The sequence below is a fragment of the Macrosteles quadrilineatus genome, unplaced genomic scaffold (genome assembly GCF_028750875.1).
Source record: "Macrosteles quadrilineatus isolate MER2022 unplaced genomic scaffold, UCM_ALF_1.0 Scaffold_8__2_contigs__length_117827958, whole genome shotgun sequence".
NCBI classification, from domain to species: domain Eukaryota; kingdom Metazoa; phylum Arthropoda; class Insecta; order Hemiptera; family Cicadellidae; genus Macrosteles; species Macrosteles quadrilineatus.
The window spans coordinates 93,805,961-93,950,139 of record NW_026542601.1 but is presented as its reverse complement, the minus strand read 5'-3'; the positions used below and the strand labels follow the sequence as shown (position 1 = coordinate 93,950,139).

Genomic DNA, 144,179 nt, shown 5'->3' with positions numbered 1-144,179 from the left:
TGTTTCATTAAACAGTAGTAAAAATTATCCATATGACGATAATGTAAACAAATCTGAGAAGGGAACTTTAAAGGCTTCTGGGGCAGAGCCCTAAGGGAATTTAGTTTTTTTTTTTTTTTTTTTTTTTTTTTTTGATGGCTCATCATATACAGACCAACCTGCAGACTGCAGAGTGACGGCTTCGGCCCAGAAAGAGCTTTTTATCACGGACACGAGTCCTGGATGGATCACTCTCAAGCAAAAATCGGGTGGCAAGGTGGGAGGCCACGTTGATTAACCCTCCCATACCAGCCAGGGAGGAACTGGCTCCTGATGGAGGCCTGCACACGGTGTGGAAGACCCTAAATCGAATAAGGGTCGAGGTATCAAAATACAAGTCAAACATGCAGAAATGGGGTCTCTTACCTGACGAATTGTGTGCGTGTGGTGCTGTTCAGGATCCTGGCCATCTGCTGATCCGTCCACGCCTAGACCAGTCTTGCACATTTTAGATGATCTTTTACAAGTAAAGACAAAGCCATGTCGCGGTAGCTAATTTTTGGAAAAGCGAAGTCTGATTTCCGGACACAGAAAGTAAGTATCTACAGACCGAGACCTTTCTTTGGACACCTCTACCAAGTCTCCACGCCCAGCCGGTCTCTCAAATTAGTGGCAAACTCTCAAATTCTAATCACTGCAATTAGAAATATCATTTATGAGAATCAGATGTGCCATTGTTTTTGGATACTGGCAGTAGACATCCTATTTATGAGAGTTATTGTACTAACCGTTCACTTTGTATATTGCATGTATTATTTAAATCTCATTTACGAGAAACAGATTCAGCATTGACTTTAGATACTGCAAGTAGACATCCCATTTACGTAAAAAAGATGTAGCATAGACGTTAAGAATTAATGTTTTGGATGAATAAGTCATTTATTGGGCCAAACTGACAATACAAATGATATATGAATCCACATCTTTAGGCTATTTTTAACAGTTGTTATATAATGTTAATGGTATAAAAAAAACTATGGCTTCAATTAGCACAGTAGTAATTTAGTTTCTTCTTTAGACATTGTTCTAACTAACTCATAAAAAATCCTAGATCCTAAAAGCCTAATGACCTAAATCATAAAAAAAAACTCATGAAAATAAGTGATCGCTTCGTTCATCCGGCTTTCACTACCCTGAAAGCAACCCTGGTTCTGGGGCCCATTTCATAATAAACTACAACTACAACTACAAGTTACAACTTTTGTAACTTGTAATTTCCATTAGATTTGCATTGGGCGATCAGCTGATTTACTAATAATATTAGTTTGTACTTTATTATGAAATGGGCCCCTAACTGAAAAAATATATTTGTGATGAAAATGTAAAATGTAAGAAATTGCACCTTCATTAAAAGACATTATTTATTTTTTGACACAGAAAACAAGAATATAGATTGGGGGATCTATTGTTTAAACCAAAACACTAAAAAAAGCCGATACCATAGAATGATAATAACGTTTATTATATCTCATTTAGATTACTATACAAGATCAATACTAAAATCAATGCTAAGGAACTTACTGTATAAGCCTTTGGAATGACTCAAACGAAAACGATTCTCTCAAGCCAGGAATTATTTATTTTGCAGTTTGTAACAGCTGTTTAATGAAAGTCCAATATTTTTAAGCAAAAAGGAAAGGAAAACAGAACCGTGAACCCGAACCGTCTGCCTGTGCTATTGCGCTGCCATCAACGTTGTCAATGTTGTCAGGTTTCCCCTTTTTAACTTTAAAATATGTTCTCAGCGTAATTTTAATTGCTTGATTTAAGCAGTATGTACAACATATATTAATAAAAAGTGTAGTGTGTGTTAGTAGGCCTAGTTTGTTAGATAAATTTTGTAATATAAGGTGTTTACGTTGTCGTACAATATTTTGAAGAGCAGGCAGGACAAATAAAATCTTAGACAATTTTGGTAAGGCTATTCTATTCTAAAACATAAGCTATATAGGTTAATGGAAGCTTTTTGGGTATTTTATAGTCTCTCTGTTATGTTCTTATAAATCTTAAGGTCACGTTCAATAAAATTTAATAGCCTACTTTTAAACACAAACTAACCCTAGACATTATGTTATCTCAAATTGACTCACCAATCGCTAGGGCCTATTAAATAAATTACCTATGTTTGATATAAGTAGGCTAGACTAACTTAAAAATTACTCAAGTGAATTTTGACAAAGCATAAAATAGGTAACTTACATATTGATGTTAGGCCTATACAACAATTAGGCATAGGCCCCTACCGTAGAACCTCTTTAATCCGAACTAATTGGGACAGGGTGTAGTTCGGATGATTGAATAGTTCGGATTACAGAACATATTGTTGTTTTTACATAACAATAGGTAAAACATGGCTAAGTTGGCTCTTAAGTTTAATTGTTACAGAAAAGTGAAAAAAGTAAAATGCAGTGTTTGTGTGTTTACAGTACCTGTAGTAACTTAAACATATTGAATAAACAGTACTGTACATTACAATAGAAACAATTACCGTGCCTACGTAATAAAGAACTAAGTACCTACTGTACTGTGTTTGGATACAGTTCAATGGCGTTCTGATTAGTAGACATTCGGATTACGGGGGTTCGGTTAAAGAGGTTCTAACTTACTGTACTTGGTTGAACTGAAGGTTAACTACATCCCAATAACATATCGGTAGTGATGTCTTTCGTTAGCCCTATCATAAGTTAACCATTCTTCCGTCAAATTGATAAGTTCAGATCATCAATACAAACACCACCTTTGGTAGCCTATACAATGACTTACCATCAAACCCACTCAGAATCAGAATTTTTATTGTCTTAAAACATAATATGGTACAATGTAATAGACAACGTAAATATGATCAATATGATTGCAACAAGATGATCAATACAAAGTTAAAAATACAATACTATTTGTCAATCAGAACATCAAAAGTGTACAGACTTAATAGAAAAATATTCTGACAAGTCATAGAAAGGATTTAGGCTTAGCCAGTCATCCAGTCTAAGTTTGAATAACTTAAATTCTAAAGATTTGCTTTCAGTGTGCAACCTATTAAACATTTTTAGACCAATAATCGCAAAACTGTTTTTACACTTACGTAGCCTACTGGTGAATGTCTGTTCTGTGTACATATAAGCCTAAATTTAAATTCTTTTTTACATACAACAAACACAAAAATATATACAGGTTTAGGCCTATCACAGTCACTACGGTATTAAATAATAGTCCCTATGATTTATGAAAAATTAGTTATCAGCTGTTTTAAGCCTCATAGGCTTAACCACGATTACGCTACTAGAAAAATACCGGTATGGATCATAAACATAAACAAATGACGTTTTTGGCCCGAAAATAAACATTACCGTATTTAACATTGCTTAAATGGAACTGCCAAACATATGTTCAATGCTATTAGTATAGGATTCGGGCCAACAACGTCATTTGTTTATGTTTATGATCCATACCAGCATTTTTCTAGGATTCGTGGGCTTAACCACATTTTAAAAATAAAAGTTTTATGTAGCCTATTCATTCCCTCTTGATTATTGAATTAACAAGACTTAAGTACAATCTAGTATTTAATTAATATTTTTTTCAGAACTCATATCCAAACTGCAACATTCTGCTTGCCACTAAATGTTACTGTAAGTCAATTAAAGGAATATGAGCTACCAGAATGATAGGAATCCTGGTCCCATTCCTAAAAGGTGGCTCAGATGCCCGAGAAAGGCATACAAGTTACTTGCGGATAAATTCATCGCATTCAAAACACCACTTGACAGCCGGTATGATGAACAAGTCCCAGAGGCTGATCGTTTTCCACCATCAATGCTCTTTACCTCAATGAAGAGCTATAAAGTGAGTAGGGTTCAATTTTTTATTAGTCACTTGACCTAGGCCTACCAAACTTTACAATAAGTTAAGTTAAGCATTTTTTGCAAACAGAATAGAGTTTCTGCTAGATAATCTGCAGAAAATTACAGTCCAGGAGGCAAAAAGATACACAATAAAATAACACAAAACACTAACTTATAGCGTACTGATATTTTGTCCTGATGTAAGAGTTCTTCAGAGACTAGGTTGAAGAGACAAATTTATTTAAAATTCCTTGCTTGCCAATTGGCTTTCCTTTGAAATATTTACATTAAGTTGGTAACTATTGGCATTGGTACCTACTGTTAGGCCTACATCTTATAGTCAGGATTTAGCTTTAGGAAAGCGCAACGCCACCTACATGTTGGTAACTTATCACAAGACACCGTGCAGGCCCGTTTTTTACCCTCTCAGCGCTCTAGGCACTAATAGTAGCGCCCCTTTGCAATATATATAACAGGGTGTTCACTGACCGGGAAATCCGGGAATCATGCAGGAGTTTTTTGAACTGGGAATTATGTGTGAATTTTGTATTTCTACCTGGAGTTTTCAATTTAACGTACGATCGTGCATGACAACAATGACGTTTCTGTGACCGCGGAGACGATAATATGTCTACTCACGGCCGCAAGGGGAATATTACCACAATCACGGAAGAAGATGGTAATGTCCACACGACCGCAGGAAACAGCAAGAATTTTGCCACGATTGCGTGACGATGATGATCTCCGATACAACTGCAGGACATGTTTAACATTTTGCCACAATCGCGGGATGCAACATTTTACATATGAATCGCAATTTAGATTTGCTTTGCTGGAATCATACTGACACCTTCAAGAGTCTAGTAAGCAATAACTGATTAATTTTACTTAGTTTGCTACTGTCCCCTTATTCTTGCCTAAACTTACTTATTTTACCAGGGGTGAATAGGGAAATTGTTGTTGGCCTAGGTAAAATATTGTAGTATAGTTTTTCCTAAATTGCAAAACACTATGTCAGTCTGTTTGCTTTGAGATTGTTAAAGGTTCCTCCATAGCTCAGTAAAATTGTAAAAACTCAATTATAATTATAGAAATCTTAATGGTATTATTTTCTTAAAATTTAATTGATATGACCATAACAACTACTGATTCTGTTTTAGCTACAAATTGGTTTGTGGATAGACCTGACGTTTACTTCCAGATTTTATGATAAAGACAATATAGCCCATGCTAACGGGTCTGAGAAAGAAGTAAAATATGTCAAGTTGCAATGTCGTGGTCATAAAGAAACCCCATCAGAGGACCAAACACGTCTGTTTATCAATATGTGTAAGAACTTTATTGCTAGAAACCCTCTCGACATTATTGGTGAGTATTCCTTTGGTAACAATCCAGGTTATATAATTTTGTGATTTTATTTGCAGGTAAAACTTTAGTTCCACTATCAATTGGATTGATACTTTCATGTTCGATAATTGGATGGAATCATACAGGGTGGAAAAGTCCACTGAAAGTATTTGACTTAAGTGTGGATTATTTTATAAACAATGAAAGTACAACTTCAAAATGAAATGATTATATAATTCCAAATTAACCGACCTTTTGATTTATCCGACCTAGGTCCGGTCCCATTAGGGTTGGTTAAGAAGGGGTCTATTGTACCAAGTTTTGAATCTCTCTCTATATTACTTTTGAAATATTTAACCGTCCCGGGACTTATTTTCCACCCTTTATATCATAGTTTTGTCTTACAGTATTTTATCAAAATTATGTGCCTTTCAGCGAATTTTCTAAATAGGGAATATTAGCGAATTTCCCATAATGGGAATAAGCTTAAGTTGAAGTTCGCATGATGTGCCTTAGTAACTCTAAGTTTTTACCGTACAGTGCAACTCAGATGTGTTTTGATTCCGGTTGAGTAATGAAAAAACAAATCCCTTTATTTCTTTAGCATGGGAATATTTGAGTGAAAATCCAATCAGGCAAATGAAAATTAGGTTAGTCTGCAAGGATCCTGCAGGTGGAGGGGCTATTTTTATTATCACACAATTCTAATTTTGCTATAGGCCTACCTGTATATCTTTTATCAGGTACCTAAGGTAACATTCTATCTAGATTGTATAAATATAAACAACAACCACACTATTGTTTACCATTTATTCTTAGTGTTTTGGCTACTGTGTAGGCCTACTGTTTGATGTTTAACTCTCCTTATTATAACACCATCTTTTCCAATTATTAGTCATCTGAGTTACTCAATTGTTTAGTTATAATAGTTTACAAATTCAAAAACTTATAATTTTATTTAATCACTTAGAGTTTTATCTGATAAATGAAACACATTTTTATATTCTGCATAACAAGTGTAAGGTTTATGAATAAATTTTCAACATCAGCTTTCTACCCGTGATGTCATCAATAGTTTACCTTAAAGTGTGTCCTCGTTCACGTATTCGTGTGACAACATTCATATTTTTAACGTCCAATTTGATTTAACTATCGACTGTCAAGATTTAGAGTCATCCAAATTTATTATATCAGATATCACAAACATACACAATTTTTATTCATCATTGTATGCTTTTCAGGCGTCCACTGCACCCATGGATTCAATCGGACTGGATTCCTGCTTGTTGCTTTCATGGTTGACGAACTTAACTGGGGGTTGGATGCAGCAATACAAGAGTTTGCTAAAGCCAGGTATGTTAATGTAGGGTATATTTGAATATCCTTTTTACAAGAGAATTTTTTTCTGTTATCAACGTAGTGCTTAGTAAATTTAACATTTACGATGACAAACCTATGTCTAATCCTAGTTCTTGCAGAACTGAACAGGATTCCGTTCTAATTGGTTGGGATTAGCGGGTCACTATAAGAAACCTTTTCCTAAAATAATGTTTCTGGATTTTAAATATTTTATGGTAAAAATACATAATTTTACAGCAGGAAAATTACTGTAGCCTATTCTTGTCTATCCAACACCAGATTAGATTATTAAAACTAGTAGGCTATTTAACTTACAATGTCTAAATTATGTCAATTGATATACATTAAGACTCAATAAAAGTAGCATATTAAAAATATTTTTTTAACTGTTTACAATATTATATGTGGTTAAAATTGATTTATTTCATGCTAAGCTTTAAAAAAAAAACAAAAAAAAACACTCTTTTTCCTATCCTTTTAGGAAAAAACGTAAGTAGGCTTACTTGTTAAACCTAATGTTAGTTAAACAGAAAATAAATCTGTCATGTTTAACCCATGATGACAACTGACAAGTGTAAGCTGTCCTCAAGATACTCACACGGTTAACCTACTGGCCCTCAAGTAGTACATCAAATCCAACCTAAAAGCTCTAGTGTCTTTTTGTGCGCTATAGTGGTTATCGACCCGGTCGACCAATGGTGGCATTGTAGCTCAGTTGGCTAAGGCGTTGCACTGACGAATGTAGCATTAATGTATTTTCTACAGCTCAGGTTTGAATCCTGTACATGTACAATCCGTATTGAGCTTGGTAATGTGTGGCTTAACTGTAATGGCAGGCCCATCTTAAATGAACGGTATCTGGCTCTGGTGAAAGTTGACCACATTAGTAAGTTTAAAAAGTTTAAAGTAAGTTTAGTAAGTTGGTGAGTCGGTGGCTCAGTTGGTAGCGTCGCAGACTTCGGGCCCAGGGCAGAAGTGTCGTGGGTTCGGATCCTGGTCACTGCCACTAACTTTTATCAGTACAGTTCACCTTTGTACTGTACCGGCTCACCCCTTGCTTTGCTGGATACGTTCCACGCACAGATCTGTAGTCTATGTGGACGGGCAAATGCAAGGTTAAAAGAGGCCGCCAACCTCTTAAAAAAAAAGGACTGCATACATCTGTTTTTTTTTTTCAATTTACATTGGTATAGAGGAGGAGGATACAGATTTTCTTTTAGCTTTTATTTTGGTTAAAAATCGAGAAATGGTGTTGAAATACCTAAGCCTACTTGATAAAAACATAAAAGGATATAGCCTAAATAGAGGGTTAAGGAAATGTCTCAGTTAATATGCAAGATGGCAAATGTGAATTCCCTCTGGTCTGCAAACTTGCTGCAATATTTAAGTGCCATTCTTCCCTCCTCCCTAATCTTTCAAATGACCTCAGTTGTAAAAAGTTGGTAAAGGACAGGTAATAAAGAGATGTTACATAGAAAACGCTTATTGTATTGTAAAGATTATCTATATATTTATATAAGGCAAAGCCCTCACTGACTCACTGACTGACTGACTCACTCATCACTAATTCTCTTACTTCCCATTTACCTAGGAGGCTGAAATTTGGTACACTGATTCTTTAGGCATTAAATAGGAAAACTAAGCTGTTTTTATTCTGATAGGACTCTCGGGCTCCACCCCAGTGGATCTGGGAGTTTCCCTTATTAACCTTATGAGTACTCATATTTAAATGGAATTAATGAATCTTAACAGCTGTTTCAATTAAACAAGTTGGTTTGTTGGTTATGTTCTACGATGTTCAATAGAATTAAAGTTACAAGGATTACCAACAGGGTGCAGCACTATTATTTCTTTTACATTTATGACAACAGCTAATTTGAAACCAAAAGTTGAGTGAGCGTAGCGAACGAACTTCCACCTGGAGGCGAGTTAGCGTAGCGAACGAGCTAACCTGAAGGCAAGTGAGGGCAGCGAACGAGCTCCAACCTAAAAGTGAGTGAGCGTAGCGAACGAACTTCAACCAGGACACGATTGAGCCATGTGAACGAGCTCACTTATAAAGTTAAACGGGGCAAAGCCCGCGGGTACAGCTAGTGAAGTAATATTTGTGTTGGCCTGATTTGGTATGTCCTGTTTCAGGCCACCGGGCATCTACAAGCAGGACTACCTGGAGGAGTTGTACAAACGTTATGATGAAGTACAGTATACCCCTGCTGCACCAGCCCTGCCTGACTGGTGCGACGGTAAGATCCCAAACCTTGTCAAGCTGTTTGCATTAGTTTAAAGTTAAAGGAAACTATCAAAACGTGTGCACTTAGTCAAACTAAGCTATTGATGACTGTTCGGGCACTCTGTAATGCCCCAATGTTTAGTTTGGATATATTCTCTTATCATACTACAGTAATCCATGATGTATCTTCACCTTAAACAATGCAATTTTGTTTGCATGAAAAATATGCGTACATGTTTTAGGAAATCAAATGTGTGTAGTTTATTTCTTGTTTGTTTGTTTACCTTTTCAAAAGGTATGTTTTGTCTTACTTTCAATTTAAATGTCAATATTTTATTTACTCTGTTTATATTTAATACTTAATTTCATTAAGCTACAGATCTTGTGGGCTGTTCTACAAATAAAATAAACGTTCACTTGTTTATAACAAATTAATTTATTAATACAAAAAGGAAAAGTTCAATTGGTTAGAGAGTATTAAACATTCATTTGGGCGAATCTTAAATCTTCAAGATAGTTCTTTAGATCAACTAGCCTAACTTATAATAAGTTATGTAATATGGCCTAATTAATTTTTAAATCTTATCTGGTGTAGTAGTGTAGTAATGAGATGAACGTAGCCGGACGAGGTCTAATCCTGGATTCGGTAGTCAGCACTCCTGCGACTGCGTAGGTTAGGTTTAGCCACGGCGTCGTCACCGTTCGTTGACAAGGATCTGCCATCGCCATTTTCCCACCATGATGCGAAGACCGGCGTTTTGCTATTCACAGTCACCCGCTTCACCAACTTGACTTTAAGTCTATTTCGTTTTGATAAGTTAACGGTTGTAGATATCCGGGTCACTTCTCTTTAACATTAAATACATTTGGAGGTAGCTATGTCACGGTGGAAGGTACAAATGATGTCTTTATGTTTTAAGAAATATGGACTTAAACAAAACACGTCCTTTCGCTACGGTATCCCCCCGCTGAAGATCCCTCTAGCCTCGTACCCAGAGCATATCTGCTTTCTGATTGGTTCCGAAGTCAAGAGCGCACGCGTATTGATTTTCCGAATACTGACGGATTCACACGAAGTTGTCCTACCATTGAATCCATTCTATAATGTTTAGCATTAATATACAAATTTAATTATTTATTTACTAACCGATATAATCAACCCGTCACAAATGCCAACTATTGATATCTTTAATAAATTTTGATTTTTTTAAAGAACCTGAAGAAGAAGACGAACCTGTCTCTTGGAAGAACCACCGAAGAAAGAACGAAGAAGACACTTCAGATTCAAGGTAATTTGATTAATTTTCGACACACTTACTATCTATTATGATGTTATTTGGTAAAGGCCAAGTTTTATGGATTTTGTGTGGTAGATAAGTGGAACAAAGCAGGCTTAACTTTATTTTGATTATGTCGCACCTTCTTATCCTACACGTTACTTCAGGCTAAGCCTAGAAGGTTATGGTATTATCTATTAGATAAAATCCTTTGGTGACTGGCTGGATTGGAACCCGGGACTTTGTGGATTGAAGCCCAGCGCTCTCTGCCACTAGATCATCTCGTTCCCCAGCAGGCTTACCTATAACTAACAATATGATCGACCGGCTTAGTTTGTGAATCCAAAATCAAATCTAGTTTGTTGTTGACAGGGGTGCCCAGAGGGGGGGTACGCGCCACAGGAATTTTTGGGGGGGGCTTTTTTAGGGGATTTTGGGGGGGATATTTTTTTGCTAGCTGTCATAATGAATGTATAATTTTTGTATAAGCAGCCCGATAAAGTGTTTCTAAGTAGCTCACTATCAACACCAACAACATTTTACCATTTGTAATTAAGATTCTTCTAAGAATGGTAAAAACGCACCTTTTAACCACGAATTTTACTTGTTTTGGTGGTTCTTTAACTCCACCATCGTTAGGATTTACAAAAGATCCACTTCTGGATGTGTCGTCACAATACGTTACAAACATTTAACACAAAACAGGAAACGATTAGAGATATGCCTATCAATTCACACGAGTACATTGCCGTCGTCAGGACTGGAAGTAAACTGAAACAGGTTCAGGTTAAGATGGACCGACGTGGTCTCTGGATTGTCGTCTGCGTTTTCAACAGCTGATATTGCACTATTGTAGTGACTGAGAAGAGTGTTGAAAATATAATGGGATTCATAATTAATTGAGTGTTTAGACTCAAAAATGTTTTTCTGTCTCTAGTTTTATGTGTTTATATACGGTATTTCAAACTCCTCAAAGTATTTAATAAATTTCTTTACGCGCAGTACTGTAGAATTTCGAGACCATCATTTATATCCAGCATATAAATTGCATATGAAGCATATGAATACCATTATATTTTCAACACTCTCCTCCGTCACTACAATTAGTCTAATATCAGCTTTTGATAACACAGACTTCAATCCAGAGACCACATCTTTCCGTCATAACCTGATTCAGTTTACTTCCAGTCCTGCCCACGGCAATATACACGCGTGAATTGATAGGCATATATGTTATCGTTTTGTGTTTTGTGTACAAACGGATTGTCTGACAAGTTTCTATCATTATTATTATTAGTCATAAAAGGCAATCCTGGGGCTATCAAAATGAATAGTAAATTACTTCGTCACAAAAACCTTTTGTACTAGTGGCAATTAAGGTATTGTGGGTATTTTGCCTGGCGAATTTTGTAGAAGGCAGCCTGGGAGTGGCGAGCAACAAGTCTGTCTTATTTCGTGACTCTGCCTATAATTTTGAAACAAGATACTTTTTGCCAATGTATTATTAATGCACTTAAAGCTGTTGAGTTCAAAGTGAATTCTTAAACTCTGTAAAAATCAAAGCCACCTAATATGTTATACAGTTTACAGTACTGTGTTGGAGTAGAGTAATTCACCGAGTATATTGTTGTACGTTTTGAAGACGTTGTCTATTGCAATACTGCGCACATGTTGACTGACATTACAGATTCTGAATTATAAATTGAAAAAATTATAATTCGTCCATTGATTAGTTAGATATAATAATGTATTGTTAAATGTTGTTAACGTTTCCTATTAAACATTTAATTTTGATTATCAGCAAGTTTGTTTTTCTTTACTTCAAGTTTGATTATTTAGAATACAAATACAAACAAAAACCAGATTTGTTTGTACTACTAAACACCTGTGATACTAAATACTTGAAATGCTCGTTTTATGAGCTAAAGGGAATTTCGTCGGATAAATTGGTGGGGGGAGGGTAGGTTTAAATAGACGGCAGCATAAATTGGGGGGAACTACTCCCTTGGCTTGGGGGGGGGGGGGGGGGGGGATTGCGCCTCTGGGTTTGGGGGGGATGGGCACCTCTGGTTGTTGATATAAGCATTATCAGGTACAACTTTGTCAACAATTTAAAGTAAATTCAAAATATTTGACTTTATTTCATTGACATCGTCAGCCTTTTTAACTCTGTTGTTTACATGTATTATTTCAATCTCGCACATCAATTTAGCCAATGTACAGAACAAAATACTGGTAATGCAGTTTCACGGACAAACAACTGTCGTTCCAGTAAGTGTTCCAACAGAATTTTAACTTAACGTAAAAGACATCCTCTAGTGGTAAATCATAAAACTACTAGTAATGAACTCTTCCGGCCAGGAATGTTAGAGCGTCATGGCGGTACGACGGATATCCAAGTAGGCCAAAGTTTGTCCAAGAAGGCCAATGGGTTAACTAATTTAACCTAATTTATTTAATTGGCTAATGGATTAGGATCCAATTTAAACCGTTTAGACAGGAATATATATATATCTATTAGGTAATGTATTTTAAGTTTATGAATTTTTTTTTATAAATGTACTACAGTAGCTGTTTGGCTCGCTCTTCACTTGGGAAATGTTTTGTAAAACCAGCATTTTAAATAGTGTATTGCATTTAAAATATATGCAAAAGTCTAATTCATTAACCACATGGCACCAAGAAACAAATCTTCATGTATAATGTTTTAAAGTACAGGTTAAGTGTAAGAAAGGGTCATGTGGCCCTAACTTTGCCTGTGTAAATAAATGATTTTGCATTTCATTTCATTACATAAACAAATATTATAAGTGTTTTGCACTCCAGTCTAGACATTTACTTTGAACGAAACTTGAACATATCTTGGTAATAGTTTTTTCAATGTTTTTCATCAGCGGAGGCAGCAAGAACAAACGGCGGAGACGGGAGATGAACAACAAAAACCCAGTGTTTATGGAAGGTGTACCTGGAGTGAGACCAGTGCAGGACCAGCCAAGACTCGGCAATATACAGACTGTTGTACAAGAGATGTGCAACTGGCAGAAGTGAGTTTAACATACATCTACCTTGTGTTCGTTAATTCTTCTGTACATCATCTCATAGACAATTGCTGAAAGCAATAACGGAAATAATTCAACATATTAACACAAACTTGTAACTTTATTTTTCATTAACAAAATTGTAAAACAAAAATATTGGCAGATGACAACTTTAAATCATTTAAATAATCAGCTGATAAATAGGCGAGTAAAGCCGGGTTTTCCTAGGCGCGGAAGTGCAGAGCGGAGAGAGGAACGCGGAGAGCGGACTCCACTTGTCTTAGGTGATTTAATGTTACTGTTTTCCTAGAAGCGGAGCGGAACACCATGTTAATCTCTTTTTCGCTCTCCGCGTTCCTCTCTCCGGTCCCCGCTTCAGCGCCTAGGAAAACCCAGCTTAAAGACAAGTTGAAATAAAAAATATTTACCAACAGTAATATATAAGCTTTTTGGATGGAACAGATTTTTTTCATACAGTAAAATTTAACAATCTCCTCTGGAAGAGAGCTAAATTCATGAATTATCGGATCATTAGGAAAAAGTTAAAATTAACACTTAGAATCAAATAGCACATTTTCCATTCTTTTCATTTACAGAATCTACATTTACAACACCACAAAATTAAAATTCTTTAATTTATTTTGTTGAAAAAGTACTTGACTTGAATAGGCTACAGTCCAGCACTTTGATTATCATTATACATGACTTATAAATTCCGTTCTTAATATCCGTCTAAAATTCTAAAGTCAAGGCAATGAACTATTTAAGTATTGTTTTGATGTCCCTCTTCACATCCTAGGACGTAAGCTCGAAGCTGTTTATCACATTACAGTCGAACCCCTGTTGACCGAAACAAAGGGTGGAAAGCCGTTTCGGATGACAAATTTTTCGGTTAACTTGTCATATGCTAAAAATAGCCTACCTATGTATTACCACAGAGTGTAGAACAAATTTATTTTAAACAATCTCCATATAATACAGTGTTTTATTTCAGCTACAAAAATGTTACAATGGGATAGAAAATCCCAATTCTAGAGAGAGGGGCTTGGCGCTACGCCTCACTGTTTACATAAACTGTGTATTGTACTTATATTTTAGCCATGTATTAATTTATAGAACAGTTTAGGTTAATCCAGGTTTCGATTAACTGGGGTTCTACTGTACTTCAGGCTGTTTTCTATGGTTAACCACCAGAGTTGCTCACTAGGTTGTAAATAACACCAGGGTAGGGTTATGTTCAGCTTATGTAATAAATCTTTATATGTTTGCCTAGGAATTCAAACTTCCAAGTTATGGGGCCCCGAGTTTGTGGAACTTGACTGTATTGTGATTTAAGATAGCAATACTCTACTGTATTTAACAATCGGTTTAAAATTATTACAAAACCAAATAGCAGTTAATTCATCATGAGCATCTGTCAAAACAATTAATATTACCTAATACCTAATATTAAATACCTTGTTCATTATTTTAAAGGAGGGAAATATCTAAAACCTAAACTCTTTTTCCAGGTCAGGGTTCCCAGGATGTCAGCCTGTATCAATGGATCTCAGTAATATAAAGCTCCTTCAGAAGATGCCATATAAGGTGTCGTGGAAGGCAGATGGGACAAGGTAAATGTTTAAACTTAGCATTGCAGGTACAAGCTCGTTATCTGACAAGCTTTTAATACAATCCAGGTTGGGAACCGGAGATTCTGTGTGTATCAAATTGTACTTGAGTTTTGATAACGGGGAAAAAGACTATGAACCAGTGTTGTATAGGGGTGGGAAACTTACATTTTTTAAATCATTATCGCCAATAGCTTACAAACAAGGTTTCTACTCATTAACGGCGCTTCAATGTCAGTTGTGTGAATTGTAAAGTAATTAATCACAACTGCAGTGGGTGGTGATGGATGTCGCTGCGGTGTCGGAAGATCTTTTAGATTTTGTTGTGATTGTAATAGAGGTTTACGGATGCTGCTAAACTTGCTTTTCCAAAGTATCACTTTCGGTTTCTACTCACCGCTATGTGCTGCAATCGCTGGACCATACCAATAGGCCCATAGCCCATCTCTTGGGTACTTAGGTCCACCCAATTATTTATACAGTAGAGTCTCGCAAACTCGGCACTCGATAACCCGGCAGTCTGGATAACTCGGCCATCACCTGGCTCAGAAAATTAGTGATATTTTGAGTCCGAGTTAAACATGGACTCAAGCCAGCTCAAGTAAAATCATTCACAACCCGTACCAAGGATTTTTTGTACTATATCTGATGACTTAATACTGACTTGTAATATAAAAAAGGAGGTTAAAGAGCTTAAAAATTGTACTGTCCTTATTTTTAACCCTAGTTCCTGATAACCTGGCATTTCACAAACTTGGCACCCTTCCAGTCCACATTACGCAGAGTTTGCAGGATTCTACTGTAACCACATTTTGACAACCATTATTGATACCGGTACTTTTCCCTAGAATACATGGCCTAAGTTACCTACTTAGGAACTAAAATTAAATTACACACGTCCAAAACCCAATTTTGTGTGATTTTTGTCCCATTTCCTGCTAATGATTACTAGATATACCAATCATTGTTTAGAGGATACGTCATCCTCACACCTAATATGCGTTATCTATTAAATGTTTTCACTGCCTGGTTCAAGACTGGTTGTCTCCCAGGCCTACTTTGCTTTTTAACTGACACAGTGTTTATAAACTGCTTACTCCAACGATGAATGTTATTTTCATGATGTGGAACTTCTAAATGCCTGTTGTACTAGAGTCACTGACTTTAGTTTACTTAATAACATTACACATTTAGCCTAATCATGATCGGAAATCATCTAAAGAAAACACAACTTGGAAGTCTATTTAAAAGAATTAGTAGGTTATCGATCAGCACAACAATCCACACGGCTGTTTTAATTAATGTAAACAAAACTGTTTGAGCTACCGAATGCAGGGGTACCAATATGAAATATTTTATTCCTCTTATAATAGTTTTATAGACATTTATAACCCCGCCATTATTTTATGAAAACACTATTTGAATTTACTTAACATAAAACAACTTTTCATCGTGTAATCAGACATGTTTGTTTCTAGGTACATGATGCTCATCTTGAAGCAAGGGGAAGTTTACTGTTTGGACAGAGACAACAGCGTTTTTCAAGTTGAAGGACTTAAGTTTCCTCATCGTAAAGACCCAAATAGACACCTCACAAATACTCTTCTAGATGGGGTGCGTTAAAACGTTTTTGTTTTCAGTTTGGTTTGGTCAATTTTAAGTTAACGCTTGGAAAATCTTAACATTAAATATAAATGATTTAAATAACAGGAAAATTTAAATTATTAGACTAAATTATTGAATTTGTGGAAAAACTGCAATTATTTCAATATTATAATATTAGTAAGATTACTCTTTTTATTGAGTTTAAGGATAAAAATGTTGAGAAAAATAAGATAATTTAAAATAAGAATTAGAAACTGGTAACATACATTCTACTGGTGTAAAAACTACAAAAAAATAGAGGCATAAGCTGATATAAATCTTAGTGACAACACGGGTGTGTTATACTACTGTTTGTTTTACAAATCACAAACAAACAACTTGGCTGTATTTTAGATTTCATCCAAATAATTAATAATTCGAAAATAGCTTAATTATCCAGCTTTACTTGTTATAATGCATTTCATCAGTGTTTCTTTTGTCTTAGGAAATGGTGATAGACAAACACGAAGGCCAGAATATCCCTCGATATTTGGCCTACGACATCATCAAGTGTGATGGAATCGACGTGGCCCATATGAAGTTTCCTCTGAGGCTAAAAGTCATAGAGGTAGACGTAGTTGGACCTAGGAACAAAGCTGTGACTGAAGGCAGGATCAGAAAGGAACTAGAACCATTTAGTATTAGAATGAAACAGTTTTATCCGGTGGACAAAGCTGGCAGTTTGCTGGGAGAGAAGTTTGCCAAGCAACTGTCACATGAACCAGACGGACTGATATTCCAACCAACAGACGATGTAAGTACAACATACAGTAATTAAAACATAAGAATTCATCTATCATTGGGCACGTTCTGGGAACATGTATTGGTGCCCCGATGCAAATGATCCGGTGTCTTACTCACCCGTACTGCCCCAGCGCAATTGAGTCTTGGGATCCCAGAGCAGTTGTCAGCGTTTTACGCTGCACATTGTATTGTAATTTACACATCAACCTACTGTTTACTTTATAATATTAACATCGAACCAGCTTGCCCTCACAGAATAAATTATTGATATATTATTCACTTATTGGGTAATACAATCCATCAAACTGATAAACAATTGATAATTTTATTCTATGGCACAGCCATCTTGCTGTAGCTGCAGACTGGTGCCCAAGAAACTGACCAATCAGAAGCCGCTGGTGTATATGCACCGGAGGAGGGCTGTCTGCTAGGTAAACTCACTGGTCTCCTAGAACAAGGCATTTTCTGCACCGGTCTTGTACCAGTGCACCGGTTAGTGTTCCCAGAATGCGCTCCATGATTTTTGCAAATGTCTATCTGTTCTTGTTGTCAGGTAAATCTTGGGAATATAGATAGTTGGTGCTTTTTTTTTTAGATCATGCTCACCATAAAATATTCAGTCGATTTGGACGTAAAATATAATTTTGTAGTGTTCTTAAGTATGTTTTAAAAGGTGTCTACAGCTCCTTGATTCCTGATATTCCCAATCTCCTGGAAAGTCCCCGATTTCCCCAAATGCTTAAAATCAAAATGTTTAAATTTTGTACCTAGGAAGTAGTAAATTAAGTGTTCCACCATAAAATATCCCTTAAAATTGCTCCAATTTGGCCAATTCTGACAGACCCTGTTCTCCCTTATTTCTCACTTTTGTGTTTGAAAAGTATTCTTTGGTAAAGAACAATCCAAATAATAAATAAGCAAAAGTCATAAGACCTGCTAGGAAATAATACAAATTATTGATCAGGTCGATATTTACATTTTAACAATATACCAAATACTTTTCTCTACAAACAAATTTGTAAATTCCTTATATTTCAAGCAAACCACCTCCAAATAGAACTAATATTTGTTCCTAGCAAATCATCTTCAACTACATTGACTCATTAGTAATGTTGTGTCCTCAGCCCTACAAGACTGGACAATGTAAGGAAGTGTTGAAGTGGAAACCTCCGAGCCACAACTCAGTGGACTTCCGCTTGAAAATCCAGAGAGAGGGGGGCGAGGGGTGAGTTTTAAAATAGATTCAGTAGAAAATAAATTAGAAAGTATGTTTCTGCTTGTAATGAAAATATTGTAAGTGTTCCACTTTGATTTGTCACTTGAGGGGGAGCAGAATAGCTGGTCTTATGATTCTTCTTCAATGAGATTTGGAGCTGTATTTGGAGTAAAGTCTCAACTCCAACTACTGGTCTAATGATAAGATTTTTTGTATACTAGACTAAAGGTATGTTGTAACCTGGTAGTTCAGAGTCCAACAAATTAAGGTCAGGCCTCAAGTGAGACAAATTTTGTATGTATTTGATTTCCTTCAATAAAAGCCATGAGATTAATTTTAATTGATGAGTATCATTAAGAATAATAATCAAAATCAAAAGCACAAAGATGTCAGCAAACAACTTTTATGCCTATTATAAAGTATTTATCAATTAATATATACAACCCGTCTTCAACTGCAGGCAGTAATTAGTACAACATAATAAACCACGTTAGACAAAGATTAAGCATTGACTATTGTACTAATAGTCAAAGGATTAAGTATCAGCAAAAAAAAACACTATTTTGTAAGTAAATCCTAGGCATCATGGGAAAAAGAGTCAAATAAAACATAACTATATTTATTAGTTGACTGAAAATGGTAACATCATTTTTACTACTAAATATATTACTTTGTGCTGTCGCTTATCATATATTTTTAAATAAGTTCAAACCATTCATCTCTATTACTACAACTGAATCGCAGGCTGTACTGCTCAGAAATTTTGTTCGTATCGGTCCGGCGCACCCCCTTCCACAGCTTCTGCCATACACTTAATATGGGGCTACTGTGTTTTCATTGATATATACTGTCGTATCTTTGTTGATACTTATTTGGTTCACATTCGGGTTTCACTGTTGTACTTATGTAAGTACGGAGGTTTTGATGTTGTTTTATTATTACAAACACCATTGTACCATTCATTATTATAGCAAGAAAAAGGTATAGCTCTCTAAGGCCACTTTATTTACAAAATGTGTACTACTTTGTACTTTAAAATAAATCCCTCTAATAGGACGGATTAAAATTTATCTAATGACAAAAGCCCCTGCATGAGTTAGCTGAGTTAAGTCAAAGTAATATTTTTTTTTAAGTTGAAATGAAAAATATAAGGTAGAATAAAGCTAATTATATTTTTGAATCAATTCATTTGAACACATTATGTAAAAAATTTGATTCAAAACGGAAATGTTTTAAAATGAAATTGACGAGATACCCGGGAACGGCTTGCAGGTGCACATTACTAGATTCAAGTCTCGACTTTTCTGTCAACCCTTAATTGGTAATCTGTATTACCAGGAGAATGTATTGTTATTACATTTCTGGAAAATTGAGGATAAAGAACGTTTGAACGTTTTAGTGAAACAAACATCAGCACACATGGATTTAACGGCTTCTATACACATGGATTTAACGGCTTCTATAGATATGGGTGGTTTGTTTTACTCTTCTCAAGAACTATTTAAGTTAGTCACGTTTTTCCAGTCTATTTTGAATAATAATATTACAAAGGAAAAAATGGTTTATCGCGTTGTGAACATGGCATGCCAGAAGTTCCAAAACTATTTTCAGACACCATGAAGATGGATATCTATTAGCTGGGGAGAAACCCCCCATGAAGTGAAGTTAATAAAAGCTAATGGATATCTGTTATCTTACTAATATTATAAATGTGAAAGTTTGTGTGTTTGTTTGAAGTTCAATCACGCATTGACTACTGGACGGATTGACTACCGGACAAATTAATTAATCATTAGCGAAGATAACAGCTTTATAATTTAAAGTGGCCGCTTCAGACTGTGTTTAGTAGATTTTAGTATCCAATGTAATCCAAAACCGAATGATTTTGATATAAAATCTATTCCATAATCTCCACAGTATCATGGAGATTACAACTGTGTAAAATAATTGAATATGGAGTAACAGTGAACAGAGATATAGCGTATTTTGTGAGGGCAAACATGGAAACGCCATAAGAAGTAATGAGTGAGAGAGACAGTTCAGGCGTTAGGTAGTGGGGGAAGATCCGATCAACCGGACCGAAAACCCAGCACACAGCGCGCGATCCAGTTGTAGTAATAGATCGATGGTTCAAACATATGTGAACAAGTCAATGTCTATATTGCTTGCATGTTGATTATTATAATATCACCTGTTACATAAACTGTATACTAGTGTAAAAGCCTTGTGTGGTTATAGGTCTAAAACTTTGACGGTTGCTCTATAAGCTGAAACAAACAAAAACAAAACACATTTATTAGAAATAATTATATTAAGCGTGTATCTTATTGTTTAAGCCAACTGGGTTTTGTTATAATCGGCCAACAAGGGATGATTTTCAGCATAATTTATTTTTATTATTTGTCAACTTTTTGATTGGCATGTCATACATTTTTTAAACCTCACACATACATAGAGGTCGTGCGGAACGAGGTGAAGCCTGAGATTTTTGGCGGGAACGGTCTAAAGCAGGGGAATCCATGGTGGGGGTAGGAGACGAGCCGATCGTCGCCTTGCATAGCGACACTTCCCCCACCACACCACTATTCCCCTCCAAGCTTCACCTCGTTCCGTACGACCTCTAGCATGCTATCAACCAAATTGATTTTTTTTTATGGCAGTTAAAAAGAGTTTTGAGTAAGGATAACTTTTAATGAACTTAACCAAAATGTGGTTTTTTCAGAATTGTGCCCAGTCTGGTAGGTCTGCTGTTTGTAGGAGGTCTGGAACCCCCATTTTCAAAAATGAAAGTATCCAAGTCGATGAAGGAGTTGGACAACAAGATTATTGAGTGTAAATATGAGAAGAACGCATGGGTGTTCATGAGAGAGCGAACTGACAAGTCTTTCCCCAACAGTTTCACTACTGCACAATGTAAGTATGGTATGACAGGAATTTGTCCCTGATGGATAAGTAAAAAAAAGGATAAAACCAACATTATGAGACAAAATAGCGGCATTATGGGTGCGCTCTACCTGTCACGTACTAATTCAAGGTTTTAGGATCTCCGTCATTGTCGGCTTAGTTCTTACCCGATTGAAAATATGTTACTGTTAATTTATTAATTTCTTATTTTTGTAGGCTTGTATTGTTTTAATTTTTTAGTAATATTAGAATTTTAAGTGGGAAATGACTGGTAAATACTTCTAAATAAGCTTTTTTCTATAGCATTTTACACATATAAATTATTTTTTTGAAGAAAATATAAAAGAAAGAGTCTTAAATTTTATTCTAAGGTGTAAGGAATATCCTTCAGATAAAAAAAAATAATTTGAAACTTAACTGAGTAATTTGAAAACGTCTTTAAGCGCTTCTTGCGGTGCTGTTCAATGGCGCAACATAGCTACTGAAGCCCGAGCTGAGGTAGAGCGCATCCTTAATCCTTTAGTGCTATGACCTCACTGATGATCTGCTTCATTATGAGCATTGCTGAGATCAACTCTTCATATTTCATATAATACACAACAATATCATGGACTTGTTGGCAGTTTAATGTGTCTATTCCGTCCAAAAGCTTCAAATCATTCATCGCCAATTCATTTTGCTCAGGGCCGGATTTCCCAATAGGCCCGGTAGGCCCGGGCCTATGGGCGCAAGCTCCCAGAGGGCGCACGGCCGAGAGGAAAAATATTTTTTAATATCTAAAAATAAAATAAATAGCCATAGCTTAACATATTTTGCGAGTTGATAAAAAAGAACTCTTGCCAATAAAGCATTATAATTATATAACTGTTACAACATTACACATCAATTTCGTTACAACATTGGTAACGAACATTGGTTATACAGGAGTAGTCTGTAGGGATGTTGTCAAGCGCCCGAGCGGTACGCATCGTATTGCCACTGTAATCTTTGCACTGCCACTATGCTGGCTCGGCGCTACTGATCGGAGTGATTGGGGGCGCATGCGTACTAGACACCATATTACCGTTTTCCACCCTCACCTCACAAAAAAAAATCATTAACTAATCTTTTGATCAGTTTACCTGCAGGGTCAAGTTAAAATATATAATACGTTTTGTTGAATACCTATTAAAAATACGATAAGTTTATCTTGTTTTTTATAAGTTTATCTTTATCAATTTATCTAAAATTCAATAACAAAAAAATATTTATCTGAGTTTGCAACAGGTTTTAGAAAAATTAAATCCCCTCCAAAGAAATCATTAATGGTGTCATTTTCTCCTCAGCTTAGACCTGAGGATAATTATGGTCGGTGGGACTATTGCTTTGTTTTGCTTTGCAAATATAATCTGGATGCAGTACTTCCATAGATTAACCATAAACTCAAAACGACTTTTTACCACATTGTTAATTCTAATCTAAATATAGTTTTTAATGTCTAGTTCATATATGTTGGTGACACTGGAAGTTACTTTTCACATAATTGTGTTTCTATTATTTTATGGATAGTTCTATGTTGTGTGTTTTAATTTCTTGTAATATAACCTGGGGATGACCTACTGTTTATGATCACATCGTTTTATTTTGAACAAACAAGGTTTAAATAACTTAAATAAAAAGAATTGTTTTCAGCTAATCCCTAATGATGACAAATCTACTAAAGTAGTAGGCCTATGTTTAATCTATGGTATCACGCACTGTTATGGCGTTCATGTTTTGGGGCCTGAAATCGGAATCAATGGATATGCTTTTTTGCAGGAATGCTCTGTGGTTTGGATTGTTTTGTTTCAGTCCCACAAGCGTGAGCATTTGCCAAAAGTATAAAACTGACAAAAGTGTTTAAGACGGCATTTTGTTAAGGCTAACCAAGACAATTCTTCAAAAAACTTGCAATTATAAAATTCCGACGAGGAGTGGTGTTCAAGCAATTAACATAGGCCTATAAATAGGAATTATTTAGTTTTTAATAAAGGTTTGTAGGAAAGAAACTGTGACCAGACTAGGGGGCGGAAAAATTATTTGGGCCTAGGGGCGCCAAAATGCTAAATCCGGCCCTGATTTTGCTCTTTCATTGTAGCTAGCAGGGCCACCTAAATTACGCTATACAGTCCAACCTCAATATAACGAATCTGAAGGGACCGAACTGAATATTCGTTATATCAAGGATTTTGTTAAAACGAGGTTCGTTATATAGAGGTTAGGTTTGCAGGAATTTCGCTAAGTCGAGGTTCAGAACCAGCGTCGGTCAATATAGGTCGGGATTTGACCTCATTAAAATACAATTAAAGTAGCATAGGCTACGCTACAATACTTTACAGTACAGTGTTTACATTGTAAAGTAGAACCTAAATTATCCGGCAAAATAAAGGGGAGGGATCTTGAATATTGCGCAATCATGACAATGGCTTTGACCTTGGTACAGGTTAAAAACTGCAAGTTTAAAATCACAGCTTGTTCTAACCCTCCTAAAACCTAGCCAAACACTGTATTGCGTAGTCATAAACCATGTAAAGAACAAAACAAAACAGTAGAAAGTTTTGTAAGCTAATGCTCGTGATAGGCCGGTAGGCTACTTACAGTACAGTACTGGATTATCACAACAGAGGAATGTCAATAGGCCTAATAATCATTAACTATAGCATTGGTGTTGCTAGTTGAAACAAATCGTATTGAAAACAATAAATTATTAGATAAGTCATTATAAAAGTGTATAATCATAGCCAACTTAAGGATAATAAAAACACTCGTAAAAGGAATGTACGATGTTGCTATTCTTTCTCTTTGGTTTTGTTTTTATATTCTTTCTTAGTTTTCTCTTTATCCGAAAATTGTACAATTCACCATAGTTATCCCATATCGCCCAATCACAGCTTACTAAACATTACGTCGTCATCAGTCCTCAGTGAATGAAATCAGTTCAGTTCTCAGTTGCAACATAGCGCGCGCAGCGACAGCAGACAAAGATGTAAAACGGAGCAGACGAATGTTAGCGCAAGCGATGACGTGACCTTTCCATTTCATTTGATAAAGAAACAGATTTTCCCAAAACAATAATTGGGTGGGGGATTTGTTATATCGAGGGAAAGACGTAGACAATTCGTTATGCAGAGGTTAAATTCGCAATGTAGAGGTTCTGACAATGATAAATTCGTTATATTGAGGTGTCTTATTTTAGCCAAAATCACGAAAAATTCGTTAAATCAAGGTCGTTGTTATGATTTGTTCGTTATGTAGAGGTAAAATATACATTGTGTCTTATGGAGAGTTCTAGGGGATTAAAAAAAATTCGTTATATCAAGGAATTCGTTATATCGAGGTTCGTTATATCAAGGTTAGACTGTATTTTGTTGTCTTTTTTTACAGCTATGCTGAGACTGAATAGTTTATGTTTACAATTTCCCTTATTGTGTTTTGAAGAGAAATTAGTTATAATTTTATTATTTAGTTGTAAATAGTTATATTTGATATTTAGTGTTTGTAAGATATAAATATAGCCAATCAGTAGTAGTCTACAGGAAACTATTTCATTTCATACAAAATTTCTCGTTTGTAGTGAACCGAAAACTGAAATAACAGTAACAACATAATTTAGTAGGCTACTAGTATTTATGCAAAAGTTTTGAAAAAAAAGGTTTCTCAAATACCTATATTGCAAATTAGGTCTTCAATAAGGGATATGTGGCTAATTCCCAGGACTTTGCAACACTTATTTAAATGACCAAGCACTTTTCAGTATTTGGCATTGAGTAAAAAGTCATGGCAGCCATAACTTTTCTCTTTACAAAAACATATTTTTTTTCAGCGGTTTGTAACACTATTGCAAACCCTGTTACGACAGAAATTCTTCTCAACTTTATCGAGAGGCAACGCTACAGAGAAGAAGAATCCGACATGCCTCCTCCAGCCTACATCCCAAGGAGATAGTGACTGATCATTTAAATTAAATTATTGTTTTATTTTTGATGTTATTTTTTATTTACTATTGATTAAAGACACTGCATGATAACAATTGGCTAGTGTACTTTATCCTGTACTAGCTGTTAGTGATGGTCAAAACCTTAAATTTCGAATCTCGAAACCAAAACCGAAACTTAAAAAATCGAATCTCAAAACCCAAACGTGATTAAACCCAAGTTACCCTAAAAATACAGGTAGGCCTAATGATAACATTTTCATTATGATTATGCGATCAAAGACATAAATGTGACACATAAAAATTCAAACCCAAAACAAAAAATTTTTTCATAAAGAAACATTAAAATAAATAAAACTCCTGATATTAAATTAATTATCAGATTATACGACATTACAATGATATTAAATTAATTAGAACATTTAGAGGTCAATAAAAAATTCCATCGCTACCATCTTGTATATATGAACAGTGTTATAAACAATAATAATGACACAAAAAATCTCAGCAGTTTCAACAAATAGTGCCAAAATTTTCAATTTCGAAACTTTTGAATCTCAAAACTTGCCTATCGAATCTCAAAACCGAAACTTTTCTTAAGTTTTGATGGTTTTGACACATCACTATTTGCGACAGTGCCTGTCTTCTGCAATGTTGCAATATGGGTTAGATTTAGTTTCTATTTCATGAATAGTTTTAAAGATGATGGAACCGTTAAAGTCTTCTTTTACATTAAGCAGGCTGTCATGTCCAGATTCGGTTATATGTTTATAAATTTGGTAGCTATCAGTGGCGGTACTTCCATAAGGGCCAAGTGGGCCGGGCCACGGCCCCCTTTAACTACAGGCCGCGGCCAACGAGAATTGGCAACGTCGCACTGAGCATTAACTCCCGGCCATTTCACCATTACGGTAGTACGAAACTAGTGGTCGCGGTTTAAATATACTGCATTTTTACACCCTTACAATTGAGATAAAATTTTGAAATTTTGTTCAGAGCTAGGGAATAAACCCTTCATGCCAATGGTATGGTTTTGAAAATTAAAATTTCATTTGGTAGTGCATATATATATTTTTAAAATTAACACATTAGAAAGATTTTGGAAAAATGAAGTGAAAAAGTTAGTCGGCTACTAAAATTTTTGTTTGTTGGTCAGAGAAGTTTCGTCTGTGAGAAAGTTGTAGATAATCAAATATGCTTTAATGTTTGTATTTAACTTTTCTTTCTATCATGCTTAGTTTTGTTAAAATTTTGGGTTGAACAGAGTGACCAAGTCTCAGTTTTATGGCGCGGCGCGGCGAGTAGCGCTGCTCGCAACTGTAGTGTAGTATCGCATAGCTAATAATTAATGTAGGCCAACTGAATTATTTCAAGCATTTTAATATGCCTGTTGGTTATCCACAAGAATATTACTTTTGTATCAAATACTGCATGACTTAATGTCTTCATAATTATATACCGTAGTCTAAAACAAAAATTCCTTTTCCTTTTAGTTTTAATAATTTTGCTGTAGTTTATTATGAATTTTAAGTATGTGTTTTATTTACACGCTATTATGTAGTACTATGAGAAATAAAAATATTACTTCATTCATTCTGTTATTGCGCAACCATTAATAACTAATCCATTGATAATATTCTTGCAACAGACAATCGGAAGGCGGGGATACCGACAACTTTTAATTTAGCGCTCATCAACCAATAGTGGCGTGGCGACCACCATCTTCATTGAATTAGGTGGAATTAGCGAATAACTTAAATTAGCGACAACCTGTACCTTAATTAGCGTGCAGTTGTTCTTCTGTGTTGGCTGGTTTTTAGTGACAGTGGTTTTTATGTCAGATATCGATATTTTAGAAATAGCTGAAACTGTTTGTTTTTGTGGAATAAATAATTCGAAGGAAATAGTACCAAAATTTTTTTTGAGAATGAGCAATATATTTGTTAAATATCTACACGAAAGTAAAAAATACCAAAATAATAGCCACTTTAAAAATAGAAAAATGTCAATCCTTTCTTGAATAAAATAATTGTATTTATTGTTTTGTCAATTTTTACTTCGTATAGTAAACGTCATTATTTTAATGATAAAACAATAGCTTACATAGAAGCTGTAACTAAATAACATTGTAGATAGGATTTAAATTTTAAGTGTTTAACAATTAATAAATCATAGTGCAAATACGTAGAAGAGACGGAAGAAAACTACAATCATACGCCTACGTTCAATGTACCGTAAAAGGTTTTAATAAATATTGTATTACATTCTTGGATTGACACGAAATCCTCGTATAATTATTTACTTCTTTTCCTACACATCAGCGTTATCAGATATAAAACATCTAAATTAATAGATAATTCGCGTGCTTGTTCCAATCCTCCGCGGCGCGAGCGCGAGCATTCAGTGGTGTAGCGTAGCAGTAGCCATCCAGCCATCCGATGCGGTGTTGCCACTTCGAACGCCGCGGCCTGTAGTTAAAGGGGGCCGTGGCCGGGCCCACTCAAAATAAACACTAAAGTATATTTTTAAATTCTTAATATTTTGTTTGGTTGATATTATTCAATAAACTGCGATGTAAATTAATTTTGAACTTTCAATGGGTCATAACTTTTGTTGAAATACAATGCAATAATCTCTTAACACATTGGAGGGCCACAGATTTCGGGCCCTTCTAGCCACCATAAGAACGTAATGGACAAGGCAACGCCAGTCGTCGGCGCTTGACTATCACGGAACAATGCATTGGTATATGGAGCAGAAGGGCCGATTTGAGCTGGCCCACTGGACGTTTATTCTCAATATTATCGCTGGGAGTGCTGAGCGCTAGTGTAGCATTGTTTACATCCCGATTCCCGCCGCCCGTGTATGTTGTACACCAACCGGCAAACAGGATGTAGTTGTATGAAATATTTTATTAATTAGTAAGTTAACACTTTTAGTTAGTTTCGTAATATTATTACAGATTTATTAGAGTACCGGTAGCCATAATACGATTGTGTCGGTTTTAAGTTAGTGATCATTTAAATTTAAAGGTATGATGATGGCGTGGTGATGTTATTGTGAAGTGGGTGTCCGTGGTTCAAAAATGGGGTTAGGCCTACTTCAACGGTACTGCAATCTTCAGAATTGTGAGTTATTATTAAAAAATCCAGTTTTTGCCATGATTTCAATTGTAAATTTACAGACTAATTGTATGTTTGTAGATAGATAGTTTTGAGCAGGCCAATGCCTATATTAGTTTTGAATTATTTACCATTTCAATTACACGTTTAGTAGACGAGTAGAGTAGATAACAGATAACTTAGACCTACTAAGTAAAATACTTGAAGTAGTCTACTAAATTAATAGAATTATACAGTAGTTATACTTTCAGCAAAATATTAGTTATATTTTAATATTATTAACTCACAGTTGTGATGATTGACACATGGTAGGCCTAACTTAATTTCGTTTAATTTTAGCTTTTGAAAATGAAGTGGATAATCTTTTAACATTAAACTTTTCTAACCTCGCTCTACCATACCTCATTCTACTGATCGTGTAGCTAGGACCTAGGATCAGATCAGATGGAGCAGTTTATCAATTACGACAAACTCGCGATAAACCAACGTTTTCAATACTTAGCTGAAGAAAATAACGTACCATTTTTTAACCAGCCCAACATCTAATCAGGTGCCTCAAATGATAAAAACCCATCTATATTATGTCAAAAATAGTATTATGTCAAAAATAATGTCCTTCAGGTAGCCTAAAAACACGTTTTAAAGCTTTTATTTTTTTTTCCCGGGGGAGGACCCGGACCCCCTTCCTCCTTAGGGGTATTCCATACCCCCCAGACCCCCCGAAACGATCCAACCCCGCAATGTCCCACCACAGGCCCACCCTACTGTTCAGGTGAAGCGCCGTCACTGGTAGCTATCTTGTATTTTGGTTGTGGTTTTAGACTGAGTTTGTTTTAAAACTGTAAGGGAATTGGGGTATAATGATATTGAGTGGGTGGGGTTTTGTTTGAGGTATTTTGCTACTATGGAAGTTGGATTTTTGTAATGACTAGTGTTGTGCTGGTGCTCTTTAAAACACTGGGAAAATGACCTGTTTGTGTAGCCAAGGTATTGTTTGGTACAAGGGGGATTGCGATTGCAGGTTATTTTGTATATTAGACGGCTCTGTCCTTTTCTATTCGGCAGGCTGTACTTCCTTCATTGTTGTTAAATGGTATAGGAGTGTTTTGTTCTTGATTTGGCATGCGGGTGTGTAGCTGGCTTTTTGAAAGCTCTGCCACTTTTTTCTTATATTTTGTTAGTGCATTTGATTGGAACATATTTTGGGTTTGGAGTTCCGTTTAGGTATGCCAGGGCACCTTATTAACTGCCGGACAGAAGTTTTTGTTTAAGTACAGTGGCTTAAAATTATTAATAACGGAAATCGAGTTTCAGCCACTTTAATATTTATTTTTTCCATTAAAATACATAAAATTAGTAGTTAATTTGGATGTATGGATGTATGTTTGTGACAAGTAAACGTGAAAAATAGTCGGATTGGGCTGAAATTTGGCATGATGATAGCTCACATTCCCGATTAACATATAGGCATATTCTTATTTCAAAAATACTTTCGGGCTCCGCCCCAGTGGCTCTGCAGTTCCCCATGTTAACCTTATGAGTATTCATATTTAAAGGGAATTAAAGAATTTATTCAGCTGTTTCAACTAAAAGAGTTGGTTCTGTGATATGCAAAAGCATTAAAAAGTTATAAGATTTACCAACAGGGAGCAGCACTATTATTATTTTCCATTATTATTATGAAAACAGCTAATTTTAACTAAGCAGCAACAAAAAAAAAAACTGTGATAGGCAATGAGAACTGTCAAAGTAGGATTGTTTACATTTATGATTATTTTTATGAATAATTTGTGATATTTTACGAATTTTTTGAGCGGAGCGAGCGAAGCTCTTATACGTCGACTCTTATGCATTTCGTAATACGCAAACTCCTCCTAGACGGATGAATCAATCGTTTTCAAATTTTGCATGGTGATAGAGACCATATCGGTGAGTGCCAACATCTATTTGGCGTTAAAAAAGTCTCTCAGGAATCCGCCCCACTGGGTCTCAAAGTTTCAATGTAATCCTTATGGAAGCAGTATTTGACACATAAACAAAAACATATGATCAGCTGTTGACTTTTGAATGCAGTAGATGAAGAAATAGCTGATAGCATTAACCCATTCACTTATGATTTTTTTTTACCCGCCTAGGCCAAAACAAACGAATTTGTTGTGGCTAGTTTCATTCATTTCTGATTTAATTTTTTTTCAGGCAACATTTACTATTTATATGCAAGATATTATTATTTTCTTATTCAAAATTAAATGTAGATTCAAAATATATAAATATTTCCCAAAAAAATATAACTATAATTTTTTATTATACCATATAAAAATAAAATAAAAAAATAAAAAAATTAAAAAAAACTTTTTTATTGGTAATTTTTAGCTACATAGGGCTCATATATGTTTTGGAACTAGTCTATAATACTGTATGACACTTATAAAAACTCACCAAATGTCAAGCAAAGTTCATTTTGGTGTGGTATGCCTTGAAACACTCTGGCATGTGAAGTGCGACAAGGCAGAGCTCACACTCCCATCGGCTGTCACTGCGCTTTCCCTGGGCACTACACACCTTACATCTTCTTGAAGGTGTTTGTTTGACTTCATTTGGAGGAATAGGCCTAGGAAAATGTCCCCAAGTTGCTGCCTGGAGCCTCAGAGGTGTTTCTGAGTTGGATGATCGTCCTCTTCGATTGTACGGTGGCAGTTGTCGCGACTCAAACATTTGCTTGACAAACCTCTCCTTGAACTCACTGAACCCCAATTTTTTTCTGGTTAATTTTTTGAACACTACATAAGAGTTAAAAAGGCCAATGTCCATTATGTAAAAGAAGATCTTCTTGTATCCCTTAGCATACCTCCTCATACTAGGAAACGACGCTAATTGCTGATCCTCGCGGTCAATTCCACCCATTGAACGATTATAGTAGATCACTGGTTCTGGCTTTGTTATAATTTCTTGGGTAACTCTGTCTTTCTTGCCAGTTGATCTTTTGTCAGCTTTTTGATGAAAGGTAGACAAAATGCAAACTTGCTTCTTGTCCTGCCACCTTACTGCTAACATATCGTGGCTATAGGCTGTCTCGTAGTCGCCCAACTTAAGTTTACCCTCTTTGAAGCTCTCTGGCATGTTTGATCTCCACCAGTTAGCTGTTCCAATTACATTGAAACCTATTTGCTTAAGTCTATAGAAGAGAAGAGGTGAGGAGTACCAATTATCAATTGTCAGAGTATGTCCTTTTCCTGCCAAATCTTTTGTCATTTCAACGACTATCGCCTCACTCGTTAACAGCTTTTCCTCCTGTGTAGAATCCCCACTTCCTTCTTCAACCGGTACATTTTCTTTGACTTCAGCTCCAGTATAGATCTTAAATTTAGAACAATAACCACTTCCAGATTCACAACACTTGTAAAACTTTATGCCAAATCTGGCTCTCTTCTTGGGATTAAATTGGACATAGCCCAACCTCCCTCGGAACTTCATAAGACTCTCATCGACAGCTATGTTTTCATCAGGTATGTACAGATGGGAAAACTTCCTGTTCATGTACTCAATAACGTACCTTAACTTCCACAGTTTATCATTCACAGGTTTCCTATTATTGTCTGTAAGGTGGAAAAATGTGGACAGTAGCAAAAAACGGCGGAATGGCATCACTTTACGAAAAAAAGGGGTCTCAGTTACAGCATTAGGCGACCAGTATGATTGTATGGTTCTTTTTTTTACAAGCGACATAAGGACACACAGTGTATAAAAACAAGCCATCTCATCTGCAGTTGTGTCAAACCATTCTGAGTATATAGTTTTTCCTACCCCGCCTGCTTCGTTCTTTTTCTTAATTGTTTCTTTGGCATAATTATTAGTCTCTGTTGCAACATGTTGCCAAAAGTCATTATCAAGAAACGCATTGAAAACATCTAATTCAGAGGGAGCTGAGCCTAAACTTCTAGCCAAACTTGCTCTAACACCAGGACAACCAGTAAAAGGGATTTTATTTATTATATTACTTTCTATGGTACTGGTCCACTGCCAACCCTCCTTTTTCTTCTTTTTTGGTGGAGCTGTATCGTTACTAGTTTGAGTTTTGGACCTTTTAGTAGGCTTAGATGGTTGTGAAATAGCTTTTTTTCCTATAGGCCTACCTCTTCCTCTAGACCTGCCCCTAACAGGTTTACTTTTAGGCCTAGGGTCAGGAAAGCTAGGGTCGTCAGCTTCCTCACTCGGTGTAGGTGAGAGGGCAGGCTTGATTGAAGATGCAAGCTGGTCAAATAATTCAGGCCTAATAGGCAAATCTAAATCAGATTGGACATTTGGAGGGGTCATAGGCCTATGCCTGCCACTATCTATATCATTTATAGGACTAGAGTCAGGGAAACCAGGGTCGTCAGCTTCCTCACTCGGTGTAGGCGAGAGAGAAGGCGCGCTCATACTACCGCGGTATAACCGATCAAGAAACTGGACTGATTTAGGCAATTCTTCATCACGTGATGGAGAAGATACATGCTGATCAAATATTTCAGGCCTACTAGACAAATCTGAATTATATTGGACAGTAAGGGCATCTGGAGGGGTCATAGGCCTAGCATAGCTGCAAGAAGGCTGTTCAAGCAACAACTGGTCACTTTCTAATGGCCTAGGCCTAACACAATTAGTATTATGTTCTGGGGAAACTGTGGTCTCATAATCAATAGGCGTATTAGACTTATTACTCACTTGAATTCTGCTCCCTTCCAAATCATCATCATCACTCCAACCACTCTCCTCAAACAAGTCACAATCACTGTCACTGTCACAATCCCCTATAAGTTTTATGATGTCACTTTCATCTAACTCTTTTCCACATTCATCCACGAATACCAAGTTATTTTGAAGACTCATCGTATTATACAAAAGCTTTTCAATTGAATAATATAGTAAAACAAGATACTGTAGCTCAATCTTTATCACGACGAAGTGAAACACGACATGATAGGCCTAATAACTCAGTCATTATAACGACGAAAAAGTAAAATACTGATAAAAACTTACACTAAGTAAATTCTATAACTTATTTTATAAGATAACTACACTTTTCAATAAAATAATAAAGTAAAACAAGGCTCTAACACAATGTTTACATCGTCGAAGTAAACACAACAACGTATCAGCTGTGAAACCAGAGTAGACGTCGTCAGCTGCTAAGTTGCACCATTTCAACTTCAGTTTTTTTGCCGATTGGACTGGACTGAGATGACGAAAATATAACCAAAAGAAAGCCTGGAAATCATAGAACAAGAAGCATATGCGATCTATTGGATTTCTGGGGAACTAACTCGGCACAAACAGGTTTTAATAGCGGACGGCGATTCGCCGTCGCTTCACACAATGGCTAACGGGAGCGCGACGGCGGATCGCCGTCGTTGTAAGCGAAGGGGTTAATCCACAGATATTAGAACAGAAACGGTATGGATCATAAATATAATCAAATGACGACACTAGCTTGAGGTCCGTGACGTAGGAAGTGGTGAAGGAAGTGGTAAAGGAGAGCAGTCTGGAGTGTGGAAACTGTTTATGACGATTAGATTTAGGTATCTGCATTCCTAAAATTTTATAGGAAGGGAGGAAAACTGGTCCGCGACGTAGGAAGTGGTAAAGGAAGTAGTCAAGGCGAGCTGTCCAGAGTGTGGGGACTGTTTATAACGATTAGATAAAGGTAATATTAAAGGCATTCCTAAAATTCTATGGGAAGGGAGGAAAAGGGGTCCGCGATGTAGGAATTGGTGAAGGAAAGAGTCAAGGCGAGCTGTAGGGAGTGTGGAACTGTTTATGACGATTATATTAAGGTATCTGCAATCCTAAATGTGATTGGAAGGGAAGGAAACCGCGACGTAGGAATTGGTGAAGGAAGTAGTAAAGGTGAGCTGTTCGGGTTATGGAATCTGTTTATGACCCTTAGATAAAGGTATTTGCAATCCTAAAATGCTATGGGAAGGGTGGAAAACAGGTCCGCGACGTAGGAAGTGATGAATGAAGTAGTCAAGGCTAGCTGTCCGGAGTGTGAGAAAACTGATTATAAAGATTAGATTAAGGTATCTACAAACCTAAAATGCTATGGGAAGGGAGGAAAACAGGTCCGCGACGTATGAAGTGGTGAAGGAAGTAGTCAAGGCGAGCTGTCCGGAGTGTGGAAACTGTTTATGACAATTAGATTAAGGTATCTACAAACCTAAAATGCTATGGGAAGGGAGGTAAACAGGTCTGTGACGTAGGAAGTGACGAAGGAAGTAGTAAAGGCGAGTTTTTTGGAGTGTGGCAACTGTTCATAACGATTAGTTTAAGGTATCTGTAATCCTAAAATGTTATGGAAAGGGAGGGAAACGGGTCCGTGACGTAGGAAGTGGTAAAGGAAGTAGTCAAGGCAAGCTGTCCAGAGTGTGGGGACTGTTTATAACGATTAGATAAAGGTAATATTAAAGGCATTCCTAAAATTCTATGGGAAGGGAGGAAAAGGGGTTCCGCGACGTAGGAATTGGTGAAGGAAAGAGTCAAGGCGAGCTGTAGGGAGTGTGGAACTGTTTATGACGATTATATTAAGGTATCTGCAATCCTGAATGTGATTGGAAGGGAAGGAAACAGGTCCGCGACGTAGGAAGTGGTGAAGGAAGTAGTCAAGGCGAGCTGTTCGGGATATGGAATCTGTTTATGACCCTTAGATAAAGGTATTTGCAATCCTAAAATGCTATGGGAAGGGTGGAAAACAGGTCCACGACGTAGGAAGTGATGAATGAAGTAGTGAAGGGGAGCTGTCCGGAGTGTGAAAACTGTTTATGACGATTAGATTAAGGTATCTACAAACCTAAAATGCTATGGGAAGGGAGGAAAACAGGTCCGTGACGAAGGAAGTGGTGAAGGAAGTAGTAAAGGCGAGTTGTCTGGAGTGTTGGATCTGTTTATGACCAATAGTTTAAGGTATTTACAAACTTAAAATGCTATGGGTAGGGAGGGAAAGGGGTCCGAGACGTAGGAATTGGTGAAGGAAGTAGTAAAGGCGAGCTGTTAGGGGTATGGAATCTGTTTATGACCATTAGATTAAGGTATTTGCAATCCTAAAATGCTATGGGAAGGGAGGAAAAGGGGTCCACGACGTAGGAAGTGGTGAAGGAAGTAGTCACGGCAAGCTGTCCGGAGTGTGGAAACTGTTTATGACGATTAGATTAAGGTATCTACAAATCTAAAATGCTATGGTAAGGGAGGAAAACAGGTCCGTGACGAAGGAAGTGGTGAAGGAAGTAGTAAAGGCGAGTTGTCTGGAGTGTTGGATCTGTTTATGACCAATAGATTAAGGTATCTACAAACCTAAAATGCTATAGGAAGGGAGGAAAACAGGTCCGCGACGTATGAAGTGGTGAAGGAAGTAGTCAAGGCGAGCTGTCCGGAGTGTGGAAACTGTTTATGACAATTAGATTAAGGTATCTACAAACCTAAAATGCTATGGGAAGGGAGGTAAACAGGTCTGTGACATAGGAAGTGACGAAGGAAGGTAAAGGCGAGTTTTTCGGAGTGTGGCAACTGTTTATAACGATTAGTTTAAGGTATCTGTAATCCTAAAATATTATGGAAAGGGAGGGAAATGGGTCCGTGACGTAGGAAGTGGTGAAGGAAGTAGTGTAGGCGAGTTGTCCGGAGTTTGGGAACTGTTTATGACGATTAGATTAAGGTATCTGCAATCCTAAAATACCCCCGCCGCAGCAAACCTGCAGACTAAGCGAATTTCCATTTGACTGATTGGATTTACACTGAAATGTCTACTTAAAAATATAACATTTATTCTTGATTTAAATAGAATTAGTTTAACAAGTACTTAGGTTTGCTGCATCAGGGAGGGTAAAACTGTTTTTTTTTTTTTTTTAATGTGAATAGTTTTGTAAGAAATAAAAACATTTTCCAAATTTGATCAAAATATGTTCACAAACAAGCAAACTACAACAGTTTACTTATTCTCCATAAGAATAACATGGGAATTTTAAATTTACAATTTTTTGGAATTTTCTCCGTAATAATTAGGCGCATAATAGCGCTTCAATATACTAAGTTATTTGTTTTTTTAAGCTCTACAAAATGGTTTGGAAAGAAATTGCTAAATTTTATGTTTTTTGGGTCAAAAATGGGAAAAACCTATTTTTACCCCGTAAAACACCCCGTAAACCCCCGTTCCCATGGTCCGATCATGCTGGATCGCGAACTCGTTCGAATAAACGTACGTTCACACGTTTGTACCAAATTTCATCAAAATCGGATCATTTTTGCTCGAGTTATCGTGCTGACGGACACATATATATATAAATATATATATATATATATGAATTTGAACGGATGGTGTTTTTGGCCTCTAGGGACCTCAAAACGAAAAAAAAAATCGGTCCCGCGTCCAGGTCTTACCATGAGTACTACGGTAATAGCTTATTCCCTATATGGGAAATTCGCTAAAATGCTATGGAAAGGGAGGGAAACAGGTCCGTGACGTAGGAGGTGGTGAAGGAAGCAGTAAATGCGAGCTGTCCGGAGTGAGGGAACTGTTTATGACGATTAGATTAAGGTATATGCAATCCTAAAATGCTATGGAAAGGGAGGGAATCGGGTCGGTGACGTAGGAAGTTGCGAAGGAAGTAGTAAAGGAAATGTTGTTCAGAGTGTGGGATATGTTTATAACCAATAGATTAAGGTATTTGCAATCCAATAATGCTAAGGATAGGGAGGGAAACAGGTCCGAGACGTAGGAAGTGGTGAAGGAAGTAGTCAAGGCGAGCTTTTCGGAGTGTGGGAACTGTTTATGACGATTAGATTAAGGTATCTACAATCTTAAAATTCTATGGGAATAGAGAGAAACAGGCCCGCGACGTAAGAAGAGGTGAAGGAAGTAGTAAGGTGAGCAGTGTGGAGTGTGGGAACTGGGAACCCTTTGTAGCAGTTAGATTAATGTATCTGCAATGCTGAAATGCTATGAGAAGGGATGGAAGCATGCCCACGACATAGAAAATGGTGAAAGAAGTAGTAAAGGCTAGCGGTGTGAAGTGTGGGCAATGTTTGTGGCAATTATATTAACGTATCTAAAATACTAAAATGCTATGGAAAGTGATGAAAACAGGTCCACGATGTATAAAGTAGTAAAGTATGAGCATAATGTGAGAACCGTCTGTGGCAGTTAGATTAATGTATCTTCAATGCTAAAATGCTAAGAGAATAGAAGGAAACAGGCCCAACGACGTAGGAAGTAGTGAAGGAAGTTTTAAAGGCTGGCAGTGGAGAGTGGGGGAACCGTTTGGGCAGTTAGATAAATGTATCTAATACCATTATACTGTACAGTCAATATACCAATATATAGTCAATTATAATACTTAAATGCTACGAGAAGGGAAGGAAACAGGTCTATGGCGTAGGAAATGGTGAAGGAAGTAGTAAGGCTTGCAGTGCAGAGTGTGGGAACTGCCTTTGGCAATTACATTAATGAATCTGCAATCCTAAAATGCTATGGGAAGAGAGGGAAACAGGTCCATGACGTAGGGGGTGATGAAGGAAGTAGTAAAGGTGAGCAGTGTTGAGTGTGGGAATGGATTAATGTATCTGCAATGCTAAAATGCTATGGGAAGAGACTGTAGACTATAGGTTAAAATGATTACAAAGCATAAATCGATACATATTTCGATACATGCAATCGTTTACAATAGAAATTTACAACTGAGTTAGAGGCTAAAAACGATCTTTACTCCCTAAAGAGTAAAAATGCTACTTTAGACCCGCAACGCATGCATTAAAAACGACTGTGTTTACTGCAGTATGACAAAAACAATATAGTATGAACCCCTGATGACTCCGCTCAATTTTGTGGATGCCTCTGCAAACGCCACCTAGTAAAAATTTATCTTTCTTTATTGCGTATGTGAAGTGGTAGAACATTATGACTATGGTAGATGTGTAATAGCATAGGCCTACCGTAAATTTGAGGAATCAAATTTTCTCAAACCGTGTCTTCTCCCTTTGCAAACGCAAAGCTTGAGTATAAATGCAATAAGCATTTTATACTTATATGCCAACCCCGTACAAAGGACGGGTACTCTGCTAATTTTTTTTTTTCCTAAGGACGCTAGGCACGGGCCTGGGATTGTTTGTCACATTACTTCAGGCTAGACCTAGGGGTTGCGGCATTATCACTTAGATAAAATCCATTGGTGACTTGGCGGGGATCGACCCGGGACCTCAGGGACTGAAGTCCCGCACTCTAACCACTACGCCAGCTCGCTCCCCAAACTCTGCTAGTACAGTTTATATATATTATATATATTATTATTATTATTATTAATTATACATATAATTATTAATTATGTAATATATATAATTACTAGCTGAGTACCCGTCCTTCGTACGGGGTTGTATACAATGCTTATTGTAGTTAAATACTCGTGCTTTGCATTTGCAATGAGAGAGGACACGTTTTGAGAAAATTTGGTTTACTATAATCTACGGTATACTTTAGTATATAGAATATCTACCATAGCCATAATGTTCTATCACTTCACCTAAGCAATAGAAAGAAGTAAAGTTCTCACACTCAGGTTTTTGTTGCTGCTTGGTTCAAATTAGCTGTTGTCATAAATGTATAAAGAACTAATTGCTGCACCCCGTTGGTAAACCGTATAACCTTTTAATGCTCTTGAATATCATAGAAACAAATTGTGTAGTTGAAACAAGCGGGCAAAATTATTTAATTCCTTTTAAATACTAATAATACCAATAATACTAATAAGGTTAACATGGGAAATTCTAGAGCCGCTGGGGCGGAGCCCAAAAGGATTTTTGAGGTGAGAATATGTCTATATGTTAATCGGGAATGTGAGCTATCATCATACCAAATTTCAACACAATCCGACCAGTAGTAAATGCGTGATTGAACTTCAAACAAACAAACAAACGAACAAACAAACAAACTAATAAACAAACAAACACACAAACTTTCACATTTATAATATTAGTATGATTAATATTATTATTATTATATTATATATATATATTAATATATATATTATATATATTATTTATATTAGTGGTACTCTGCTAGTAGTTATATATGTAAAATCATTTTTCAAAAACTTCCCCAACATAAACCCATAAGGATCAAGAACATTTTTTGGGTTGTCATCATATCACTTCATTTTAGGTTCCACCTGAAACAGGGGTTTTATTTTTTGGGGGAGGGTATAGTATACTTCTGCCAAGAACAATAAATTTAAACTAGTGAACCTGTGCGGTTCAATGCCCCGCAAAATGACTTATGAATCTAGAAAAGAAAATTCATCGTATTATATATTGACTCGACGTCGAAAACTAAATGCAGTAATAATGAAGCCTTGGAAGGGAAGCAGTTCAGCCATTTTCTAGCTGTATGTGTATTATATTTAGTAAATTAATAAGTGTTCAGGTTCAAGTATGTTATAGGCAGTGAGCAAGGTTATAGGGTAGTTATTTTTAAAAGATTTTTAAAACACATTTAACAAAACATTTTATCATATCAAACCAATAGGATTATGTAGCATATTTTGAGGGTCATAAAAATGCTGCTTGAAGAAAACACACTTTTAAAAATAAACACTAAAAAACAATATTTTTATCACAAAATCAATTCCATGAATTCTACGATTTTAGCCTTAAAGTTACCTTCAGAAAGATTACCCTGGTCAGAGTTTTCCGTAACGAATATGCGTATCATATTAAAAGATGTAGCCTTACTTAAAACAACATATAATATAGTTGCTCATGACTCAATTGGTCTGGGTAAGAACAGCGCTGCAAATACCAAAGGTAACAGAAATTAGTATCTTTCCATTTTGAAAGGTAAGTTTGTTTCAGACGGGTAAATTTTTATCCTCGAAATCAAAATATGTCTCCACTCACTTGTTCCAGTTAAGACTTTACATTCTATTAAGTTGTTAACCATTGATTCTGATCACATGAAGCCTTGTGCCATTAATAAGGCCCTTTTTGATATATTAATATTCCTCATCAATAAAACCACTGCCCCCTTTTATTAGTCTAATCTGTTTCTTGGCAATCCACTGACCTCTATATTTAAAAACTCAGTTGGATTTTCTAGATGGGTGTCTCCGCCTTCGTCTGTTTTTAAGGACCCACTCTTCTTCCCCTTGGTATACTGACAATTAATTACCTGACTTGTCAAGTTCATGTAGTAATTCAATAATACTGTTAGTTTATAAAGAAAATTAGATCAAAGTTACTTGGCTTGGTGCTTTCATAACTGCAAACTCAAAATACACCCACAAGTAAAAAAGAATGGTTAAAAAAACTATGTGTAATAACATTATTCACATGAAGTAGATGATTTGTTTGATTTGTCGATCAGCTGTTTAGTTTCAAATGAATTAATAATGCCAAAGATTTGTGATTTAAATACATAAATTATTATAGTAAAGTTTTCTAAATCATGGTAACTTGTTCTCCACTAAATTTTACTATTCCCAGCATTAAAATAAAGTATTAAGATCCATTATGGGTAAACTTTAAGGTACACAATCCTTGATTGAAATGTAGTAGGTATACATTAAGAGTCATAATACACAGCAATTATTATGTAGTAGGCTTTGACTATTTTCAAGTAGCAAACATATGTTTCTGTAAATAAAAATTATCTCCCATGTTATCCTTATGGAGAAATACGAAACTTTAAAGGGCTCCAGGGCCTCAATATCTCATTATTTCCCTAAAAAGAAAGTTTCCTGCACAACTTCACGTTACCCTCTTTCCAATGACACCAAAAACATGTCAATCGGTTCAGTAGTTTCGGAGGAGTAATTGTCACAAAAAACCTGCTTGCGTATTAAATAAGTACGAGAGGTCGTCCAGTGGTCGAAACTCGACCAAAAATATGTAATGTACTCACTTATCTATTTTCACCCCACACTGTAAATAAAACATGTGATTGGAGTTTCCTCCATTTGTTTTGATTTTCTGTTTATATTTCGTTGTTATTTCGTAACCAGCATAGCAACGCATAAGATCCATGTTAATTTTTTCAAATTTTTAAACTCATTTTTTGTGCTTATCTTTGAGCCTATTTAAATTTATAAAGGGATTCTGCACACCTACAGGAAAATAGCTTTCCAACGGTATGCGTAGATTTTCCCTACGATTCACACGAGCTGAGAAAAAAGGTTTTAAAGAAACATGCTTGCCTATTAATATATAGATAATATATAGATAGATAGATAGATAGATAAGATTTGACTTAATTACAACAAATTACAGTTTTGGTTTATAATTTGAAAAAGTTTATTTTAGATTTTGAGTCCGTGGATATGTATTATTTTTTTGTAATAATACTATTTGCTATTTACTAATTATGTTTTTTATAAGGTAGATAAAATTAATTGTCCTGTCATTGATCCTATAAAACAGCCTGAAAACTCTACTCCTGTGCTACCCAAATTAACAGGGTGTGGTTGTAATAAAATTAGCTGTTTGAATAAATAAACAGGGTAATTTTGATACATTTTCCTAATTATTTTAACAGGATATCATAAGTAACACAATCGTATACTGATGCTGAAGTAGAACTGTATATTTGTAAAAAGTGTTTAATACATTTTAAAGGCATCATTGTGAACTTTCAAATCAGAACTTGTATTTATTCACAAATTATCGTGTTTGGCAACATGAATCCTTCGTTTCCACCAGAACAGGAGCAGCAAGATTCTTCCTTCAAGCTAGAATTGGTTGAAATAAGATTGAACAAGGTGGAAGAGCTTTTAAAGTGCATGGAATCCAGTCAGTGTACCAACTCAGGTAATTTTCGCTCTCTAGATACAATTGACAGATCAGTAAATACCAACGTGTGTCAATCTGATATTGAATACAGACATGACACCTTTCATTTGGATGAAGACTATTTTCCACATTCTTACTTCAGAGACATAACAAAGTCTATAAGCTTGCCTGGATTTCAGTTTCTTGGAGAAAGGAACCAACCTCGATTGCACACCTATTTGTGGGTATCTATCCAAATGTTAGCATTACTGCTGAGCCTCTTTTTCATCAAGGAAGAGTATGACAGCTGGCAAAGTACACCCGTTATAAGATATATCTCTAATAACTTAACTTTGGCCAGTGAAATCCCATTCCCAGCTATAACGATGTGCTATCCGCTCGAACCCATTATCAGATCAGATTATGCTGGAGTAGTAGAGACTTGCTGGAAATGCAAATCCAATTCCACGTATGATAATCAAGACGATAGCATTGATCAAGATCACAATAATTACCATAGTTATTGTTTTAACGAAGATTGTACCCATGAAGAGCAAGCTTCCTTAGGCTTAATCTATCTTCTTTGCTCATCTCTATTGCCTTCTAATCTACTGTTATCAAAAGTATTCCATGAAAAGATTCAGCAAACTATAAATTTTGTAGATTTCCCAAACTATGCATTTCAAGCTATCAGTTTACGGTACGACATTAATTTATTCAAAGAGTTATCTGAAGGTGGACTCGGGACAGCGTATGAATCAGGCTGTTTTTATAACCACTGCCAATATTCCTTAACAAATCAGAGTGTGTGTATAACTATTAATGGATTGCATCATGAAGACATTTACAAAAAAACTGCAATTCCTATTTTATCAGCAAAACATGGCTCCAACATAAATTCAGAGAAAAACTACACTGGGGAAAATTTGAACTTAGAAAATGCACTCTATTCTGGCGGGAATATACATACCATACCAATGTACATTACCAATGATCAAGCCATCCGTCTCAAGTCACATATTATTACAGACGAACAAGAAGGGGAACCATGTTTTCAAGAAAATAAGGCACAAACATCTTTTGCTGTACACAGCCCTTTTGAAATTCCTTTTAACTTTGAAAATGACTTCATTCTTGAAGGAGGATTTGTAAAACATTTGAAAGTGATTCCCAAACTCTTGACAACAGATGAAGGCATCAAAACCTATTCGTCTCATCAGAGAGGTTGTTATTTTTCCTATGAAAGAGAGTTGTCCATGTTCAAATTCTACACAGAAAAAAACTGTGAGACTGAATGTATTGCTAACTGTTCTCTAAATGTGTGTGGATGTGTTCCATATTACCTGCCTCGACTCAACATTTCCACAAAGATCTGCTTTCAAGAATGTTCTATGAATAAGGAAATGTGTGACTGTGGATGCTTACCGGACTGTATATCCTTATCTTATGAACTTAAAGAGTCATATAAAAGTCGCTCAAGTTTGAGAAAAAAGGAGTTGGGTTTATTGCTCGGGAAAAGGGATGTTGGGGGAACTTCCGGATCAATAGATTTACATTACAAAGAAAAAGGATGCTATGCTACAGTCCGAGTTGGTGTAAGCATAACCAACATGAGTCAGTTCTTGGCTTACTGTATCAGCATTTTTGGGATGCTTAATGGTTTTAATATTATGGTTGTATTTGAGTTTTTGTACTTAATAACCTTCAAGCTATGGAGCTCTGTAAAAATGTATTTGAATTAAATTGATTTCCAAGCAAGATATTTTTGGATAAAAAGGTAATCACAAAAGGTAATATGTATTAAATATTGAAAAGTATACAAGCAAATTGAAATATTTCTCCAGAAACCAATCAACTTTTTGATGAGTAGCACGTTTAAATTAAAAGCACAAGATTCAAAAGATTGAAATGTCTTATTTATCAATTCTGGAGCAGTGAGATATACTTTTTAAATGTGTGTTTAAGAGTTTATCGTGAAACACTGTAAAAAATAATTTATTTTTTTTTTTTAAGCTGCATGTTTTTTTACAAGTTATTATAAAATGCAATCCTCTTTGATGTTATGCAGCCCTTAATTTGCCTTTGCATTTAGCTATTAGTAGTGACATTTGTTCCTAATTGTTTGCTGTATGTTAATGAAGTCAGTGTTCAGAAACTTTGTGATTAAAGCACAATGTCTAAACGTTTGAAAATGTTCTTTAACAATAAATAAATGAAAATGTCTATACTACCGAGTGTTTCTTTAATAGGATACATCCAAGTTTTTCATAGCTACTATTATCAAATATCTAGTAGACTCTAGAAGACTAAGTTGAGCCTGATCAACTACAGCAAGTTACACTTGTTGTTACGCACATGCCTCATAACGTCTTAACTAATACCGGTCCCGGGGTCATCAGTCACTGTGGTTGAGAGGTTATGAGCGTCTTAAATGTTTAAATAAGCGTTCGTGTGGCATTTCATTTGTAGCGGTGCACAGTAAGGAACGTTTGCAGTGTGAAGATTGATGTCTAGGCACACACACGGAATAGCAAATGGTTATCTTGAAAACGAAAACCCATCAACGATAGTTAGAATGTATTTATTTCATGTAATTGAGGGAATTGGTCCTTTAAAGTCGACATTAAGTCTCTTTTATTATATGAGTTCCATAATATTATGGAAAGATAAGCACTGTATATTCTTCTAATAACCTGCAAATAGCTGTACCCACGGGCTTTGCCCTGTTTAACTTCACAAGTGAGCTCGTTCGCATGGCTCAATCACGTCCTGGTTGAAGTTCTCACCTTTAGGTTGGAGCTCGTTCGCTGCGTGTACTGGCCACAATAACCGTTAGGGGGTAGAGAGATAAAAGATTCCTCTGCTCTAGGTCCAGGCCAAATATATACAGGGTGTATATAATAAAGTCCCGCACGGGCTTAATATTTTCTAAACGACAACAGATATATCAATAAGATTTGGTACATCAGCACCACACCTAAAAATCTACTTTTTCAAGGAACTATGAATTTTCTGTCATATTATGGGGACGTCCCCTAAGGAGTCGGAAGGAAATTTTAAATAGAAGCATAGGTTGACATGTACATCAAATTAAAGGTCTTTACTAACAGAATATAATGCCGCAAATTTGAACTCAAACGGACAACCGAGCCAAGAATGACAGTTGTTCAAAGATTCATTTAATTTGCATTCCGATTATACGCTTACTCCTCAGGGGGCACAGACCTAGGAATCGGAAGAAAATTGTTAACGTAAGCATAGGTGGATATGCACATCAAATTAATGGTTTTCACTAGTAGATTACTATGCCGTAAATTCAAGCTCAAAAGAACGCCTGAGTAAAAAATGGCAGTCGTTCAAAGATTCAAAATGGCAGATTCAAGAAATCTTTGAACGGCTGCCATTTTGCACAGGATCAACCTTTTGAAGTGCGGTTTACGGCATTGTATTCTACTAAAAAAGACCTTTCATTTGATGTGCATATTGACCTATGCTTCCATTTAAGATTTTCTTCTGACTCCTCTCATGTCCCCATGCATGAGCATGAGCCCCATGAGCATTGTGTCCATGATATGACAGAAAGTTCATAGTTCAAAGTCGATTTTTAGGTGTGGTGTTGATGTACCAAATCTTATTGATTTATCTGTTGTCGTTTAGAAAATATTAAGCCCGTGCGGGACTTTATATAGACCCTGTATGATGTTTTTAAAGATCCCTAACGTCAAAACTAGATATTTTGAATCTCAAAACTAAAACTTAAAAAATAGAATTCCAAATCTTGATACCTAAATGCAAAATGCAAAAACTTGCCTGGTTCTTGTGTAATCAAACCTGAAAGGATTTAGACTGCCTTATGTGTCTAATCATATACAGTATATTAAAACATTTAAAACGTGACAGGATTTTTTTATTTCAAGATTCTGAATCAACCGCTTGACGGGTTTTCATGGGTTTTGTGTTAAAAAGAAATATAATTTTGAGAACTAGGGAATGTCGAAGCCATCAATTTAGTTTAGCTATCAGCTTATTTACGGTCTGACGTGGTCAGCTGTGACACAAGTTCTGATCGAATCTCAAAACCCAAACTCTTCCAGATTTTTGTGGTTTTTGTTCACTGAAGGATACATTTACAATTCTTAAAGTAGGTACTTACTTGCCATTTGTCATCAATTTCAATGACCTTTTCTTCTTTTACAAGCTTGATCAAATGTTTAATAACATTATTTTCTGCAGCCAATAAAAGTCGTTCATCTAAATCCTAAAAAACAAACAAAATAATAATGAACATTTATGGTACATTATCATTTTATTATCATTATCCATTTTTGTAACTCTTGTTGGAAAATTTATAGTTCTTTAAAGAAATATACAATTTTCTGAACTTACAGAATATATGGTTTGCACAATCTCAGCAGCACTAAGAGGTTGATGCGCCATCTTTAGCACACTCACAATTTGATCTTCTCTATTTTGTCTATGAGCAATGTAGTATGCCACTACTTGATCTGGGTTCTGTAACAAAACTACATGAATTACATTTTAGTTGACTAGAGAGTATATACTTTTTATTTAACCATTATAACTTCAAACTTATTAAATTTGATAGGGAATTTACTAACACACCTCTGATGTAATTGTGACTCAGTTTAGGCTTATCAGTTATCTTACACTATATGTGAGTACAGTCGATATGATTAAAATGCTACGTTGACTGTATAAAACTGGACATTCTATTCCCATGTTTAAGTTGTAGCCAGTTTTAGAATAAATATTATCAGAGTTGAAACGAGTCAACAGAATGTGCTTACAGTAGACTCCCTCTTATCCGGACACCTTTTAACCGGACATCGGTTCAACCGGACTACACTCGGCGGAAATGACATCTCTTTAACCGGACAATTTTTATCACCACATTGGTTTAATCGGACTAGATCGGCAGGAAGTAGGCAGTACTGTAACGACTGTTCTCGTGGGAAAGATTTGAGACCAGTGATCACATGTCTAAATACAATGCTCTCCTAAATTTAAGTTGAATATCACAGTAAACAATCCGTTTTAACGAGTTTTTGGGGACGTCGGTTTAACCGGAATACCCGTTATCCGGACTGGCCTCGGTCCTGAGGAGTCCGGATAAGAGGAAGTCTACTGTATGTAAATTCAGTGGCTAACTAGTCTGACTGCGCCCCGATGCAAGTATTCCCCGTGCGCCCCTATTCGCAGACTTAATCTCCACTCCCCCAAATAATCTCCAAAGTAACTAACAATGACATTTCTCTATACTTCCATACTTCCTGGATACTATTTCACTACACACGACATTGTGCAAGCTCTATCCAATTAGAGAAAGGTTATTAAAAGAAATATAATTTATTATGTAGAGTAGGTAACCATAAAGTGAATTATAAAAAAAATATTGTTAAAAAAATTCATTGAAAGTAAAATTAAGTTTGTAAACATTTCCAAACACCATTAACATAACTGAAGTAAGGATTAGCCTACATACACATTAATTAATGTACTTATTAGGACGATAAAATATAGACTAGCCTACTTCTTACTTTACTTAACATTTTATATTTATTCAAAACCCTATATAGTATACATGATATCGCAAGCTACAATATAATGTTCATGTTTCATCATTCAAAATTTGATTAGGTAATTTTACTAGAAGATTCATTCTTTTAGAGCTGCCTACAATTCATAGTTACAATTCTGTATTAATTTCTATTCCCTGACAAAACCCCTATGGCTCATTACTTGATACTTACTTACTTACTTACTTAAGTAAGTAAGTATCAAGTAATGAGCCATAGGGGTTTTGTCAGGGAATAGAAATTAATACAGAATTGTAACTATGAATTGTAGGCAGCTCTAAATTTTGTTTGTTTCTAAACATTGTTTCTATGACCGGTTTTGCTAATTTTTTACATCTAATAACCGAGCTCTTTCATGTTCAATACTAATTAAACTAAGATCAAGATTACTAAATAATACTAAAAGATTTTATCTGTCTATCTTTGTAGCTAACAACGATAAGTAAACAAGAGCAGTCTATTCTTGTGATAAGAACGCAATAAGCGCAGATGTGCACGTCGCACCAAGGAGATCATGATAATAGTAAACAAAAGAGTCACTAACATTCTGTTGTCAATGTAATGGAATGAAGTACCACAAATACATTTTTTTACATTTATTTTTTTGGTAAGCTACAGGGAGATATTTTTTTGCTAAACATTTTCCAGAATATCAGATTTTTGCGCCCCATGAAGGCCTGCACCCCTGTGCACCATATTGGTTGCATTGGCGTAAGTTACGCCAATGAGTAACTTACTGATTCCTATCAAATATGCCAATTTGTTTAACCAAGCTAACTTTAAAGGACAATTTGTCATAAACTCCAGCATTGTTTATGTCACATCAACTATCACGTGCAGTGACATAAACTAAGGGAAAAAATAAGTGGCTCATTTAACTATGGGTTTTAATGAAAAACTAGCTACAGCTGGTCCTTATGTCTGCTTCAGTATACAAAAGTCAATAATTGAACGGAAACTGATTCTTTGGCTTAAATTATTTAATTAAAAGTTTCAGCAGGGTAAATTTTCAAATCTTTTTCTAAACCTACAGATTCTCAAGATCAAAGTGGCCTGATCAAAAGCCTGTATAGGCTACTGTTAAGTTCTGTAGTTATCAAGTTATCCAGTGTATAGGTGTATATAGGCCCTCTATATGGGATAGTATTGAAATACATGTTTCAAACTGTATGAGAACATTTACTGCTTGAACAAACACCACAGATAGTTAGGCCATTGTTGTAAAGTTCTGTCTTCAGATTGTATGACAAAATTTAGGCCTATCGTCAAAATACAGATTCTCAAGTAATGAAATTGCTAACCTCAATCACAGGACCGTGTCCAGGGAAGATGACTTTAGGCTTGGCATCCTTTATAACATGTAGAGAGTTCATGTAATCTTTTAGATCTTCAAACACAGCCGTGCCTTCTCCCAAAACTGTGTCCGCGCTGAATAACACACCATCTTCATCCAAGGTCAGCACTACATGGTCCGTTGTGTGTCCTGGAGTGTGTATCACTCTGCAAGATAAAATACAGATTTAATCTAATTAGAGGCCTGCGGGTATCCCACTCAGTCCTGAAAAAATTAGTAATTCAACTACTACCTATCCAAAGGGTTGGTTTATTTATCGAACTAGTACTTGCACATTTTCTAGCGAGTCTTTAGGGTGGTGTCAAGCCAATCAATATACCTGTAGTTAAAAGTGAGTGTTGGCAACAATTGAAAGTTTTTAAACTGGACAAGAATTGTGTATGTCAAATTGTTTGAAACTAATTAGGCCTAACTTGAACTTTACCAACATACTATTCAACAGTATATGTACACAAAACCCAAAACATGTTTTTTGCATGAAATTAAATGTAAGCGTATGGGACAACAAGGGGTCAACTAATCCAAATGGACAGGGTTAACCTTTATTTGTAAAACACTGGGGTACAAATAATTATTTTTTTTAGCAATAGGTCTAGCTGTCATAAAAGTTGGGCATTTTCATGATTTAAAGGTTGATTATTAAAAAAAAAACTTTAAAACCTACATCTGCCACCTCATTCTCATTACCCAATCTTGTTGACTTGCAAACTCATTAAATTTTATCCAGCTCTTCAAATTCATACTAAATATCATCAAAATTGTATCAAAATTATTCCAGTTAGGCTTATTGTGTTCAGGGACACATAAAGAAAAATTGTATTACTTAGCCTGTAACATTCAATAGTCTTCTTATAAAAAAAGGTGCATATGAGTAATATGCTATTTAAAATACATTTATACTGAGTAAAACAATTGGACAGTAGTCCTAGTCAAAAGAAGAACAATTTCCTATTTTGTTAGTGTAGGTATTCATCTTTCTGATTTTTATTTATTTGCTCACAGTAACTACCATTTTACAAAAATACTGGCAACAAAAGAAGTTAAGTAGTAACCTGATCAAGAGGTAAATAGATTTAAAGTGGCCAACCAACGCAAGCATGTATATTTTTAATTTTACTGCCACAAGTCACTGAATTTTAATACTTAGGTCTACCTCAATGAGGCCCCTTCAGTTGATAAAACTTGACCGTTAGATAAACAGTTGAATGGTATTTCAGAGGGTACTAAATTGCCGTCTTCGTCTATTTGTTGATACTTCCAAACTTTGCAATCTGTAAAAACAAAATTTGAAACGATACCAACAATTAAAAAATTTTCTAGACAAAATTAACCAACCGTTAATATTTCTCAAAGCAAGCTATGAAAAGATTTGAATGTGGCAAATGGGTGAAATGCCCTTTGACAGCAGGGCAGACACCAGCTTATTTTCTCAAGTTTGTCAATACCAAGAATTTAAGAATTTCTCTAGCCTACAGTTTTAACAACACACAATTTTCCTGACAATATCATTTAAGGAAACTAGGTAGGCCTACAGTTAAATGCAGTTGATAGACCTTATGTCTCTGATGAACATGTGGCATAGCGGTGTGGCATAGCAAGAGAGCACTACTTAATTAAGGTCATATTAACAACCAACAAATAATAGAGGTACAATAACAAAGGTTGTGGTATGGTATACTGACATATTCACAGAAGATTAATACATTTTGATTAATATGGGGATTTGTTTAATTTGTTTTAAATTTTTGAGGTTTGATTTGTTTGGTTAAGGTTCAACCGTAGGCATCCTTAATTGTCAAAAGCTTACCTGACTTGGTCAATTTAAGTACATCTGGAACTCCCCCTATATGGTCATGATGCCAATGACTTACAACAACATGTTCAATATCACATACTTCATCTTTCAACACCTTGGACAAGTTGGCAATGTATTGAGGGACATTTTCATCTCCTGTATCCAATAGTATCCGCCTGGAATATTATGAGTTAAAATTACAGTTCATAATTTTATAGCTGTGAAATGCGTAGGCGTAAGTTACTATTATAATAAATTCATATTTAGCTTAAAAGTGAGGAAACCGATGGTTTGTTGGCTAACTTAGGCCATGTTTGTCCGAACAGTGTGAGATTCTTAAGTTTAGAAGACTATACATTCCTCGGGAAAACTTTGATATCCAACTCCAGAGTAAGTATTATCATAGATAAAACATACTCCCTTAGTAGATTTCTCATCCTTATGGAACAGCTGAAGACAATTTGTATTGTTAGTTCATGTACGGTTTATGTAGAGGTCGTGTTTTGTTTACAATTTGTTTCCCGTTATTACAGCCATTTAAAACCTCGTTTAACCAAATAATACGATCTAATCATAAACAATAACTTGTCCCCTAGTTATATAACCAAACAGTAAAGCACAAATCAAGAAATTAGCCCTAAAATAATGGAAACAAAGTTTCATCGACACTAGCGCCTTTGTGTCACCATACATGAACTAGACACGAAAAACGTGCTTCAAATTTTACAATGGGATGAGAAGTCTACTTGTGTTGGTTAGTCTATGGTATTATTAATTGTTATAAGTTTGTTTATTGATAAAATCAGTAGGTAGGTCCTTTTATGTTTTGATAGTAGCCTACAATGGAGTCGCATATCAAAGTTTTGAACAATCCTCATTGTCAAGAAGACAAATTAGTAATGCCATGTTCCCCATGTTACTCCAAAACCTGATTAAGTTGCGTCCAATAAATAAATACTTTATTGTCTGGACAATATAAATTGTATCGACAGTACAATTAGGTTTAGTAGCCTAATAAATAAAACTCCTTAAATTTTGATGCATTTTTCATAGATTGGACCTTGTGGGACACCTGATTTTGTTTCAAGTTTTTTTCTGAACCACGGTATAATATTTTACATTATTGTTGTTATCAATAAATGGAATTTAGACTGACTGCTGCCTGTTACTAAGGTAAGATTCAAACCATTGTAGTGCAATTCCTCTTACTTATTCCTATATTATTTAATTTTGTTAAAAGTTTGTTATGACAAACCATATTGAAGGCTTTTTAAATCCAAAAAGAGTGCAATTACATTATTATTTCCATCAAGATGGAAGGTAGGTTAGGCTAATATTTAATTACTTCAAATATAGCGTTTGTGGTTGATATTTTCTTTAGAAATCCAAATTGATTTTTTGATTTTTATTTTTTTTTTAAATGAAAGTCTATTCAGAATTATTCTATCCTACACATCAGTGTGTTATGTAAATTAGAACCGTGATGTTTAACTGTGCTTTGACATATTGGACACAAACAATGTCAAGAGGATGAGTTTCTTACCCCAGTTGTAGTATATAAGCTATCGATATTGGTTGGTGGTGAATTTTACATTGTGTCACTGTACTATTCTAATTAGCCTACAAAAGAAAGATTTCCTATTTCTAAACTAACTATTCTAATTACTGATTACAAAAGAACTAGAGGCCTATAGGCCCTAAAGTCTCTAAAACTTTACACCAGACAGTCATCAAGGTCCGGTCCTCAAACTATGACAGGGTTTACATGGAAGCCTATAAGCAATGCTATATCATTAACTCTCCGTTTGGATGTCCTGCCGTAAGGATAAATAGGCATAAGCTAGTGCATGGGCATAGCTGGTTAACCTTTTGACAGTAGGATCTATTCTACATTTAGAATAAGATATTTTTTATAGGGCCTAGGCTAAGCTTACAAAACTTTAAAAAAATCATTATGTCACCTCTTTCCAGTTCCAATTAGATATGTATTAGTTCCTTGTAAGGTCATGGGCCCTGGGTTGCATCCTAGTATTGAAATGACCCTAGAGGACAAACGAGCAATCTCTGGGACACAAGATTTAAAAGCCATATTTATCTATACAAAGTTAATTTATTTGTTTTGTAATTAAAAAAATATAGAAAAGTTTTGTAGTATCATTAGGCCTAGCCTATGTTTTAATAACAAAGCTGAAAAGTTGATGTTCTGCAGCTACACACTTCATCATCTTACAAAAAAGCATATTTCACTTTGAAAATAATAAAAGCAACACTTAACAAAATACTATACTAAATTAATAAAAATATAGCAATCTAAACAGATTAAAATTACTGATAAACAATAGAACTTGAAAGTTCAATAGGTTAGGTTAGTGGATGTGGATACTCGATACTGATGATAACTGATAACTACTGATAATATAAAAAAGAGTTTACTTCTTCTTCTTAGTTGTTTTGTTTGTTTAAGCAAAGAAAATAAACCTAAAGGTTAGCTTAGTGTTGCGCTGCAACACTACGTCACAGTGGTGGATAGTTGTACGGCTCTTTTGGCTCTTGCTCTTACCATTAAAATCTTACAAACAGCCAGCTTGTTTATTTACCTAAAACATATGGGAATGGCGATGGCTGTGAATTTATCAATGAAATCTATCCACTAGTGTGACGTCATATGGATCCTGCAGCATGGCCTGTTTTTTTTTCTAGTGGGGCCATGCCTGGTTAGTGGTTGCACCCAAAAAATATAGTCAATGGTATTAGCCATTGACTATAGAACGGGTGACGTGTTCCGTAATAATATTATGAACATGATTATGAACAAGAGTTTCGATTGTTTGTGATTTTTTATATACAATCATTGATAAAACTGTTGTTGTATTTTAACATTTGGGTTATGTTGAATAAATTATAAGTAGTGAGAGTTTTTGTTCATTTTTTATAATATTGAATGTGCATTATAACAAACCATAAGAAAAGTGGCCTTACTATGTTTTTAAGAGCAAGGTGAAACATTTTTTTGGTGTTGTAATTTCAATAATTTTATTAATATATTTGAATGCTATTTGATACAATACAACCTTACATTTTAAGGAACTCCCCAATGGCTAGCGTGCTTCCTAAGTGTATGGGATGAATACACCATGGTTCACAAAGTCGCTATTGAAGCATTTGGATTCTTTGGACTCTTTGTAAACAAAAGAAACCTTGTGTGAAAGAAGGTGAAGATCTTCTAAATACTATAATTCATACAACTTCTCATTTAAATGTTTTATTGTAATAAAAAAACCATATTATAGTATCATTTTGTTTAATAGTTTAACTCTTAATTATTTCCATGTAGTCCTATCTATACTATTAATATTTCTTTTTAATACACCACTTACTATTGTGTTAGTTCTCTTTCTTTTTATTATTACTCTAAATAAAATGCTCGAATTTATACTTGACATAATAAGATTCTTCATTGTATTGTTTGTACAATATATTTTATTCACCCCACGTAGAACCTTTGACTATTGGTAGAACACACACAGCTAGTAACTAATAAAATATATTTTTCTTACAGTTTTATTGCTATGACAATTTTTTACTCATCTTTGTATAGTTTTTGTACTCCCGGAGGTACTGTAACTTCCGTGAGTGCCCTTTGGTGTTTGAAAATCAATCTGCCCGACGGAAGGTTAAATTATCAGAGTTACATAGTTTTAACATGAGCTAATTGCTGACCAAATAGTTAAACTTTCCCAAATAGTAATAGGTTATTCCTTTTTTTTATATGTAATACAATGAGATTAAGTTATCAAAGTAACTTTAACATGAGCCAATTAATAAATAATTAAATATACGTCTAGGCTGAAGTATTATACAATTAAATACTCATCTTATTTTAAAGAGTGGAGTTCCCTCCACCACTCTGTAGTAGGGAGATGAGTGCTGATAGGTAGGAAGTGAGAGGCCGAACACCTCCGTTCACTGCAAGCCTGTCTTCTGGACACTGACCGGGATAAGATGGATGATATACTGTATGTATAGGCTAGTTTCAATGTTTCAACGCTCGTCTGGACAATAGCATAGATTAAAGGAATGGGACTTGGACAGGACTATCCCCATCTTCAAGAAGGGTGACTCCTCAATCCCAGCAAATTATAGACCAATCTCTATCTTGCCTGTCTTCTACAAGGTGCTGGAGACCATAATGAAGAGACAATTGTCGGCATATTTAAAAAACAACCATCTATTCTCAAATGCTCAGCATGGCTTTAGGAGTGGCCGCTCAACATCCTCTGCTCTCTTGAATCTTGTCAGTGCTATTACAGATGCTTAGCGAGTCGGTATTTTTGAGACTCTGCAACCTGAGCAAGGCCTTCGACGTGGTTTCACACGACATCCTGTTGGCAAAGCTTGAAAAGTACGCTATCGGATTCGAAGGCACAGTGTTGAACACCTTGAGTAGCTACTAGGCAGACATTGAACTGAACCTCTTCAAGAGTGCAGATTATCCCCCACTAGGTTCCCCAAGCTTTTATTATAAAATTTAACTAGTTTTAAATTTTAAAATTTTACTAGTTATACATTTTGGAGGTTGTTAATACAGATTAAAAATAACAGAGGATCTAGAACAGATCCCTGAGGCAGGCCATATTTTATTTTTAATTCCTGGAACCATTCTCCATCAATACAGACTTTTTGTGTTCTATTGTTTAGGTATCAATTGAAAAACAAGAGTGGAGTTCCGTTGATACCATAAAAATTTAATTTCATTGTAAGGTCATCATAGTTGTTAGGTATAATTTCTAATAGACTGCATTTTAATTACCGGCTGATCATACGATCTTTGATCTATATTCTTTGAATTGTTATGGTTTTTGTTAGTTTTATTTTTTTGTGTTAATGAAATAATACACTTTTTTTTCTTTTAGTTTTTATTATTTATAAAGAGTTACAACAATAGTCCACACAATCACCTTACTCAGGTCGCAGAAAGTGGCAGGCCACTTGAATAGTAACCCTCAGGATAATATAATAATGCTCAGGAGCAAGTGGCTTGCTTGCAAAGACCATTAGAACCTCATTTATCAATTTGTCTATTACGTCAGATGTACACTTGCCCTTTCTATTATACAGGGTTAGTAAAAAGTGTGGAGACCCCCTGTTATTTTTTTAACGGCCCATACTAGAAAAACTAAACTCGGTACACCTTTATGGCATGTTATGAAGTACTTTTTGGGCATAACCGCCACTTGGTGTACATCCCCAAAATGAGGGATTTTGGGGGAAACTAAAAAAATTCAAACAAAAGACCCATCGAGTGACCCCTCATTTTGAAGGTCCTGGTAAAAGAAAACCAACAACGCAAAAATTTACTAACCCTGTATAAGCTATTACCGTAGGTCTCATGGTAAGGACTGGACCTAGGACTGAATTACTTTTTCGTTTTGAGGTCTCCAGAGGCCAAAACACCATCCGTTCAAATTCATATCTATATGAATTTATATATGAATTAACAATAAACTCGGCTATTCAACTCAAATTACACTAGCAGAGTATCCGTCCTTTGTACGGGTTCATGGCCAAGTTCGTACAATGTAATGTTGGGGTGTTCAGGTTCGTAGGGAATGTCATTCGCCTATTGGGTCTGATGATGATTGGAGTGTCCAATCAAAATCGATCACCACTTACCACCTTTTAGCGAATTTCCCTATAGGGAAGTTGCTATTACCGTAGGTGGCACGGTAAGACCTAGACCCGGGACCGATTTACTTTTTCATTTTGATGTCCCCAGAGGCCAAAAACATCATTCATTCAAATTTGTATACATGTATATATATATATATATATATATATATATATATATATATACATACGTCCGTGAACACGATCACTTGAGTAATTTTGGTCCGATTTTGATGAAATTTGGTTTAAAGGTGTAAAGCGGGATAAAATTGAATGAGTTCGCGAACCAGCATGATCGGACCATGGGAACGGGGCTTTAAGGGGGGTTTTATGGAGTAAAAATTGGTTTTTCTCACTTTTGACCCTCAAAACACAAAATTTCTCCTTAAAGACTTTTTAAAAGAGCTTAAAAAACAAATAATTTAGTATATAAAAGTATTTTTGTTCGGTTATTAGTAACGGAGAAAATTTAAAAAATTGTAAATTTAAAATTCCCATGTTTTTCTTACGGAGAATATTGTCAAATGTTGTAGTTTGCTTGTTTATGGATATATTTTCATCAAACTTGGCAAATTTATTTATTTTGTACTAAGCTATCAATATTTTACTCAAAAACACACTTTATTAGTTTCATTGTAGCAGCAAACCTAGGTACTCGTTAAACTTAATGTTATTAAAATATATTTAACTGAAAATCAATTCAGACAAATGGAAATTCGCTTAGTCGGCAGGTTTGCTGCGGTGGGGCTGTGTTGTATATTTACCGTCTTGTGAGTAACAGTATAAGTGTAAATATATGTTTTAAGTGGTATAAGACGTTTCTTTATTTACTTTCATATAAATAGGGGGAAAATGTGACTTTTTAAAGAGACATTTTCGTGAAAATCCAATCAGGCAAATGGAAATTTGCTTAGTCTGCAAGGTTTGCTGCGGCAGGGGTATTTACAAATGAAACAGACTCTATTCTGGAAAGATACCTTCAAGGAGACAGAGATTAAAGCTCATTTTAGGCTTAGCAAAACTTCAGAGTGAACTCTTTTAAAATTACACCAAATACAGTACTTCCAAATAGGTTAAAAACTCTAGGAGTTCTGTTCACAAAATAACTCCTACCAAATTAATAATATATAGATTGAAATAAGAATACAAAGAATCAATAGATTTATTGCAGTATATTTAATTACTTATACATTATTTACAATTTCAATCTTCTTATATCTTCACTGCGGAAATCAGTCCTAGAATAATAAGACACTATCTTAGTAGAACTTGGATTGTTTTTTATGATCAGAAAAGTAGAGTTGAGGTCCCCAAAGGCCAAAAACATTATCCGTTCAAATTCATATATATTAGATATATGAATTTATATTCTGGTAGAACTTCAAACCCAGTGATATATAATATTATTGTTGTAACGATAAACAATCTAAAGATTAGTACATGTAATGGTGACCCTTTGAACTCCATAGATTATATTTTAATGATTCAGTTATTCACATTTTTATCATGTTTCCCGCTTTCCTCCTTATGCACCAATGCACCTAAAAATGTAAATTCTTTGAAACATGATTTCGGTGACACACACTATAAGAGTATGCTTAAAGTAACAAAATGTCTGATTTGAGGTGCAACTCAACCAGAACTTCTACTTCCACTTGAGCCTAACTGTCTGCTGCACTATAGTTCGGTCACAATATTTAGACGGTTTTAGGGGAAGGGAAATAATACAAGGCATGTTTTTTAAGTAAGTACCGTTTTTAAATTTCTCCGTTCCAGACTTGTTATTATTATTTTACTTGTTAGTATTTACTGATATCATTGTAATTGTATTTATTTTTATTGACGCTGTTCATTGTACCACCTTTGTACAAAAAATATGAATATGAATATATGAATATAGAACTGAAATGGCTTTCACACCTTTAGCACTTAAAAATCTAATTTCAGCGTGTACTTCACAGTCGGCGGCAGTCTCAATTGGCGGAACCATTTCGAATGCTTGAAACCGGTTGTAAACACGGCCGATTGTTGCCAAATTTCCGGCGCAGGATTGCCAATAGATGCACATACAAAGCACAAAAATGTCAAAAATGCCAATCGCAGTGCTGGAACGGAGAAATTTATAAACGGTACTTACTTAAAAAACATGCCTCGTAGCTCAATAGCTGATTAACCCTCCGAGGGTCACGCGTCAAAAAATAGACGCACAACACACTTTGTGTAGGGTCACGCGTCGAGTTTAAGACGCACAAACATCGTTTACGGCGAAGGCTCTATGACTGACTGAATCGGATTGAACTGGATCGAGTTAGGTATCGTTCTTTCCGTAATATTCTAAGCTTTCTCCAGAGGCCTGTCTCTAAGCGCTATTCATTTTAGTTCCGAAAATATTGTAGCAGACAGCTGACGTGCGTGTATTTGTAAACAGCTAGGTTCCCCCGGACCGATGACTGATGTGTTTTATTACGTTTATCATTGTTTTAGTGTTAAAAATCAAAAGTAGTGATATACGTGGTGCATTATAAGAAGATTTAAGTGGTTTTGAAGTGCTGGTTGATGATCCTGAAGAAGTAGGTAGTGATATTGATGTAAATTATCAGCCAGATTCCTAGCTATGGTTAGGCTATGCATTCTTAGCTAAACGCTATGTACTGAAATCCGTTTTTCGCTCATAACTTATTTATTTGATAACTTACCTCGCTATATGATTATATATTTGTAATCCTCATTAAATTTAAAACAAAGTGGCTATTTTCAAATATTTATAGGCCTATAATTTATACAATTTCATTGAGCGCGAACTTATTTTTTTTTGAAAATTTTTGAAATTATATTTTTTTTACCTAAAAATTTTTTTTTTTTTTTAAATGTTCCTTATGTTTTATATATAATATTGAAGCCCATGATTTTCCAAACAAAATGGTATATAGAACATTAGAATTAACATTGTTTTAAGCTTCTCAGATCCGTTTTAATAAAACCTTGCAAAGGGGCCAAAAATAGGTGGACATTAAGGCCTAAACTATGGACACTCGGAGGGTTAAGGAACATACATTAAATACAAAAAAAGTGGTGGGGGAACTTCCCCTCAAACTGCCTAAATATTGTTAACGAAGTAGAACAACACTAGTGAATGAAACACCCAGCCTGGTGGATACAGCCTGTTTTTCCACAACACAGTGTGCTTTCTAGGGGAGTATTATTATGCTTACTATAAGTAATGTGTAACTGACCTCAGAGCCATGAACTGTCGAACCTCATTGGCGGTGAGACGCCATGGGAGTGAGCCGGCCTCGGAGCCCCAGTAATCTGTGATCTCCGACGCCTTCTCAAGGTTGAGTACCGTCGCAATCTGCGTCAGTCGTGCAAACTTGTCACGCACCGACCAAGACGTCGCACTGTTCAAGTAACTCACCAGCGATCGTACTTCCTTGTCCAGTGCTAGACCTCCCAGCTGTTGACATAATTTTAAATATCAAGTTATGACACATAACGGAAGCAACATTGCTATTGCAGTAAATAGTTCAAATGTTTCCTCTAATCCAGATTACTTTTACTAAAAGTGGGTTTGACCTAGGACCACACTTAAGTTCTTCATTGTGAAGGAAAATTTATTTCCAATAAATATATTGGATCAGGTTGCTGTTTTATCCAATCATAAATTAGTATTTAGTTAAATCCTTTTATAGAAATAACTGTTTGTGGTAAACATTTTTTAGATAATACTTTTTATATATGCTTAGTTTATGCGGCATAACAATTTGACTAAATTATTTGTACCCATTTGACTAATACTTTCAAAAATAAAGATTTCTTTCTAAGTTAATTTTTTTAATGGGGCTGCTGCAGGGGTATTGCATGAAAGAAATATTGAAGGGGGGATGCTTTGGATTTCCCAATAATTATTATTTATTTTTAAGAATAAGAATATTTTACGTTTGAAGCCTCTTTATAGCTGACAAACACAAACTAACAATAAATGAATGTTTCTCACACATTATTCAGTTGACTTCCACTACACTGTACTGATCAATAAATATTAGATTTGCAGCCTCTTTTTATTGATTTTTAATACTACTCACAACCAAGGAAGAAATTTAAGCCTTGAATTACTGTGTACTAGGGATGTCACACCCGCCCCTCCTTATATTCTATCAATATCCCATCAGCAAATTTGAGGGATAGTTTGGATTATGTATTTATTATAAGATTATTGACAACCAATAATCACAAGCTTTATGGGCGGCTGTGACTAATTAAAAATAAGCCAAACAATACTCCATAACACAGGAAGCATCGCCAACCCTTCGTTGATTTCATTTGAGCGCTAAAGACCGAAATTAAATTATTCTATTATAATTGTGAGCAAAGTTATGAAGCTGGAATAGTGCGATCTAGCCTCGGACAATGTACGTCCTGCCGACATCAGCACGGTCAACGGCACTAGCCTCGACCAACTCTGACGCTCTGATTGGCTGAGACACCTCAGGCCTTCAGCATTGCATCAATTTTTGAGTAGTTGCGCGTGAGATCTAGAAGTGTTAATTACGCAGTAGCTCGTCCGTCCGCTCGCCCCTTTTAAACAATGTAAATTTTTGTATTATCATAATTAGATTATAAATCCAAATTGGTAATTGTAACTAAATTACACCATTGTGATTAGTTGTGAACCCCAATTGACAAATGTTATTTAATCGATGTTTCTGCCGTGTGTGATCTAGTGTTAAAATTAAATTAACGCCCCTGGGCGGCTGCATCAGTGTTTGATCATCCACAAAGGGTTGTATAGTTATTTAAAGTGTCTTCTATAAAAAAGGCAACAACAGGAAATCCTTCTTGGTATACTAAACAATATTATTCTGTGGGCCTGGTCTAAAAACTAAAACAGAATAAATCAGAAAACGATAAACAAAGCTTACCCGATTAAACTCTGACTTTGAAACCACTTTTTCCATCTGGCCTGTAACTTCAGTGACTAGTATTCCCACCAAAGCGTCAAAATTTGTAGGAGTCAGTTTGTTTTTGAACTCTGACAGTAAACCATCGAGATTGGCTATGAGACTTCTAACAAATGGTTCATTCGCTTCGTAGCTAGAGAACTCTTCCTGGAAAAGCAAAAAAAGTATTTAAAATATCCCATCACAGCAAATCTGCAGAAAAAAGCAAATTTAACTTTGATTGGACTTTCACTAAAATATTTCCATAAACAAGTCATGTTTCTTCCACATTCAAATAACATCAGATTTAGTACTTAGGTTTGCTTACATAGGTTTGCAAAGTAACAAGTTTAGTTTTTTACCAAATGTTAATATTATAGGATTAAATAAATTTGCAAAAAATTTATCAACATAAATCTATGAACAAGCAAACTACAAAAGTTTTCTTATTCTCCATAAGAATAAAATGAAAAATTTTAATTGTAGGCAATTTCTTTTCTATTTTCTCTATAGTATATAATTTTTTATTGTACAGCAATACTTCAGTATACAAAATGATTAGTTTTTAAGCCCTACATACATGATGATCATAATGAAAATTTGGCATTTCCATGTTTTAAGGGGAAAATATTTGAAAAAATCAATTTAAAAAATATCAAACCCCACGATTGTTCCTTAGACCCAATCTTGCTATTTGCAAACTCATTTAAGTTTATCCTGCCCAACACCTTCTTGCTAAATTTAATCAAAATCTGTCCAAAATTACTTGATTTATCAAGTTCACAGGCTTATAGTTTTCAGGGCCGCGTCAGTGGAGCCCTGGGCAAACCCAAGAGCAGCGTCCCCTTTTTTCTTAGAGCTGGCAGGTGGTGGTTTTTGGGCACCCACCACCGGCGTCCCTGGGCATATGCCCATTCTGCCCGTTTATAAAAGCGGGCCTGATAGTTTTATATACATTATATAAACATTTTAATAAATAGTGTTTTTGGACTCTGGGTACATATAAAAGTGAATTAGTCCCAGGTCTAGGTCCTGCCAAGCCACCAACAGTAATTCGCTAAAATGTGTTCAGTTGAGATAGAATAATCATGAAAAAGAGAGACCCCTTATTGTATTGAGTATAGGTACATTATAAGTTAATGTGGAAATGTTATTACAACGGTTTTTTTTTACTCTGGATCACTGTATTGTCTGAAAATGGTCCTTTAAGTAACTAATGTTGACAAGTACAAATTAACTTTAGAATACCTGGGTAAACATCCCATATAAGAACCAAATGTAGCTAATTTTTAATTCAAATAGAACATAGTTTAATAAACCGCTCACAGAATAGACAATTGACTGCTGATGTAATTGACTAATTTCTGTCAAAAACACAAACTATCTTACCAAATTAAACTGATGGAACAACTTATTGTGAGCTATAGCAACTGTTATGACCCATCAACTAAGATAGCAACAAACACTAAGGTAGAAAATAAAGTTTTAGACACTAGCGCATTGTGTCTGGCAAATTTTTATTCTTATTATTTTTTAAATTTCATACTACCTCATTAGTAATTAATTACTAAAGCCACAAGAATAATTTAAATTATGAAAATAAACAAATGGTTTGATAACCAGATTAAAAACATTTTAAGTAATACCCCCGCCGCAGCAAACCTGCAGACTAAGCAAATTTCAACTTGTCTGATTAAATTTTTACTAAAATATTTCCATAAATAAGACATATTTATTCCCAATTTAAATAACATTAAATTTAACAAGTGCTTAGGTTTGCTGCTACGGGGAAGGTAAAAAGTGTTTTTTGACCATATGTCAATAGTATAGGATGAAATAAATAAATTTGCCAAATTTTATCAATCAATATATATCCATAAACAAGTAAACTACAACAGTTTTCATTTTCTCCATAAGAATAACATGGGAATTTTAAATTACACTTTTTCTTTATTTTCTCTGTGACCGTTAGGCATACAACAGCGCTTCAATATACTAAATTATTGCTTTTTTTAAGCTCTACAAAATGGTTGAGAAAGAAATTGCAAAACTTTTTGTTTTTAGGGTAAAAAATGGGAAAAACCCATTTTTACCCCATAAAACCCCCCCCATAAACCCCTGTTCCCATGGTCCGATTATGCTGTTTCGCGAACTAGTTCAAATAAACGTAGGTTTACACGTTTGTACCAAATTTCATCAAAATCGGATCATTTTTGCTTGAGTTATCGCGCTAACGGACACATATATAAATATATATATATACATATATGAATTTGAACGGATGGTGTTTTAGTCCAGCATCTATAGGGGGTTGAGTATGCACTGAAAGTGTAACTCTTTTTGACTTTTGATTGTTGTTGGGGGCATCTTGGAGATGACAAAAACCGATGTTGTCGCCCTCCCAGCAGGTGCACAACTTGGGTGGGAGGGGGGGAAGGTGCTCTGAGACGCGTTCTAGAAAATCGCTTATATCTCGTGAACTAGACACGATAGAAACAAGCTCTAAACGGCATTGTATTACCAACTTCATCTGCTTTAAAAAAAGTATCCAGGAAAAGTCCAGTATATATGATATTAGTTGAGTTATATAACAATTTATTTAAAATTTTGAATAAAACCCCTAAAAAACGTTAAATTATCCATTAAAATCCCTTTAAAACAACATAAAGTACAGTTTCTCATCGTGCATAATATGTTTTACACGCTAAAGTGACTTTATATGGTAATTATATCGAAATATTACAAGGTTATGCGAGGTTTCCGATGAAGCGGCACGGTGACGAGGGTGACGCCGCTGCGCGGCAGAAATCGACGTGTTGTACAGACTTGTAAAAATTGGTTATGTACCGAATGTGTAACGCATTTGACTTTTGATTGTTGTTGGGGGCACCTTGGAGATGACAAAAACCTATGTTGTCGCCATTCCAGCAGGTGCACAACTTGGTGGGAGGGGGGGAAGTAGCGTTGAGGCGCGTTCTAGAACATCACGATAGAAACCTGTTTAAAATGACATTGTATTACAACCCGCATCTGCTTTAATTATTGTACAATGAAAAATCCCATATCAATGATAATAATTGAGTTATTTAACATTTTATTTGAAATTACAAATTATAAGTCAAAATACCGTTTATCTACCTATATAACTCTCATAAAACAATAAATAGTACTGCGTTTGGAGTGCATTCTATGTTCAACACACGAATTACAAAAAATTAAGTGTACTGTACTTTCCTTAAAATAATATGTACGGTGTTCTCGAGTTTGCGAGAAAATAATTATAAGCTGTTTTTAACACTAGTCTATTTTAAATATAAAATTCAAACAAAAATCTAGGTACAACTACCAAAGAAAATGCTTCAGTTTGAAATGTATGCGGTTTTTATTAAAAGAATATTAAAATAGACTTGGAAATGCTGTACTTCATTTTAATACTTAACTACCATATAAACTGCACATAAGAAAACAATGGATACTATTTCAACGGTCATCTTGTTTGAAACGGTCTTAATGATGAGGATTTCTACAATTTTTAAAACATTTTCAGTAGGAGCAGCAGGATGACTTGTTTGAAAAGCAGCTACAAGTTGATATAGAACAAGTCTTGTATTTACATGGCTTTAGAAAATTTTTAGGAGCCGGGGGCAGGGTCATAATAAGGGGGCACAATTTTCCTGAGCGGTCTTTGAAAAATCCGTACTGGAATGGATCGAAAGGCTCTATTTCTGCTGTCAAGGACTTTTCCCAAAAATATAGTTGGGCACTACACCGTAACAGGTGTAATTTGAAGCTGCCTGGTGTGCAAGGCATTTTACTAATGTCCTTGACGGCAGATGGATTAGTTGTGATTTCTATGTAGCAGGTGTCATTGCAGGTGCTTCCTTTTCTTCTTAATCCTGCTGCTCCTACTGCAAATGTTTTAAAAATTGTAGAAATCCTCATCATTAAGACCGTTTCAAACAAGATGACCGGAATAGTATCCGTTGTTTTCTTATATGTTGTTTATTTGGTGGTTAAGTTTTAAAATGAAGTACAGAATTTCCAAGTCTATTTTAATATTCTTTGAATAAAAACCGTATACATTTCAAACTGAAGCATTTTCTTTGGTAGTTGTACCTAGATTTTTGTTTGAATTTTATATTTAAAATAGCCTAGTGCCTTAATGTTTTGTAATTCGTGTGTTGAACATAGAATGCACTCCAAACACAGTACTATTCATTGTTTTATGAGAGTTATATGGGCAAATAAACGGTATTTTGACTTTAATTTTGTAATTTCAAATAAAATGTTAAATAACTCAATTATTATCATTGATATGGGATTTTTCATTGTAAAATATTTAAAGCAGATGCGGTTTGTAATACAATGTCGTTTAAAACATATTTCTATCGTGTCTAGTTCACGAGATATGAGCGATGTTCTAGAACGCGCCTCAACGCTACTTCCCCCCCTCCCACCAAGTTGTGCACCTGCTGGAATGGCGACAACATAGGTTTTTGTCATCTCCAAGGTGCCCCCAACAACAATCAAAAGTCAAAAGCCGTTACACTTTCGGTACATACCCAATTTTTACAAGTCTGTACTACACGTTGATTTCTGCCGCGCAGCGGCGTCACCCGCGTCACTGTGCCGCTTCATCGGAAACCTCGCATAACCTTGTAATATTTCGATATAATTACCATGTAAAGTCACTTTAGCGTGTAAAACATAATATGCACAATGAAAAACTGTACTTTTTGTTGTTTTAAAGGGGTTTTAATGGATAATTTAACGTTTTTTAGGGGTTTTTATTCAAAATTTTAAATAAATTGTTATATAACTCAACTAATATCATATATACTGGACTTTTCCTGGATATATTTTTAAAGCAGATGAAGTTGGTAGTACAATGCCGTTTAGAGCTTGTTTCTATCGTGTCTAGTTCACGAGATATAAGCGATTTTCTATAACGCGTCTCAGAGCACCTTCCCCAAGTTCCCCCCCAAGTTGTGCACCTGCTGGGAGGGCGACAACATCGGTTTTTGTCATCTCCAAGATGCCCCCAACAACAATAAAAAGTCAAAAAGAGTTACACTTTCAGTGCATACTCAACCCCCTATAGATGCTGGACTATTTTTGGTCTCTGGGGACCTCAAAACGAAAAAGTAAATCGGTCCCGGGTCTAGGTCTTACCATGAGACCTACGGTAATAGCTTATTCCCTATATGGGGAATTCGCTAATATTCCCTATATGGGAAATTCGCTAAAATGAGGTTTTGATTAATTTATCATAGCCTAGTTTGTATTGTAACATTGTTTTACAAAAGATAAATCCTAGATACTATTTTTTTTTTATTGGAGTGGGATTAGTGGGAATGGAATCAAATGTTTAATACAAGTACTGTAGTTTTATTCGAGGTATTACATTTTGTTATGCAAATTTTAGTCTATTGAAATAACATAACTAACATGATCTGAAATTAAAAAAAAAAACTTCTTTAATATTCAAAATAGCCTACATAAATCTGCCGCCCTGGGCTGCAGCTCCTTCAGCCCCCCCTAAATCTGCCACTGAACTATGGGTCCAGTATTTTCGAGCAAGTATTTTAGTACTCGGCTCGACTCAAGATTATTATTTTTATAATGTTTTAGGGAGAACATAATAAAAATAAATCACAAAAAACTGGTGTCTATAAATTATAATGTAATGTTATAATGTAATAAGTTTTACATACGGGCAAACAGGTAGATCTTCACTAGGCCCAATCCCCGAATAAATCCTCAAAAACCAAGTTACGCGAGTTCATTATGGACGAAGAACATAGCACCGCAAATATTTAAAATAACATTGAGACAGTTGAAGTTTTCAGCAAAGGTTTTACTTTTGACACCCTTGAAGAATTTCATATTTATAGGGAACTAAAAGAGGAAAACAATAATGTATTCAATAGAAAAATAAATTACAGTTCACACTTAATTTTTAATAAAATCATCCAGACATCTCAAGTTCGTCCATCTTCAACTAACTACTGACACCCCTCTGCAGGACGAGTCCATGTCCCAAGGTACAAGGGTTTTTTTTTTTTTTAAGAGGTTGGCGGCCTTATTTAACCTTGCATTTGCCCGTCCACATAGACTAACCCCGTGCGTGGATCGTATACAGCAAAGCAAGGAGTGAAAAAAATGTGAAAAATAAAATGTTTTCGGCTGTGACCAGGATCCGAACCGACGACATTGCTGCCTTGGGCTCGAAGTCCGCGACGCTACCGACTGAGCCATAGACTCACTATCTTATTTTATTCTATGGAGGTTTCAAAACATAAATAAAAATTACATTGATTATGTACAGCCAATTTGTACAGTAAATAAATTTTATTTATTTTTGGTGTCTAGGGTTTTGTTTAACAAGGTCCTTAACTTAATAAATTAGTTGAAGTAAGAAGAATTATGTGTTCCTTATAATTACAAAATTTCAAGATTAAATCTCTTAGAGCTCACAGTTAACCAAAGTCTGTTCATGCTTGTTTGTGAACTTGTTTAAATAAACATAGGATTAAAACAGATGGTGTTTTTGGCCTTTGAGGACATCAAAAGAAACAAAAAACTGTCCCGGGGCTAGGTCTTACGATGAGACCTACGGTAATAGAAATCTCATGGTTTACCTCGGTAAGATGATGACTAAGAGTGAGGAATGTATCCACCCAAGGCGCAATTCGAGGTTTGATTGCCGACACCCTCAGTTGCTGCAGGCCAAGGTCCACTATGGCACCCATAGATGCTGTCACAGTTCCTAATCAACCAAAACTGTTACTATATAAAAGTCATCAATTTTTAAAAGATTCTGTCTCATATACTATTGATAGGATTGAAATTATTGAGCGGAGCGAGCGAAGCTCTTATACGTCGACTTTTATGCATTTCGTAATACGCAAACTCCTCCTAGACGGCTGAATCAATCGTTTTCAAATTTTGCATGGTGATAAAGACCATATCGGTGAGTGCCAACATGTATATAGCGTTAAAAAAGTCTCTCAGGAATCCGCCCCACTGGGTCTCAAAGTTTCAATGTAATCCTTATGGAAGCAGTATTTGACACATAAACAAAGACATATGATCAGCTGTTGACTTTTAAATGCAGTAGATAAATAAATAGCTGTTAGCATTATTCCACAGATATTAGAACATAAATGGTGGTATGGATCATAAATATAATCAAATGACGACACGAGCTTGAGGTCCGTGACGTAGGAAGTGGTGGGGGAAGTAGTAAAGGTGAGCAGTCTGGAGTGTGGAAACTGTTTAAGACGATGAGATTTAGGTAGGTATCTGCATTCCTAAAATTATATGGGAAGGGAGGAAACAGGTCCGCAACGTAGGAAGTGGTGAAGGAAGTAGTCAAGGCGAGCTGTCCGGAGTGTGGGAACTGTTTATGACAATTAGATTAAGGTATCTGCATCCTAAAATGCTATTGGAAGGGAAGGAAACTCCGCGACGTAGGAAGTGGTGAAGGAAGTAGTCAAGGCGAGCTGTTCGGGGTATGGGATCTGTTTATGACCATTAGATTAAGGGTTTTGCAATCCCAAAATGCTATGGGAAGGGAGGAAAACAGGTCCGCGACGTAGGAAGTGGTGAAGGAAATAGTCAATGCGAGCTGTCTGGAGTGTGGAAACTGTTTATGACCATTAGATTATGGTATCTACAATCCTAAAATGCTATGGGACGGGAGGAAAACAGGTCCGCGATGTACGAAGTGGTGAAGGAAGTAGTCAAGGCGAGCTGTCCGGAGTGTGGGAACTGTTTATGACAATTAGATTAAGATATCTGCAATCCTAAAATGCTATTGGAAGGGAAGGAAACAGGTCCGCGACGTAGGAAGTGGCGAAGGAAGTAGTAAAGGCGAGCTGTTCGGGGTATGGGATCTGTTTATGACCATTAGATTAAGGTATTTGCAATCCTAAAATGCTATGGGAAGGGAGGAAAACAGGTCCGCGATGTAGGAAGTGGTGAAGGAAATAGTCAAGGCAGGTCTGGAGTGTGGAAACTGTTTATGACTATTAGATTATGGTATCAAAATTCCTAAAATGCTTTGGGACGGGAGGATAACAGGTCCGCGATGTACGAAGTGGTGAAGGAAGTAGTCAAGGCGAGCTGTCCGGAGTGTGGGATCTGTTTATGACCAATAGATTAAGGTATTTGCATTCTAATAATGCTAAGGGAAGGAAGGTAAACAGGTCCGTGACATAGGAAGTGATAAAGGAAGCAGTAAAGGCGAGTTTTTTGGAGTGTGGGAACTGTTTATGACGATTAGATTGAGGTATCTTGGTATCTACAATCTTAAAATTCTAAGGGAAGAGAGGGAGACAGGTCTGCGACGTAAGAAGAGGTGAAGGTAGTAGTAAGGTGAGCAGTGTGGAGTTTGGGAACTGGAAACAGTTTGTAGCAGTTAGATTAATGTATCTGCAATGCTGAAATGCTATGAGAAGGGATGAAAGCATGGCCAAGACGTAGAAAATGGTGAAAGAAGTAGTAAAGGCTAGCAGTGCGGAATGTGGGCAATGTTTGTGGCAATTAGATTAACGTATCTAAAATACTAAAATGCTATGGGAAGTGATGAAAACAGGTTCACGATGTAGGAAGTGGCTTAGGAAGTAGTAAAGTATGAACATATTGTGAGAACCGTCTGTGGCAGTTAGATTAATGTTTCTTCAATCCTAAAATGCTATGAGAAGGGAAGGAAACAGGCCCCACGACGTAGGAAGTAGTGAAGGAAGTAGTGAAAGCTGGCAGTGCAGAGTGAGGGAACCGTTTGGGCAGTTAGATAAATGTATCTAATACTTAAATGCTATGAGAAGGGATGGAAACATGTCTATGACGTAGGAAATGGTGAAGGAAGTAGTAAGGCTTGCAGTGCAGAGTGTGGGAAGTGTATTTGGCAATTACATTAATGTATCTGCAATCCTAAAATGCTATGGGAAGAGGGAAACAGGTCCACGACGTAGGGTATGGTGAAGGAAGTAGTCAAGGCGAGCTGTCCGGAGTGTGGGAATGGAATAATGTATATGCAATGCTAAAATGCTATGAGAAGAGACTGTAGACTGTAGGTTAAAATTATTATGAAGCACGAATCGTTACATATATCGATACGTATTCAATAGTTTACAATAGAAATTTACAACTGAGTTGACAACAGCTGAGTTTTACTCCATAGAGGCTAAAAACGAATTTTATTCCCTAAAGAGTAAAAATGCTACTTTAGACCCGCAAAGCATGCACCAATGACGACTGTTTTTACTGCAGTATAACAAAAACAATATAATATGAACCCTTGATGAATCCGCTCAATTTTGTGGATGCCTCTGCGAACGCCACCTAGTATTTTAATCATATATTCTTTACTATAAGAAGTGTAAGTGTACTAAGAAATATTGTTAGTTAATTCAGACTGGGCTTAGCCCAAGAGTTGCAATATTCTGTGCTATCCTTAGACACAAAATTTTTTTTATCATTAGATGATAATAAACATATATTGTAGAATAGGTAGTGAAAATCGTACTCACCAAGCCCTGCGAGACAGCTGTCTAGTTTAGCTCTCTCTTGATCTGAAGCTACTGGGATCTCTTGACACAAGCCTTTGCACAATGTAGTGACATATTCACAACTGACATCAGCATTGTTCAGGTACACCTAGACACAACACACTCTGTAAGATAAGAGAAACTTTTCTTTCTCAACTCCAAGATGTGTGACCTGTACTGGATAACCCCTTTCCCAAAGAAAGCGTCTTCAAAGATAGTCGGGCTCATGGAGTGTCAGTATCTTATGAGTAATGCAGCACATAAATACATGCACACTTCTTCCGTGGCAATAGACCAGCTGCTTCACAGTAAAGGGGACTTGAAGATATGATCAAATTTATTTGAGGCATAATGCTAATTGGATTGCAGAGTTTTGAGTCTACTGAATCTGGCCAAAATGTGACTTAATCTGTAGCCTGTTTAGACCAGCCGTTGCCAGTTTTTTTTACACATTTTTCCTTCAGATTGGCTTGCTAAAAAGATGTTGTGTCCTGAACTATCAGTTTACAGTAGTGCATAATCTTACTCACTGAATTTAACAATGTCAATTTTTTTAACTGGCTACAAACTTGACAGGGGAATGGGATGTCACCCTACTAAGATGTACCAGAAACGTGTTCCTAGCGTGTTCTGAGTCGGAGGGCTGCAGTCGGCCCTGCATGACCACGTTGTAAGCCTGTGTCAGGTCCAGGTAGCCACTGGGGTAGCCTAGTCTGAGTTGCTGCTTGAGCGCAGGACAAACTTCAGTTTCAAGCGCAGCACAGGCGTTGTTGATCACTGCGCACACTCCGTCCAGGTTCCCTGTGGAGGCTGCCCGCCTGCCAGACCAAAATCAGTCTTGTAAATGATTAAGTTTGAAAACACAATGCTAAGTTTTTTAAGGTTAGTTTTTTTTGCTTAAGTTCATTATGCACCGGATTGGTAGGTTCTCCTGGTGTGTAGGACTTTAATCTTCTATAAACCTATTGGTACAAGCATTCGATTCCCTCTACGAAACACATCTTAGCAGTACTATAGACTAACCAACACAAGTAGACTTCCTGTCGCATTGTAAATTTTGAAGCTCGTTTTTCATGTCTAGTTCATGTCTGGTGACACTAGTGGCTAGTGTTGACGAAATTTTGTTTCTATTATTTTAGAATTAATTTCATGATTTGTGCTTTACTGTTTGGTTATACAACTAGAGGGTGAGTTATTGTTTATGATTATATCGTTTTATTTGGTTAAACGGGGGTTTAAATGGCTGAAATAACAAGAAACAAATTGTAAACAAAACACAACCTCTATAGTGCACCGGACAGAACTAACAATACAATTGGCTTCAGCCGTTCCATAAGGATAGGAAATCTACTAAGGGAGTATGTTTTATGTATGGCAGAACTTAAAGAAGTTGCCTACTTTGCCTAGTGATTATTACTGTTACACAGGTCCTTTTAGCTTAGCTGGGTATGTTTTGAGGGTTTTTTTTCTCTAACAATATCAAGCAGTATGGATTTCATTTTTAAGTATTTCTAGTAAAGCTAGTCCACCAAAATGTTATTATCTAACGGCTGGTATTTATTGTTAGGTTATTAGGCTTACTTAGGTTATTAGGATTGTTAGGCTTATTAGTAGAGAGGCTAACCAACAAACGAAGAGAAGATTCTTTTCCTTTTCCCTCTGTCAAAAAAACGTTCCAATTACATAGCCTAACAACTAAGGCTACATAATTTTATTTTGTGCAAAATACTATCACACCATTGGAAACCTTGACTCTACAACATTTCTCTAAGAAATTGTAAATAAATAATGTTTGTCTTGCCTTGTCTTGTCAAGTGCTTAACATGTTATAAATTATGAATACATACCAGGTCGGAAGCAGTGTTTGTTTACATAAACAAATTATACAGTCTGGCTATGCAAAATCAAAACTGACCTGATACATTTCCTTACAATGAAGAATACATCATCAACCATACTGGACATGGTGGATCCAGCCTCAACAGTGTCCATAGCAACTGCTTTGTCAACACTCTGCAGCATGTAAAACCTGAAACATGGGGAAAGTTGAGTATCTGGTGTTGTGTGCATGGAACTCATCTAGCAAAGCATGGGGTGGGTCGGTAGCAAGCTGTGTTAAAGCATGTGAAACTAAACCCTCGGCAATGCTGCTGTGAAACCCTGAGCCCTGAGATAGCAACTCGCCACTTAGTTTTGCATATGATATTGATAAAGGTATAGAATAACTTGTTGGTAAAACATGCCTTGTTCTCATTCCTATAACTTGTGTAGGCTGCACGGCAATTTCCTTGAAAACTCGTAACAGGTAGAATTCGTACAGGGGTAAATTCAGACCGTAGACTCCCAGTAACTCCTGCATGCGACAGCACAGCTCATTGTTGTGAAACACAATGCTTACCTCTCTAGCTGTAGGTAGACTCCCAGTAACTCCTGCATGCGACAGCACAGTTCATTGTTGTAATACGCAATGCTTACCTCTCTAGCTGTAGGTAGACTCCCAGTAACTCCTGCATGCGACAGCACAGTTCATTGTTGTAATACGCAATGCTTACCTCTCTAGCTGTAGGTAGACTCCCAGTAACTCTTGCATGCGACGGCACTGCTCACTGTTGTGATACACAATGCTTGCTTACCTCTCTAGCTGTAGGTAGACTCCCAGTAACTCCTGCATGCGACAGCACAGTTCATTGTTGTAATACGCAATGCTTACCTCTCTAGCTGTAGGTAGACTCCCAGTAACTCCTGCATGCGACAGCACAGTTCATTGTTGTAATACGCAATGCTTACCTCTCTAGCTGTAGGTAGACTCCCAGTAACTCTTGCATGCGACGGCACTGCTCACTGTTGTGATACACATTGCTTGCTTACCTCTCTAGCTGTAGGTAGACTCCCAGTAGCTCCTGCATGCGACGGCACAGCTCACTGTTGTAATACGCAATGCTTGCTTACCTCTCTAGCTGTAGGTAGACTCCCAGTAACTCCTGCATGCGACAGCACAGCTCATTGTTGTGAAACACAATGCTTACCTCTCTAGCTGTAGGTAGACTCCCAGTAACTCCTGCATGCGACAGCACAGTTCATTGTTGTAATACGCAATGCTTACCTCTCTAGCTGTAGGTAGACTCCCAGTAACTCCTGCATGCGACAGCACAGTTCATTGTTGTAATACGCAATGCTTACCTCTCTAGCTGTAGGTAGACTCCCAGTAACTCTTGCATGCGACGGCACTGCTCACTGTTGTGATACACAATGCTTGCTTACCTCTCTAGCTGTAGGTAGACTCCCAGTAACTCCTGCATGCGACAGCACAGTTCATTGTTGTAATACGCAATGCTTACCTCTCTAGCTGTAGGTAGACTCCCAGTAACTCCTGCATGCGACAGCACAGTTCATTGTTGTAATACGCAATGCTTACCTCTCTAGCTGTAGGTAGACTCCCAGTAACTCTTGCATGCGACGGCACTGCTCACTGTTGTGATACACAATGCTTGCTTACCTCTCTAGCTGTAGGTAGACTCCCAGTAGCTCCTGCATGCGACGGCACAGCTCACTGTTGTAATACGCAATGCTTGCTTACCTCTCTAGCTGTAGGTAGACTCCCAGTAACTCCTGCATGCGACGGCACAGCTCACTGTTGTGATACACAATGCTTACCTCTCTAGCTGTAGGTAGACTCCCAGTAGCTCCTGCATGCGACGGCACAGCTCACTGTTGTGATACACAATGCTTACCTCTCTAGCTGTAGGTAGACTCCCAGTAGCTCCTGCATGCGACGGCACAGCTCACTGTTGTGAATCATCTTGTCTAACTTTTCTTGCTTGTCGGATCTCTCCGACACATCAGGAACACCAACCTCCAGGTCATTCTGTCACATCAAAGTTAATACTTTAAATAGCAGTACTTGAGTCTATTCATTTGAACATTTCATAAATAAAAAATTTAAAACAAACCCTCTAACAAAAACATAGCTAAGTACTTAGTTTTATAACTATACTTTTTGTATTTTAAAACCCTGCAGTCTGTCTAGATACTGGAGTCTGATCAAAAAATTAGTCAAAAGATATGCTAAAAACGTGTGTTGGTCTATTAAGTATTTGATAAAACAACAGTCTAGCTTTAAAAAATTAATACAAATTTTAAGTCATTATCATACATAACAAGTAATATATGATTGTTTTACTAAAAGTTACTCAGTTTATACCCTAGCACTTTTTGGATAGATCTTGTAAAAAACGCTAGCCAGTATCTTCCACATCTGTCCTTGTGGAAGACACTGAAATTATACAATGATTTGTCCCCTGGGGACTTTGTCAAGTGTAGGCTCAGTGTGCAACTCTCTTTCTCAACATTTAGAAGTCCTCCATGGGTGAAATATTGGGTATTTTATCTATATAATTAATATGCTACATGAAACTTTGTCGGTTTAACTCCTCAGACATTTTTCAATCGATTTTATCCATTGACGTCTCATTGGAAAGAGCGTGTCGCGTAGATTTGCAAACTGGCCTTAAATTTTTGAAAAAGTCTCTTGGGCTCTGCCCCAGTGGCTTTGAAAGTTCCCATGTTATCCTTATGAAGAACATAATTGTTTACATTTTGATCAGCTGTATAATTTAATTGCTGTTATTTATTTTTCAAAGAAACGCATTGAGTACATTTATTTACTATTTGAGTTTGTGTAAACATAGCCCCCAAGACGGATCGTGTTAGTATGGTTGTATCTTAAATTTGTGTATTTATCGATGTTTTGTGTTGCTATGACGGATCGTGTTAGCATGATTGTAACTTAAATTTGTGCATTTATCGTTGTTTTGTGTAGCTATAATTTGTTTATTTGTTATTTGTACATAGACAGGAGGCGTAATCGTGATAAAGACCGCAGCTACATAACAGTGGCGCGTAATATGCTTAACTCATCACAGTCAGCACCTGACCCTGGACAACCTCAACTATTAGGTTACAAATGCGCCATAACACTACCCCAAAACGACTTTTCGTTCTCAATTGGTCCTCTATCAATGACCTGTGTTGCCTGTATAGCGAGGCATTTTGAGAAGGAGAAAACCGACCGAAATACTTTAGGTTTATCAATAACCAAGATAAACATGGTCTGAGTTACACACCGGTAATCTTTGAGTTGACTCTTTTAAACTCATTGTATATATGACTGTTATTCGTTTTGAAATAAATCATGTAATACTTTGCAATTGCTCAAATTCGAGCAACATGTACACTAGTATGTATTATTTGTGTTCTATGGCCAAATAGTACCTTTTCTATAAAACAAGCAGCTAACCTTTTATTTACAAAAAAAATCCCAGGGTATCAAACATTTAGTTGAACAACAAGTTCTCTTGTCATTTTTTTGTGTATTTCACTAGGAACTTTCACTGTTAAGTAAAGTAGGATAGGCCCCTACACCAAACCCAAACCACTTACAGTAACTCTCCTCCTAACAAAACGTAGATACAGATGATATCTGGAGTGCATAATGGTGATTTCTCCGAGCAGCAAATCAATCTCCTTCGGATCGACAACTCCAGAAGCATTCATCTGACTTGTGCTACGCTCTATCTCGTTGATCATTGACACTCGACGCTCAAGAAGTCTTTGCTTGGAAAACTCCATGATGATAAGTTTACTTTGCTTGTCACATTCTTGTTGTAGAGCGGACACTACTTTGAACAACTTCCCGAAACCTGCAAAATTGTTCAGTTGGGAACATTGGAAACACACAAATTGTGTCACTGGAAAAATAAGAGTCTGATAACGTTTGTAAAAAGTAATTATTTGCAATGGTTTAGGATAAGCAATCATATTGTTCTTCATGTAGAGTAAATTAAGAGTTTTGCAGGGACTTTCTAAAATTCAAAATAAACAACTTTTTCTATTACACATTGCCAATGCATGTTCTAAAGGGGATTAATTTTTTCAAGCTTTTGTTTCACAGTCAGAAAAATTAGTTTGAGGGGACAGTATACCCTTTCAAGTTAAAGCAATCAAAACCCCAGTTAAACGTTTATGTATCAGTATTTATCTGTATTTTACATATTATTTTTAAATAAATGTTTTTTTTTAATGTCAGCAATTGAACCCGTCTTGTTAAATTTTTATACACTAACTATTAAGCTAGCAAAACATAAAATGAGTGGGTTTAAATGTTTATACACTAACTAAAAGCTAGCAAAACATAAAATGAGTGGGTTTAGTTTTTTATGACATATACTGACTCTGCCTGAAGTCCTGAAAATTCTAAACTGGTACTCAATTTCAATAATTCCAAGGAAAATGTGTCCCAGCATTTTGTTTACTACATAAATTTGTTGTTACCAAAAATGAACTTCCAATGAAATCAAAGGAAATAAATTCATGCTCGCAAATGTAAATAATACCCTTATTTACAGCTAAGTGGCTTAAAATAATACTTAAACAGTTTTCTTTAGAGAAAAATTAAAAAAGAAATAAATACAACCAAAACTGAGACTCGCCATAGTACGTTTCCACAAGTGGTTGATGTATCTCCACAACTCGAGCAATTTCTTCAAACAGCAACATTAGAGTGTCTGCGTAGATCACATTAGCCCTCTTATCTGACGAACTAGTCTTCTGCGCACTTCTTAGGTTTTTAAGTGATGTTGCTTCCAGCTGAAATCAAATGTCTAATGTCAAATATGTTCTTTACAAAATCTCTTAAATAGGCTGGAAATTCTAAAGCCTAGTCTACTTCATGCAAGGGAGTTAAAATTCTTGTGTTAAGATACAAAACACAAGTAATGTGACTTATGATGTACTGTATTTTGCCTACGCATTGGGCATGCAAATCTTGGATGAAGTTAAAATAATTTCACTACTGATCAAAAGCTTATTCTATTTAAATAATGTAAATAGGTGTTATATCTTTTGGAAATTTAATAAGCTTATCCAATTATCCAGAAATATGGTACAAAATAATAAAAACTCATACCATAGGAAAAACCATATATATATGCTACATAATTTACTCTTTGCCACACTACATAGTAAAAAACTCCTTTCTGTACTCTTTTTAGACCAGAGTATCTGTTGTTTAGAAAAAGAAAGGAGCCGGTTAAGTTAGCTGGAGTATGGTAAACACAGCTGGAGTACGCAACAGAATACAACAATGCTATGCTGTCAACCAAGCTACCTCCTTCCTCCTCAGGATGTAAAAAAACGTCCACCGCAACAATGCAAATACTGCGTTAACCCTCCTAGTGTTAAGTGACCCAATAGCGATGCATAACACACCCGCTGCGTTGTTATGTGTCGACACATCGACTCACAAACATAGTTTACTGCGAAAGCTCTGGGACTGAATTGGATTGCACTGAATAGAGATTGGTATCATTGTTTTCGGCTGATTCTAAGCTTTCTTCCAATGTCTGTTTCTAGACGCTGATTATTTCCGTGCCAATCATATTATAGCAGACAGATGACTTTCGTATTGTAAACAATTTGGTTAACCTCAGATCGGCGACTTATGTGATTTATTGTTGTTTTAGTGGTAAAAATGAACAGTAGTGATATACCTAATGCATTAGAAGAAGGTATAAGTGGAAGGGCTGGTTGATGATTCTGGAGAAGTAGGAAGTGACATTGATTGATGCTAATTATCCTTCAGATTCAGAGATATCGTGTTATTAGACTTTTTTGTCAGGGAGTGGAGAGGAGTACCGGTATGTAACAGATTTTAATGATTTAAAGACATCAGATGTAGTCGATAATCTTGATAGTGAACAAGACCCTAAAGAACTTAGGCCTAGGCCAATAAAGCAAAACATAGAACCTTTGGATAGGGTACAAATTACATAATATTTAGGGTACGGTTTACATAATACCAACTTATTCAAATAAACTTTAAGAAGCATAAGCTGTAATTAACAAAATTGGTCCACTAGAAGTATAGATTGAGGTGTAGGCAGTTAAACAAAAATATCTCTAATTCAGTATTTACTAACAACTATAAATTTGGAAGTTGCTTAGCTTATTTACAAATAAGCTTTAAAAGGGTGAGGAAATCGACCAAAGTGGATGTAATATTCTGAAAGAAAATAAAATTTACGACAAATTACTACCATGAATTTCTTCAAAATACTCAATAAAAGCAGCCAGAAATAATTAATGGAAAAACAAAGGAAATGCAGTATTTCTTCCATGAATAAAATTAATAACAATTAACAAGAATATGACCTTTTCCTTCGCCAGAACTCAATTTCCAGTTAGTATATTGACAAGACACTAGCTACTGCTGTAAGCAATAAATGATTTGATTTGCGTAAAAGAGATAGGCTAATTGAGTAATCATACCTTTGAGCATAAAAAGGCAGAGAACCTCTCCAAACCGTAGTCATGCATGTTCAACAGCGGAAACAGTTTGAAGAACCGTTCAACTGAAGCCAGATCATCTGCGGCTACAGCTTCATTGAACCGCAGAGTGATTATATTCTGCAGCTGACCTGCAGCATTGCGCAGCAGAGACAAGGAGTTGCTGACAGTTGCACAATCTAGATAAACATTAATTTAATGAATGATATTGTAATCTCCAGGAAAACCATTTCCAAAGGTAACCTTATCCATTTTGCATCATATAAGGAAAGCTTAATACGTTCATTACCGATTGTCACATATATGCGACGCTGCGGGCATTGCCACAGACAGAGGTATACATTTTAATATTACACATAGACCGGGTGTCACTTGGCTAACAGTACACGCAGACGACGGGCCAGTGATGCAGCAAGGTAAAAAACAGTTTTGTCAGCTATCATATGACGTCACTAATCATCATATCCACAGACCAAGTGACGCAAAAGTGCGACAGATATCCCTGTAGACCACTGGAGAGAATTCACGGCCTTCAAATAGACCGTTTCGAAGATATAAGCTTTTTAATAACATTGGAACACGGACACAAATATGCGTTGTCAGTCTATTAATGTGACCAGCCGACGCATATATGGGACAGCAGTCTATGGGTGGAAACCGGCTATCGCTTATATGCGTCGCTAGTCCATATGAAAGAAAATTTGTCTAGCCTACTATTGCAGTAGTGAACGTGTTAAAAAGGCATATATAGCATTGGTAAAATAGTTGGCGTTTGGTGTTTAGACAGGGTACATATATGAGAGTATTCCAATATGGTTTTGGATGTCTTTTCTCTCGGGTGATCCAAATTTAGTAAGATACTGCTACAGTTTCGGACATCAAAGGAATGTTCCATCTAGCCGATGTAGATGGAATCAATTAAAATATACACATCGGCTTGATGACAACCCTCAACTTGCAGCTATATGCTCTTAAATGATTCTAACTCATTACCATTATAAACTTGCAAATGACAAAAATCAAAAAGCTTCTTCCTACTTTATACTCAAATAAAACAGCACCACAGTTCTGAAATTAGAAATGCAAAAGAAGAATGTTTAAATTATCTCAGAATCTTTAAATGCGTGTAAAGCCTCGTGGGGGATTGTTAATGAACACCGCAAGCAAAATCCTGACCCCATTGCTGTGGCGTCACCTGATGACCTTAATGATTTTTTTGTTAAAGTAGCGGACAACATAATCTCTAATTTGCCTTTGTTACAGCACCAAGACCCCATTGACAACTTGACGATTTTTCGTCGAACCATTCACTAACCCATTGGAAAAAGGTGAGTGAAAAACTACCTACTAGCATAGTCAAAGGCTTTAAAGACTCAACTTGCCAAGATTTTAACGGACTGATAACCTCCATACTTAAAGGGTATAGATGAAATAGTAAAACCACCAAATTTCCTGATAAATTTATGTCCAAGCAATAGTATTTTTCCGGACTGACTTAAAATAGCAAGAACCATCCCAATTTTCAAAAAAGGGCGACCCATCTGTGCTGTCCAATTGCTGGAACGGGCCTAAGACTGGTTCAACTTGAACCGATCCAAGACAAATGAGAACAAAACCCATCCGCTGCTGTGCACCCTTAAGCTTGACGTACAATTAGACAAAGCTTTGAAACTTCTTACGTTTTAGCTGGACCTCAAGCTAAGTTGGAATAAACACATCGAAGGTATATGTACTGAACTATATAAATTATTCTGTCTTTTAAGAAAGCTTCGATACGTCATCACGAGGCCCTATCTATTAAATGTGTATCACGCTCTATTCCATGGCCATGTCACCTATGGCATAGCAATGTGGGCACACGCACCTCTAACTCAGGACATACTCCTCATACAGAAGAAGGTGGTAAGAGTTATAACATCCTTAGACAACAATGAACACTGCATGCCTCTCTTTATGGGGTTAGGAATACTAACAGTGAACAGCCAATGTGTCCTAAGCACTCTGTTACTCCTTGAAGACAACCAACCACCACAGTTTTTAAAAGAGGGAAAGCCAGCATAGCTATAGCACTCGCAAGGACCACAAACTAGATCTTCCACGGTGTAGGCTTAGCCACCCTCTTAAAAGCTTCCCTTCCTCAACAATCAAAATCTTTAATACGCTGCCGTAAAGAGTTCGAGAGATTTGGACAGTGCAATGTTCAGGGCAGTACTGCACGGTCATGTGGTTGCTAGACCCCTCTATCCATTAGAGGAATTAAAGGAAGTGCCACTGAAGGTCAGTTGAAAACAGCAGCAATAGGTTAGGATATAAAAAATCTCCACAGCCCAATTAATAGGGCTTATGTGTTTATTTTGCAAGAAGTATGTAAATATAATTTTTTTGTTTTAAACATGTATATAGTATGCTAGTTTGTGCCTTTGACGCAATCTATCCAACATTGTCAGTCAAGGATTAAGGACACAAGTATCAAGTACCGGTACATAACATTTGTTTAATGTGACTGAAATACCTAATGATGGACTCTTAGAGACTGAACCATTAGTAGTCTTCCTACTAAAAACATTAAAGCGTTTACAATAAATCTATAATCCAGAAGCTAAGTCAACATTAAATAATATGTTTTCCATTTTCCCCTTGAAAGATATTCTAACCTTTTCTCACAATGCAGCTAAAATGGTATTCTATGAACGCACTGTTTAGAATACAATTTGATCTAAAACTTTACCAAGCAAAAGGTTAATTTTTAATAAACAATTTTGAAGTAGTCTAGAAGACTCAATTATTTTATGTTTTGTATAGTTTAAAATATAACTAGCATTGGTTAAAACCAAACTTGTAGAACACAGTGACAAACCTTGCTGCATGTCGTCTGCCGTCTGTTCTAACAAGCTCTGGTCCATGGTGAGGAAACGATGGACATGAGCTGATGCCTTCTCATAGTCGTCACCAGACAGAGCTGCAGTAACTCCGTCCGAACACAGCTGAAGGTCTAACAAGTCATGCACTCTCTGTTGACACTCGGAAACTCGGCTCTGAGTAAAAAAAATGTTGTGATATATCTTGTTATACGTTTTACCTAATCTAAACCTATAATGATATGATTTTAGATCAACAATAAACTCCAAAATAAATTTCCAATGTTGACTACCTATTTAATTAGTTGTTCTCCACTTGTAGAATCCATAAAGTAAATAACAAACAATTTTAAACTTTATACAGAGTAGATTAAGGCCAACTATCATTGACTATAACCCTACTAGATAGGCCTAGACATACAGTAAGATTCATGAACAAAGAATGTAGCCTACGGATTATCAATGAAGACTGGCTTTGGAGACCTGAGAAGATGAAGACTTCAGTTGGCACACGCTTTTTATAGTAGGCTGAGAAGTAAAAATATTATAAATTTGAATAATCCATATACGTACAAATTAAGCACCAGGACATAATTATTGACGAATAAACGTTAAAATTAGCTCAATATAACAAAAGATGAAGTATTTGCGCAATGAATTAGGTATAGAGGATCAACTGAAGCACCTGCTGGTACACGAGGCTTGAATGGCCACTTAACTTGTTCACTAGAAACTCAAACATAAATAGCTTAAATAAAAATACTTCTACCTACGACTTATGACTTGCTCATGAAATTTACTCACCCGTGCATTGTCCAACTGTCGAACTTTGGCACTGACGTTCTCTGCTAAAGTAGAAATGAAAGTTATCATTTCAGATAGCTGTAATGCATCTGAATGTATTACCTGAAGATTAGGCAAGACTTTAGTGATTCCTCTTACTTTGGCATCCAACTGACAATGACGAGATAAAAGCATGTCCAACTCTTTTTTAACTTCTTCCTGAAACACAATTTACATAAATATATATATATTTATCCAGCAACAGCATAAGGACATAATTTTAAATTATTATAAATAAGAGCATGGAGATAAGAGGAAAATAATAAAATTAAAAATTATAGTTAGGCCTAATAAAAAACCCCTAAAACGCCAGGTGAACAGATATTATGTGGCAACTCTGCTGAAATTACCTTGATAACAAAATTATTTTTCTAATCCCCTCGAGACTTTTTTTATTGAGGTTCTACTGTACGTTATTGGTATAATTTGGGTCCACCTGGAGCCTATTACTGTAGATTAGACCTTGATGACATGCATGAAAAAGTGAATAGGCCAAGGCCTTATATTTAAGATTAAGATATATATTGTGATTGATGATAGCCTAAATGGTAACTTGGAGTGCACATTACCTCGGTAGTCACCCGCCAAGTTTTATTTTGAAATATTTAAAATTTTATTCCTTGAAAGGGTTAGACTTCCGTATCTGTTGTCAAAAACAACCGAATAAAAATAGCGATAGATATATCGATTATTTTATTCGATATTTCGTTTGGTTAGTTAAAGGTTAAACTTACCTAACTACTTAACCAAACAATATATCGAATGAAATAAATGAATGTATCGAATAATTGCATTCAGTTGTTTTTGACAACAGATACGGTAGTGTCTTAGTTGTTGTGATACACAAGTCTTACTTGTTTGTTGTAAATAACCTTAGTGGTAAGTTAGCTGTACTAATCGGCTACTTTTAAGTGATGAAACTCAACTATGATCCAGCACAGATAATAAATGACTTACTTCTTCTTTGGTTAAAGAATCATAGGCTTCTCTAATTTTATCAGGGGTTGACAGATCTTCATGTTGTGACTCCATTGCTTCAGATATCTATATTATTAATACGTTTTATTTATAACATGAAAAACTGGCAATCGTAACAAAACTCACAACATTAGCACAAAATGAATGGGTACAAAATTTCAGTTTGGAGTGAGATGTTTGAACTTGAACTCATGTTTCCCAACCATAGGCTATATTAAGGTAGGCTTAGGTTTTACATTATACCAATAAACAATGAACAACCTAAAGACTTATAAGCCTAGGCCTAGTTACAAAATTGTAATAAATTCCTTGCAATGTCACAATAACAAATTAAAGAACACTGTTTAGATGGATCAGTTTATTATGTGTCACTTTTAACCTTCCTTACTAGTGTGTTATGTTTGTGTTTACTGTTCTGTTTGTTTGTTTGGTATATGTTTGTTACATATATGGTTAATTGAACAGAATAAAGTTGACAACGATAACGACGAGGCGACAGACGACAACTTGACAGTTGTTGACAACTCGAATGTTTCTTCTTCTTCTTTTCTAATTTGCTTAAAATAAGTTGGCTTAGTTGAACTACCATGTAGCCATATTATTTCACCTTAAAAACACGAATGATCTATACCATGGTGGAAGGAAAAAACATAGGTGTGCTATTCCCACATATTCTGACGTCTCTCGGATTGCAAACAAAAGATCATCTGATTGTAACTGTCAAATTAGTATATGTATTTGTTTTGATTTAGTTGTTATTGTTTTTATTATTATAAAAACAATAACAATCAAATAAAAACAAATACCTACTAATTTCACAGTTACAATCAGATGATATTTTGTTTGCAATCCGAGTGACGTCAGAACATGTGGGAATAGCACACCTAAGTTTTTTCCTTCCACCATGGATCTATACATTCTTCCCGGGCTTTTTCGAAATTATGCTAGTTAGTTAGGAAATAGTTATTTGTGTAACAGGCGAGTGTGGAAAGTTTCTCGAGTGCAGCAAATGCAGTTTGCATTCGTTTTACACATTATATTTTTCCTACGGTTACTATAAATCAGTCATTCAAAAACTGTAAAACACGTTTTTAGGTTAGGTTAAATCAAAACAATGAACGAAATGGGAAACGGCGCACCAGCTGATCGTTGTCGTAATACCTTGAAGTGTTGCCAGCTTATTTTCAAGCGTACATGGATTACGTGCATAATAAAAGCAAGGTGTTTTTGTCGTTTGGTTGGAATACTGGTGTGCAACAATTTTAACACTGTGCGCCGAAGTGGCTTTCTGTACTATAATCTGTGCAAGAAGCCTACTTTTCCTACAGTCACCCGACAAAGTTGGCTTCCTTGTACTGTTTATAGTACAGAAAGCTGCTAATTGCTGCATATTTATACTGTGTCGTACGGTTTATACTTTGGCGCACATCAGGATTCCAACGAAACAACACAAAACAGCGTGGTTTCATTATGCACGTAATCCGTGTACGCTTGGAAATAGGTTGGCAACACTTGAAGATAATAATACTATGAGCAGCTGATTGACTATTATAACTACGATTTAACCTGTCATTTCGTGTTTATAGTTTATGTTCTCTATCGGTATTTCTGAACTTTCTAGACTTTTCTTTTAAACATTAATAAACAAGAAAATACCTTTTCATCACTCCTTAACGAAAGTAACTATTTTCGATAACAGCTGATATCAATGAAAGTAGTCGTTTCCCAAGCTCTAATTTAGGGCGAGGGAAAATCGATCAGCTGATTTTCCCTCGCTCTAAATTTACTTTCCCTCGCTCTCAATTAGTTCTCCATTTATTCACTACGCGCGCCAGTGTTTTGTTACGGTTTAATTTAATGATTTTAATCAGCTGTATGTATTTTTAAAAGTTGTGTTATTATTTTATTTTGATGTTTAAACAAAATTTATTGAGAAATATACGTAGGTTTCTTTTTAGAAGATTTTATTCTATTTTGATGTTCAATCAAATTAATTGAGAAATCAAATGGTTTTAATATACTGAGGTCTGCTATTCTGTGTTTGTGTATTTTTGCGTCGTGATGAAAAGTATCGTTCATAACTCGTACCGAAAGTTATTATCCGGCACTTGCTCCATTATTCCCGTCCTCGGCTTCGCCTCGTACGTGAAAATAGCTCTCACATACTCGGCTTCGCCTCGCACGTGAAATTGGGGTTCCCTGTGTTCGGCTTCGCCTCACACAAAAACTTGGGCGCGCGACGGAAAATGCCACTTTCGGTCCTAGTAATGAAATATACTATTTCCTACAGTTACCTAAGGCCCCTATTAGCCGTGAGCAACATGTGGCGCAGCTAGTGGAGCCGCCGGTGGTGACGCCGGTGACCCGCAGCGTTTGGAACCTGGACACTAGTTGCGCGACAAGTTCGTAGCTCGCTCAAACAGCGGAATTCACCACAACACTCTAGTGTCAAACATGACGTTGAGTGACTGCATCCACAATTTGTACGTCACTATTAGCACTAGACATTATTTATCTAAACTAAATACAACTAAAAACGCTATATGACACAAAAAGGAAAGAATACACTGCTGTTAAAAAGGTCACTGGTAAACAAAGTGAACCGAAGTCACTAATGAATATAACAGCAATATGGCGAGGCACGTCTCAATCGACTCAAACCACGATGTAGACTGTGTGACAGGCTTCGTTTTCACGTTAATAACGCATGCGAGCGCAGTCTGTGGCGTCGCATGTTGCCCACGGCTATAGGCTCCATATACTGCAATGCCCCCCGACTGCCTGGACACTAAAACAGTCGTGACACATGTTGTTGCCGGGCAAAATCACTCCCGGCAACACCTCGGGCAGCTTTTTCGGCGGCGCCACCGGTCTCTCCACGGCTAATAGGCACCATTTGACTCCATGCCCCTCTACACGTCCGACACCGGCGGCTCCACTAGCTGCGCCACATGTTGCTCACGGCTAATAGGGGCCTAACAATGTACATGTTCTCTCACTGATTTGAGAAAGCAAAGTGGCCAATTCGCTCATCAGTGAGACAATGTTAACGTTGTCTCACTCCAGATTTGCAACGTGAAGGCACGAAATAGTGAGCGCGTAACATGCAGACAAGGTCGTATGCGCGCGAAATACGTTGGCAGCACTGGCTATAAATCAGCTGGTCAGATTTGTTTTTAAGAAAACAATTCCCGCTGTATCTCCTTTCACGTAGGTGTCATGATTAACCCTTCCCCGACGGGCGTAATTGTGACATAAAACGGGGAAAAATTATAGGAAAAAATAAAAATTAATTTTCCTTATTTGTGTTTTGCTATACAAGTATAAATAAAATAAACACAATGGACCACTTCACACTGTCAAATAATTTTTTACTCGTTTTTTCACTGGCCGCGGATGAGTAGAAAAGCAGGGATGCCTGTCTTTGAAGATATGACCATGACAACGTTAGGTAATTTATTACCCCCATAAAGATCAATATGTAAACAATAAATAAAGACAACATAGTGTTGAGCGTGAAACGTTGAGGAGGGAGCGTAGGAGTGGCCGGTGGGGGGGGGGTGCGCGGGAGAAGGGTTGGCGCGGGAGAGAGGGGGAGTGCGGGAGAGCTGGAAAGTGGCGCCTTGGTACCGCGAACCAACTGGTTACTGCTCAAGCACCTGCCAGTCTGAAGAGAAGGCGTATATATCCGCTTCCCGTTCGGAACTTCAAAAACAATAAGCGGATATATCCACCACCTGTCCTTTATCGCCAAAGACTTAGGCGGATATATCCTTCACCCGTCCGGGAAGGGTTAAACCTAATTTTCCAATAGTACTGTCATGAGTAACATAAAACTCTTGTACAATGTTTTATTGTGGTTCTTATTACACTTAAAGGCCCTAAACATATGCAGGGCTACAGAGTCTATGATATTTTCACCCAGCCGAATGTACTCGCATAAAAATGACTTTACTCGTCTTTCCAGAAAAAGGAATAACTATCGATATCATGCATAAAATTTCTCTATGAAAAAACATAAAAATCTAATCCTTTTAAGGTGACACAGTACTCCCTATCCCGCCCATGTTAAAATGACAGTTTTTAGGTACACATAACTTTTACAAATATTAACCTATGAACTTGAAATTTTTGTACTAAGTTTAATACAATATAACCAACAATAATATGAAGCAAAAAAGTTTTTGAACAAAATTAAATTGTAAGTATGATTTTAAAAAAATTTATAAAATATTTTGTAGTTTTTTAACATAAAATATTTTTTTATTTCAAAGGTTTTTGGTTGTCATGGAAACTGATTCATTATTGTTCCTTATCATATGAGGAACACACACACCAATTTTTATTGAAATTGGATCATAATTGAGGAAGAAAAGAGTACCTGACTAAAAACCACTTGACTCTCGGAAAACGACAAAAGTACCCCCTGTCACCGGTAGTAGTAGGACCCTTGGGCATGCTAAAGTAAGAGTGTATAAAAGTCGCTGTATACCTTATAATAATTTTTTCTTCCATAATATTTGGTATGTACGTGTTCAGGAAAGTGTGTTCTACAAAACTAAATAATAAAAAATGTTTATAATAATTTAATATTTGACGGCGTACCCTCTGTGTCTTGATTAGTAGTAGGACCTTGGACATGCTAAATTAGGCTGCAATAGTTTATAAAAGTAGCTGAAAATTTAAAAAATAATTTTTTTCTTCCTAAATTTTTATTATCTACGTGTTCAGAAAAGTCGGTTCTACAAAACTAAATAATAAAAAAAATTTTAAAAATTATTATATTTGAGTAGGTACTGTGTTACCTTAACAATTTCACCAAATACGTGAACTGGGATTGTAAAGCAATATAATCATCTGAAATTGCATGATTATGAAATTTTTTTAGCCTAGTGATGGAAATGATTGAAATTATCAAGCACTTCTCTTCTCTCTTGAGCACCCATTATAAATATTATAAGTATAGTGATAGAACAAGACATGATGCCATCGCGTAAAATATTGGATGAAACTCGATTACAAATGATGTTGAACACATCAAATAATATACTGTTCTTTAGTTTCTGATAAACAAATCTTAAAAACTTCAACAAAATAGTTGAAGTCTCTAGCTCATTGGGAAGTTAGTTTAAAATTGATATCAAAATTTGTACCGGTCAAGAAAGCGAGCTAATAAAAACGTTTTAAAATTCAAAAATATCCATCTGTTTAAATGTAAGCAAATCTTTTCTCCCTAAAGATATATGGAGACTTTAGAGGCCACTGGGGCAGAGCCCTGAAGGAATTTCTTGAAAACGCTTCTAGAACAGCACACCTGAGTTCATTTCTTTTTTATCAAAAAAGTTAAGTACTATACCAATCCTCCTGCTATAAAAACATGTAGACATTGTGGACTGATCATTTACAAAGAATTCTAATGGCATAAAGCAACTAACAGCTAAAGTTTTCTTTTAAATAATGTAAGGCGGAAAATTCTCAATACTATGCACACAAATAAAACAATAAATCTTTATTTCTTATCGTTATAATTATACAAAATCATCTTAAATGAATATAAATGATAAAACTGAATGAATAACATAATAATAAATATACATCTAGTCTCTTTATGGAATACTTTTTACATGACATCACAATTTACAATGTTTATTTTATTCAATCTACCCAAACTGCTCAACTTTTAAATGCAATTGAAATTATGAATACCACTGAAATATATGGCAACAAGCTGTATGTTATTAGAACACAAAATAAAAGTTTGGGAAGACCTTGTCTTGTAAATTGCGAGGAGAGATTAAAAAATTGAATTTTTTAAAATCACGGGATGTTAAATATAAGATACATTATTAGTGGTGGAGTACCATGTAGTAACAGTACAGGTAACATACTGAAACAACGAAGCTTTGGTGAAAACATTAGCAGATTCACCTAAAATCCTTTGGAAGGATTGACATGCATAGAATAGAATAAATAAATAAATGTAATATATAAAATAATTGATGTAAAAATAGTAAATCCATTTGAATTTACATCCATTTGGTTTTAATTTACTACTTTCTTTATAGCCTATTCAAAATTAAATGGAAAAATAAAATGTTAATTTAACTTGATTGTGCAAATCCCACTTCAGTTCAACACAATCCAAATTATTGCTGTACAATAGACAATGTTCAAATAAATGCAATTATCTTTATATGATTATCAAGGTAAATTAGATTAGGGGTTAAATAGATCAGACGAGTTAGCTTGATCTCGGCCCTAACTTATTGAGCACATTTTTCCCCATCTCCTGATAGTCCTGACTGGTGATCCAGAAGTTTGGTTTATCTTTCATCACTTCGGCAAGCACCGCACCTCCGATGAACACCATGTCTTTCCGTCTTGGTGGATCTTCTATCTTGATTTTCAGTTTCTATTGTCAACCACAAAGACATATAATTAATTACAATTAGAATTTACCAATAAGGTCTTTTTGGTAGGTGAAACAGGAATTGTGACTTCAGAAGTATACCTTAAAGTACTATACTTTAGTAAGAAAACCTAAAAAAAATTAATTGATAGAAATGTTAGCAAGTTTTTGTTGGGATAGCATGTTTACTCTGAATGAGGAAGTGTCCTTCTCGACACAACAAACACAAAAAAATTATTTTCAACTGAGAGAATTGGATTCCACAGGCTAAGATAAAAGATATATTAAAATTAGTACCCTTATACTTAAAATACTTAAAAAAATGTCACATAACATAGGAGGGCAGTATTTTAAGTAAGGGCCGTTTTTTGTGTATAGCACCGTAGTTAGCATATCTAGGATGGTTTTCGCACAGCACTCAATCGCTAGGACCTCCGATTGAAAAACTGTCACTATGCTTCCCAGGGCTAGGGATATGTTGGTTTTGTTACCATACACCCCCACCTCTCATCCTTCAGACTTCCAGCTGTGTAAAATACCAGGCATGCTCTGCCCATTATAAGATAGCCCTGTTCCCAGTCATTCCTTTCTCCTATAGCTACTTGGTAAGGCTCGTAGGAGGTAAGGATCTTATCTCGCACCTGACAGGAGATTTGTGAGTAGTTTTCTAGTGTTCTTTTAGCAATAGAGTTCCCAATTTAATGTACACTTAGATTTGGAGTTAAAAGGAAGTTGATAAGTATGTTTTAAAGAAAAATTTTAAATCTCACTATGAATTAAATAAATCTACCAAATTTTGATCAAAATATACGTATAAGTAAGTAAATTACAACAATTAAATTAGGTATTTTATATAAAAATAACAAGGAAATTTAAAATTTAGTTTTGTGTAATTTAGTTAAGTAGGATTTGAGGAGGATATGGTGCAAAAGCTTTGCACAGGTCGACTAGTTAAGCATACGACAACACTTCAGTATACTAAAGAATTGTTTTTTAAGATCTAAACATTATTTTAAAAAGTAATTTGTAAAATCTTATGTTTTGAGTGTCAAAGCTGGAAAAATCTAATTTTTAAACCACAAAATCCCCCATACAACCAACCCCACGAGACCTACGGTAATAGCTTATTCCCTATACAATAGAACTCCGATTATCCGAATCAATAGGGACCAGACCCCATTCGGATAATCAAAAATTTGGATAATCAGAGTTTTAACGGGACTTCCAGGAATTAAATAACTTCTTGATCAGCATTGTACGTGTTATTAGATTTACGTGTTTTTTTTCCGTTCCAGGAATTTTAAAGAAAAATCCTCATTTTTGGTACTAAATGAACTTAATTAATAATAAATGAAATCAGAACATTTTTACAGTTTACAATGCTCATAGTACAAGTGTTCTATACATGTTTATTAAGTTAGTAGTGTTCCATCAAAGTCCAAAATTACACACTGGCTAAATGTGTTCAACAACAATTCTTTGATAATTTGAAAAACTTATTACTGTAGCTTTACGTTTTTAAAATTGTTGAAGTAAGCGATTCGGATAATTGGAGTTTCGGTTAATTGGAGTTTCGGTTAATTGGAGTTCCACTGTAATGGGAAATTTGCAAAAAACTTCTTGGTCAGCGAGATGTAATTTCTTTAAAAAACTTTCCTGTTAGGAAATGTACTAAAACACAAAATGTAAAGGTGAGACTAGAGAGGAAATAGTATTCATCACAACTTGGGCTCGAATGACAAAACCTGTCCTATAAAAAATAACTTGAGTCTAATCAATTACTACTGGCCAAAAATTCAACAAAGATTACATAACAAAGCTTGTTTTGAGTGAAGATACACCACAGACCACAATATGCTCCTAAAGAATTTTTACTGAGGCAGTTAAGTATAGTAATGCATTGTTATAGGAGATATTATTTAAATTTGTATACTTTGCTATTGTGAAAAGTACAAAATCAAAATTGAATAACAATTGAAACCAAAACACCATAGTCATCTTTAGGGATAACCTTACAGTCCATTTTGAACTCTCCTGATAGCTCTCTACAAACCAAACCCAATATCTGTAAGCCTGATGAACTTGCAGATACCCAAACAAAACCTAAGTCCTTATTGTGTTATTTGAATATCGTAAACAAATATTTGTAGCTTTAAATATGATTGTGTTCAAGCCCAACGCAAGCAAATTCACTGTGTTTCCTTGCACCGCTGTAGTTTTGGGCACTGCTCTTATTATAAATGTATAAACGGTAGATATTTTGTCAAGTTCTAGTTAGAAAGAATACTAATTGTGTGAATAGTAGCATGTGAAGCCACAGGCCTATCATTTTTAAAGGTGGGATTTATCATCGTAACACACATTCATTTTGTTACAGATACACAATCCATGTGCAAATGTTGGTTTGAGCGGAACTAATCAATTGGACCTCATCTAGATAGTTGATTTTTTAAAGAAAAAAGTACAAGACAAAGGCAGATGACTCATCGCACCACTTAATACAACACTGCAATAGATTCGCTGCATAGACACATTTGGGATACATTAAAATATGTAGGCTAATGGATTACGGCAAAACAGCAATTAACTTATTTTTTGGCTACATTTATTTGTTTCTCTTTCAGTTGATCTAAATAATTGGGGAACTGGATGATTGGATTTCTACTGAGCTACAGTTTGTCCTGGGATAATATTGAGCTGGCCACGGCTTGTCCTCTATGACTGCCACATAGATTTGATCACACCTGCTTTATTATTGATAACTTACGTTGAGTTTTGAGATGTCATTTTTCAACACTCGCTCCAAATACAGTTGTTTGATCTCCCGCTCTAGCCTGCTTGGCAGTCCAGGATACATGGTGGAGCCCCCGGACAGTACAATGTGTTTGTACAGCTCTGCTCTAATGTCTATGTCTGCTGCCTGGATAGTGTTAAAAACTAACTCTGCGATACCTGACCACATCAAAAAACAAGGTTAGATGTTTTATACCCAACAAGTTTCTTCTATTCATTTTGCAAAGTATCAACTTTAAAAAACAAATAGTTCAGCACCACCTGGTTATGAGTGTTTCAAGCAAGTGTTTAAAAAGCTACTAATCTAAACATGTATAGTTCTTAAATAAATTACATCACTGTCTGTAACTAGCATTTTAGGCCTAAATGCTTGAAAACTAACTCTTTAAGGTGGCTTATGAATAAAACATGTTACGTCAAGACAACAATATTAAATCATAATTAACAAATGATAAATTTACTAAAGTGAATCCCAAAAGTTTGCCATTACCAACCTTGACCTTCAACATCAATGAGATGTGGCTGGAACAGAGCTTCCGGAGCCTCAAACCTCTCACCTCCCAACTTGATAACTCGGCCGTCTGGCAACTGTAACAGAGTAGACAAATCACCTGGTGTAACAACATCAATGAGATGTGGCTGGAACAGAACTTCCGGAGCCTCAAACCTCTCACCTCCCAACTTGATAACTCGGCCGTCTGGCAACTGTAACAGAATAGACAAATCACCTGGTGTAACAACATCAATGAGATGTGGCTGGAACAGAGCTTCCGGAGCCTCAAACCTCTCACCTCCCTACTTGATAACTCAGCCGTCTGGCAACTGTAACAGAGCAGACAAATCACCTGGTGTAACAACATCAATGAGATGTGGCTGGAACAGAACTTCCAGAGCCTCAAACCTCTCACCTCCCAACTTGATAACTCGGCCGTCTGGCAACTGTAACAGAGCAGACAAATCACCTGGTGTAACAACATCAATGAGATGTGGCTAGAACAGAACCTCCGGAGCCTCAAACCTCTCACCTCCCAACTTGATAACTCGGCCATCTGGCAACTGTAACAGAGCAGACAGACAAATCACCTGGTGTAACAACATCAATGAGATGTGGCTGGAACAGAACTTCCGGAGCCTCAAACCTCTCACCTCCCAACTTGATAACTCGGCCGTCTGGCAACTGTAACAGAGCAGACAAATCACCTGGTGTAACAACATCAATGAGATGTGGCTAGAACAGAACCTCCGGAGCCTCAAACCTCTCACCTCCCAACTTGATAACTCGGCCGTCTGGCAACTGTAACAGAGCAGACAGACAAATCACCTGGTGTAACAACATCAATGAGATGTGGCTAGAACAGAACTTCCGGAGCCTCAAACCTCTCACCTCCCAACTTGATAACTCGGCCGTCTGGCAACTGTAACAGAGCAGACAAATCACCTGGTGTAACAACATCAATGAGATGTGGCTAGAACAGAACTTCCGGAGCCTCAAACCTCTCACCTCCCAACTTGATAACTCGGCCGTCTGGCAACTGTAACAGAGCAGACAAATCACCTGGTGTAACAACATCAATGAGATGTGGCTGGAACAGAACTTCCGGAGCCTCAAACCTCTCACCTCCCAAATTGATAACTCGGCCGTCTGGCAACTGTAACAGAGCAGACAGACAAATCACCTGGTGTAACAACATCAATGAGATGTGGCTAGAACAGAACTTCCGGAGCCTCAAACCTCTCACCTCCCAACTTGATAACTCGGCCGTCTGGCAACTGTAACAGAATAGACAAATCACCTGGTGTAACAACATCAATGAGATGTGGCTGGAACAGAGCTTCCGGAGCCTCAAACCTCTCACCTCCCAACTTGATAACTCGGCCGTCTGGCAACTGTAACAGAGCAGACAAATCACCTGGTGTAACAACATCAATGAGATGTGGCTGGAACAGAACTTCCAGAGCCTCAAACCTCTCACCTCCCAACTTGATAACTCGGCCGTCTGGCAACTGTAACAGAATAGACAAATCACCTGGTGTAACAACATCAATGATATGTGGCTGGAACAGAACTTCCAGAGCCTCAAACCTCTCACCTCCCAACTTGATAACTCGGCCGTCTGGCAACTGTAACAGAATAGACAAATCACCTGGTGTAACAACATCAATGAGATGTGGCTGGAACAGAACTTCCAGAGCCTCAAACCTCTCACCTCCCAACTTGATAGCTCGGCCGTCTGGCAACTGTAACAGAATAGACAAATCACCTGGTGTAACAACATCAATGAGATGTGGCTGGAACAGAACTTCCAGAGCCTCAAACCTCTCACCTCCCAACTTGATAACTCGGCCGTCTGGCAACTGTAACAGAATAGACAAATCACCTGGTGTAACAACATCAATGAGATGTGGCTGGAACAGAACTTCCAGAGCCTCAAACCTCTCACCTCCCAACTTTATAACTCGGCCGTCTGGCAACTGTAACAGAATAGACAAATCACCTGGTGTAACAACATCAATGAGATGTGGCTGGAACAGAGCTTCCGAAGCCTCAAACCTCTCACCTCCCAACTTGATAACTCAGCCGTCTGGCAACTGTAACAGAGCAGACAGACAAATCACCTGGTGTAACAACATCAATGAGATGTGGCTGGAACAGAACTTCCAGAGCCTCAAACCTCTCACCTCCCAACTTGATAACTCGGCCGTCTGGCAACTGTAACAGAATAGACAAATCACCTGGTGTAACAACATCAATGAGATGTGGCTAGAACAGAGCTTCCGAAGCCTCAAACCTCTCACCTCCCAACTTGATAACTCGGCCGTCTGGCAACTGTAACAGAGCAGACAAATCACCTGGTGTAACAACATCAATGAGATGTGGCTGGAACAGAACTTCCAGAGCCTCAAACCTCTCAACACCCAACTTGATAACTCGGCCGTCTGGCAACTGTAACAGAGCAGACAAATCACCTGGTGTAACAACATCAATGAGATGTGGCTGGAACAGAGCTTCCGGAGCCTCAAACCTCTCACCTCCCAACTTGATAACTCGGCCGTCTGGCAACTGTAACAGAGCAGACAAATCACCTGGTGTAACAACATCAATGAGATGTGGCTGGAACAGAACTTCCGGAGCCTCAAACCTCTCACCTCCCAACTTGATAACTCGGCCGTCTGGCAACTGTAACAGAGCAGACAGACAAATCACCTGGTGTAACAACATCAATGAGATGTGGCTAGAACAGAACTTCCGGAGCCTCAAACCTCTCACCTCCCAACTTGATAACTCGGCCGTCTGGCAACTGTAACAGAGCAGACAAATCACCTGGTGTAACAACATCAATGAGATGTGGCTGGAACAGAGCTTCCGGAGCCTCAAACCTCTCACCTCCCAACTTGATAACTCGGCCGTCTGGCAACTGTAACAGAGCAGACAAATCACCTGGTGTAACAACATCAATGAGATGTGGCTGGAACAGAACTTCCAGAGCCTCAAACCTCTCACCTCCCAACTTGATAACTCGGCCGTCTGGCAACTGTAACAGAATAGACAAATCACCTGGTGTAACAACATCAATGAGATGTGGCTGGAACAGAACTTCCAGAGCCTCAAACCTCTCACCTCCCAACTTGATAACTCGGCCGTCTGGCAACTGTAACAGAATAGACAAATCACCTGGTGTAACAACATCAATGAGATGTGACTGGAACAGAACTTCCAGAGCCTCAAACCTCTCACCTCCCAACTTGATAGCTCGGCCGTCTGGCAACTGTAACAGAATAGACAAATCACCTGGTGTAACAACATCAATGAGATGTGGCTGGAACAGAACTTCCAGAGCCTCAAACCTCTCACCTCCCAACTTGATAACTCGGCCGTCTGGCAACTGTAACAGAATAGACAAATCACCTGGTGTAACAACATCAATGAGATGTGGCTGGAACAGAACTTCCAGAGCCTCAAACCTCTTACCTCCCAACTTTATAACTCGGCCGTCTGGCAACTGTAACAGAATAGACAAATCACCTGGTGTAACAACATCAATGATATGTGGCTGGAACAGAGCTTCCGAAGCCTCAAACCTCTCACCTCCCAACTTGATAACTCAGCCGTCTGGCAACTGTAACAGAGCAGACAGACAAATCACCTGGTGTAACAACATCAATGAGATGTGGCTGGAACAGAACTTCCAGAGCCTCAAACCTCTCACCTCCCAACTTGATAACTCGGCCGTCTGGCAACTGTAACAGAATAGACAAATCACCTGGTGTAACAACATCAATGAGATGTGGCTAGAACAGAGCTTCCGAAGCCTCAAACCTCTCACCTCCCAACTTGATAACTCGGCCGTCTGGCAACTGTAACAGAGCAGACAAATCACCTGGTGTAACAACATCAATGAGATGTGGCTGGAACAGAACTTCCAGAGCCTCAAACCTCTCAACACCCAACTTGATAACTCGGCCGTCTGGCAACTGTAACAGAGCAGACAAATCACCTGGTGTAACAACATCAATGAGATGTGGCTGGAACAGAGCTTCCGGAGCCTCAAACCTCTCACCTCCCAACTTGATAACTCAGCCGTCTGGCAACTGTAACAGAATAGACAAATCACCTGGTGTAACAACATCAATGAGATGTGGCTAGAACAGAACTTCCAGAGCCTCAAACCTCTCAACACCCAACTTGATAACTCGGCCGTCTGGCAACTGTAACAGAGCAGACAAATCACCTGGTGTAACAACATCAATGAGATGTGGCTGGAACAGAGCTTCCGGAGCCTCAAACCTCTCACCTCCCAACTTGATAACTCGGCCGTCTGGCAACTGTAACAGAATAGACAAATCACCTGGTGTAACAACATCAATGAGATGTGGCTGGAACAGAGCTTCCGGAGCCTCAAACCTCTCACCTCCCAACTTGATAACTCGGCTGTCTGGCAACTGTAACAGAGCGGACAAATCACCTGGTGTAACAACATCAATGAGATGTGGCTAGAACAGAACTTCCAGAGCCTCAAACCTCTCAACACCCAACTTGATAACTCGGCCGTCTGGCAACTGTAACAGAATAGACAAATCACCTGGTGTAACAACATCAATGAGATGTGGCTAGAACAGAACTTCCGGAGCCTCAAACCTCTCACCTCCCAACTTGATAACTCGGCCGTCTGGCAACTGTAACAGAATAGACAAATCACCTGGTGTAACACATCAATGAGATGTGGCTAGAACAGAACTTCCGGAGCCTCAAACCTCTCACCTCCCAACTTGATAACTCGGCCGTCTGGCAACTGTAACAGAATAGACAAATCACCTGGTGTAACAACATCAATGAGATGTGGCTAGAACAGAGCTTCCGGAGCCTCAAACCTCTCACCTCCCAACTTGATAACTCGGCCGTCTGGCAACTGTAACAGAATAGACAAATCACCTGGTGTAACAACATCAATGAGATGTGGCTAGAACAGAGCTTCCGGAGCCTCAAACCTCTCACCTCCCAACTTGATAACTCGGCCGTCTGGCAACTGTAACAGAATAGACAAATCACCTGGTGTAACAACATCAATGAGATGTGGCTGGAACAGAGCTTCCGGAGCCTCAAACCTCTCACCTCCCAACTTGATAACTCGGCCGTCTGGCAACTGTAACAGAATAGACAAATCACCTGGTGTAACAACATCAATGAGATGTGGCTAGAACAGAGCTTCCGGAGCCTCAAACCTCTCACCTCCCAACTTGATAACTCGGCCGTCTGGCAACTGTAACAGAATAGACAAATCACCTGGTGTAACAACATCAATGAGATGTGGCTGGAACAGAGCTTCCGGAGCCTCAAACCTCTCACCTCCCAACTTGATAACTCGGCCGTCTGGCAACTGTAACAGAATAGACAAATCACCTGGTGTAACAACATCAATGAGATGTGGCTGGAACAGAGCTTCCAGCTGATATTTTAACATAGACTAAAGTTGGAGCAACCAAAATAGTAGGTATTTCAAGTTTTTGTCAAAATCTTGCTTATTTGTCGAATCCAAAAAAATCTTGCATATTCGTGATCTGCTTAATATGCCATTTAATTTGACTACCCACATGACGAGTTTTGGTAAAAAAAAATCTTTTGGTTGTTTTTGGTAGTTTTTCCGCGTTATGGTTGTTTTCCGCAGAAAAGGAACGTCATTTTCGGAATCAGCGTTGAATTTCGAGTACCGGTACAGTGAAAAAAAATTTAAAAAATCTGGTGCAGACCATAAAATGCATATCACTAAAGATAAACTAGGGAAGTTGCTGACTAGAGTGAAACTAAGGAATAAAAAAACGTTAGTTAGAGAGTACGAGATTTGCATTTTTTAGTCATTGCATAATAATATTTGCGGACGCAAATATGTAGCCTATTTTATTCCAAAAGTGCTGTTATATAATGTATTTTAATAGATAGTAAAAAAAAGTGGAGATTTCTCTCTTTTTGCAGAAATCCCCCGGAGCTAAATTTTGAATGTCAAAATCCGGTAATCTCAGGGGATATGGCAACCCTAGATGAGTTGTAGCTAACAAGATACAGCTGTATGCGAGTGTTAGTAAACTATAACAGCTCCTGATAAATAGCAGGAACTGGTTAATGGTCTATTGATATTCTACACTTACCGTGTAAGGTTCCACCAACACTGTTGTTTCCAATGCCAACTTCTGTTCAGTTTCTATGTTGTAACCGACGTAACATAGCTTCTCCTTCATAATTCGCACAGTTTCAAAGTCAGCCGTGTGGTTGAACGCATATCCTCGCAGTAGCAAAAGCTGCAAATAAAATTGTATTTCAGTTTTGATTGATAAAATGATTCTTATGTGTGGTTTAAAAATGTTAGTTCACTTTCATATTTTGCTTCAGGTTTGAGGCATATGAATCCATTATCAACACAGAATTTTACTAAGTATCTGATGAATGATGCTAGCATACCCTAGATTACATAGGCACCCTAGAAGATATCTTACCTCTAAAACCCAGCTGCACTTATAAGTGGCACAGAGTACAGATGGGAAATATATGATTCATTCCATTTACAGAGTCTAGTATCTTAACCAGAAAGAGCAATGCACTGTCAATTACATGTCAAATTCCATTTTATAACCTTTCAAAATTAGAACAAAGTGCCGTTACAAAACAAAGAGTTAAATTCATGTGATAAAACACAATTTAGAGTATTTATTTAGGTTCAAATAAGAGTATGTAAGGCAAAGGCAACAAGTATGGAGTCTATTGTAGTGACAGTCATGCCAAAATCGACAAAACACTTTTCACTGACGTTTTAGCTGTGATATAAAATTAAATAATCAGTAAGACTTGTCTTCTGCACAAGTTGATGTATCAAGTCTTGATAATAATGTCACATTTTGTTAGAAAGCAGCATTAATTGATGGCTCTGCTTTAAAGCATAATGACATTTTTTTAAATTGAGGTTTTTGTACAATACCGTTCTAATTGGCATTTTACATCACGTGAAAAATGTTTTTTTCTACAGAGTAGTGTTGTCACAAGATCGCGGCAACATCCAAAAACTCACATCGACGGATGTTTTTTCACTGTCTCCTGCGGTCATTGAAACATTGTCATTGTTATCCGGGATCGCGGAAAATCTTGTACAACTTCTGAGGACTTGACATCGTCTTTGTCTCCTGCAGTCACGGAAACAACATAATATTTTTCCGCGACTGTGCTAAAATCTTAAATACATTATCTTCTTTGGTCTTGTACTCTTGTAGCTCATCATTTTCATATCCCGTGGACACGGAAACAAGTTTATCTTTTTCTACAATTGGAGCAAAATCTTTTATAACTTCTTTGGTCTTGTATATAACATTTTCATCTCCCCTGGTCACGGTAACAATGTCATAAAATCTTGAATTTTTTTCAGTCTTAAGGACATTATCATCGTCTCCCGCAGTCACCGAAACAACGTCTCCTTTTTCTCCAATTGTGGTGAGCGTTAACAGTCAGACTTCGGCACCCCCTAAGACCCCAGTGCCCTCCTCACAGCAGAGGCTGTAGGGGTGTTATTTACGCCACTGCCTTAAAGTACAAGCACCTGATAAATACCTGTAGTCTACCAATAAGTTCTTCCTCAGAAAGGTGAACCTGTTCCATGCATATACTATCTAAACCCGTCTCTGGTAATATTGGTTGTCTTATTCTTCAGCTATCAAACCTCGGAGTGTCAACGGCAACCAATTTTAAAGTTGTAAGAAGAGTGAGCTTACTTTACTCTTAAAAAGGGGAGCTTCAGCCTATCTCCTACTATGTACTTTGGTGGTTCATGTTAAAATGGCAATGTTTCCCTACTTAAATGAGATGTCACAGAAGGGTTAACCCTTGAGCGGGCGCTTATCCTATAAAACGCGAGAGTCCGCATAACATAACCATACAAATTTATTCAATCGAATTTGATTTCACGTCATTTTTGCAGTTAAATTCCAACCAAAGTGATAAGAAACCAAACCAATTATATGTTAATAGAAAATAACCTTTACTTGAAAATAAAACCACAGTCACTAACTCCCATCTCAGATTGAATCTAGGGGAAGCATGGGTATAAACATTGTTTTGGGGAAATCAAGGAATATGGAGTGTCAGGTAGGGAGCCGGAAATGACCAGGTGACAACATTTACCTAGTTTTATGGACAAAATCTTAACGTAAGGAGCTAAACTCCACAATCGCCCCCTTGGGGGTTAAGTGCTGATACTAACCCTAGGTCACTTTACGACTGTAGAAGCCTGTCCTGTGGTATCACCAGAGTCTATTACCACTACAATCGGGTTACTCACCTTGATAAGATACTTGGTGATGTCTCTGCCAGCAATGTCAAGTCTCCTGGTGAGGTGAGGCAGAGCGTACTCCTCATACACAGGACATATATGAGTCACACCATCCCCAGAGTCTATCACTACTCCGCTCAACAGACCCTGCGCGTACAACGTCAGAACAGCTTGTATGGCGATGTAAGCTCCGTGGAACTGGTACTGCTCGAACATCACCTGAAAATATCACATTCTTTTGCAATAAAAATTTTTACTACATTGATATTAACTTGTTTTACAAATTTAGCCTACATGTGTAATAGTACGCATAGCTTTAAGATCTTTTATTAAAATATTTTCAAGTCATCAATTTTGTAGTATAAGATTACATCCAAACTTTTAGAGACTATTCTCAACCAAGAATACAGGGTAAATTTAGTGGAATCTTGCTGTAAAAGATGAATACCATAGAAAGCTTACCTCTATCATTTTCTCCCTGTTCTTTATAGGATTCATGGGAGGTTCCGTTAACAAAACCTTGCATTCTTTTGGATCGATGTTCATTTTTTCAGGTCCAAAAGTGTAGTCCCAAACGTGGCACATGTCTTTCCAATTACTGAAATATATCAACATACACCTATTTATTTAAAATAATCATTTATCCAAAGGTAATACAACAAAAAATTTTCTAACAAATGCTTTATTTAAATTACACCACAACAGCAACCTGCAAACCAAGCAAAATCTTTAATCTAAACTCCAAGCCCAGTAGAGCTCTAAAAGGTTAAAAGGATTATTTTATAAAGAAGTGCAGGAAATGTGGTTATGATTGGCACGGATCACTGGCCGAATGTCCTGCTAGGAAAGCCAAATGTGACAAATGTTCCCAAAATATTGATTCGTTCTTTCTTCTTTGCACTGAACACAGGGGATTTACACTTTCCTAGAGGCAGAGTCTTAATAAAATCACCAAGAACTATTGTAAAAAAATGAATATATAAGCTAAGCTTTTATTTTTGTACCAAAGCCTAACAAATTTTATGTTTTCATCTTTTATGTTGTGTAAAATGTGTTGTAAAAAGTTGACAAGAACCAGAATGTTCGCATATTTACAATGAATTGACCTCTAGAAGAATGTGCTGAAGATGGCTTTATAAAGCCGAAACAGCTGTACACTGAGTACAAAAACTGGATTGCTTCAAGACGGTAAGTCTTATATATTATATTATTTAAAAAGCAAATCCTGGTCAGCCAACCACAAAGTATTTTATTTTTGTCACTAAAAGTTATAATTAACAGACTTTCATGCTAAACCAAACAGAAAACTGTGCCCAAAACATTGAGCTGAAACCATGAGAATGATGTAAGCTAAGGCAAAGTTACAAACCGGACAATTCCGTTCTCCATGGGGTAACTGAGTTCCAACATCGAGCGTAACTTACTGGCCTCATCACCGACCATCAAGTCCTAAAAACATTACAGCAGTATTACAGTATTAATCTCAAAACGCTTTATTGATTAAAAGACTTGATATAAAACATTTTAGGATTGTTTTAAATCCTAATTATTAATAAATGAAAAATAATCTTAAACATAAACTGTAAAACAAGTAATGCTACAAAATGAGCCAAAGTTATCTGTGCGTAAAAAATATGCCAGGCAGTTCATAGCAATGATAAAATAACATTCAATAAATACTGAATAAACTCCACAAGTATAAGAATGATTCAACTCCTCCAAAGGCCTTTTACCTATAAAAACAATATGTTAACAGCATTTTAAACAAGGCATTTTTTAAAATATTAAACAGGAGATTTAATAATTTAAACCTTAACACTTTATTTAACCAATAAATTAAGGAACACAGCACAATTGCTTCTTAATAATAGCCTTAATAACACAGCACTTATGGGACCTGGAAGGTGTTGGACTATCAAATACCTCAGTTTGATGAAAATAACACCAATACAGTTAATCAGTGTAAGTATAATTTTACAAAAAAAAAAAAAACAAAAAAAAAACGCTTACTGAATAAAAAAAAACTATTTTATTTTGCTTACTGACTCTAGTTTACAGCAGGCTGTCTCGTGAGGCCTGGATTTATTCAAGTACAACCAACATTCTAAATTCAATTAGACCTACCTTAATTGCATAAGTTGTAACGGAAAAAAGTCAAATACTTAGGTTAAATTAGCTAGTAATCGAACGATAATCAATACTATTTACTGTACTGTACTAACTATCAAAACCGCGGAATCGTACCAGACACGATTCTAGTGACAACACCTAGATTAAATCCGGTTATTTAAAGATTCTCTCAAAACAGGGTCTGATTAACAAGAATTTTGGACTATCAAGGAGTCGCATTATCGACTATATCAAACAACATTAGGTTAGAATGTTAATTCAAAAATTGTACATCCAACTGTATTCCTATTTTAAGTATACCCACTAAAATTATTTTTAACATTTTTTACATTATATAACAATACATTTCTTGAAATAATTCTCACTTTTAAGTAACAATTATTTAAACATGATCCTTCTACAATAATTCAGTAAAACTGTGAGTTGTTAAAGTTGAGAAAAATTCATTGTGGTGTATTTTCATAGTTTTGTGTTAAAAAAATAAATGGTAGTTTATTTTCAATATTAGTAAAATATTTGAAAATAATGCCTCTCAACATTTTACTGAAACAATATAGTACAAAAACAAGTGTAGTAACAAACATTTCTTTGAAGAAAAAATAGAATCTTGAAGATTACTACAAAATTTAAAATGCAAAGTTACAAAATTTACATTTTGATGATAATCAAATAGGCTAATATGAAAGAATAACTGTGCTGGATTAACTATTTTTAACTATTGGAATTGCAAGGAATAGTTGCATTAATATGAAAACCAGGCTATTTGAATGCAGATTACAATTATTAAGAGGTAAATAACTGAAGTTTACATTAATTATTAGAATTGATGCCAAAGGACTACAGTGTTGCCTTTAAGCCTTTTGATGCTAGATTTTTTTTGTAACTACCCAAAAAATGCTATAGTTTATTAATTATTTCATCCGAAAAGTGCTAGACTTGTCACACGGGGAAAAGGGGCACAATGATATATCGTTGCATAGCACTGAAAGAAAAATTAATGTTGTGAATGTTTAAGTCTGAACACATTTTTGGGATTATCATTGTGTTAAATTTTTTGACTTTAAAATTATATTAATATATAGAAAATTACAAGACAAATGAATCTAAATTTACAGATATTACTAAAATTTTGATTCTTTCAATAAATATATTGGATGCCTGGCTCCATCTTCAAATAAAAAAAAAAATTAATTAAAATAAATTTGAATCTGAAAGGGTTAGTAGCGTTTTTGAGAAATATCAAAGTGTTTTAATTTTAATGAGTTGTAAATTTAATTAATCACAATTTTCCATGTATTGTATTGGTTGTAAAGGTGTGTTTATTTTTTATAGTACATTTTTTATTAGTTAGAACTTGATTCCTCAAGTTGATCTTAATGTAAAGATAACAAAATTATGAAGCCAAACGCCACAGCTATCCGATCAACAGATAGGTCTACTACAACACCAAAAGGATGTTCATTTCAACGCACTGTCTTTGTTTAAGACTGACTAAGATAAGGAGGTTATTAACGAGAATGGCTGGTTATACAGCATTTTAAAAGTCTAAAAATCTGTTAATATTTTGAGTTTACAAAATAATGTAATACCTATAAGACCGTTCACATTTGGGATGTGTGAGATTTAAAAACAAAAGATTAATTTAAATAACCAACAACTGAATGTTATGTTCCTTATCTCAAAAAATAAAAGTTTCTAGATATCAAAACTGAAAAATAATTACTAAATCATTTTCTAATTTTTCAATCAATGCGTTTTAAAACTGAGGGCCTTTTGGCATACAGTTTTTTTTTCAAATTTAAACCCAACTAGAAAGCTTAGCCAAACAAAAAGTCTAACCAAAGTACCACAATCATAACGCTTCTAAACAGGAACATTCTTTAACTAGAAATAGAATTGAAAACAAATTTGCAGGCGAAACTCAAACTGATATTGAATTGACTTACTGGAAGCTCCTTAGAAGCAGCACAACACAAAACATTTTGATTTTCTTTTTACAGGATAAAAAAGCGATTGGCTACATGATTGAAAATTGATAATTACCTTAAAAGTTGAATATAAACTTAAAATAATATATCCCCACACAAAGACCTGCATAGTAATTTTGAGGGTGGTAAATTTGGTGGATGTAAAGATAAAATAAAATACCCTGCCGCAGCAAACCTGCACACTAAGTGGATTTCCATTTAACTTAGGGCTTGCTAATAAAATATTCCTTTAAATTTGTCACATTTATTTTCTATTTCAATTACCTTATAATTATTAGGAGTACTTAGGTTCACCATAAAAAACATGGGGATTTTAAATTTACTGTTTTTTTTATTATATCCGTTCCGTAGCCATTAGGCAAATAATCACACTTCATTACATAAATTAAATTGTGAAATATCACGTTTTTAGGGTAAACAATGGGGAAACCCAAATTTGACACCTTCAACCAACCCCTCATGAACCAAACAAAACATTAGACCGGAAAAATGCAATTGCTGGCCAAAGGCTAGATTATTATTCTAGTATTTTCTATAATGTGTTTCACATAAATAATTATAAGATATATACTTTATTGAAAGCTTTCAGCTGAGCTTAGACATTCAGAAATCATGCATGTAAGTAAAAAATATAATAATCGAGATTGACTACGATAAGAAGGCTAATAAAGTTACAACAGATGTGCATGAAGATTAGTTGGTTACAAAAAGATTCTTTCACAATCAATGTGATATGATATAAATTGTATATTCACACTATAGCACAAAAAAATATGGTGAACCCTTGATTACAGCAAACACAAACAATTTATTAATATCTACATATTATTATTTCCGAAGGTTTGAATAAAAATTATCAAAATCCAAACTGTTATTTTGTTAGAATGAAAGTCGATGTTGCAGCAAACCTACAGAGTAAGCACATTTCTTGTTTCTTTGTTAAATATTCATTCAAATACACAAAAATGATCGTAGTAAAAAGAAATTTACCATTCATGAAGATTGTAGTGGTATAGCTACTAATTAAATAATATTTTATAAACATTACTAGCAGTTACCCGGTGCTCGTTTGCTCCGCTAACAACTATTATTTTAAATGGTAATTTGTTCATTACGATAAATAATAAAAATGTATACCAAAAACAAAAATAGTATATTTAATTTACTTAATTGCCAGTGGATAAACAATGTTTTTTGTTTTTTCATTAGGTGTATAAATATAAGTTTTTAGGCGTACCTACCACAAGAGCACCAACATACAGCTGTCAGTGTGAAAAGCATGCAATTCTAAATTTAAACCGGTGATAGTCAGGGACTGCCCTTGTGTCTTAAAATGGTGATTGCGAAAGAAAGCAAGACGCAAAGGAAATTGTAGTCGCTTGAATTCAAAGGGCAATTCGAATTAAATCATTGATATACTTGGGATTAAGACCATTATCTCCTTTAAACTGATGATTGTTGCTTCGATTAAGTTTGTTGTCATTTTTGGTAATCGTCAGTCTGGTTCTGTTGCACAGATTGGGTGGATTTAAGTTTCACATTAGTATTATTGGAGTTCCTTCTTTTAATGACAGTAATGTGGTTGGTTAATGACAAATTGGGAGGCATTTGAATACCTGAGATAGTACGCACGATTATTATTCACTTAATAATTTATGTTAGATTGCATGGGTATAGAACTAAATTATGTGACCAAATTATTACTTCAAAGATTAACTTTAAAAAATCCTGCAACTTCCTGTAAACATGTTAAAATGTAAATAACTTATTATTGTATTTTGAAAAAGTCAATTAGGTGTCTAAAATGTAAAATGACATCTATTCCTGAAGTAGACCCTTACTTAAATCAACAATGCACTTACAACGCAGTATAAACTATATGTTGTGTAAGCGGGATTTCAGAAGGATTCAGAGTGAATGTTTCGCACGGGCCAGCTAGATAACTGTAAAACGCTATTGAGCAACGTACTTAAATAGAGTAAACTAACACTTGCATGTACCAGTAAGGCAGGTAGGCCCACAAAAACACTATTTTTTGTTATCTAAATTGAGTTAGCCACTGAAAAAATGTAGGCATACCTGTTTCTTGAAGACCTATTCTAACTCATAATTTAACTTGTTGCACACATTTTTATTTTTATTTTAAGCTGAGTAAATTGTAAAAATTTACCACACTGATCACATCCTATTAAAATTGGTTATTACAAAAATGTATGCTAATTCATATTATTACCAAGCATATAAAAAATATTGATTAAAACTAATGGTGTTAGTAAAAGAAGGCTCCATGAAAAACATTACACATGCATTTGTTCTTACACATTAAGTTCCTTACTCTCACACAATATCCCTGTAAATAAAATAAAATTAAAAATTGTATCAAAGTAATAGTAAACAAACTAAATTTTTAGTGGCTTTGCTGGGTTCTTTACGCAACCTGTTAAAAAATCAATACACAAAACTTAGTTCATATTCTATAAAACAAAGAAATTCAGCTTTTTGATGAAAAACGCCACTACAAACTATAGATTTAGACCACTTTCCCAAACAAACGCGTTTGAATAACACACACTCTCTCTCTCTTCTCCTCTGAAAAAATTCCAATGGAGTGGACAAAAAAAGAAACAGCCCATTCTTTGGGTGAGTGAGACCCAAATGTTTCAATGTAGGCCCGTTAGTACATTTATAAGGTTCCCTTCAATTTAAATATCCTCAATTATGGTTTTGACTGGCCTGTCGAATTAAACTAGCTTAAGTTAAGCACTTCAATTAAAACGATCAACTGATAAATGTGTAAAACAGAGGTATGTTTACCGACCGACACACCTGTTGGATTAAATCCCCTTGCTTAGCCTTCCAATATTAATAATGTAAGTATAATCAAATAGCCTACCTATTTGGAAAATTTCCAGGAATGAAGCTAAAAACACTTAAAGTTATTAAGTTTATGAAAATCACAAGGAAGAACTGGATGTAATAATTAATTAATAGTAGGGCCTATACCTATGGGAGAAAATAGACAACTCTGTTTAGAATTTTAAAGAAATCCACAGAATTAATTAAGTTTCAAGTTACCTTAACTTCAATGTCTCCAATCTTGTTTACTGCTTTTATAATTGGTCTACCGACCACTGAAGGGAAAATATGTTCAGGGAAGTTCGATCCAGCATATCCACATTTCACAAACTGTAACACATTTAACAATGTTAAAAACATGTGTTGGATGTTAGTTAGGCCTGCTGATACAATTTGGCAAATATTATATTTACCTAACACATTCAATACCAGGTGACACAAGACCATTGTTAACAAAGATAGTATTTCTGTATTAAATTGTTAAAACATTTGTTGTTGTTTTTGGTGTTTTTTATTATCAGGGTAATGTTGGTAGATAATATTGATTTATTTCATACCTGTAGGCCTAAGCCAATTTCTACAAGTTTTATTTGTGAACAACACAAGTGGGGAACGCACCAAGGTTAAAAAAATGACACCATTGAAGGAGGAAGGTCTACTGAAATCTGACAATGACAACAAGCTTGCGGAGACCGGAAAGAAACGAAAAAAATGACTTTCCAGGGGCGAGTTGCGAAGACGGAGGATAGCGGATGCTTTAGCCAAAGGCGAAAAGATGCTATCCAGAAGTGAGAGGAGGTTGGCATAGGCTGCCAAGCACCCGAACCCTGCTCCTTGCGAGGCCAGATCCTCCGGGAACCAGGATGCTGGGAAAAAGCAGGGCGAGAAAAAGAAGACGAGGAAGAAAGAGGGAGAGGGGTCGGGTGTTTAAAAGAGAGCACGGCACTTACCTATTTGGAGACACTGTCAGTGGAGAAGATGGCCATCGCCAGATCTGAACACCCGGAAAGGAATCTGACAGAGGCTGAAGCCAACAAAATCAAGGGTGAGCTGTCGAGGCGGGTCATTTGTGGCAAAGACGTCAGGATAAGCAATTGCCATTTTGAAGGCGGAGCCTTGGTGGTTGGCTGTGCTAACGCAGCCACCAAGGATTGGCTGGTCAAGCAAGTTCAGGAGCTGAGTCCCTTCGAGGGAATTTCGCTACAGCTTGCTCCAGACAGAGAGCTTGTGAAAGCTATGAAGGTATCAGCATTTGTTCCCACCTCAACGGGGGCAATGAACAAGAAGGGCGTGATGCAGGGCCTCAAGCTGCATAATGACCTCGACACGGACAACTTAGCAGTTAGTTGTTGAGGGAAACTCAAACCCTGGCGAACAGTTTCTGGTCATGATAATTGATGAAAACTCCAAACAGAAGCTGAAGTCTCTTGCGATGTGCCCATTCCTGGGCTGCGAGAGCATATGTTCAGAATAAGTGCTTGCAGGCAGTTTATTCTACCTTCAGCCTGCATGGGAGCAAAGATCCCCTTTTGATGGTGCGGTGCTCCTGATCAATCTCCAGCACAACGGCTATGGGTAGGCTACGCTTTGCCAGAAGATCCTTGCTGACCACATAGGCAAAAGGTGAGTTGATATATGATACTGAAAGTGACAAACCTAGAGCTTGAATTTTTGTCAGTAGAAATATTGAGACACTGTTGTTTTTGCCTGAACAAGATCAGTTGTCAATTTGTAATTCAAATGTGATTGAAGATATTAAAATAAAAGGGATATGGATTGGATATTTAACTTACAATCAAATGAAATAAACTTACAGTAACCAATATATCAATAGTTATAATCGAGTGGATGTGGGTTGTAAACTAAAGTGCAGCTGCTCATAGTTTCAATGAGAAATAAACTTAATGAACGTTGAGTCAGTGGCGGCGGAACCGGGGGGTCAAGGGTAAGGGGAATTCTTACATAAGTTATAAAAAATAGAGTTGAAAATCGCTGTGCAGTTTTTGGGAATTTCAAAGACTGAAGTTCGGACACAAGTAACTTCATTTTATGTTTGTTTGAGACGTGTGGGTATTAACTTAAGGCTGCGGTAGCCTAACTTATATAGGCCTAGATTTACAATGGACAGAGCAGGTAGTGTCTTTGTTAAATTGTAAATTCTCTTTGTTACTGCTTGAAGAAGAATGTTCTTCAGGACGTTTTAAGCCTTAAAAAAATGTTTTAAGGCTTTAATATTTTACTAGGCCTACTCCCAGACCCCCCGGGTCTAAGTTTAGACCACCACCATAGGTTTCTGTCCTCTAACAAAAATCTTTCCGCCGCCCCTGCGTTGAGTATATTAAAAGTAGGGTTGGCCTATGTTAAATTTTAATTTACGAAACTTGGTACCGGTAGGTAAACTTACGTAGGTCTAATGCCTAAAAACGACTTAAACAGAAATTATTAGGTACCGTACACATTCAATGGAAATTGTAATTTCACAAGGGTACACTGTGTTGGCAGTTTATTCTAGCCTAGGCCTAGTAACTTAGGATTTCTCAGTAAAATTGCAGCTAGGGCTAGGCCTACTAATGATTAATGGAAAGATATATTAGGCCTAACCTCCCTAAGCCTAGAATATAAGTTAATATGTTAAAATCTTTTAGATACTCACGCCAGTGCCGTTATCGCATACGATTACTTTTCTTCCTTTGCTATCCATTTTCTAACAATCGTGAGCCTAATCGGCTCCTAACTCTCTAAACAGCTAGCTTTCTTGACGTCGGCATACAAATTATGACACACTTCACTCCACTTCCTTTATTCGAAATAACTTGTTGTGGCAACTCTTAAATCCACAAATTTTTAAGTAATGCTTAAATTTAAGTTAAAACACGACAATAAGTTAATAAGTTACAGTGGATTCGTTGAAGCTGACGAGTTTTGTATCGGTTTTTGGGTTTGGTTCGGCTTCTGGCTTGGTTTGGTTTTTGGTTGCTCTCGCTCTGGTCTGGCTGACAGCTGTGACAGCATGGGTCTCTTTTTGTGACTCATCAGATTTAGTACAGACTACAGACGAGCAGAGATTGGATATAACGAGTTACAGAACCATAGAATAAATGATTTATTCTTTGATAGAAGTTCAAAATATATATTTATGGTAGTAGAAGACACGATTAAATTTTTTATTATATATACTTTAATTTATGACTATGCATTATTACCAATATTAGACTAAACCAATCCATATAATTATTATATACCGTGGTCCTTATGATGAACTTGCATGGTGGCTTTATTAAACATAGACAAAATGATGAAAGTGCACCTTACCATGTATTGCGACAAGAGGTAAAGTCTCAGCGAGGAATAATATCATCAGGAAGTTCACCAGCAGATGCTGGGGTGCTTACACTAATGTCCTCAAAACCTCAGCTTTAGCGCTCAGTGTGTCGGCTGCGGAGTACGCTGAACCAGTATGGAATGCATCGTCACATGCAAAAAAGGTTGACATTGCAGTCGGACTGTGGGAACTGTTTGTGACATGGCTCGGATTGTAACTGGGTGTTTGAAACCAACCCCAGCACACAAACTCTATCCTATCATAGGGATCGCCCCTCCATCAATCCACGTGATTTCGCTGCCGACGCAGAAAGGACTAAGCAAGAGACAGACCCTCGTCACTCATTACACGGCCACCAACCTGCAGAGCGACGGCTTCGGTGCAGAAAGAGCTTTTTATCACGGACACGAGTCCTGGATGGATCACTCTCAAGCAATCGGGTAGCAAGGTGGGAGGCCACGTTGACTAACCCTCCCATACCAGCCATGGAGGAACTGGCTCCTGGTGGAGGCCTTCATTACACGGTGTGGAAGACCCTAAATCGAATTAGGGTCGAGGTACCAAAATGCAAGACAGACATGCAGAAATGGGGTCTCTTACCTTACCAATAACGAAGAAAACATCTTGTGCGCGGTGGTGCTGTTAGGATCCTAGCCATCTGCTGATCTGCCCACGCCTAGACCAGTCTTGCACATTAGATGATCTTTTACATGCGAATGAATTTTTGGAAAAGCGAAGTCTGATTTCCGGACACGGAAAGTAAGTACCTTACCATGGCTGCGTTGGTGGATTAAATGCGTCAATTTTTAAACAGAAAATTATATTTACAACAAACAAAGTGAGACTTGTATATTTCAAGGAATCAAATTTAAAATATAAAAAAAAAATAAAGATTGGCCGGTGATCACGGAAGTGATGTGCTTTTCTTTCATATGCTCTACTGATTTGTGGTACTGCTGCTGAAAATCAAAGAACACTTTTCTTGTTTAGGCTTCAGAAGAACACAGTAAGAACCATTTTCTCTCTCCCTCGTCTCCATTCTTGCAAGGAGGTTTTCAGCTAATCTGGAATTTTAACCTTTCCTTCCATCTACATCCTTGAGATGCTGACATTTGTCAGGCAAAACCTTTCCAAGTTTCATGTCGGCTCTCATTCCTGCATTTATCCCTTGCGCTCCGCGATCAATTGTAAAATTCCCAAACACTCCACGACCTTTTTTAAACATCACCTCTTGTACAACGGAATTAAACTTTTCAATAGTCTACCCATTGATCTTAAGTTAAGTTAGAGAAAGACCAGCTTAGATTCAAGAGAACCCTAAGTCCATGTTACTTTCGAGATGTTGCTACAGGGTCCGTAGATTTCTGGCTGGTGGTTAAATATTTTTTTCCTTTTAACATTATTTATTGTATAAGGTTGGTTTATTGTATACATTAAGTTGCTGAGTTGTATTCAGTAACAACATTTTTAAGGACAATGATGGTAAAAAAATGTGTATCCAATTCAAATCCTTCTTGTTAAAACTCAATAGGAAGAATTCCCCAGGTATTATAATGATAATAGTACAGCTTCCGGCGTACACTAAGAGCACAATTCACACATTCAAAAGTGCAACAGATTAAGAAATTTAACATGTTTTTAAGCACATCTAAATATATAAAAGGCAAAGCCCTCACTCATCACTAATTCTCCCACTTCCCACTTACCTAGGACGCTGAAATTCAGTACACCGATTCTTTGGGCATTAAATAGGAAAACTAAGTAGTTTTTATTCTGATCGGGCTTTCGGGCTCCGCCCCAGTGGCTGTGGATTTTCCCATGTTAACCTTATGATTTTTCATGTTTAAAAGGAATTAATGAATCTTAACAGCTGTTTCAATTAAACAAGTTGGTTCTGTTCTATGATGTTCAATAGCATTAAAGTTACAAGGATTACCAACAGGGTGCAGCACTATTATTTATTTAAATTTATGACAACAGCTAATTTGCAACCAAAAGGTGAGTGAGCGTAGCGAACAAACTTCAACCTGGAGGCTAGTTAGCGTAGCGAACAATATTCAACCAGGACGTGATTGAGCCAAGCGAATACTTATGAAGTTAAACGGGGCAAAGCCCGCAGGTACAGCTAGTTGAATAATAAAAGTACTAGGATTTTTTCAATACAAAATATGTTACACACCGAACAAGACTTTCATAAATTTTATAAACACAATGGTTGACAACATTCATAGAGGAAACCAAAAGTCAGTGTTCAATTTCGTCAAATAGCCTAAAATGAGTAGGAAAAATTTATCCAATGATTGTTTATTAATTGTGGTAATTAATTTATATTTGTGAATTTAATTGTTATTTATTTATGTAAGTTATTAGGAAAAAGTAAATTATAAGCTAAGAGAGTGATAGATATCGAACCCCCAATGCCCCCTAACAGTATCATTTTGTGAATAAATTTATAAGTTGCAAAAAAAAAAAAATATGTATGAACCGTCTAAGGTACCACATTAGTGGGACAGCCATCCATCACCAGGCGTATCTTGGATCAGTAAATTAAATGTGCAGCAAGCGATAAGCCAATGTATGGAATAGGGCCTTGCGCCAGCTGACACATTTGAATTAAATAGAGGGATTTTGAAAAGTCATATCAAAGTCACTCACTCACTTGACATAAATGAGTCAAATTCAGACTCAACTTCCACTACAGACAAAGAAACACCAGAGGATCATATCGGCGCTGCTGCTGCCGTTATCAAGGTAAGACCCTTCAATGGAAAAAAATCAACTAGAATAAAATGTTTTAAAAATTTATACAAGAATCAGATTACACTGTACACTTGATCTTACAAGCTAATAAGGCACTTACAATAACTAAATTTTACAGGTAAAAAATATCAATCAGTATAACCTCTAACAATGTATCCATCATATTGGTCAAAAAATTTAAAGACATATCCATTTTAACATTTCATGCTATAGGAGCAGTCACATTTTGCTGTGGCAAACCCACTCCAGGCAAATCCACACTCATATCAGCAATGACGAAGGCTGTGGCAGCCCACAAAGCAACATTCAAGTCTAAATCATCCGAGTTCATCACTGACATGGTGTCAGCGTCTGTGTGGTGGAACCAGAAATATTTCCCGTTGTCATTCAAGTTGCTCAGCAGTGGCACCTGGTTTGCCCACACAGTTATGTCAGATCCAACGTCTGAACTGTTTTTGAACTCTGTTGCCTTAATAGGGCTCATCAATCTGAAAAAAAGAAAATCTTTAGAGAATTTTATGATAAGACAAAGGACTGATTTACTTTGTGTTTTGATATTGTTAGATATTCTTCAATATCATTATTAGTTATACTAGGTGTAACCTGTCGAAATCGACAGTTGCTTTAAAGGCTTACGACAATTCTTCTAACTGTGACAAAAAGAGTGAAATTATAAAAAAATGTGAGCATTTAGCATTGTTTAATTAATGAGTAATAAATAGGTGAAGAAAAAATAATGACTATTGCGTTGGTTACAAAATATGGTTGGAATTACTCTTTGTGAAATTTGTTTCACAGTCGAAGTGTAGTGTTATTTTCACAAATGTCACTTTAAGGCAAACCAAGTGGGTTAAGGTCCGTAATAGGCCACTACTGCCTATATCTGTCAAGACCTATATAGCAACGTCGTTAGAAGTTGCGTCGTTGTATATTGTTGGCTATATGCATTCTAAGTTCTTTTTGCTGTTCAGTAGGAGTATTTTGCAGGACGGAGCTCATCATGCTGAAAACTTGCGCGTATGGATTAATATCAACCAAATGATGAGTCAAAATGTGCATCAGTTCAGTGCTGCAAGAACCATTAGCTTTGTTTAGCATTCTTTCTTGAACAGCGGTTTCGACGCCCGTAGATATAAATTTGGGCATATGTGGGATGCCCCCCTTCTGACGGTTGAAAGGTGCCAATGCATATGTGGGATGCCCCCCTTCTGACGGTTGAAAGGTGCCAATTGAGTGATAAATTGTGTTATGCACCTTATACATGAAAGACCCTCCACCAATGCCATCTCACCAAGTGAATACTGCTGAATTCTTGTTTGTCAGTGTAATTTTGTAAGTACACGTTGCCACTAACTGTTCCAGCTCCTCGTCTACGCTCCTTGCGTTTTGGATTGCTTGCCGTATGTTGACTCGCCGTGTCCGACCGGCAATATTTCTTTGTCGTCGGGTCCTTGACATGTTTAAACGAAAATATAATGTAAAACTTTTCTCCCGTCGTGTCCTATAAGTAACATTTCTTTGCCGGGTTTCTAATAAAAAAAAATGCAAACTGTTTAAAGGTACTTACGTATTATACGGAGGCCACTTATTTTACAGCGCGCTGCGGCGGTTGGGTTAAGTTGGGTTACCATAAATATGTTTGTAGAACTTTCCTAGTTTCATTATGAATCGAACTATACGAGATGAGTCATAAAAACTTATGATAACCCAACCTAACCTAACCGCCGCAGCGCGCTGTAAAATAAGTGGCCTCCGTATAATACGTAAGTACCTGTTTAAATTTCAAAACCAAACAAAACAGCTGGATTTAATTTTTTTTTACTAATGTATTGACATCTGTTTCAGAATATAATAACATTCAAATCAATCACAATGTTATCCTTATGGAAGGAACTTTAAGGGCCGCCCACGCCCTTAAAAAGATATATTTCGAAAATCTAAAGCCAGTTTGCACATCTACACACCTAGACGAACATTTTGGTATATAAGACGTGGGGTTAAATCTTAAAACAAAAAAAAAGCCTTATTGTTCACAAAGTTTCATGTCGCGTATTAAATATATAGATTATTATTATTATTATTATTCAAAGTCTCTACACAAATTTGAAAAGTTTCACAGTAAAATAATTTATTTCAACATTCTATAACGTAATAACTAAAAAGTCTTCATTATTTTAGGTAACGTTTTTTATATAGTACATTGCAGAATTGACTGGCAATTAAATCATCCAAATGTTAATATTGCGTACCAACTTAGTGATAAATCACGATCAGCTGTATTGAAGTAAACAAAAATCAGCAGTAAATGGCTTCTAATGCTATTCTTATGGAGAACATTTTACGTTATATCTCATTTTGTGTTAAAATTTGGGGAATTTCTCTATTTTTCCCGCTGTCACAGGATCAAGACCTTTAATTTCAACCCTCTCCCGTCGTTCTACGACTTCCCAGTCACCCACAATTTTGACGCAAAGAATCGGCTTACGTAATTAATATATACATAGATAGATATATCCCATTTTGTGTTAAAATTTGGGGAATTTCTATATTTTTCCCGCCGTCACGGGATCAAGACCTTTAATTTGAACCCTCTCCCGTCGTTCTACGACTTCCCAGTCACCCACAATTTTGACGCAAAGAATCGGCTTACGTAATTAATATATACATAGATTATTCAAAGGCTCTATTATGTTTTCACTAAGCTGAATGAATACATCGAAGTAACATCTTTTAAAAGTTTACAATTGTAATATAGTGTAATAGGACCATATTAGATTGTTAGTAACCGGAAGCGTATTAAGTTACTGGGTGGCTGCACTGTCTACATCCGCGTGGAGCTCTATGATTGGCTGCCGATCGGTCAAGGAGATTTCCGTGAAGATGATCTTCACTTCTAGTCTAGCAGGGTGTGTATCTAGATGTCGCCATATTTCCTTAGTAGTTTTAGTAGATGTCACAATGGTGCAGTCGGTGTAAAGTAAATTATGTTAAACTTCTTTTTGGAGAGTGCGGAGTGTTGAAAAGTAATTTGAAAAACCATGACGTCCCGTTCGATAGGGAGTATGGGAGAGTTTAACCCTCATGAAGAGTTGTATTTAATGAGACTGAAACACTACTTGAAGGCCAACAACGTAAAGGAAGGATCGGAGTTATCCATTTTGATTACTGTAATTGGACCAAAAGCCCTTGCTGTTCTCATGGACTTAGTATCACCAGATTCGGTAGATTCCAAAGATTATAAGGATCTGTTAAAGGTGTTGGAAGCACATTATTCTCCAAAAAGGTTAGTGGTAGCCGAACGCTACACGTTCTACTCACGTGTTCAGCATCCCAATGAAAGAATTGCCGATTTTATGGTAGCAATTAGGCATTTATCGAGCAAATGTAACTTCAAAGCCTTTCCTAAGGATGCACTCAGGGATAAATTAATATCTGGAATCCACAATGAGGCAATTAGAAAAAAACTTGATGAACAAGATTTGGATTCAACATTTTCATTAGGGCACATTTGTCGCTGCGCATCAGTCGCGGCGCAATTATCTCCAGACTGGTACCCAGGGCAGTGGTCCACGACTGTAGGTAGCGACAAGGTAGGTCGCTCTAAGCAAAACAGGACAGCGCAAACTCTGTTAAAACAGAGCCCAGCTTCTATCGCGGGGCGATTATCGCTACGCGACTATCGCTGCAATCGCTCCAAGCAAAATAGGACAAGCTATCAACATTTTAATAAAAAAACACACCTCAATACATTCCCTGTAGCAGCAAACCCTAAGTACTCACTAAAAAATTAATTTTATTTAATTAGGAAATACTTCTGACGATTTTAAGGGAATATTTTAGTAGAAATCCAGCCTGGTAATTGGAATTTTGCTTAGTCTGCGGGTTTTCTGCAGCGGGTTATTTTTCTTTAACGTATGACTTACTTGAGTATTTCCTTGATGATGCAACCACCTTGGTCCGAGCCTGAGTATTCCAGTCCTCTTGGGGTGAAAGTTCCTTCATCGGACTCCATCATCACCATGAAGTTGTGAGTCTCGTTCTGGTGGGCCTTGGCGTACGCCTGAGCACCAATTAGCCCTACCTCTTCAGCTGTCCACAATACTGCTCTGGAATATCAACAATAAAAATTCATCAAAGCCTAATAAACCTATGGGCCTCTCTCATTACACGAATAACACTATGTTTTTTGGTTGAAATGTTATGTACAAATCCTGTTCACAGTTAGGTTAGGTTAGGGACATTAAACAAGTTCAATGCGGTTGCGAGAACAGTTAATGCACTGTGTGGATGAGTTTGTGAAAACGTTTAAATTGACTGGACACAACATGAAGCATTAAATTAGATAATATTGATATCGAAATACTGACACTGAAGTTAATTTGGACATTATAAATTATTGAACCAGAAATGAATATATGAGAAATTTACCTTAACTTATGTTTTGAACACCATACCTCACTAGGGCCCTACCCCATGCCCCGCACCTGTTACTCAGCCAAGTTTCCTGTTGCGTTGCACCCACCACACCAACTCCGAGTCTGTCGCTTTCCTCATGTGATCAATTATCAATTACTTCACGTGCCGTGCACAGCCATGTCTTGGGTTGGTGCATGGCTTGACTTAAGAAACTATTCTTACCTTAATGGCGGGATATTCAAGTGGCTGTGGAGGTTGAGCTCCACAAGTGCATAAACCACAACATTTGTTAGAGACAAACCATATTTTATATGGTGTGTCTACACTAAAAATATGTTTACTTAAATTATTAATTTTGAAGATTTGAATCAGTAGCATGCAGTTTTGTCCCTCACAGTCTCATGAGCAATTAATAACAATCCTAAGCTTACAATGCAAACTAAATTGTTCCTTCTAAGACAATTTCCTAAGATAGTAAGTTATTACCTAATAGTGCGTTTTGGCCTGAGTCCTAGGCTTTTGAGCAAGGCCAGAGCACCCCATGAAATGAAAGCACCACCTCCATCGTCCATAGCTCCTAAAACAACAGAAATATTAACAAACCTTGCTTTGCATTTAATTTTTAATAGGTTTTGTGGGATTTCTTTTTATTAGCTATTTAATTATTTCTCTAAGAAATGGTAATTTAAAGACTACTAGCATAGGTACCGGTACCGTTTTTATTTAATCTAGTAAAATATGACCTGGGCAAAATGGCTTCACGCGATTGAAGTGGAATTCAAATTGGTATTTAAAATCGGAAAAAATCTAACCAAGGGAAAGTAGCTAAAAAAAGATTTTTAAATCCAGGCTATTTTGCTTAATTTGAGAGCCATTTATTTTAAAACCCCGTCAACCGACATTCCTACATAGGGTTCTATTCATTTTAACCAACCTTAGTACTGGAAAGCATCACAAATGAGTAGCCTACAAAAAACTCAAGAACACAGTGTTAACACTTGGGTCTTTCTATACTCTCATAAATCTTTTGGGCTCAATTGGGACAATAATGAATGGTTCAGGACCAAAGGAAGTGTTGATACAACAGATAAACGGTTCCAATACTGTACTTCATAAAAATGATGACTGGCAAAGCCATCTCCAGGGCTATCCCTGGTCATATGCTTGTCTTTTTAGGCTTACCTCCGTCAGTAGTCCAAAACTGTGCCTAGCTTCAATTATTTTAAGCTGATAGTTTCGTTGCAATGCAACATCGTCGGAGCTTCACATCAAAAACATCAAAATTTACACATAATACAGTACAGTATATAGCTTTACTGTATTACATGTAAATTTTAATGTTTTTGATGTGAGCACCGAGGATGTTGCATTGCGATGAAACATGTCAGCCTTGAATAATTTAAGTTAGATACACTTTTGGGCTACTGACGGTGGTAAGCCTAAAAATTCATATATACGTAGTCCAGGGGCTATCAGAGAATGAATGCTATATGCTTGTCGACATGTCTACTTTATTACCAGCAGAGGTTTTACTCTGCAATGAAGACGGGAAAATGTCCCAAAGTTATTGTTGTCAGTATCAAGTCTGATAATGAATTCTCTGTAAAAGTGGGGACTTGGGCTATAACAGATGCGATTGTTATTTTATTTTGAAAACTGAGTTTATTAATAAACTTTGCCTATTAGACACAGTAAAAAAAAAACTTAAATTTACGATATAAATAACATGTAACATAGATTAATAACGTTGTCCATATAAATGATTTTGAATGATTTTACATGATTCTTTTAACACTTTTATGACTATTTCATTTTTTAATTTTGATGAAAGATTATATTTTTTTTAAAATTCGTCAAAAAATTTTGTAATAGTCCCTCTTGCACCAATCTAGCTTTTAAGGATAAGAAATTGCAGTTACAATCATTGGAGACTAGTAAGCTGTGGTTGGCGTTTTAGATATGGCGTAACATTAGTAAATAGGAGGAGGACGCAGATTTTTCTTTTTTCCCCTTTTATTTTGGATAAATACAGACGCATCGTGTTAAAATAAACTCATTATAAAAGACATAAAAGGACATAATATCATAAAAATATTCACAGAAAAATATGAAAAATAGGCTTAGGGCTTAAGTTAACCAAGTACAATCCAGACTAATTGGGTGGAGCGAGCGAAGCTCTTTGAGACCGGACTTATGCAAACTATGTAATCAATTAACTCATTAAAAGCTGAACATAGTTAATCTAAACTTTCCAGGGTTATTTTGAGAAACAGTGTCCATGTTATTAAACAAACTAATATCAATTTGATAATGTCTGTACAATTTGAAACCAAAGCAATGTTTTTAGCATTAGCCTTATGAGTTGCCATGATGGTTACGAGATAACAACATACATGTAAACAAAGAATCATAGCATATGCTTGTTAGCAATCTAATAGACGATCTAAATACAGCACAAAGGAAAAACCACTCAGGCAACCTTTGATCAAAGAATACAGAGAAATTATTACAGGGCAGTCTGGGAGCACGGTTCCGTCTCTACTAGCCGTCCTGTGTACATTTCACCCCTTCCACCTCGTCTAGCCACGAAGAAAGCTTAACAACCCAGATGTTATTGGAAATTAGCAATAAACACACCCCCTTACACCCCAGGCCCTAGCGCGGCCGCGCGCCTGGACTAATTGCGACTACTGTATTTAAGAGGTACATTATCTTACTGATTTTATCTGCTGCAATACTAAAATGCTATGAGAAGCGAGGAAAACAGGTCCATGGCGTAGGAAGTGATGGAGGAAGTAGTAAAGAATGGCGGTGCGGAGTGTGGGATATTTTAAGGATATTTAGTTTGCATAGATGTATAATCCTATACATTTATATGATCAATGTTTGCTATTGTATTGATCATTAAAAACGTTTTTATATTAGTATATTTTTAAATTCAAATGTTATTTAAAATAAAAGATTTTTTTTTAACTTCTTTGTTTACTCCACTCAATTGGCAGACCTGAAACTGCACACCTTACACCTAGTATATATTAGAAAACTACTGAGCTCATGGCCCGAGTTTCCTTGTGCCCAAAGAGCCTTATTGGAATGACAAAACCAGTTTTACCTTGTCCGACGTCCCAACTGTCCAGATGTCCAGAGACTAGAACCACCTTCTCTGGATACTGAGTACCTTTTAGTTCAACAACTGTGTTGCGAGACACTACGTCTTCCAACGTCTTCGCCTCCATCTTGAGCTGGATCTTGAGAGGAGTGCCTGCACAAAGTTTAGGGGACAATCCTTTAGGTTTTTAAGCATCAGTGGGACATACCCTGTAAACTTACTAATACAGGAAGTAAGCATTTTCAACTGCACCCTGTAACACTAAAACCTGAGTTAACCAAAAACATTTAAAAAAAATTAATTGTTTTATGTCGAATTTAATTGAAAATTGAAATTGACTTAAGTTATTAATTGACTAAAAGACTACAGAAAGCTTCTTTACAAATCAATCCTATCTTTAGATCGACAAATTTTAATCCTAAATAAACTTTCTAAATGGAGCTGGCTCGCCTGTCCTTCAAATTCTACTAAGTGACACCTTGAGTAAAACAGGTTAGAGTAATCACAATAACCTACCTCTCTGACTCATCCTCAACAACATCTGGGTGTCTTCCACAGTGAGTGCTGCCGCAGGTATCTTGGTGACACCATCCTGATAATGCATCATGCCTGTGTGGGGAGTGTTGATGGAGAACGGAGTGATGGACCTGATCAGAGCTGCCACGCCCCCTACTTTGGCTACCTGCAAGTATGGTTTATGTCTCATTATTACAACTAGATTGTATGCAAAAGTGAATAGAAAAAACAGTATTTATAAAATAATAAGTTCACAGCTGAACCAAAGCACCGATTAGGAGTGATATAAGTTAATACAGTCATTCTGAATTAATTGTTATTTGATCAAGACACTACTTATATTGTCATATAGTACCAGTATGTTTATCCACATAAGTAAGGTTTTATCTTAGGTACAGAAATTTTAAAAAAAGTATGGAACCTTCCGGAACACCATATGTAACGCTGGCCCAGTTAGAATAATATTTTATTGATTTGTTGTATCTTATAATACCGTATTTGAATTTCATTGTTGATGTTAGCCTCCGGATTACGTTGAATATAAAATTGGTGTAAATACCTGCTTCTTGTAATCCAAATATTTCCAAAGATTTGTAATGCAAATCAAAACAGAACCCACTTCACGAAGGCACGAGACTGCACTGATAGAATGACACGACTACCCACTTATTAAAACAAAGATATGAGTAATGATGTTTACAGATAGATACATATGCAGAGGTGAGGCGCCCTCATGCCTAGCACCTGCAAATGGTGTGTGATAGCCAATAACCTCCAAAGACTACTGCATGGAGCACTGACTCGAGGGACTTTTTAACTCTCGTTGTAAAGGAGTATCTTCAGTTGTTAATAGCTTTGGTTTCTTAACGAATTCAGATTTTCGGTCCTAAATTTTTGTTTGGTTTATTAATTGTGACACCGGAAACAGACAATAAAATCCTGATGTGTTAACAAGGAGATTAATTCCTAAACCTTTTAAGTTGGGCCTGAGCCCTTGCTACCTTTAGTGGACTTGTAAATTTATAACTTGCTGGAAAACACTGATAACGTAGATGAGAAAACTTAGTTAAAAAAATAAAACTTTCTGGTAGTAAAATAAAATAGTAAAAATGGGTAGTATACAACGTATTTAAAATAGTTTACATCTTACCTCTATCGCTGCTAAACTTCGATATTTGACGGTTGCTCCATAGCTACCGAGCCAGTCCTCTGCGATCACTACAATCTTGCCTTGAGCCTGAAAGATTATAAATATTGTAGCTTTACATTATAATAGAGTAAAATTTGTTCTATTCACTAACAAAGATAATTGGATTGAATTGTAAACATCTTTATTCATTAAGTAGGGCACACGTTCTATACATTGAATCTCAAATGGCGTAATTACTTAAATTAAAATTAAAATAGTACATATTAAAATAATCTATATATTATATTATAGTGTTTTTTTTTGTCAGTAGACCATAATTTCCTTAATTTTTCAACAATTTACATATTTCAAAGCTTTTTTTACCCACTACGCTAGGAAAGTACCTATACAAATCACTCATTTTTCAGTAGTTTTTTGTAAAAACTATCTATTAAATCATTCTGCAAGTAATTTAAACTTGAAATATTTATTTACGTTATTCAATCAGCTGGAACATGTGAATTAAATTAATCAAAACAAACGAATATTTATTTCTCAAATCCAAGTGTTTTGTTTTTACCTCATCCATGACTACCAACATACTTAGTCTGTGCTCTCTATGATAAATGAGTACCCCGGAGATAAAATCAGATTATTCACTTTAAAGAAGTCAAAACAAGAACAACTCAAATGTAATTACCGCATGGATTCTTTAGCTTTTATATTTGTTTTTTTTCAATAGGCTAAAGTCCTCATTTTGATATACCTACCAACCATTCTAAGCATGTTTAAGAATTCCATCTTCAAACATCACCTCTTATCTCTTATCTTTTCTTTACTTCAGATGTCAATGAATAGTTATTTTGTGTTCAATTTCTTACTGACAGGGAAGAAATTTGACTTAATAAATGATTTTCAAAACTGCTTTTTTTAAATATAAACAGTCTACAATAACAGTCAATAAATGAATAATAACAGTCAACAATGGCATTCAACTATTCAATGCACTGCCCACTTCCCTGAAGATGGAAATAGTGTGGACAAATTTGGCAAAGGGGTTAAGAGGCTTCTTTTGTCACGTTGTTGTTATAGTGTTGAAGACTTTTTAGTTTTTAAGAAAACAATGATCTTTAGTTTTTAGATTTTATCCATAAGAAAATATTGTTTTGATTTGTTTGAGAGAAATTTTGTTGACGCCAGGGCCGGACTTAGGACTTCAGGGGCCCCGGGCAAATTTGCCAATGGGGCCCCCTCCCCCAGTATGAACATACGAGAATATACAATACACAATATATATCGCCTATTACATGTTTACTAATTTTAATTAAGCAATGTAAAGGTGAAATGATAAGTAAACCTGTTAGAATAGTATGCTGTATTTTGCATAAACTTATTTGATGTAATATTTTTGGTTTAAAAATAACTACATTGTACTGTACCGTAAAGTTTCTTTTTGTTGTAACTTTATTTTTTATAAAATGTATTATACCTACCTTACACATTTTTTTGCAATACATTAAAATGAAATATCCTTTGTAACAAATAATAAAAACTATAGATAAAATAAAAATAAAATGACACACACTTGTAAAAGGTTTAAATTAAATTTAGTTTTTCTGTAAAAACATTCTATTTGGAGCTTAAATGAAAAAACTAATTAAAGATATAATGGAATAAGCTATAAATATATTCAAACACGTTTTGTAAGTAAAAAATAATGCATACACTTTTAAGGCTTTAACTTTTTTGTAACTCACTACTATAATTTTACTAACAAACCTTTTAATACTTTTATAAGATACAAGTTTAGAGTTTGCTTTTTATGGAATAATAATTATAGGCTAATGTTTAGAACATCGTTATTTCTATCTATTTGTCCTTATGTCACTTCCCACTCTGACACGAGTGATACGCTGGCCTGGCAATTAAAACTCTTGTTTCCTACATTTCTTGGCTGCAAAATCCTCGATCACCTTTTCTAAATTAAGTCGCCGCAAAATGTCATTTTCTATGCTGAGTATGCTCAATGAGTTCAATCTTTCCTGCTTCATAGTGTTTCTTAAATAATTTTTAACAAGTTTCAATTTGGAAAATGTACGTTCGGCCGACGCATTTGAGACCATCATACTTAGAAATATTCTTAAAATAATTTCAATATTAGGAAAAACTGAGATAAGTCCATTGTCAAGTAAATATTTATATGTCGTCTTTAAATTTAGTTTTCGTGATGACGTCGCTGGTAGTAAATCTAATTCATCTTCTTCTATGGTCCGTTTCAAGGGGTTTTCCTGGCTTAAAGCAAATTCTTTTCGTACTTCAGGTATTGGGTTTGGGTCGTCAACATCCATTTCTTCTTCTCTGTGATCTTCCTGGTTAAGCAGTTCTGTGTTCGAGTCAGTTTCGTCTTTTTCATCTTCACTTTCATTTTCATTGGTATTGGCTTTCAGGAGCAATCGTTCCAATTCTTGATCCTCTGCTAAAAAGCATTTGAGATGTAAGCACTCTTCTAATAGTTCATTGCTACTGATATCGGTTTTATATTTTTCTGCCAGAGTGCTACAAGCAGCTTCCAAATCTTTCGCATTCAAAGTAATGATTTCTTCTAAAAAACCAAATCTCTTTGCTACGATGTCATATTTTGATGACCTTTCTTTGAGATGTGTACTTATGGAATCAATGATTGGTAAGAATACCTCTATCTTCAGTTTATCTTTTTCTGAGTGTATTGATTCTGGGGTTTGAGGGTTGTCAAAAAATGCAAGCCTAGAACTGCGTTTTGTAGTACGCTTCTTCCTACAATCTTCAAACTTCAAACCTATCGCTGTTTCAGCTGATGTGAGGTATCTGTCAAAACTGTCTCTTTTCTGGTTGATGAATTTAATCAACGAGTTTAAGAGTGTCACTGAGGTTGCAAGAGTTAGAGTGGGCTTTTGCAATATTTTGCTTACGCGATTAATCCGGGCCAGAATGTCATTCCATACATGAGTTAGAAATACTGTTTCAAAACGATCCATAGTTTTCAGTAATCCAGACGCCTGTATTTTTGTGTCTGCTGACTGTTCAAGGTCTTCAGCTATCGTTTTTAGTGCGGATTGTATATTTGTGTAGTTATCTTTTATTGCAAAAACCGCATCGGCTCGAGCTGACCATCTTGTGTGTGACAGAGCCTTTACAACTTTTTGTTTACCTTTAAGGTTATTTAGTAGAACTCTCCATCTCGAAGTAGAAGATGAAAAGAAAACGTAAATTGACTGGACGAAGTGGAAATATCTAGCAGCTTCTGAGTTGCACTCTGCTGCTGAAACTCCAACCAAGTTTAATGAATGGCTTGAACAAGGTATAAATTCGGCTAATTCATTTATTGCCTTTATCTTTGCTTGGAGGCCATTAAAACGCCCACTCATGTTGCTGGCGTTATCATAAGACTGTCCACGGCAATCTGAAATGGGTATCGTACTTGCATTTAATAGTCCAGTAACTTCGTGAAAGAGGTGGTCTGCTGTATGTGCAGAAATGGGAATGAACTTCAAAAATCTTTCTTTTGGCTCACCCGATTTCATGTATCGAATAACGAAAGTTAGCTGGTCCATATGTGAAGCATCTGGTGTTGAGTCTACTGAGAAGGAGTAATACTTAGATGTCTTCACCTCCTTTATAATTTCTTGTAACACTTGCTTCCCTAAAACATCAATAAACTCATCGCAGATTTTGTGGGATAAGTAAGAGGTTTTCCCACTTCCAGTACCTCCGTACTTATTTATATGCTCTTTTAAAAACGGGTCATATTCGCTTAACAATTCAAGAACACCTAAATAGTTTCCATTATTCACATTACCGAATTTCTCACAGTCGCCTCTTAGAGGAAGTCCACGTTCAGATAGGAACCTAACTACCGAAACTATTCTTGTTAATACATTTCGCCAGTAAACTTTTTCTTTATTAATTTGGATTTGAAGCTCCGTATCTATTCTTCCAGCCTCAGAAGAACGCTTGAAAAACGTTAGAAGGCACTTACGGTGATTTTTGCTATTTTCATGGACCGAAATTCTATCAGCAGCATGTTTCCAGTCATTGAACCCATCATAACAGAATGGATTCGACGACATTGATGAAGTATCAAATAGTTTACACACAAAACAGTAAACTCTACCTCTTGATGGAGAATATAACAACCAATCTCGTTTTACTCTATCACCATTTTTAAGGTGTCTGTAGAAAAACTTAGTTTTACATTTCCTTGTTTCTGGGGGTTTACCGGTTTGGTCGTATACTCTGGCTGATTGGTTGAATCCAGCATTTAGATTTTGACAGCAAGAGGGTCCTTTTGTTATGAAATATTCTTGCAGTTTAGCTTTTGAAAATTTATCCCACATTGCAACATCCAAGCTAGGGAGATCTTCACCCTCCAGTTGGTTCTGATCATCATTTTGGATATGAGTACACGATTGTTCATTCTCACCCTGTGCTGGTGGAACTAATTGCAAACGTGATTTCGGTAGGTTTGGTGACGATGACAAAACTACGTTGTTTGTCTCTATTACTGGTGATTTACAACCAATTGATGCCTTACCAGGAGTTATGCCAGCGTCTGAAAAACCGTGTTTTGCTCCATCAGTAATTAGTTGCAATTTGGCTGAGCTGCAGCTGTCTATATCGTCACATGGATTCTGATGTTGGTTAGGTTCAAATGATGAAGTAGAAGCTACACCACTTTCCAAACTGTCAGATTGACTTGATGAAATTTTAAAAAAAGATGACAATTTTGGTATATTATCAGTGAAACTTTTTTCTTTTTTAGATTTTTGACGCTTTTGAGCACCACTAGGATAACTTCGCTTCATTTTTAGATCATACTTTCTAACCAGAATTCACTTGATTTTTATCGACCTGGAAAACAATTAAAAAATTTGCAAATCTTTGATTGATAAAACGCATTACTATTTTACTATTTTAAGTACCCCTACCCCAGGCCTCCTAGCTGTTAGTCGTACTTTAATATGAATAATCATGAACTTTATTTTATTCTCATGGACCCTGAATAGCCGTTGTAATTACATATATTCCAAACGGCGAGTAACTTATTAGGAAATTTATTGGCAAAATTTTGTCAGCTTTGTATACTACTAAGTAAATTACTACAGCAAATAAAATAGGCTTGGAACTAGGTTTTTTAACATTATGATTCATTAACTCAAAAACACAACTGTTGGGTTGTAGAGATTTTGTTTTTTTTTTCGTAAAAAAACCATAATGATATAAAATATGACTTATGTTTATTTTCATAATGGTTTTGATACCTATGGCATTCTCGTTTTTATAATATGTTAAAGTCCTAGCATGGAAAGTAGCCTACCATTAAGGACTTTCAAGTTTGAGTTTTTTATTAACGAGAAAAATCTTGCAATCTTGCAATAAAAGTCTAATAAACGCTCACAAGCTAACTATTTATATGAGTAACTGAAAGATATGTTTAAATGGATCCAATATCGATTAATAAAACACAAACATAGCATTGAATATAACATTACTCACTTCAGCTTTGAAAACTTCATTTCAACCAAAACTAAAACTTGACGTGACCACTAGTCTCAAAGGACAACGACAAACTATGGGAGTAAAGTGATTTAAATTGTTTTGGATAGGCGATAAGGCATTTTCATTTTATGTGTGTGTATGCGCGTGCGTGAGACAGACAGGAATAGACAGGATCCCTTATCAGCTCATTATCATTTTATTGTTGCAGCTGCTTCTGCTTATCGCTTGTTTACGATTTCAGTCGACAACGCTCAATAAATGTAATTTTTTGTTAACATCAGACGACTATAGTTATAGTTGTTGTAAAGTGCCTATATAGATTTAAAAAATCTTACTGGCGCTGTATGATTTTGACTCCAATGACTAAATTGGAGATCAAAATTCTGACGCATAACTTAATTAAGTACTATTTTACAAAACCTTTAAATTGAACGGATAATATACTTCTACCCCTTCAAATCCTGATTGGTATATACTTAGAGGTAAAAGAAAAGAATAACATTTAATAAAACATAAACGGAGCAATGTTTTTATTTTTTAAAGTATTTGAACTCCAGTGAATCTCAAATTAACACAACACAATTTTACAAGCTATGTTCTACGTCAGACAAGAGGTTTTCATATTTATTCTATTTTTGCCCCACCCCCTTCAACTCATTCGCCGCGGCCGTACGTTCGGGCGAGCGGCTTCATTGAAACTGAAACTTGTCCGTCACAGCCTAGCATATGCTCATGTAAACCAGACCTAAGCGTGGGCCCCAGTACAACTCTGAGGAAAAGTCTCTTAGGGTCAAGAATTTCATTCCTAGTAATGCCTTAAAATGCACTTAACAATAACCTTAAATACAGGATTACGAAAATAAAAATAAAGCTGTTCCAAAGAAGGCCATTTGGTAAATGTCTGATTAATTGAAAAAAACATAAAAAATTCGAAGTTATTAATAAAAACTACTGAGCAAGGGGGCCCCTGGCGGGGCCCCCTTGGCCCGGGGGCCCGGGCGCTCGCCCCCTTCGCCCATAGGTAAGTCCGGCCCTGGTTGACGCTATTATGCAGTTTGTGACGACTGTCAAAACTAAAGATATTTGAGTTTGAGTTTGGAATCAATTAGTAGCTGTATTGATGGTTGACTAGGAAATTCTTACACATGATTGTCATGTTTGTACTGTTGTGTTGTACTCAGTGGTGTTATACCTCGGAATCATGAGCCTCAAACTTTGTGTATGTTTCTCAAACTAAATGGAGCGTGAGTGTAGAAGGAAATTAAGTGATATGTGTTGTTACTGAGATCAGCTGGTTCTTTATTTAAGAGTTTTCATGTAAAGCTCAATGATCAAGAAGTGCTGGGTCCAGTTTTGAAGCATCAAAAAGTACTGACTTTCCTCAGGATCGACCTGTGATCTTATGATTGGTTGTTGAACACCCACCTCAGGGCCTCGTTCGTGCAATTCATCAAATGACTTGACAACTAAAACATCAGCAGTGATGCCTTCTTCGGGAGTTCCCACGCTGTAGCCGAGACCTAACATGTTGAGCTTTTGGTATCTCGGAGATATCAGGAATGCTGACTCGTTACCTCTGAAACAACACATACAAATACAACAAAACCAATCTAATACTGTGGGTTCCCTTAAAATTTTTGTTAAAATTAGCAACAAAATTTCATGCAAATTGGTAAAAGTTAATCTTGTTTAAATAGTTGTGAATGAAAATATAGTGATTAGTTTTTGGCCCATTTCAATGATATTCAGGGTGTCCCCAGAACTTTCTACCAATATTTTAGGGCATTGTTTCTGAGTAAAAAACTTATCTAAATATCATATTTAAATTGTCTGGAAGTCCTTAGAGATGTGCTGTTTGGTATTTTTATAATTGCTATCATATGTTGCATATTTGATGTTTGTTTTTATTGTATTGTTGTTTTGAGCTTGAGGACTTACTTTTGGGATCTTGGCTAATAAAGTATCTATGTTTAACTGTGGTGTGAGTTTTACCTTTCACTTCATGGTGTCAGGTTAAATAAACTTTTGTGGAGAAGAAAGAACTAAGAATGGCTGAAGCAGTGAGTAGTACAATTAGTACAGTTCAATACCAACTTGTCACACCTGAACCTTTCAATTTCAGGGAACCTTCTGAATGGCCTAGATGGATAAGAAAATTTGAAAGGTTTAGATTAGCTTCAGGATTAGACAGTAAGAGTGGGGAAAATCAGGTTAATATGCTTTTATACTGTCTAGGAGATGAAGGAGAAGACCTTCTAACATCTTTCGGATTAAAAGATGAAGAATTACAGAGTTATGACACTGTCAAGGGTAGATTTGAGTCTTACTTAGGTTTCAAAATCAATATTGTATATGAGAGAGCTAAATTTCTAAAAAGACGTCAGTCTGAGGGGGAACCTGTTGATTCTTTTATAAATAGTTTACACAAACTGGCAGAGCGATGTAAACTTGGAGAATTAAAAGATGAACTAATTAGAGATTTGATAGTAATTGGGGTAAATGATGATAAACTTTCTCAAAATTTACAGTTGGATGAAAAATTAACTTTAAGTACAGCAATTTTGAAAGCAAGACAAGCAGAGAGTTTAAAACAACAACAAAAAGTAGTGAGGGAATCACCAGAAATTGAGTTTGTCAATAAGGGGATTAATCAATCCACTAAACATCGGTTTAGGGACAGTTCTTGCAATAAAAGTCAAGATCAAAGCTTTTCAAAGAAAGGTAAATGTAACAAATGTGGATTTGTTGGTCATCACAATAGCAATGATTGTCCTGCCAATCAGTCTACATGTTTCAGATGTGGAATAAAGGGACACTATGTGAGATGTTGTACCAAAGGATTTGAAGTGAGAGAAATTAATAAAAGTAATGAACCATTAGAAAAACCTAAAACCTATTTAGGGGAATTGACCATAGAAGAGGTTGGAGGACAAAATCCTTGTAAAGTAAAACTTAATGTCAAGGGGCATGATATTTATTTTAAGTTAGACACTGGAGCAGATGTTTCTATAATTGGATATGATCTTTGCAAGGAATTAAAACTGGAAACGAGTGAAACAAGTAAAATATTATTTGGTCCGGGGAAAACTAGGTTGAAAGTGGTTGGTAAGATCGTTGCTACTTTGGTTTTTAGAAATAAATCTATTGTAGAAGATATTTACGTCATTGAGCAACAACCTACTCCACTTTTAAGTAGAAATGCAATGTTGAAATTAAACCTAATTCAGTTCAACATAGATTCGATTTTCTCTAACCAAATATTTTCTCAGTTTTCTGATGTTTTTGGTTCTATTGGTGAAATGAAAGGGGAAAACTACAGAATTGCACTAACACAAAATGCTCGTCCCTTTGCTGTGGCAGCCCCTCGTAGAGTGTCCGCTCCATTATTGAGCAAAGTCAAAGAAGAATTGGATCGACTGCATTCTGAGGGAATAATTGAGCCAGTGGTAGAACCAACAGACTGGTGTGCACCAATTGTTGTTGTACCGCGTAAGACAGGTGATAGAGTGAGGCTATGTGTTGATTATACCGAACTCAACAAAAGCATTCAGAGAGAAAGGTGGCAACTACCAACTGTAGAAGAAAGTCTAAGTAAATTAGAAGGCGGACAAATATTTTCATTACTAGACGCTACAAATGGATTTCTTCAAGTTCCCTTACATCATGAAAGTTACAAGCTTACGACTTTTATAACTCCTTTTGGGCGATTCTTTTTCAAGAGGTTACCATTCGGTATTAATTCTGGCCCAGAGGTTTACCAGAAGAGGATATACCAAGTTTTGGATGGACTGGATGGGGTAGTAAACCAAGCAGATGATATACTTGTGGTCGGTAGAACACAGGAAGAACATGACCATCGACTAGCAAATGTATTACAAAGATTGAGAGAACACAATGTTACACTTAATAAAGATAAATGTAACATTAATGTGAACAGAATTAAATTTCTAGGACATTTGATTGAAAATGGATTGATAAAGCCTGATCCTGAGAAAGTGGAGGCCATTATGAAAATGCAAACCCCAAATAATGTTAACGAGCTTCGGCAATTTCTTGGCATGGTTAATTATTTGATGAAGTTTATTCCTAACTTGGCTGAAGTTACAGCTCCATTGCGAATTTTACTTAAGAAAGGTTATCAGTGGGTTTGGTCTGACGTTCAAAAGAGTGCTTGGGATAAAATTAAATCCCTAATTTCTTCAAATCCAGTTCTGGTGTCTTACAACAAAAATCGTAAAACCAGAGTTGCAGCTGATGCCTCGTCATTTGGCCTAGGAGGGGTGATTGAACAATTTGTGGATGGAAAGTGGAAACCAATCACCTATGCATCGAGATCTTTATCACCGACAGAGATGCGTTATGCTCAGATAGAAAAGGAGGCACTGGCACTGACTTGGGCATGTGAGAGATTTTCACAGTATGTTTTAGGAACCGAGTTTGAACTTATGACTGACCATAAACCTTTAGTTCAGGTGCTTGGAAGTAAACAAATCGCTAGCTTATCGGCAAGACTTCAGCGGTTAAGAATGAGAATGGCTTGTTTTAGATATAAAGTAACATATGTGAAAGGAAAGGAATTTTATGTACCAGATGTTTTGTCTAGGAACCCCATTAAGTCAAATGAAGAACATGAAGACATATTGGAACAAGATTTGTTTGTTCAGAGTATTTTAGATGCTATTCCTTGTTCTGACAAAAGGCTCAAGGAAATCAAAGAAGCTCAGGATACTGATGAGGAATGCGGAAGAATTAAATCCTGGATTGTGAATAACAATTGGAATAAAAATTCGGTGTATTGGAAGTACAGGACTGATCTAAACATCAGTAAAGGATTCCTCCTTTTAGGCACAAGACTGTTTATTCCAAAATCGTTGAGAAAGGAAATACTGAGTAAAATACATGAAGGTCACATGGGAATTGTCAAATGTCGAAGGCGAGTGTATGAATCGGTGTGGTGGCCTGGCTGCTCAACAGATATTGCTACACTTGTAACAAATTGTCCAGTTTGCTTGGAGCAAAGAAGTAACAAATCAGAACCATTACTGTTGACTGAACTACCAAAAAATCCCTGGGAGTCTTTAGGTATTGATCTTTTGAAATGTAATGTAAAATGGTATTTAGTTGTGCAAGATTACTATTCTAGATTTCTTGAACTGGTTTATGTGGATGCATTGACTACTGGAGCTGTGGTTGCTAGATTGAAAAATATATTTGCTCGACATGGAGTACCATATGTGGTAAGAGCTGATGGAGGTCCGCAATTTACTTCTCAGGATTTTAAAAATTTTGCTGAAGAATATGGTTTCCGTATAGTGACATCAAGCCCAAGGTATCCACAATCAAACGGAGAAGCAGAAAAAGCAGTTGACATAGCGAAGCGGATTCTAACGAAATGTAGTGATCCAAATCTTGGATTGTTAGAATATAGAAATACACCCTTAGAGTCTGGTCTCTCACCTGCAGAGTTACTTTATTCACGGAAGCTCCGATCAACATTACCGTCAATAAATAACTTCAGACAGGTAACAAGGGAAAGATTGCAAAAGTTTAAAGAGAAGGATTTTTCAATCAAGGAAAGAAATAAGAGAAACTACGATGTAAGGAAAGGTGTAAGAGATCTCTCACAGCTTGATCAAAATGACAAAGTTTGGATTCCAGATTTAAAACGTTATGGACATGTTGAGAATAAATCAAATCATCCTCGGTCCTACCTGATAAATACACAGGCAGGGACGATCAGAAGGAACAGGAGACATATAATAGCTGTGCATAGGCCTATTGAAAATGGTGGAAATAGATTTGAACACCAATACCAAGAAGACCAAGGAACTGAAACTGATGCTGGACATAATTACAATAGCAATGAAAATGACAGACCTAAAAGAAGTGTAAAACCACCTCTTAGATACAGTGATTCAGATTTTTACAAATAAACTAAAAAAAAAGAGAAAAGAGAAGATGTGCTGTTTGGTATTTTTATAATTGCTATCATATGTTGCATATTTGATGTTTGTTTTTATTGTATTGTTGTTTTGAGCTTGAGGACTTACTTTTGGGATCTTGGCTAATAAAGTATCTATGTTTAACTGTGGTGTGAGTTTTACCTTTCACTTCACTTAGTTACTGAGACAGCCACCATTTTGTTTATCCATTTATTAATTTTTTTTATAAAAAAATGGTTAAAGATACAAAATTGAAACTTTGCAAAAACATTTATGACAACTAGACAAAACCGAGACAAAACTACAACAAAATTATGGCAATTTTTAAAATGCAATAAAACAAAATGGCGGCCATGGAAAATTGTGTTTCTTAAATAACTCAAAAACCATAGATTTTACAAGAATAACGTTTTAAAGGCAATTTAATTACAAATCGATTGACACCTTATGTTATAAGATTTGATTAATATTAACTGAGATATGGCAGCTTTAGTGATACTGTACATGACCCGCTGGAGGTTAGTAGCAGTGCATGTATCCGGTCACGTATCATTAAAGCTGCCATATCTCAGTTAATATTTGTTCAATCTTAAAAAATAGGAATTTGAAAAATTGCCATAATTTTGTTCTAGCTTTGTCTAGCCATCATAAATGTTTGGGCAAAGTTTTAATTTTGTATCTTTCACTTTTTTAGGAAAAAATTAATAAATGAAAAAAATGGCGGCTGTATGAGTAACTAAGGACTTCCTGAAAATATGATATTTAGATATGTTTCTTACTCAGGAACAATGCCCTAAAATATTGGTTGAGAGTTTCGGGACATCCTGTATATTATCAAATAAACAGGGGTTTTAGGTAAATCTCAATATTGCATTGTTTAAAAATTATTTATAATATTAAACTGCTGTGTGCAGTTTAACTGCAGTTTCAACTGCTGTGTGCAGGAGGCAAACCTGCACTCTGGTACACAGGGTACTGGCCGAAGAGGAACCAGCGTACCTCATTGAAAGACTGGTCACCCGCGATCGGGTGTCTCAACGCAATACCCGACAAGACAAAAAGCTTCATTTCCCGAAGGTGAGGTTGGAAGTAGGAAAGAGAGGGTTTTCGTTCTTTGGGCCTAAAATGTACAATGACCTCCCCTGTGACCTGAAGATGCTGGGTGTCCCAGCTTTTAGATCTAGGCTAAAGAAAATGTATTTTTGTATATAGCTAAAATCTTGTTAATAGGGGGATCAGTATTTTTGTTTTGTCTTTAGTTTTAAGTTAGGATTAGTTACTTGACAAGAGTCATCCTGTAAAACAGTTTGTACTGAGGAGCGCTTGCTAATAAAAGGCATTTTTATTTATTTATTTATTTATTTATTTATTTAAAGAAAATTACGTATTTTTAGGCCCCCTAGTCCCCTTTAATGCTATCTCAGTCGATCGGCAGTAATAAAGGACCGCCAATCAACTCGGTAAACAATACATTGGATCCATTCCTTGGATTGCCATAGGCTGTCCACAACTATTTGACTATGAATGAAATGTCAAGATTCTTTACAAGCAAAATATTTACAAGAAAGACAATCAACAATTTTATTCAGTTTTTTTTAGCTCCCAGACAAGACTTAAATATTTTTTTGGCCAACCAAATTGACAAACCAATTTAGGGACATAGCCTTTTTCTGACTTTTGTCAAGTACTTGCAAAGTATCAAGATGGTATGATTTTTACAATATCCTCGGGTAAATGAAAACCCAAAATCGAGAAGGTAGTACTATTCTCAGAGACGCCCGGGGCGGGATTATATTATAATCTGTGCCCCCCCCTCCTCTTAAAAAGGGGATTTAGGGTTTTTATTTTGGGGGGGGGGGGGTCTGATACATCGGACATATTTGGTATAAACCCTATACATACAGTAGGCCTATTTAGATGATTTAAAACCATAAGAATGGGTTCATAGATGGTTAATGTAAACAAAATCAGTAATCTTATGGCCTATTCCTATTCCATAATTAAAAAGATTAATATATTCCTTAGTACACGGTTATCAGCAAGAACACCCATTTCAAGACTTTTTTATACAAAACTTCAAACATATTTGGTAAGAGGACCCCCTTTTATATAGGCCTATATTTTTTTTTCAAAATAAACCAACTTCCGAGTTTCGACGGTAGATAATTTTTATCCTTATCCAAACTATTTTTTGCCTGAAAATGAAAAAAAAATTAAAGTACAAAATATTATTTAAGATAAAGAATATTATTTTAAAGATTGAAATTTTACTAAGATTGTTCTTGGTTCGCAGAGCACTGAACTCTTACTGAACTTATCGTAACACACTACATTGAACTAATGATTAGGCTACCGGTACTAAAAACATTACATTTAATCAAGCAAGAAGCGAGTGTGGGCGTATTGTATGTGCAGTATGCTGAGACTCGGAAAAGTTGCCATCAAGTCACATCATGTGAGATATTGTACAAGTTGTGTAATAAATTACGTTACATATCTTATAAATAAAACCGATGTTATATATTACCACTTTAAAAAAATAGTCATTGTTATTGACTATAGGTTTAAAATTTTCCTGTAAAATATTTGTTCACCAACAATGTTGTTGTTTGATAATAAGGTTACTGGTAATTCTTTTTACATTCCACGCCCACACACTCCCCCTGACCACAAACCACTCCATGGCCACGGCAACCGGGGTGGATGACCTGGCCGTCCCGCCCCTAGGGCGGTCCTGAATTTCTTATAAACTATGGCAGCATTAAAAATCTCCTTATTCTTATCTAAATACGTTTTTAAATAAGTTGAACAAGACAATTTTGCAAATAATAAGTTTGAGTAATACAGTTTTAACTGGAAGTATTGAATTTACCATAAGCTTATAAGACTAAACAAACTAGTAGCCTACACGATAGATTAAGACGATTAGTAGGTACTTCACATAGAAGTGGTTTCCAAAGTGTAATTGGAAAAGTTATTAACCATCATGAATCACAAAGAGTGCTATGAAATTAGGACATTTCAGGTGTGTTTATGGGCTAATTTTAATTTGTTTAATAGCTACAAAAAATGTTTAACAATATTAATTATAAAACAATAAAAGTACTTGGATTAAAAAGAAAATACAAAAATAACTACCATAATATCTTACCTCTGCCAGACTGGTACCGTAACATTTTCTCCGTGTACATTATCAAAACCATACCTCTTAAATAACTCCATAAGATAATCTATTGACAATTCCAAACGTTCAGTTCCAGCGAGTCTACTTCCAAATGTATCAACAAAATAAGACAGTTCATCCCAAGTTTTGTTACGAAAATTCCCTACTACTGCGTAGTCTAGAATTTCCAATACAGTCGCAGCATTTTTGGAAATTTCATTCGATATGGTTGGACTGACTAATTTTTGGCATAAGTGGTCCACAGGGGTGTAATTTTCATTTTCATTCATTTTTACTTTATAGAACACAAAACCTGCGACACATCCGATAATAACTAGAGCTCCGACAATGATTACAAACTTAGAATAACCTGGTGAAATCATTATGTAAAACACTAATTAAAATAAACACTCAACAGCTCACAGTAACTTAAATTAATAAAAGTAATTTCACCATAAAAATTATCTGCAGATTCCTAATACAAAATTGGAGAACAGCTTGGATAAAATGTCTTAGAAGAAATTAGATAATTTGGTTTGAAAATCAACCTAACAATCGATGCACACACAATAATACACACACTAAAAAAATACCCAAGCGGCAGTTTTGGAAGGCACTAGGCTAGGTAAAACCGACTGTAAAATCAGGATAGTTTACAAATTAATGCTTTTGAGGATTAAGAGCTTAAGTTATCTTTATGAAGTAAAGAATTAACAACAATGAGATATCAGTAAAGACTTATGTAAATAGATTAGTCGTTATCAGCCAATGAGAATATAATTCTGTATAGCTATTCCAAGATAGCATGATTAACCCATTTAAAACCCTTTAACTGCAGGGCAGGAAAAGTAATTGAAGAGAAATTGAATAGGTACATTGGAAAAGCATTAAACAAACTATGACTATCCATGGTTGATGAGATCCACTACTTTATCAAACACATGAAAATAAAAGCAAAGAATATTCTAAAGTGAGGTAGAAGACGATTATCAAAGGATAGGCCTAGGCTATCGGCTTTTCATCAACTGAAGTTTAAACTTTTTTCTCATATCTAAACTAAGAGATTACGTTTTTCTTTTACTAAATGACCATACTTAACAATATGTGCTAGATTAAAAAAATTAGATGCCTATATTAAAAAACATTTTTTTTCAAGTGAATCATGTGCCCAGAGAGTTATACCAAACACAATTTGTTATAATTTCCTATTTTTATAAGATTTTGCAATTTTACGTTTCTTTACACTTTTTACAGATTTCCACAAAGGCCTATGGAAAAGTTTGTAACTTAAAAACGGATAGAGATATCTATTTTTATAATTAAAAAAATCCCATAATTACAGAAAATTTCCCTATTGACCCACTTGCCCCTCATTCATCTCAATGCAATCTATGGTATTATAATTCAGATGTGGGTGGTTCCACTTGCCCCCAGTGATCAGCTGATCTTTACCGTCTGATGCGTCGCCGCTGTGACGCAAGCGTCACAATGACAAAATATCAACAAAATATAAACAGAAAATCAAAACAAATGGAAGACATTCCAATCACATGTTTCATTTACAGTGTAGGGTGAAAATAGAGAAGTTTGCACAATACATACTTTTGGTCGATTTTGCGACCACGGGGCGTGCTCTCGTTAATGACTAAAATAACAATAAACTAACTTAGACCTACATTAACTACCAGCTGATTATAAAATGAAACTGTTCTAAACTAAACCTAACCTTAACTAAACTGCAGAACAGTATGTGAGTAAATGTAGCCTAGGACGTAAACTAAAGTGCAGCCAAGATAGTACCTACCCTAATTATTGACAAAAATAACAATAAATTTGGCCTTGGATTTATTTAGGGTACAGATTTTTAACTGGACTACGCTAATATTTATTGAAACTATCGAATAGGAAAATATTGATTAATCGATATTTTAAAATATATCTACTGTAGGGGAGAGTGGTACATACTGGGACGAAAATATTAAAACATTTTTTTCTTCAATATTAGTTGACCTAGAAGAACAATCTTTACACAAAAATAAAGAACTTTTAAAACACTATTAATGATATTTTTTTCAAAATTATTAACTTATATTTAAAAGGCCAAAAACTGTTTGTCCCGCTTTATACCACTTGTCCCAACATGTACCGACCCTGGTACAAGGTGGGACAGCAATATGGTACAAAGTGGGACAGCATATGGTACAAAGTGGGACATCCTGTTATGCATAGGAGGTATACATATATAAGACAGTTTCAGTCAAAATTTAAAATTTATTAATATGTGTGACCTTTAAAAACCTGTAGTACATAGTTAGTAATCAACATAGGCTATAAGGCTCGAAATTCCTCCATCTTCTGCATGCTCCAAAAACCTCTTGCGGCAAAACTACGGCATTAAATGGACCTGAAAAAATACATTTTTTTTGTAAAATTCCACTAATGTTCTTTAATGAATAACTATGATATGAATGAATATGTCTATACCTATTTTAAGAGTTAAAGGTAGGTGTACTTTGGCATAAAACTGTATTAATGTTATAAGTAGGTAAAAAAGTAGAAAGAAATTGTTTAATTGAAAATAGATGTATTAAACAGTTTAAAAATACCTAAGCCTAACACAAAATTATGAAAATGGTGGTGTTTCTGGGTAAACCGCGTTAGGGTTCACCGTGAAAAGTAAGTTAACGGTTTTTTTATTTATTTAACAGACCTAGGTCCTATTCTAGGTAACCTACCAAGCAGATGAGGCATGTCATATATTTATATGGGTATGCTTATATATATATAGCCTATTATGAATTGGTATAATAGTATGATAAATCAATTATCATTGTTTGTCCCACTATGTACCGATTTCCCACTTTGTACCACCTTATTTAACATTGTCCCACTATACACCACAAATAACTGTCCCACATGTAGGGTTATGTTGTTTTTAAGTTTTACTCCAAACAGTGCAGCTCAGACATCCCTGACCTCCTTCTATTGAACAAAGAAGGTTTTTTAATGTTAGGCATATCATATTTAACCTGTTTATCAAACTAATTTAATAAGAAAATGATGATTGCTTACCTCAAAAAAGTAACTTTTGAGACTATAGTTGTAGCAGGCTGTCATTCAGTACTTTCCAACATGACTGAAACTTCAAAACTAACTTAAAACACACTGTTGCCCTTGTTAGAACACTTTTGGAGAGAAACTGGCCACATGGCTTTGAAAAAAAAAAGTTATATGGAATGTCCCACTATATACCGTGTCCCACCTTGTACCACTCTCCCCTATTAACTTATAAAATTAAACTATCATAACCTAACCTAACCAACCAAACTTGCTGATGGTGAAAAAATCGCATGAAGGTTTACTAATCGAATCGATAGTTTCAATAAATATTAGCATAGCCCAGTTAAGAAACTGTACCCTTTATTTAGCTTTAAAGATACTGTACCTAGTACAAGAAATGCTTACCTCACCCAGTGTGGGGCTGACACATTTTCACCGTGTATGTTGTCCAAACCAAATGAACCAAGCAAGCTTATCATGTAATTTATTGAGTTTTCAAGATTAGCTGTACCAGTCATTCTGTTCCCAAATTTGTCAACAAAGTAGGATAGCTGTTTCCACAATTTTCCTTTGAAATTCCCTTCATTACTTGTAGCCTCCACAATTAACTCAACAACTGGCATATAACCAGCAATTTCGTCTTGCAAACTTTTATCTACATTGCATAGGTTTACAATCGGTGAAGGATTTGGTGGATTATTGTGGTAAAATAGTGTATAGTAAATCCCGCAGCCAGAAAACAACAAAATCAGACAAAACCACCAAGGAAATTTACAATACAATTTACAAAACCAATTACACATATTACCTAGGTAAGCAAAACTGAAACTTCAACAATGTATAATGGCCTAAACTCAAACTGAATAATTTATTTATCTTTGGCACAGGAAAATACGATAAGTTTATCTCTAACCAGAACTCAAACAAACAACCTAACCTATTAACATTAAACTAAACAAACTACACTATGACAAAACAAAATCAACGCTCTGCTTCTTCTTCTTTTCTAGTTTAATTTAACAAATCTGGCTTGGATCAACTACCATGTAGCTACTCTATTTCATGAATACAATTTTCCCGGGCTTTTTTAAAAAGCTAGCATGATTGGGACATTAAAAGGGTAATACATGACTCACAATATACAAGGGGAGGGGCCTATAAAAGACCCATAAAAAGTAGAAATAACCCAAAATATGTATAATTCTGAACAATTTTCAGAAAAAACACTTATTTTATTTATATAGATTTACTGGGTTTGAATTTTCAAGATCTAAAAATAATTATAAATCTATAAATCTTCTTTTAGTTTTACATATAATGCTGGGTGGGGGAATGGGTCGCGTTCCGGATAGACTCACGGGAGCCATCCGTTACGCCATAATGTTTTACTTAATTATAAAATTAAAATGTCATAACCATCATAACCTAGTTACTTACATTTGAATCCTTATGTACATTATTTATTATCTAAATGCATGTATTTTCACTAAGCCCAGAGCGAATATATGATATTATTATTGTTATCAAATATTTTTTCCCATCTTGTTTGTTGTAAGTATGGAGTTTGTCCGTTGGTATGTAAAATAAATAAATAAACTTGATGTTAATGAAAAAATCGAATGAAGGTTTACTAATCGAGAAATAGCTCTGTTCATAAAATCAAATTATAAATGCCTCAAACTCAAACATAAGATGTACAGTCAAGAAGAATCGAATTCTAAGCTGAATCTCTGACAAAAAGTTAGTGCCTCCGGTGAGATTCGATCCGGCGACCCTCAGTTCAACAGCCAGATGCGCTGTCAACTAGACTAGACACTAGACCATCGAGAACGATGGCTATACACCGTTGCTGCTGTAATGGTGGTCCCTCAAGAGACTGATGTCACGCCATTAGGGCAAATAGAATTGTGCCTCACGGAGCGTCCCATGAGCCTTGCGTAAACTGGACCCACGATGGGATAACGTTTCACATTTGTTGTGTACCTCTAGGTGGGTGGGTGGGGGGGGGGGGGGGTGCTGCGTCAGGAGTCTAGGGGGGGGGGATGGGCACCCCTGACCTACGGGCTTCACCCCGTTTGACTTCATAAGCAACAATAAAACTATTGATTGGTTAAGTTAAGCTGAAATAAACAAAACAGAATACAAAAAAATTATCACAACTGATTTTAATATGGTACCAACAAATTGAAAGAATAAAAAACAAATAATTACA

The 144,179-nt window shown here is 36.1% G+C and overlaps 5 protein-coding genes across 7 annotated transcripts; 1 reads left to right on the top strand and 4 right to left on the bottom strand.

Moving 5' to 3' along the window:
• Window positions 1–1,705: 1,705 nt before the first annotated feature.
• On the top strand, window positions 1,706–25,298 carry LOC128999387 (mRNA-capping enzyme-like). The gene is made up of 13 exons (XM_054425870.1): window positions 1,706–1,954; window positions 3,623–3,882; window positions 5,042–5,249; window positions 6,470–6,581; window positions 8,727–8,830; window positions 10,031–10,106; window positions 12,989–13,138; window positions 14,644–14,745; window positions 16,221–16,356; window positions 16,832–17,140; window positions 18,255–18,355; window positions 21,069–21,259; window positions 25,092–25,298. The coding sequence occupies exons 2-13, from the start codon at window positions 3,688–3,690 to the stop codon at window positions 25,211–25,213; spliced, it is 1,806 nt and encodes a 601-aa protein (XP_054281845.1). The 5' UTR covers window positions 1,706–1,954; window positions 3,623–3,687; the 3' UTR covers window positions 25,214–25,298.
• Window positions 18,950–53,227, bottom strand: LOC128999388 (beta-lactamase-like protein 2 homolog). The gene is made up of 7 exons (XM_054425871.1): window positions 52,814–53,227; window positions 50,865–51,028; window positions 50,211–50,328; window positions 49,005–49,203; window positions 46,493–46,618; window positions 46,260–46,364; window positions 18,950–20,613 (listed from the first exon to the last, which is right to left on the bottom strand). The coding sequence occupies exons 1-7, from the start codon at window positions 52,939–52,941 to the stop codon at window positions 20,587–20,589; spliced, it is 867 nt and encodes a 288-aa protein (XP_054281846.1). The 5' UTR covers window positions 52,942–53,227; the 3' UTR covers window positions 18,950–20,586.
• Window positions 53,228–57,686: 4,459 nt separating this feature from the next.
• On the bottom strand, window positions 57,687–84,474 carry LOC128999885 (conserved oligomeric Golgi complex subunit 4-like). Its single transcript, XM_054426634.1, has 14 exons — window positions 84,012–84,474; window positions 83,016–83,213; window positions 82,211–82,388; window positions 79,336–79,532; window positions 77,499–77,655; window positions 76,450–76,709; window positions 74,742–74,875; window positions 72,926–73,039; window positions 71,618–71,828; window positions 70,993–71,119; window positions 68,098–68,225; window positions 61,439–61,624; window positions 59,753–59,973; window positions 57,687–57,757 (listed from the first exon to the last, which is right to left on the bottom strand). Exons 1-14 carry the CDS (start codon window positions 84,084–84,086, stop codon window positions 57,715–57,717), a joined length of 2,229 nt encoding a protein of 742 aa, XP_054282609.1. The 5' UTR covers window positions 84,087–84,474; the 3' UTR covers window positions 57,687–57,714.
• A 5,048-nt stretch (window positions 84,475–89,522) lies between these two features.
• LOC128999305 (actin-related protein 2-B) lies at window positions 89,523–111,981 on the bottom strand. Of its 2 annotated transcripts, XM_054425729.1 has the most exons (10): window positions 111,669–111,981; window positions 109,235–109,345; window positions 108,495–108,509; window positions 103,411–103,490; window positions 102,504–102,639; window positions 102,051–102,260; window positions 99,877–100,026; window positions 93,729–93,822; window positions 93,209–93,393; window positions 89,523–90,444 (listed from the first exon to the last, which is right to left on the bottom strand). In XM_054425729.1, exons 1-10 carry the CDS (start codon window positions 111,714–111,716, stop codon window positions 90,274–90,276), a joined length of 1,200 nt encoding a protein of 399 aa, XP_054281704.1. In that variant the 5' UTR covers window positions 111,717–111,981; the 3' UTR covers window positions 89,523–90,273. The 2 variants fall into 2 exon arrangements, with proteins under 2 accessions (XP_054281704.1, XP_054281705.1); XM_054425730.1 differs by lacking the exon at window positions 108,495–108,509.
• A 3,141-nt stretch (window positions 111,982–115,122) lies between these two features.
• LOC129000145 (carboxypeptidase Q-like) lies at window positions 115,123–142,915 on the bottom strand. 2 transcript variants are annotated; one of them, XM_054427072.1, is made up of 8 exons: window positions 142,373–142,915; window positions 131,228–131,378; window positions 124,289–124,375; window positions 123,139–123,304; window positions 122,626–122,775; window positions 120,000–120,090; window positions 119,021–119,203; window positions 115,123–115,585 (listed from the first exon to the last, which is right to left on the bottom strand). In XM_054427072.1, the coding sequence occupies exons 1-8, from the start codon at window positions 142,768–142,770 to the stop codon at window positions 115,300–115,302; spliced, it is 1,512 nt and encodes a 503-aa protein (XP_054283047.1). In that variant the 5' UTR covers window positions 142,771–142,915; the 3' UTR covers window positions 115,123–115,299. The 2 variants fall into 2 exon arrangements, with proteins under 2 accessions (XP_054283047.1, XP_054283048.1); XM_054427073.1 differs by lacking the exon at window positions 142,373–142,915 and adding an exon at window positions 138,896–139,516.
• Between the last annotated feature and the right edge of the window lie 1,264 nt (window positions 142,916–144,179).

Coding starts and splice junctions, on each gene's coding strand:
- LOC128999387 (XM_054425870.1), top strand. CDS start 3,688: ATGAGCTACCAGAATGATAGGAATCCTGGTCCCATTCCTAAAAGGTGG. Junction 13,139..14,643: donor GAGATGTGCAACTGGCAGAA/GTGAGTTTAACA, acceptor CTCTTTTTCCAG/GTCAGGGTTCCCAGGATGTC. Junction 14,746..16,220: donor TGGAAGGCAGATGGGACAAG/GTAAATGTTTAA, acceptor GTTTGTTTCTAG/GTACATGATGCTCATCTTGA.
- LOC128999388 (XM_054425871.1), bottom strand. CDS start 52,941: ATGGCTTTTAAATCTTGTGTCCCAGAGATTGCTCGTTTGTCCTCTAGG. Junction 49,204..50,210: donor ACTGAAGGGGCCTCATTGAG/GTAGACCTAAGT, acceptor TTTATCTTGCAG/AGTGATACACACTCCAGGAC. Junction 46,365..46,492: donor TTGTGCAAACCATATATTCT/GTAAGTTCAGAA, acceptor TTTGTTTTTTAG/GATTTAGATGAACGACTTTT.
- LOC128999885 (XM_054426634.1), bottom strand. CDS start 84,086: ATGGAGTCACAACATGAAGATCTGTCAACCCCTGATAAAATTAGAGAA. Junction 74,876..76,449: donor TTGTTAGGAGGAGAGTTACT/GTAAGTGGTTTG, acceptor TTGATGTGACAG/AATGACCTGGAGGTTGGTGT. Junction 73,040..74,741: donor GTCTACCTACAGCTAGAGAG/GTAAGCATTGTG, acceptor CCCATGTTTCAG/GTTTTACATGCTGCAGAGTG.
- LOC128999305 (XM_054425729.1), bottom strand. CDS start 111,716: ATGGATAGCAAAGGAAGAAAAGTAATCGTATGCGATAACGGCACTGGC. Junction 109,346..111,668: donor TATGCGATAACGGCACTGGC/GTGAGTATCTAA, acceptor AATGTGTTACAG/TTTGTGAAATGTGGATATGC. Junction 93,823..99,876: donor TGTTGGTGGAACCTTACACG/GTAAGTGTAGAA, acceptor ACTCTGTTACAG/TTGCCAGACGGCCGAGTTAT.
- LOC129000145 (XM_054427072.1), bottom strand. CDS start 142,770: ATGTGTAATTGGTTTTGTAAATTGTATTGTAAATTTCCTTGGTGGTTT. Junction 124,376..131,227: donor TGCACGAACGAGGCCCTGAG/GTGGGTGTTCAA, acceptor ATAATCTTTCAG/GCTCAAGGCAAGATTGTAGT. Junction 115,586..119,020: donor ATCATCAAGGAAATACTCAA/GTAAGTCATACG, acceptor TCTTTTTTTCAG/ATTGATGAGCCCTATTAAGG.